The sequence below is a fragment of the Gossypium hirsutum genome, chromosome A07, assembly GCF_007990345.1.
Source record: "Gossypium hirsutum isolate 1008001.06 chromosome A07, Gossypium_hirsutum_v2.1, whole genome shotgun sequence".
Classification (NCBI taxonomy): Eukaryota; Viridiplantae; Streptophyta; class Magnoliopsida; order Malvales; family Malvaceae; genus Gossypium; species Gossypium hirsutum.
The window spans coordinates 4,969,260-5,113,438 of NC_053430.1; the positions used below are offsets into that span (position 1 = coordinate 4,969,260).

Consider the following 144,179-nt stretch of genomic DNA (forward strand, 5'->3'; position numbering starts at 1 on the left):
GTTTATTTATATTTATATTGATTAAAATACAATTTATTTTCAATTGAATATTTAAATTCTTCAGAAAAAACTAATGACATGTAGAAAAAAATTTGAAAATTTGAAAATAAAAAAATATATGTTAAAAATGAAAAATTAAAATACTATTATTTAAAATAATTTTAAAGCTTTTTGGGTATATGACTGATTGTTTGTCAAAATATATATTAAAAAAATTCTTATATGATCGTAAAAGACATAATATTAATTTTAAAATATTGAATTAATTATCATTACTATACTTTAATGTTTATGGTTTAGGAGCTAATATTTTGGTTAAGGTTTAGATAAGATTATAGATGTGTTTAGGGATTATGGGTTTTGGGGTTGTGGTTTAAAGTTTAGGGATTAGTGGGTAAAGGTTAAGGGTTATGGATGATGGGTTTAAGGATTAAGGGTCATGGGTTATGGGTTTAATGGTTAAAGGGATATGGGTTAGGGGTTAAGGGGTTTAATTAATGGTTAAGGGGACATGGCCGAAAAGGGGATTATGGTTTATGAGTTAATGTTTTAAGGTTTATAGATTTTGGTTTATGATTTAATGGTTGGGGTTTAAGGTTTAGGGTTTAGGGGTTAGTGGATTAGGGTTTAGGGTTTTATATACAGTTTAGGTATTTATGGTTTGGGGTTTAAAGGGTATGGGATAGGGGTTATCGGGTATCAGTTTAGAGCTTAAATGGATAGGTGTTTAGGATTTAAGGGTTATAGGATTAAATGGATCGGGGTTAGGGGTTTAAGGTAATTAATTAATTAGTGTGAAAATTTTGAAATTTTATTGTTTAAAATAAATTTAAAGTTTTTTTTGGGTATATGATATTTTTTAACTTATATATTAAATAATTTAAAATTTTAAAGATTTCAAATTTAGAATAAATTTCAAGATTTCAAATTTTAAATAATTTTCAATATTTCAAATTTTATCTAATTCTTTTAAATAATATTTAAATTTGAAAAAATTATTTATTTAAAAGGAAAAAATTAAAATACTATTATTTAAAATAATTTTAAAGTTTTTAAGGTATATAGTTGATTTTTTTAATTTATATTATTTTTAAATTATATATTAAATAAATCAAAAATTTTAAGGCATTAGTGGCGGTTTTTATAAAGCGCCGCAATAGGGTACTTATTACCGGTGTTTTAGTAGAAAACGCCGCAAATATGTGTTATGTTTTCATAAAACGGCGGCGTGTTGCTCTTGTTATTAGTGGCGTTTACTAAAAACGACGCAAAACATGATAAATGGTTAGCAAACCGACGATGTTTTATCATTGTTGTTAGTGGCGTTTGTCCCAAAACGCCGCAATAAGCTATTCATTACCGGCGTTTGTTTCAAAAACGTCACAAATATGTGTAATTCGTGAGAAAAAAGTCGCCGTTTACTTTGTTTTTAGTGGCGCTTTGTTGAAACGCCACAAACGGTATTCAGTTTTCTAACTAAACGGCATCGTTTTTTCCCACCTTTTATCCCTAAAATTACACATGAAAAACCTTAAGTGTTTTTCCCCTAAAACTTTCCCCTAAAATTTTCCCCCTAACCCTCAAATTTCAGCAATTCGATCCTTAAACCATTTCTCCATCGCCGGACCCGACCAACTGTTGTATCGCCGTCGACTCGACTATCTGCTGCGTCACCTTCGCACTCCTCTTTCCCAACCAATTGGTAAGCCGAAACCCTCACTCATCTGTTTCACCCATTTTCTTCTCGGTTCTCAAAAAAAGTCTTGCTTTTCCTTCTTTTCCTCAAAGTATAATGCAAATCCCATGAAATAAAAGGTTTACTATGAAGGCTAACTATTAGCAGTGGAGCACATATAGTATTAAACTTCGACTACATACGTAAATCATTCATATTATGTGCATTTCTCTAGAAACTGCTTCTGACAAGTAAAGGTGGATTTCTGCTGTAAATGATTTTTATTTGGTATAGCATCTCACTCCATTTTAAGCATTGTGTATGTGTCGGTTTTAGAGGCTATGTGAAGGTGCAATAGGACAGTTTATTTATTAACAGTGTTTATGTGCATGCAGGTGAAACTGTTAAGGTACCAGACGTAAATGGAAGTATTGCTAGAAAAGAAAAATCTGGCCCTAAACCAATAATAATACCCATAGTTCTGAAGATGTCTGAATTTGATCACAAGTTATGGGTGCTTTCTCATTCTACTTTTATGCATCCAGCTTTAACTAGTAAAGCACATGAAGCTCGTAGGTGAGTTAAATTTGTTTTAGTAAATAAAGCTGGTTAATTTGTTTTAGAGTCAATGTTTGTTGTTTTAGATGCCATGTGAGCTTATAGGCCGCTTGTTTTCTTCCAACATGGGCATGATTCCAGTTTATATATGCTCCCTCTTTTGTCTCTCAATCTGTACTTGTTTTTCTCTTGCTCAAAATTTACTCCATGCTCAATTATTTAACTTGAAGCTGTCGATGTTTCAAACATTTGCATGCTAAAGATAGTAGTACAATTATTATATGCGTACTAATAATCAAACTGATCATTGTAAAACCTCTTCTAGTTTTTGAGTGTTAATTTTTTTGGTCAAATTCTGTGGAAAGTCCCTGTTTTATGCGTTTTCTTTGTGGATTATTTCTAATTCTCAACTCTTTGAAATGTATATTTATGCCAAACTCCAAAGGTAATTTTTTCCCGTTAATTTTATCAAATAATTTAGGGTCAACTGCCCCATTAGTCACTCTAAGTAGTGGTTGTTCCCTTTTTTGTTATTTCAAATTGTTTATTGGTTAATTTGATCACTCTTGAAAAGAAATTGATCAAATTGGTCATTCCACGGTTAAATGGTAATAGGAAAAACTAATGATGCATTTTCACATATTGTCTTTGGGTGACCAAAATAAGAATGATCTCTATTTAGAGTGATTAATGAGTAGTTTACCCTAATTTTACGGTCAATGTTTAGAGTGATTAATGAGTAGTTTACCCTAATTTTTCTTGCCTTTCTCAATGGTTGGCAAACTATGGTAGAAATTTCTGCATGCTTTACCTGCTTCTTTATTATAATAATTTGGTTACTATCATAATATTATGAACTAGGTATTGACTTAAATTTTTACATTTCATCATATTAAACTAGTTCCCTTTAGCTGTTGTTGAAGGCTTTGAGTCACTTCCTTGGAGAAAAATTAGCTTGAAAAATCTCATTGCTATTAGGTAAAAGGCTTAACAGCATTAAAATAAGTAGAGATATGCAACTGAGTCCTCTTTAGCTATTAGTAAATGCTTTGGGTGACTGCCATTGGGGTTCTACATGATGATACTTAGCATCGTGGTCAAAAGGAAATTTTTAAACATAGGGAAGAGTACATGGTGTTCTATTTTTGCTATTATGATTGTTACTGATGTCATTGATTTCAGGCAGGACTTGTTCTGATGATTTGAAACTCTTACACCCTATTACTGAAAGGTTGCATCTAGCTGCTGTTGATCAGTTGGTGTTTCTACAAAAAAATCTGAGGGGCTACATTGAAGTGAAGGCTATTAACATTTACCAGCAACGAGCAAGGTCTAAACTCTCAGAACCTCATTGTTTCTCTAAAGTAGATCATTTATGTTTTTTTTTGAAGAGCAACTATTTATCCAATGCTAGTTCCTACTATTTTTTCCTTAACAAAGATATTTTAAAAATGAAAATCAAATAACGTAAATTTGATTATGCATTTATCCTATTATACATCTATGTTGTGATGCTGATGAAAAAAACCATTTACAACAAATGTACTTATAAATACTTCATACAAAAACAAATAAGATTATAGTCAAAATAACAATGTTCAAATGTTAAAAATTAAGAGATTTTGCGTTAAAATTTTAATATGCGTTTTTTTTTTCTAGATTTGGTTTGTCTTCAAAATTAGTTGGTTTGTCTTCAGTTGCCTTTTCCTTAAGGAATTACTTAACATGCCTTTTAGTAATTTTTATTATTATTTTATTTGTTTATTCCCACATGTTATTAGCAAATATAATTAATATTATACCAATCATTAAATGTTGTTTATTTTGATTGTTTTGTTGACCAAAAACAGACTTCTATTCTTCAAATGCAATGAGTAGGGAAGTCTCTCGACATTATTAGAGATCAATCCCAAGCATCTCCAAATAAACCCTCAAGAAAACATTCCAAATTCAATCAAGGTAAACATTGTCTTCCCTAACATTTATGTTTCTTTCAACATATTTTTCCTTTTATGTTTTTAATGTTTATGATGAAAGATTCAACATCTCTAGAAACTGAATCATGCATTCACCTTTAACATGAGGTTTTAGAAAGTTTAAGACTTGATTCATCAAATTAGTTGAACCATGTAACTCTCATTAAAAAGTGGCATCCAAGGTTCTAATCTTAGTTCTTGTAACTTCATTGCGTTTGACAATGATGGCATGAACCTACCAAATCTGAAGGATTAAAAATCTTAATGCAGCAGCAGCTACTCCTTATACTATTTAGAAGCATTTTTTATGTTGCCATACTCAATAACCATCTATGTTGCCATTCACAGTGGCTTTTTATGCTGATTGCTGCACTAAAGAAGAGATTCTCTCCTCGTTCACTTTTACAATTTAAATTTTATAGAAGTCGACTCTAAATTTTTTAAAACAATGACCAAAGCTTTAAATTTTTTTTTTATTTTTTGATACCTGTTTTGCTCCATCAGATTTTAAATATTTTAAAGATTCAAAGTATATAGGCTGGAAACCTAACGGGTTGCCTTATATCGAGCTGTAAGATATAATGGATCCTCCCTAGGTGTAACAACGCCACGTATGATGAATCTTAAAAAATTCAAAAATACTTGAAAAAATTTCTATCGAGCTCATTTACTATTGAATATTTATTACCATGTAGCTTGCTTGTCCATTAAAATTACAACAATATCTGACCTTCTCTCCAACCTTATTTTAAATATTTTAAAGATTCAAAGTATATAGGCTGGAAACCTGACGGGTTGCCTTATATCGAGCTGTAAGATATAATGGATCCTCCCTAGGTGTAACAACGCCACGTATGATGAATCTTAAAAAATTACTATATTCAAATTACTATTTTTTTATATTAATAATGTTTGATTTTAATATTTAATAATTTTAAATGTCTTTAAAAGTTATAACTAATTTTTATCAAAATAGTATTAATATTGATCATTACTTAAAGAAATTACATAACTTACATAACTCATATAACTTACATAATTTACATAACAACTTACATAACTCACATAACTTACATAGTTTACATATCTCACATAACGTACATAACAACTTACATAACTTAACTAATACATGTAGTGTAATCTAATAATTTCCTTAAAAACATATAGTTTAAAGTTCAAATTTCATAACTTACATAATCTACATAACTTACATAAAACATAAAAATATATCATATCAAGACTTACATAATAAACAACTTACTTGTGTAATTTATTGTCAACTTTAGAAGTCAAGAACTACAAAATGGATAGGAGTTGGATGAAATTGTCAAGGGTAAGCAACACCTATCGAAATGGAGTACAAACTTTTCTGAATTTTGCATTTCAAAATGCAAGCCAAGAGAATATGATTCTTTGCCCGTGTAAGAAGTGTGGCAACATCAATTGGCATACTCGTGAAGTTGTCTACGAACATCTAATTGTTGATGGCTTTATTCGGGGGTATAAAAATGGATTTTCCATGGAGAGTGTACATCTAGTGGAACTTCTTCAACGATTAATCCGACTTATCTTGATATTGATTACCATCAGTATGTTAGACAAGATGACATGGAAGGTATGTTGCGAGATGCATTTAATATGCACAGTCATGGTGACCAATCGTTTGCACCTGCCTTAATTGCATCCGATGATTGTAATATTGGTGGAAATGTTTTTGGCGAAACGGGAACAAGTGCACCTTAAGAGGAGCCAAATGAAGAAGTGGCGAAGTTCTTCAATTTACTTAATGAAATGAACGAAGAACTTTACGAGGGATCAAAATATTCGAAATTGTCCTTCCGTATTCGTTTATTTCACTTAAAATGTTTGGGAGGGTGGACTGGAAATTCTTTTACAATGCTGCTAGAGTTTCTAAGAGAGATGTTTCATTTTGCAAAAATCCCCCAATCTTGTCAAGATATGAAGAGACTAATAAAAGATTTGGGCCTTAGGTACGATAAAATTCATAGTTGTCCAAATGACTGCATGTTGTACTGGGGTGATCAGAAGAACCAACAGTGTTGTAATGTTTGCGGCAAGTCTCGTTGGATGAATGGGAATACAAAAGATGTGAATGCCGATGAAGGTGGGGCACAGTTAAGAAAGAAGCCAGTCAAGGTTTTGCGATACTTTCCCCTAATACCAAGACTTCAAAGGCTTTTCATGTCATTAAAGACGGCCGAATCTATAAGGTGGCATAATGATCAACGGACTAATGATGGATTATTAAGACATCCTGTGGATTCTTTAGCTTGGAAATCGTTTGACATGAAATTTTCAAGCTTTGCAAGCGATCCTCGAAATGTGAGGCTTGGGCTAGCAGCTGACGGCTTTAATCCATTTAAAATCATGAGTACTTCGTACAGTACTTGGCCTGTGGTGCTTGTTCCTTACAATTTGCCTCCATGGATTTGCATGAAGCAATCTTTGTTTATTTTATCAATGATTATTCTTGGAGAGAAAGGTCCCGGAAATGATATTGACATCTATTTGCAGCCACTTATTGAAGAGTTAAAACAATTATGGTCGAGTGTTGAGACATATGATGTATTAAGAAAAGAGAACTTTTATTTACGTGCAGCTTTATTGTGGACAATTAATGATTTCCCGGCTTATGCTAATTTATCGGGTTGGAGTACTAAATGACGTTATGCTTGTCCTTGTTGTGCTGCGCAAACTTGTTCGAAGTGGTTGTACAATGGGAAGAAGTTCTCTTACATGGGCCATCGTCGGTGGTTAGATAGAAATCATAAATTTAGATTTCTGAGGACTCTATTTGACGGTACTGAAGAGTACAGAGGAGCTCCTCAGCAGACCATTGGATCTGAAATCTTGTTTATGTTAAAAGATATCAACTTCAGTTATGGAAAGATGAATCAACCACCTAACACGCAATCAAAGCGAAAATCGAGGGATGAATCCGATGATGAATCTGACGAAGAGGATGATCCTAATGAGGCAAACTTGTGGAAAAAAAGAAGTATTTTTTTTGAGTTGCCTTATTGGGAGCAAATTATTTTACGCCACAATCTTGATGTCATGCATATTGAGAAGAATGTCTGCGAGAACATAGTTGGGACAATTTTGAATGTCGATGGAAAATTAAAAGACAATCTTCAAAGTTGACTTGATTTAGTTGACATGAGAATTCGGCGTGATCTTCATCCTCAAGTACTTCCAAATGGGAAATATCGGTTGCCGCCTTCTATTTTTTCAATGTCAAAGGAAGAGAAAGAGGTGTTTGTATGGTGTTGAAGGATATAAAGGTCCCAGATGCGTATGCGTCAAATACATCTCGATGTGTGAATCTTAAAGATCGAAGATTATATTCATTAAAATCACATGATTACCACATTTTGATGCAAGATTTACTCCCAGTTGCTTCACAGTGCTGTATGTCAAAAAATGTGACGTCCTGTATAATTGAACTATCCAATATAATGAAAGCTATTTGTGGCAAAGTTTTGGATGTTGAAGAACTTAAGAAAGTACAGGATCGAGCTGCTTTGACTTTATGCAATTTGGAGAAGATCTTTCCACCTTCCTTCTTCACTATTATGGTGCACTTGATAATCTATCTCCCTCACGAAGCAATACTTGGTGGACCGGTTTTTTATCGATGGATGTATCCAATAGAAAGGTGCTAATTATTTGTCAAGTGTTTATTTAATCGCGTCTATACATTTAGTTACAACTTTTGATAAATATTGTTTATTGTGTTTAGGTTCCTAAGCAAATTGAAATCTTATTGTCGCAATAAGCGTTATCCAGAAGGATCAATTGCTGAAGGCTACTTGGCAGAAGAGTGCATGACATTCTGTTCTAGATATTTAGAAGACGTTGAAACACGATTGAATAGACCAAATAGAAATGTTGGGCTCAATGATCGTAACTTGGCCGAAACTTATTTATTCCAAAGTTATGAAGAACCAATCGGCAAAGTTGAAATTGCAGAATTACATGATATATCGTGGATACAAGCACATCGATATGTACTTTTTCACCACGATTTAGTTGAACCGTTACGCAAGTAAGTTCTAAAATTTCCTCACATATTCGTCGTTTTGATTTGTTTATCTTCTAACCAATTACACTTTTTTTAACATAGTGAGTACAAACAAATTTTGAGATCTCGTGCACACTCTCGAAGATTGCAACATCGAGAGATTAATAAGTTATTCACAGAATCTTTTCATGAATGGTTAAGTCAAACGGTATGTAACTAAAGTTAATAAGTTACATATAATCCCGAAATTTAGTTAATTATTCAATTTACTTTCGATTCAATAGGTTTGGAGTGGAAAGGACGTCCATGACGAAGTTAAATGGCTTTCCCAAGGTCCGAACAGAATAATAAAAAGATATAGTGCCTTCCTCATCAATGGATACAGATTTCATACAAAGTATCGTGAGAGAATGAGGAGAACTCAAAATTGTGGAGTTGTTGTTAATTCTTCAATTACAAGTTATGCTAGTGCTAGAGGCAGTAATCCGGTTGAGGGTAATGTGGAGTATTACGGACTTCTTACAGACATTATTGAGTTGGATTACTATGGCAGATGGAAAGTTGTCTTATTTCGGTGTGATTGGGCTGATGTTAATACTGCTCGAGGAATTAAAGAAGATCAATTTGGTTTTACAATGTTGAATTTCTCTCGCTTGATTCACACTGGACAACAATTGATGGACGAGCCATATGTATTTTCCTCTCAAGTGAAACAAGTTTTTTATTCGAAAGATCCAACTGATGAGGGTTGGTATGTTGTACTCCAGAACACCCTTAGAGACTTGTTTGAAATGGGTAATGGAAGTAGAGATGACATCGTCGAAAGATCAGAAACATTACCTTTTCCAAAACAAAACTTAGATGAAAATATCCCTAGTACTAATACACAACATCAATGGGTTCGACATGATGTGGATGAAGATATTTACGAATAATGATGTAGTAAGATTTTACAATTTTTTAATTATATGTAATATTATAATTTTAATCTTTGTCATGTTATATAATTTAACTATTTTATATGTACTACTATTGTTGTAATTTGTTACTAAAGCTTTAACTATTTTATGTGTATTGCAGGAAAAATGCGTAGAAGAAGATTACGAGATTTAAGTATTGTCCAGAATACTCCAAATTCGGAAGAAGGAAATAGTGAACAGCAGACAGTTGTTGGATCTTCGAATGTGCCGGAGACACTTGATGAGCCTGAAGAATTTCAAAGTAATGTTATGTTTATTTTACATGTGTTGACTTTTATTATTGAATTATTTGTCAATTTTAATATAATAATAGTATATCATTTTTCAGCTGAAAGTGGTGAGACGCGCAGTGTTCGAGGACGTACGCTACTTAGAGATTTATACGACTTAGATCCTGTCGAGCGTGTTAAAGTAAGTAGAAATACTCATGGTCAGCCTGTTGGATCTGAAGCTCGACTTTTAGCAGGCTATTTGGGCATTTTAGCATGAAATGCAAATATGTTGCCCATCAACTACGAATCATGGCATCACATGCCTGATAGCAACAAAAATCAGGCTCTCGCTAATATTAAGGTAACAAAATGTGAATGCAATTTATAATACTTTGGTTTAAGTTTCATTTATATTTACATTCTAAACTTATGTTTTTTTAGGAGAGATTTGCTTTAGAAGTCTCTGATGATTATATCAAGAAGGCATTAGGTAAAAGATGGAGAGACAATAAAAGCACTTTAAAGAAACAATATTTTAAGAAAGACATAAGCCTCGAGGAAAAATTGAGAAATGTTCCGCCAGGAATGCTGAGGTATCAATGGGAAGATGCGGTTAGATTTTGGAATTCAAAGAAAGGAGAGGTATTGCGTATTTCCAAACTGTTATATATAGTGTTTACTATATACGTAATAATAATTTTATTATGTAGGACCGTGAGCGAGTTGGAACAAGCAGCAGACAAAAACAAAAATTCACGCACACGGCAGGGTCGAGAAGTTTTGCTTCTGTAGCTGAGGCCAATGTATTATGAATTTATTAATTCTTTCAAATATTAATAACTTTCTATTATTAATTAATATTTTTACTACTATATTGTAGGAAGTCAAATCCGGACAAAAAATTGGACGCCTTCAGCTTTTTGAGATTACGCATAGGAAGAAATATGGATCTCCTATGACATCCGAAGCTGGAGAAATTATGGTATATTTACTTAATAATATTTGATTTATTCTAAATATTTATAATCTTTAATTATAATTGTTTAATTCAATTCATCATTAGTAGTTTTAAATAATGTTAAGTTTTGTTGCATTCCTTTTTATTATATATTTAGTTTCTAACTCTTTAATTGATTTTTTAGGAGAAACTAAAGGAGAAGAAGGCGGAATATGAAGCGATTGCTACGAGTGATAGTTCTGTTAATCTTGAGAACATTGATAACAGAATTATCACTGAAGTTTTGGGTCCTGAAAGGTACGGTCGGGTTTGATTTCAAGGATCTGGTGTTACCCCGACCCAATATTTTGGATCCGGCTCTCAGCAATACATGCCTTCCGGAAGTCAAGCTCAAGCTGAAGTTCAGAGGGTTAAGAGACCAGATAGCTCAGATGCAAGCGAACACGGTTGAGCAAATTGCCGAGGTTCAACGAAAATATGAAGAACTCCAGCAACAACTTAGAGCGGAGGCAGCAAAGAGGGAGGCAGCGGCTGCAGCAAGAGAGGCAGAGGCAGGAGCGATGGTAGCATAGCAGAGCAAAAAGTACGATGACCTCCAGCTACAGCTTCAGCAGATGATGCATATGTTTCAGCAATCGCAAAAGCCGCCATCTTAGACATTAGTTTTCTTATTGTAATAATGTTTTTAAGTTTTGTCACGTTTAACATTATTGTAAAAATATTTTAAATTATACTTTATTTATTTGAAGTATCATTTAGAATTAATTTTTTTGGTTGTATTTTTTTATGCTAAATTTGCTGTTTTTGGCTGCATTTTATACTATATTTGTTGTATTTGGTTGGATTTTAATGCAGGAAAGGCTGTATATTGGTGAAAAAAATATTACAAATCTGCCAAAATTAGCGGCGTTTGTAGAAAAAGCGTCGCTAAAAGCCTTGACTTTTAGCGGCGCTTCTCCCACAAACGCCACTAAAATCCTTGACTTTTAGCGACGCTTTTCCCACAAACGCCGCTAAAAGCCTTGACTTTTAGCGGCGCTTTTCCCACAAACGCCGCTAAAATCCTTGACTTTTAGCGACGTTTTTTTAATAAACGCCACAAAAATTTGTGGCATTACCTATAGCGGCATTTTTTGCGGCGTTTTAGGAAGCGCCGCTAAATGCTAAAAAAGCGCCGCTAAAAGTCTATTTTCCTGTAGTGACTTTGTCGATATTCAGGATTTGCTTCAAAAAGAAATCTTATTTGAAGAACAATTGAAACACAAGGTAGTACTTATCAAAATGCATCTGTGGTAAATTCGTAAAATTCAAATTCTTCCTCTATTTTTAAGGGTTTGAAATATTCCACGGGCTTTGGGACTTACTCTTGGTCCACTCGCAATACTCAACCTCAATGTTTTGGAAAACATATGGTAAATTCACAAGGTACATCTAATTCTAAGTTTTCCACTACTTCATCTTCGTCTACTATTCCTACTGGTAGGCAATGTGCTCGCGAGGTTAAACGTTTTAAATGTAATGGTTGTGGATACCTTAGCTATGATTGTCTTAATCGTCGCTTGATGATAAGCAATGGACATCTTAGATGCATGTAGACATCTTGAGTGATCAAGATGTCATCGACAATCTGCCGCCAGCTATGAAACTTGCCTGGTTAGGCTTGATAAGCTTAACCATGATACGTCTAAGGCTTGATAACCTCGTAGAGCACCGTACATAGGCTAATCGGCTTTAATTCAGAACTAAATTCCGATCCCACAGTTTTTGGAATAAAGACGAGAAGTGTCCTATTATGATTTTAGTCCTTGAAAGCAAAAATAGCCCAGAATTCCCAGATTTTTATAAGTCAGGCATTTTTTTCTTAAATTTCCAGATTTTAAAATATTTACAATTTAATCCCTATAACATCAATTCTTATCACATAATGTTTTCTTTTCTAAATTTCAAATAAAAAACCATAAATAACAATTAATATATTAAAATTTCAGATTTTCACATTTCAACTCTTAAAGTTGAACTTTTATAAATTTCTCGAAGTTAATCCTTTTTATGATTTAGTCCTTACTTCAAATCATTCGCTCACAACATATTACTTGTTTTAACTTCCTTCAATATCCAATAGATATATTTTCTGAGTTTATACTTCTTACAATCAAGAGGGCTTTAGGGATCTTACACTGGCCTCAAACTTAGGGATACGTTCTCCCTGAAGACCGAAGCTACATCCACTCGACGAGTTGATTCCCCCTGGTCATTGTCTTCCATAGCAGCTGCTCTGTGTTTCTCCTTAATCCAAACTAGTTTCAATTAATCTCGGTTTAAAACGAGAGAGGGCATTAACTTGAGTAGCTGCCCGAGCACTAAAGAGGAACCACCAGCAATGCCATTCTTTGTTGGTTTGACAGCTTATGGGCTTCAGAAAGCATTTTCGGCCCAGCCACCATTCCTCTTCCTTTGGACCTGTCACCGAATTTCTTAGTTGGCCCAGGCGCCTTAGCCTTGAAAGTTAATTCCTTGCTCTCAAGGTCATTAATAGCAAATCCTTTTATTTACGCCGTCTTCATTAGTGCTACGAATTTCCATATCATGCTCTCCATCAAGGACCGAAATTCGGGAGCCACCTTCATTAACGCCATGATTTCCTAATTTTTTATCTTGTCCATTATTCGATTTCCTTCTATTCTTTCTTTTCACAATCATCCAAGATTCAAAGTTCTCCTCCGCCACTCTCCGGTGTAAGTCCGCCGTTGGTGAAGCATTCCGTTCCGCAGGCTCATCGTTAACCTCAGCATTCATTTTATGCATACATATATCCTGGATATGTCCATAATGACCACAACCAAAGCAGACAGTTGGAAGTCTTTCATATTCAACACGCTGAAGATTCCCATCAATCATGATTTTTGATATTAACGGAGCAGAAAGGTCAATACTAACCGTCATCCTAGCGAATCGACCCCGCGAGCCACTATCAGTATTATAGTCGATCATTATAACCTGTCCATACCTCTAATAGCCATAAAGATACTTTTCTTATACATGGTGCAAGATAAGCTAGGCAATCTGATCCACACCATGACTCTACGAGGATAAGCTTTATCAGTGGAAAACGTAGGTGACCAAGGTTGTACAGTTAAGTACTGCACGTAAATGATCCAGGGACCCTCCGTCAGAACTTTGGAATAATCCTCCTCATCTTTGAATCTGACCAGATCATAGTCGATCAGGTCATCGTCCCGACAACGAACCTTTTTGGTGGCTCTCTCAACTCCAAGGTTAGAAGACACCGGCAGAGAAAAACCTTAGAATCCATTGGTGAATAGGTATTTAAAACAGTAGTTCTTTTAAATTCAAAAAATTTAAAAAAAAAATGGGGTTACTATAAAAAGAGTGTATATATAAATAGATAGATACCGAAAACAAAATCATTGTCAGAGAAGCTAACCGCAAGATCCCAGTAATGAGCAACAAAAGAGAGTTTTCTTACATGCAGTATTTTTTTATTAACTTTTTTAACTTGAAATTAAAGATATATTTTATTTATTAAATAAAAATTTAACGAAAAGTATTAATATAATTTTTAATTTTTAAAAATTTCATTGATAAAGGATTAAATATTTTGTCTAGCCAAGATAACATTGTTTTATTTATACTATATTGACTCTTAATCCCTTTAGACTAAAGATATTTTGGGGTCCTAGCATTAATAATTACTAAATTTATGTTAATAAGTGTTTAAGAAATTTAAAGATTAGTAAAAAAAATCAAATATATATTTTATATCTTGATAGATTGAAACCAAAATAAAACAATCTAATTAAAAAAGATGTTCTTCGATACATATTCACTATAATACACTACCACCCAAGCAAATTTATATATTGACCATTCAACCAATTAACTTATTATTCGAATTGTTCATATTTATTTAATAGTCTTAAAAATATTTTTTTTATTTTATAGTTAGTTGAAATTTAAATCTAAATTTTAATTATCTAAAAAAAATTTAAATTAATTTGAAATAATTTCAATCTTATTCTAAATTAATTTACTTTCAAATAAGTATTCTGTGTAAAGCAAATACTAAATGGAGAAGTGAGAGAGGGAAACTGAAATCTCTTGTACACATTTGAATAAACACATGTCATCAGGTATTTTCAATTTTCCACTGTGATTATATTCTTGTAAGTTTAAATTCATGCTATTGCTCTCATGACTTTTTAACTTGGGTGGAGAGAATTTAACTTGTAGTTGTGTACTATATTACTCGGACTTGGTGTTGAATATCTTATTCGAGATTATATACGTTCAATTTTAAAATTCTTCATTGATATCAAGAGAAATAAAGGGCATAGGTGGTACTTATAAGCAATGAATTAATGTCCATAGGATACAACTGGCGCCAGTGAAAGAGATAAAATAGTAGAGCAGAGCAGAGGTGATTAGAATTTTGAACCAACGGGACGGAATGGCAGTAAGGACAAATTGAAAGGGAAATAGCACGGCAAAGCAATAATTCCGCCCCCATGTGTTGGGGAAAATTTTTGAGTCACGTCGCTTTTGATGCAAAACTCTTTGTTTTAAAACCATTGGAGCTAATGGCATTAGGACAACAAATGAAACTACGAGAAGGCCGGGGCCGTCTTTGCCCCTATTTTATCTTGATTGCGATAGTGCACCACCCAACAACGATAAATGGCAACTTTATTGACCATCAAGATCAAAAGGAATATACATATATATATATAGGACTCTTGTAGGAGCCAAAGTGAACCCCTCAGCATCATTACACTATCTAATTCCTAAGCCTTCAAAGTCCCATTCCTTGGCTGTGAAAGCTTTGATTGAGTGAAGCCTTCTATACTTCACCTTTGCTTCTTTGTTGACAGTTTTCTAAGGTTCTTCACACAAACTAAGCTTCTAGAATAGGTTTCTCATTGATGAATTAATCAAATAAAAGGTGGATTGGAAAGTATGAACAAAATTTGTCAGTGGTTTCTCTGCAAAAAATCACTATCCCATTTCACTTTCGACCATAAAAACCAGGCTGACCTACTCATATCATTTAACTACGTTATGGTGTCATACAAGCACGAAAACAGCATTATGCAAATAAATGGTATAATTTTGTACGTGAAACATGCACACGCCAAAGGAGATGACTAAAGGGTTCACAATTCAAAAGATAGGTAAATGACAGCTTTAATATATTGACAGTGCAAAAGATATTAAGAAATACTATAAAACTGGACCAAAAGAGAGCTGAAAAGGCGGCAATAATAAAACAATAAAACTGGCCATATGACTAATGTTGCAGCAATTGAAGTGGTGTAGATACCAGCTGATAAGATTACCAAGTAGACATTCACAGAACACAAGGCAAATAACAGCTTTTGATCTCTCTATCTTTCATTTCCTAAAGCTACGAGAATTATATAACTTTTTGAATAATGGCAGCTAGGTTGTCCAGTAGCAGTTATTTATTAGTTTAATTACAAATTCGATCACAAAATCTTTTCTTTATGATACAATAATAATGCCTGCACAACACTTTAAACAAATAATGACTTGAGATATTAATTAGACTGATAGAAAGAGATTAAGTTGTCAGTCATAATTCTCACATTTATATTTTAGTTCACTGAATCTAGTAAATTACATCATTAATAAACTATTTTAATTTTTTTAAAAATATTTTAATGTAGTTGACATAAGTGATTTTATGATTTATATTAAAGTTATGCTATGTTAGCTAACCCATGATAGGAGCCATGCTCCATGCATGTTACTTGAATCATAAAGTAATTATTAAAAACAAGGAAATACCAAACAAAAGGAGCAATGAATGATTAAAATATTTAAGTAATTAAAATTAGTTGGTGGCATCAGGACATGCATGAATGGATATATAATTAAAAGTATATGAGATGATCTGTAAAAGAAGTTGAACAATCGAGTTGGCCTCTCATAACTGGATCAATTCAACTTTCTCGTGAACATCTGCGAATACAGCTAAGTTAAACAGCAAAAAATTTCCATTCCTGGCAGCCTTTAAAATAATCTCACCACGCTAGTAGATCCACTTGAAGCTCACCAATATTCAGATCTGATTTTCAAACATCCCAACTACTTTCAAGACTAGATATATAACATGTCTTAGGATAATCTACATCCCCTTTTTCTTGCAGCTAAGCATTGTTGAAAAACAACATATTTTATGAAGCAAAAGGGAAAACCCTAACCAGCAGCTAAGTTTCTAATTTTCGTTTGATAAAACCTTCATTCACCTAACGCCTACGCATTCAAATTCATTGGATGAATACAAATAACCATGACAATAAACTTGAGCAATTGGAGATCTCAAATGAGATATTAGCTAGGGTAGGCTAAAGCCTAATTCCAGTGGTCCATCTACAGCATTCAATATAACTGAAACTTCAAATAATTGTGCCTTATTTTAGTAACCCTATTATAGTTAAAAAGTTCTCCAGAATAATATATAGGCAGTTTTAAGTAGTCAACAATTTTACACTGTAAACAGATTAAAAAGCATGTTTTCCCATTAACGAGGGAGCAGTGAGCCATACAGACACTAGCAAAAAGGCAAAAATTTGACTGCAATGGGATCTTTGGTTTTGGAAATGTATGAAAATTGACTGAAAGTTAATAATATTTATGGATGCAACTATAGCTGCAAATTGTTCAGCTCAGCTGATAACTATGCAAATTTTATCTACAAGTATCCAAGTAAAGAGATTTTCGAACCTCTCAGGTCTGTGTGGAACCTACACATGGGGGACACACCTACACTTATATAAAACAAAGTCAAAATTAACAATTAACATAAAGACGATCCAACAAACTGTGAGAAATATTCAGCAAAGACAAAACTCTATATAGCTGAAGAAAATTCCAAGTGCCAAAAACAAAAGCTATTATTCTCTTTCTCTCTCTTCTATTACAGTGTTACTGCAGATTAGGAGTACTCTTTTCATCTTTTTCTTTGATTTAGAGGGAAGCAACGAAAGCCATTTAGGGTTAAGGTTTTTTTTTCATTAAAGCAAAGAACCATGGAAATTATTGAGCTATAACCTATATTTGTAATCAATTTGTGATCAAATCATGTCTAAAAAAACTTCTATCGGTCCATAAGAAAACTACAGGCAAGTGGATCAGAAAGGCAAAACTAAACCAACAATAAAGAATAATTAGATAAAAAGGAAAAGTAGCAAGCACCCAAAGTAGCATTTCAAATCCCTGCAGGGACGATCGATCTTGAAATTTTGCTTTTGGCCCTGTGTGTATCTTCCCACAGCTTTATTGAACCGCAAAAAAAATAGCCGTATACCGCCCACATGGATGCACCATTAACAACAACAGGCAACCAACGATCTATGACGAAGTTGCAGTTCAAGAAAGCTGTGGAAGAATACCAAGAGGGCCATTTTTTTCCTTTTTCCTCTCACCACCATCATTCTTAAAGAATAACCCTAAAGCTCGAAAACCAAGCATGGCTTCAAAACAAAAACAAAAGCGAATTATGAGAAATTGAATAAAGGGAGATTATACTTACAGAGTAACGAGATGGGTATTTATACCGAAACGAGAGACTTTACTTTACTTTTTTTTTTTTACCACCAATCCCGAGAAGAGAATATTATTGTTTTATTATTTATTTTATATTACTATTTATGTAACAATCATACCCAATCAAATAATAGATCCCAACAAAAATTGTCACATTAAAATTTTTTAAAAAGTTTTATAATATTCATATATACTTAATTTATTATCACTAGACTCAATTTTAACGTTGAAAATTTAATTTTATCTTTAATTTCAAATTTTATTCGTATATCCATCATCCAAGCTTATTTCATAGCTTTAATTTAAATTATTCTCGCAAATTTGTATATACAACTCTAACAATATTCCAAATCATATACAATTCATAATTGATCTAACTTACCAAATTTTAAATTTCTATTATTTTAATTCATACGTATTTATTTAATATTTCCTGAAATTAAGTATATAATTGTTATATTCATATTTATATATAAATGTTTCAAAATTTTAAAAGGAGCCCTTATACCTCATATTTTACAAATTTTATAAAATAGTATGTGAAAATTAAATTTTACAATTTTTACAATTTAGTCTATAAAATTCTAAATTTACATAGTTTTACAATTCAGTCCTAAAAATCAGATATTTTTATTTTATATTTCAGTCCTAAATCCTCGTTTTCACAGTTTTGCAAAACAGTTCCTTTCCTAAAATTTTCACATTTTATAATTTAGTCCCTACAACTAAAATTGTCAAATTTTCCACAAATTAGTATATGATTTTCAAACCATTAAACTTTCATTTTCTGTTTTCAGGATTTCAAATTCTCAAATCATATAAATTAGTCTTACAATTAAAGTTTTGAAATCTTTACAATTCAGTCCTTTTAATTTAAAACATGCTAATTTAAGCACAATTTTCCCAAAAATTTAGATATCGTATTCTTATAGCCTTATCATAAAAATCTAAACTTCAATTTCTCTATTTAATTCCTTGATTTTGAAATTTTTCATAACTTTCAATTTAGTCCTTATTTAAATTTTTATCAAATTAATCACTTAAAATCATCCACTAAATTATTCATAAAATCATTCACCATTCACATCATACATGAAAAAAAATACTTTCATCACTTAGAACATGGAAAATAATTATACACACTTAATTCTTACAATTTCATATCAAATTATACATTCAAATAAACATAACATAATAATTGGAACAACTTACGCATGTTTTCTCCCACTTCCATCTTCGTCTTCAAGCCTTCATGGTTGGTTTCATATGAAAAGACACACTTGAATTAGAATTGGATGTGACACCTAACTTTAACTTCAAAGAATTTTGAGTTAGATATATGCTTAAAAATGGGTCAAATTGAAATAAATAGAAAACTCTTTTTCTCCTCTCTTCTCCCCCGTGCACCCCACATGAGGGGTTTTTATAGAAGAGAATAATTTGCCTTCATATTTATAAACTTTTCTTTATTTTTTTATTTAACATTTAATTATGTAATTAATTAAATCAAGAATTCATATTCAATCACATGATTTTAATCCAATGGCTATAATTTCTCCCATCAAAATATCTTTTTTTAATTTAAAATTCAAAAATAATATTTAATGACAAAATGACCAAATTGGCATATTTATGTATCCTAAGTAATTATTACTTATGTAGATATTATTTATTCATGTTATAATTGCAATTAAGCTATTTTCTCACAAAATGGTAAAGTTACACTTTAGTCCCTATACTTTTAACTGTTTTTCCTACTCCACCTATCAATTCATATCAATACCACATTCATAAAAAAATATTTCTTAAATTTTTCCTGTAATGACCCGAATTTTTATAGTTATCGAAAAAGTGCATTTTCGAGTCTCTATTTTTGAAAAATAGATTTGTAAATATTTATTAAAAAATTTATGAAGTTAAGAGAGTGATTAATTAAAGTTTAATGAAGCAAATTAGCTTAAATAAAGGATAATTAGATAAAAGGATTAAATTGAATGAAGTGTGAAAGTTTAATTATAGGATAAAGAAATTGAAAGGACTAAATAAGTAAATAAGCCAAAGGAGTGCCAAGTGTATGGCAAAAATAAAATACATGTGTAATAAGTATTATACATACATTTGTAATACACGTATGTATTTACTTATTATTTAAGTAAATAATTAATGTATTTATTATTATTAAATTGATATTATATGATGAATAGATTAAATAAAGACGAGTGTACGGTAATGATGTGGTACAAATGTATTAATAAAAAAATACATACATTTGTAATATATGTATTTGATATTAAATGGATATTTATTATTTAGTGAAAGATATTTATTAAATAAATAATTATATTATAATATATTTATATGATAAATAAATGTAAAATGGCAAGTGTATGGTGGGGATGAAATACAAATGTAATAATATTTGTGTGCCCAAGTGTAAAATAAATATTTGATATTAAGTAGATATTTAATAAAGTCATTATTATTATTGTTATTATATTATATATATAAAGTAAAACAAAAGAAAAAGAAAGAAAAAAAATGAAACAGAGAATGAGACGAAACAGGGGAAAGAAAGGAAGGAAAGAAAAATAAAAGGAAAATTGGGGTTTTTGAAGCCTTAAGCTTTACTAGTCAATGTGGTACCGGAAATCTCAGCTAAGAAAGGACAAGACAAAGTCAACGGGAGTTAGCTCGAAAATTACGGTTTGTATTTCTATAATCCGAACTTAATACTTAAATTGTTGGATTTATTATATAATATATATATGTAGTAGGTGTTTTGAGATGATTATATTGAATTAATTTATGAATATATGTGAATGTTTGAATTTAAATGAATATTGATGTGGAAATTGAATAATAAATATTTGTTATATTGGAAAATATATGTAGTTGGAAGTGTGATGAAATTGATAAAAAATTGTGATTATTGTGAAATTGAATATTTATTAGTGAAAAGTGAATGAAATTATATTGAATTGAAAAAAAATATAGTTAATTAATTAAAATATGAATTAATTGAAAACTGAAAAGTGAATTAAATACCCTATTAACTAGTCGGGCTAGTCGGATATAGTTGGCATGCCATAGGATATGAAAGAGTACGGGTTTTTGCCGGCTTACTGATCAGGCACTTATGTGCCGACTACTGTTACTGTTACCGTTACTGTTACGATTCGGCACTTTGTGTGTCGGATATTGTTACTGTTACTGTTACTGTTACTGTTCCGGATTTGTTCCGATGAGGTACTCTGTGTACCGTACTGCTACTGTTACTGTTACTGTTCCGGCTTCGGCCGATGAGGCACTATGTGCCGTACTGGTGTGTTGGTTGGATTCGTGTATCTGTCTGAGTCCGAGTTATGTTAATAGGGGTAAATAAAGGTATAAAATAACTGATTATTACTGAATAATTGACTATTACCGAATAAGTGACTGTTACTGAATAACTGAATATTACTGAATAATTGATCATTACTGAATAACTGATTGTCATTGAATGACTGACTGTTACTGAATAACTTAATTGTTACTGAATATCTGATTTTACTGAATAATTGACTGTTACTGGATAACCGATCAATTGATCGATACTGAATAACTGGTTATTATTGAATAATTGATTGTTACCGAATAACTGACTGTTACTGAATAAATAATTGTTCTGAGTGTTAATGAACATTACTGATTGATTAATTGCTATTGAAAAATAATAAATGATTTGAAATTTGAAGTAGACCAAAACATTGGTTGGAAAGTGAATGTTTGAATTCTCATTGAGTTTAAATAGTTCAATATATATAAATTAATATGTTTTATAATTGTTTAAGTATTCAGATTATAGAAATACCACTGAGTGTATACTCAGCGTACGGTTTGTTTTCGTGTGCAGGTTAAGTTAAGGCTAGACCGTTGAATTAGCGTCCCAGGCCGATCCTAAATTCAATGAGGTAAAATATGTTGAGTATTGGTAATGGCATGTACCTAGGATGTTTTATGAGAGTCATTTAGGTTGTAGAAGTATTGATGAAATGAGTAAATTATGGTTGGCAACGGTATATAATATAAATTTTGAAATTTACTAAAAATTCGTAGTGATTCTAAATTAATCCCGAATTGAATTTACTGTTCATATTAGACTGCGAGAGCTCATTAAAGGGACGACATCTTAAAACTAAGAATATTTATTTTAATTAATGACCAGAATTGGACTGTACTGACTGGTAATGTCTCGTAGCCCTGTTTCGGAGACGGTATAGGGTTAGGGGACGTTACATTTCCCCTTTTCTAAAATAGTAAATTTGTACTTTTAGTCCATTTTTCTCAAATTTTCAATTTAATTTTTACTAAGCTTTCACCATTCACACTTTCTTTTTCAATGTCAAATTGTGACTTTACTATCATTATTTAATTGATAAACTCTTAGTACTTTTTGAGAAATTTTACTATTTATCTTTTGAAATGCTATTATTAGTGACGTGAGATTTTTAGGGTGTTACACTATATCTATTTTATATTAACTAGAAATGGAGGTAAAAGAACTACAAAATCCGTTATACTAAATCTTAGATTGCATTTTAGCTCCTATACTACAAAATGGGTAAATTCGCCCTTTACATTAGATGAGTGAGCAAAACAACCATTCTGTTAAAAATGTCGAGTATTACTATTTTTTAATAAATATTTTATATCTTTTTTATAAATTTTGTTTATAATTTTTATGTTTTTTTAAATATTTTTAAAAATTTAAAGGGCTTAATTGTTTTTTTTTTCATTTGTTACTAAGGCTTTTTTGACCTTTTAGTCTTATTAATTTCAAGATTTTTTATTTTTCTTCCAATTTTATAACTTTTTTTTATAAATTTTGTTTATAATTTTTATGATTTTTAATAATTTTAAATTATAAAAGGGATTAATTAATTTTTTTTTAGTTTGCTACTAAGGCATTTTTTAGTCTTTAGCCTTATTAATTTTTAAAGGGCTTAATTGATTTTTAAAAAAATTTGTTATTAAGGCCCTTTTTGCCCTTTAGCCGTATTAGTTTCAAAATTTTCTAATTTACTTCCAATAAAAGAGTAGATGTCAAATTAAATAAACTTGTAAAGGTTGAGGATTAAATTTGTTATTATACCTTGTATATAAACACCAAATTTTAATGGAGAGATTGTTTTGCTCACTCATCTAACGTATAGGAGCCAATTTACTTATTTTTTTCAATAAATAGGCTAAAGTGCAATCCAAGGTATAATATAGGGGGTTTTGTGGTACTTTCACTAGAAATGGCCAACAAAAGGAAAATTAACAAACTTAACATGTATTTATTTCATGGAAAATGATTTATGAATTTTTTTTCCTATTTTATGTGTTTCATGGGAAACAATTTAATCAATGGAAAAATAAGTCATTTTTCCTGTAAATTAACTTGCCTTTTATAAAGTATAAGTCATTTTTTGGGAAAAATATTCATTTATAAATAATTTTATTTTTTATATAAAAATTATCTTGAATCAAGCCAAATATTAGTATATTAATAATAAATTTGAAAATATGAAGATATTTAAATATTAATATATTAATATCAAATATTATAATTTTTAATATTATTAAACATATATTTAATTATTTGTATTTAATAATATAATAAACTATTAATATAATTTATTATATTAATAAACCATATCTTACAATTGAATTTTAATAATAAATTTTAAAATAAGAATTTTAAATCTTAAGTAATATTCTAAATATATTATTGAAAAATATTTATATTAATATTTTGATAATAAATATATATTAAAATTATAAATATATTAATAATAAATATTTTATAGTATAAAATATGAATATTTTGATTATATAAATATGAGTATTCATCAATGTTTTCAAAATCAGGTTGGTGATCAAACCAGTAAAACCACCAGTTCTTAATCTAACCAATCTGAACGATTCAAAATAAATAAATTATTAGAAAATTCAAAAAATTTATAAAAATCAATCTAACCGATGCTTTTAGCCTAGTTCAACTAGTTTGTACTGGTTTGCAAACCAATATGCCTCTTACCGGATCAGTACCCTGACAGGTTTCTTGTCCTACCAATCGGTCAGTCCAGTTCAGACAACACTAGTATTTGTTTAAATCATGCTTAGGTTCATTATCCCTTCTAACTCTAATATGTCAATATCCCCCACTCATGTGTAATATATCTATTTTAAATTAAATTTTGATTAGGCATTATTTATCATTAAATTTATATATGATGATAATTATTATAAAATAAATTTTGATTATATACTATAATATTCTGTAACAAATATATTTATGGTGTGTTTTTTTACTAAGAACAACACTTTTTAAATGATTTCAAAAAAAAATTGTCAAACCAAAAAATATTTTATGCAAAATCATCCAAATACCATAAAATATCATATTTTTCAAAAAATGAATCCATCCTCCAAGAATCATTTTTTTTAAAGATGTTTTCAATAAAATAAATGTAGCCTTGTAATTAATACTACAAGTGGTTGAAAGAAGTGGAAGTGCATTTCTTCCCCATGCATTTGAACGGAGTTCAAATTATTGAGTCATCATTGTTGGGAAGACTTTACGTGAATACCATATTTAGCCTGAAAATGACTAGACATATATAGATCATAAAATAGATGAGGCACCTGTAATTATACCAAAAAAACTTATATCTATAATATATATATATATATAGAAACACGAGTTTAAAGAAACTTTTGAATCAATGTGAATCCCTTTATTATTCATTATATTACAAAATTAATATTAAAAATAAATTTTTAAATAAAATCATTTCAATATTTTTGTATCTGTATTAAACTACATTTATCTTTTAAAATTAATAAATAATATGAGAATTCAATTTTATAATAATTATTATTAAACTCATATTAAGAGTAAAATTTGTTAGAATATTGAAGTACACTTTGTATTTATATTAAGTTAAACATTTTTTTTACGTTAATTATAACTTAGTTTTATAGTTATATACTAATCAACACTTTCAATTGAAAAAAAAAGAAATAGCTTTTAGCGTTATTTGATGACTTTTATTTATTGACTTGAATTAGATTATGTACTCGTATAAAATTACATTTATCATTTTAAACTAATAATTAATATGATAATTAAATTTTATTTTTAATTTATTATTAAACTCAAATTAAAATAAAATTTGTTAGATAAAATCATTGAATTACACTTTGTATTTATATTGAATTTTTAGAAATTATTTTTAATTTGCTTTTAATTTATTAATTAATATTTTTAGAATATAATTAGAGGTATTCTCAAAATCTAATAAAGTTTAACTAATTACCTTTTAAACTTATTTTTATTAATAATTTTTTAAATTTGATTAATGTTAATGTTTTAACATTAATTTAAAATAGTAATTAACTTGACAATTTTAAGAGTAAACTATTAAAATAGTCATTTTTGTTTGTCTCAAATTACATTTTAGTCACTTATGTTTGAAATGTCACGTTTTAGTTACTTACGTTATCATGTTACAATATTTTTGTCATTGAGCCGTTAATTGTCGTTAATAGTGTAACAATAAGCTGACATAGCACGTTAAATTATCATTTCAAATGAAAATTTTAGGTTAGATTGTACAATTGGTCCCTATATTTTTTTATTCTGAGCAATTTAATTTTTTATGTTTTTTTAACTTTTTTTTATTCTCTTTTGTTTCTATCTTTGTTTTCCTCCCTTTTCTATCTTTATCAAAGTAATATCATTAACCTTATTGTTCAAAATTTGTGTCAGAGGTGAAAGTAAAAAGACTCTTAAAGGAAAGTAACTGTGACTATGGAAAAAACCTAAAACACACAATTCGGAAATTTTTCATATACGCCTTTTAAATTTTAAATTTCTCTTCATTCACTCAAACTAAAACCTTACTTATTGATAGAAACACGACAGATTAACACTTCTTTTTCTTTTTTCTTTTTTGGTCAAATTTGCTCATTTGTCTTTAGACTTGGCTACTATTCTTTCAAGCCAAGAATATTTATATTTGGTAAAATGACTCTAACCTACTGATTAAGAACTGCTCCATTATTTTACAGTACATTCATGATTATCATTCAATGACAAAACTTGGTACAATCCATACATTAACTACACAAAAAATTTCACTCTAGTTTTATTCTTTCATGTGCATCTCCATTTTGCTTGTTCATACAACATCCAAACAAAATACTTCATAAGAGCAAGAATTTACATGTATAATCTAGACAACCACGCATCAAAGAAGGAACGGGAACACTTTTCTTTTGAGAGAGGGGGTTCAGCAGTTGATGCCACATTGTGTGGTGTCTGGACCCTTTGTTTTCAACACAAATGGGTCAATTCTGACCCAAAGCAAGGAGAAGATTGAAGCCAGCAGAACTGACCATATAACAACAATGGTGGGCGTCCTGTTTTGCCTCCCCATTAGACCTTTAAGGAATGGATAGAGATGGACAATGACCCAGAATGAGAAGAAGAGCTTTCCAAAAAGTGGTCCCCAAGATTGGTATCCATTGTTTATGGCATCTGAGATGCCTGCTACAACTCCAACTAGGTTAATTATTAACACTGTTGTTGGAGGAATGAGGAGAGTTGTCCATTTGAAGGTGTACAATTCTCCAAACTCTTCATCATCTGTTGTCTTTGATGTCACTGTGAAATTAGTGTCAATCCCTGCTAGAACCTTCAGCAGACCTTGAACCACAGCAAATAGATGTGCTGAAATACCACCTATGACCCAAAATTGCTCATTTCTCCACCATTCCTCAATGCTCACTCCACTCCACCTTAGCTCAAGAATACCAGTTGCAAATATTGAAAGAAACAAGGCAATGAAGAAGAGACTTGCAAACGTGCTTATCTGCCATACAAGACAATTCACAACATGTTACGCATTACTAAACAATGCTATTTAATTTTAATCTTCAGTTAGAGTTGAACCCAGTTTACTTACTGGTGGCATGATGAATTTATCTGTAAGCAAACAGATTGCTGGGAGGGTACAATAGGCAAGCAATGGTAAGGATGTGAAAGGATAAATGGTGGTGTTGACATATGCAAATCGCTCAAGCCACCTTAACTTTGCTCCCTTGAGGCCATACCAGGCAGGGCAGTGACGACTAAAGAAAATCTCGACTGAACCAAGCGCCCATCGAAGGACTTGGTTGAGACGATCCGAGAGATTGATGGGAGCTGAACCTTTAAATGCAGGCAACTTTGGCATGCAATATATTGACCTCCATCCACGGCAATGCATCTTGAAACCTGTTAGGATATCCTCAGTGATTGAGCCATAAATCCAACCAAGCTGCTCATATAGAAAGCATAAAAAGGTTTAGACTGTTAAACTTGGAGAAAAAAAAAAGGCCAGCTCTAGCCAAATTAGGAAATGAAATTTCAAGTTTGTTGGATGCACCTCGCTACCCCATTCAGTTTTGTCTTCATAACCACAACTGATTACATGAATGGCTTCTTTAAGAAGTGCTGCAGGGCTCGAGGAAGGAGGCACACCACCTTGGTCCATCAGGGTTGAAGTTACAAAAATGGCTGACTGTCCGAATTTTTTTTCAAAGTTCATCTGGGACATCAGTAACTCCTTATCATCCTCCACTGCTGCTCCACAAGTATATATGAAATTTAGAATAAGTGGGTTGAAGAAACAATATGTAGGTGAAAAAACAAGGGAAAAAAAAAGGAATCTGAACCACCTTCTAGGCTTGGCCCGTTTTCATTTCCACCATTCTTGGAATACTTCTTGTCCTTCTTGCGGCGTCCAAAACAAGGGCAGCAACCACAACTTACCATCTTTGGGCGCTTAGGGCCCTTGGGGGGTTCATAGCCATAGAGAGCTTGCCTTCTGAAAACACACCCCGTGCCGACATATACAGGTCCTTGAATACCATCTAGACCTTTCATGTTAATCTGCAGAAGCCAACGAAAAGAAGAAAATTTTTGAATCATTTACTGTCTCACTGTATAATCTAAGCGTACAAAACAAGCACAAATCCCCACTGGGACAACTCAAAAGGGTTGGGAATCGCACTTACATCAAAGAAAACTGTGTTTCTATTGGCATATCGATCGTGCCTATCAATACCATCGAATCTTTGAGGAAATTGAACATAGCAAACCTTTCTTCCAATTTGAGGATCCATCAAGAAACACATTGCTTCTCTTGCAGCCTTGCTGTTGTTTATATAATGGTCACAATCCAAGTTCAACATAAAAGGAGCATTTGTAAGCACCCCAGAGACACGAACCTGAAATTTTTTTCATAGAATTAACATAATTATGAAGGGTACTTGTATGAAACATAAGTTATATGGTGCTTTGATTAGATATTTACAAGGGCATTCATGGCACCCGCTTTCTTGTGATGCAAGAAACCAGGTCTTTTCTCTCGAGATACATAAACAAGGCGAGGAAGCTCATTTCCTTCGGTATCATGGCCTCCACTTTGACCAAGAAATACTTGAATCATACCAGGGTGATCCTTTGTATTGTTTCCTGGCCATGGTGTCCCATCTTGCATGATCCACCCCTCTGGAGGAACCTTCTGGGCTTTTGCTACAAGTGCATTTATCCTCACCTTGAACTCTTCATATTCTCTCTGTTAAGAACCAAAGAAAATTTTCAACTTTAACCTAAAATTAGCTCTCACTGCAGCTTAAACCAAGAATTTTGAATCCAGGAGTTCATATATACAAACCTTCATGGCTCGTCGCTCCTTAACAAATGTGGGTTGGACTTTGTCCTTGAGATAATCAACCTTTAAAGTGAAGTACATCTCAGGTGCTCGGGGCTCTATGGCAAATTTCTTACAGAATGGCACCCATTTCCTAGCGAACTCAGCTGTTTCTGACAATGACTCGAAGGTGAGCATCGAAGCACCATCATCCGAAATGTAGCAAGAGATCTTATCCACTGGATAGTCCATGGCTAAGATCGATAAAACTGTATTAGCTGTAACTAGAGGGGGTTCCTTCATGGGATCCACTGTACTGACAAAGATATTGTTGGAAACGTGATGGGCCGAAAATTTACTTTTTATTACACACTCAATATATTACAATACGAAGATTACAAATATTTTCTCAATGACTAGATAGTCTAGCTGCTGCTAGATTTTAACTCACTCAAGGTTTGCTAACCTTCTCACTCTCACTCACGTTGCTTCTTTTATTTCTTTTTTCTTCTCATTTTTCTTTAATACAACACAAGTTCAAGCCTCTATTTATAGGCTGATAAAGTGACAACAAATGTGGCTATTAATCCACTTAATTTCCAGCCACAAAACATCTCAATAATGGAGCACTTTGTATGGCTAAAATTTCAGCACTTTGCATGGCACAAAATTGCTCCACGTCTCATGCTTCTAGATTATGCTTGGAGTGGGTTTGATTTCTAACACTCCCCCTCAAACCCAACTTTCATACCGAGCTTCTCTTTGAATTTGTTGAATGTCTCCACTTTCAACGGCTTTGTGAAAATATCTGCCAGTTGATCTTCTGTCCTGCAATGGACCAACTCCACGTTTTTGTTTTTCACTTGCTCTCGGATAAAATGATACTTCGTATCGATGTGCTTGCTTCGGCTGTGCGACACCGGATTCTTGGCAAGTGATATAGCGGATTTGTTGTCAACGTAGATGGTAATTGGACCTTCATTTGAAACACCTATTTCTCCCAAAATATTCTTCAACCACATTGCTTGGCATGTACAAGTTGCTGCGGCCATATACTCTGCTTCACATGTTGAGAGAGCAATTGTTTGTTGCTTCTTTGACGACCATGAAAAAACTGCGGAACTGATGTGGAATGCATATCCGGAAGTGCTTTTCCGATCATCCAAGTCTCCCCCATAATCGCTATCTGAGTAGCCAACTAATTTTGAATCTTGTGAGTGGGTATAAAATAAACCATGGTTCATCGTACCTTTGATATATCTCAAAATTCTTTTTGCGGCAATTAAGTGGTCTTGCTTCGGCTTCTCCATGAATCTGCTCACCAATCCTACTGCATATGTAATATCTGGTCGTGTGATTGTCAAATACCTTAAACTTCCAACGAGACTTTTAAACAACGTCGGATTTATCGACTCCCTTGTCGAATCAACACTTAGCTTCATCCCTGGATCAGCTGGCGTGACTACTGGCTTGCAATCCTTCATTTTGAACTTGTTCAAAATCTGCTCCGCATACTTCTTTTGAGAGACAAAAATTCCATCTTGCATTTGTTTCACCTCGACTCCAAGAAAGTATGACATCTCACCGATATCTGTCATTTCAAATTCTTCAGTCATAGCTTTCTTGAATCATCAGACATACCTGGATTGTTTCCGGTGAAGATTATGTCATCCACATATAGGCATACGATCATGATATCTCCATATCCATTCTTCTTTGTGTACAGGGTGTGCTCGTGCGGGCTTTTGATGAATCCATTTCTTCGGAAGTACTCGTCGATCCTTGTGTTCCATGCTCTTGGGGCTTGCTTCAATCCATACAAAGCTTTCTTCAATCGGTAGACTTTGTCCTCCTTTCCTTGTATGCTATATCCAGGTGGTTGTTCTATGTAGACTTCGTCCTCCAAGTAGCCATTCAGGAATGCAGACTTGACGTCCATCTGATAGATTTTCCATTTGTATTGTGCTGCGACCGCTATGAGAAGCCTAATTGTGTCTATTCTTGCGACTGGAGCAAATATTTCATCATAGTCCACTCCTTGTCTTTGCTTGTAGCCTTTGGCAACTAGTCTTGCCTTGTATTTCTCTACTTTTCCTTCTTTGTTGGTCTTCGTCTTGTACACCCACTTGACACCAATCGGGCTATGTCCTTCTGGCAGACTTGTTAGCTCCCACGTGTCATTCCTTCTTATTTCAGCAATCTCCTCGTCCATGGCCTTCTTCCATTTATTGTCTTCAATTGCTTCTTCGTATGTCACTAGATCACATTCTGTCATTAGACAGAATAGTGAATAATCGAACTGCGTCTCTACAGGTTCCGTAGAATTGTAGATGTCGTTGAGACTCCGTGTTCTTGTGGGTGCTTCATCTGAGCTGCTGCTTCCGCTGCTGCTGGTTGGTGACGAAGGGGCTGTTGTACCAGGACTTTGATCATCGCCTTGTTCTTCTTGGTTGATGACATCATTGTTGTCTTCGTTGAAAAATAATCCTTCCACTTTCTTTTCTTCTTCACTCCATCTCCAGTAATCCGCTTCATCGAACTCGACATCTCTTGAGATAATCAATTTCTTAGTAAGAGGATTATAAAGTCTGTAGGCCTTACTTCTTTTGTCATAGCCTATAAAGATACACTTCTCTCCTCTATCGTCAAGCTTTTTCCTCTGTTGCTCAGGAACGTGTGCATATGCAATGCATCCAAAAATTTTGAGGTGTCCAACTCTTGGCTTGTGATCGCTCCATGCTTCTTCTGGTGTCTTGTGTCTTACACTTTTTGTTGGACATTGATTCAACAGATAAACTGCGCATTCAACGGCTTCAGCCCAAAAAGTTCTCGGAAGGTGTTTACCTTTTATCATGCTTCTTGCCATATCCAGAATTGTCCGATTTTTCCTTTCTGCAACTCCGTTTTGTTGTGGAGTGCGTCTGGCTGTTAACTGATGAATGATTCCATGATCCTTGCAGAAACTTTCATAAAGCTTTGCAGTATACTCGCCTCCTCTATCGGATCTGAGTATCTTCAAATATCGACCACTCTGTTTTTCCACCATTGCTTTGAACTCCTTGAATTTTTCTAGGGCTTCCGATTTTGCTTTGAGAAAATAAACCCAACATTTTCTGCTATAATCATCAATAAAAGTTAGGTAGTACCTGTTTCCACCGAGTGATTCAATGTCGTACGGACCAGATATGTCGGTGTGTACAATTTCCAATGGTCTTCTAGCTCTTCGAGATTTTCCTACTTCAAATTTCTGCCTATGCTGCTTTCCTTTGACACAGGCTTCACACAGTTGATCTGGATGATTAATACTTGGTAATCCATTCACCATATTTGTCTTCGACAACAGCTTCAAGCCGGAAAATCCGAGATGTCCGTACCTTAAGTGCCACAACCATGATTCATTCTTCAGATCCGTCTTCATGCATTTTACTTCTCCAGACTCGATGTCGAGGGTGAAAAGACGATTTCGCGTCATATCAACTCGAACAACTAATTCTCCACTTTTGTTCCTGATGGCGAGTGAGCGGTCTTTCATATGAACTTCATATCCTTTTTCTAGGAGTTGACCAAGACTGATCAGGTTGCTCTTCAAAGCTGGTACATAGTAAACGTCTGAGATGTACTTCTTCTCTCCATTCCTTTGTGTTATAACAACCTTGCCCTTTCCTTTGATTTCTGCATGTGAGTTGTCTCCAAAAGTTATTTTTCCATGAACTGTTTCATCTAATTCTGTGAACAGCTCCTTTTTTCCACACATGTGGTTGCTTGCACCGTTGTCGAGATACCACACACTTCTCTTGCGATCTTCATTTTCTCCGTAAGTGAGAAAGACACTTGATTCCACTTTTTCGTTGCCTTCTGCTGCGACTGCTACATGGTTTCTTTCATCCACTTTGTGTGTTGATCTGCACTCGTAACTGAAATGTCCATACTTGTTACAGTTGTAGCATTGTACCTGAGATTTATTTTCTTGAAATCTGCCTCGGCCACGACCTCTAGATCCACGTCCACGGTTGGATGTTTGATAATCTTTATTTTCTTGATATCTCCCATATGATTGATTTCCACGTCCTCGTGATCCTCTTCCTCCTCTGTTTCCACCACGGTAGCCTCCACGGTATCCTCTGCGGTTTCCTCTTCCTTGGCTAAAGTTATTACTTGTTTCTCCGTCGTCGACGGACAACTTGCTATGCAAGGCTTGATCAAGATTTTCACTATCTTCATTTAGCTTCATCTTTTGCTCATGGGCTTGCAGAGAACCCACAAGTTCTTCGAGCGACATCTTTGACAAATCTTTTGATTCTTCGATGGCAACGACTACGTACTCGAATTTGCGTGTGAGTGACCGTAGAATTTTCTCCATCACTCTTACCTCGTCAAGAGTTTCTCCATTTCGTTTCATTTCATTTACCACCGATTTTACACGATTGGCATAGTCATCGATATTCTCGGAGCTCTTCATTTTTAACATTTCAAATTCAGCTCTAAGTGACTGAAGGCGTACCTTTTTAGCTTTTTCTACACCTTGAAATGATTTTTGCAAAATCTCCCATGCATTCTTCGCGTTCTTCACATCTGATATTTTCTCGAAGGTTGATTCATCCATACCTTGAAAAATACTATTCAAGGCCTTTTGATCCTTCTTTCGTGCTTCTCGTAACGCCTTCTTAGCGTCATTTGATAAAGCTGCTTCTGTAGCGGCATCTCCGGGCTCGATGTATCCTTTTTCAACGATCTCCCAACAATCTTGCGAACCGAGCAAAGCCTTCATTCGAATGCTCCAATTTCCATAATTTGTCTTCGTCAATTGTGGAACTTGTAGCTGAATTACGTCGCCCATATCGACTTGTTAGATGAACACCAAAGGTACTCCGAACTGGACACGAACCGGACACGAACCGAACTCCGAACCAAGCTCCGAACCGTAGCTCTGATGCCACTTGTTGGAAACGTGATGGGCCGAAAATTTACTTTTTATTACACACTCAATATATTACAATACGAAGATTACAAATATTTTCTCAATGACTAGATAGTCTAGCTGCTGCTAGATTTTAACTCACTCAAGGTTTGCTAACCTTCTCACTCTCACTCACGTTGCTTCTTTTATTTTTTTTTTCTTCTCATTTTTCTTTAATACAACACAAGTTCAAGCCTCTATTTATAGGCTGATAAAGTGACAACAAATGTGGCTTTTAATCCACTTAATTTCCAGCCACAAAACATCTCAATAATGAAGCACTTTGTATGGCTAAAATTTCAGCACTTTGCATGGCACAAAATTGCTCCACGTCTCATGCTTCTAGATTATGCTTGGAGTGGGTTTGATTTCTAACAGATATCCACTGGAGTAAGCATGTTGGGCTCACCTTCCCTCTCATACCTGCACCAACCATTGTGAGTTTTGGTTATGGGACAAAAGAAACATAATTTTTAGATCAACTGATGATTGCAGTCATAATAAACTGATTCCATTCATGAGATTTTTCACAAGAATATCTGCAAAATTTGTATACCTCAGGGAAAGACGATCGAGATATGTCTCACGGTCTATTGGGAACCACTTAGGGAACTGATCAAGGATCCACGAAAAGGCAAACCAGATTTCACATATCACAGAAGTTAGCCACAGTCCAATAGCATCGTGCACCGGGTTCAAAATTCGATAGCGGAGGAAGAAAGCCAGGATAAGTAAACGAGCCACGATCACCATACGGTAAGGGTTGATCTTGCTAGATGCTATTGGCACCTTCCTTGAAAGTGGTTGCCTAGCTTCATCAAGCCTGTAAGAAAGAAAGTTTACGTAGAAATCACTCGTACTGGTTAAACAAACTGGTTCATGCAATAACAAAATTCTCCCATGCCGAGCACTACTTACATGGACATGTCGTCATACGCATCATCAGCTTCGGGACCGAGATTCCCTTGCTGCATTTTCCAATCATCCATCCTCTCTTTCCATCCTCCCTCTTTCTTATCATCCCATCTTGCTGCTCCTTCTGTTTGCAAGTTTTGTCCAGTGCCAAACAAATACTGAGCCATTACAGAAGTCGCACTATTTGGATGCAAAAAACTTATATAGGCTTGAGGAAAAGTTAGATTTCAAGCCGACCCAAATCATTATAATTGAAATAAAATGCCATTAAACCTGAATCATGGGAATTTCATTGTTGGGAAAGTTAATTTACAACATCATGTACTTAGTATAAAATTTTACAAAGGTTATATTTTTGAGACACTCGACATTCTCTTGAATATTTTATAAAATTATTTTTATTAAATAAAAAACAATATTTATATATTTTTTAAAATTGTTAATAATCTTTATTATTAACTACTATTTTAATAAAATATTTAATAATAATACTATTCAGTAATCTTTATTATTAGAATTAATCCACAAGTACGTTTTAGTCCAATGTGTTACATGAATACAACATGCATACCAGTTTCAGACATGGGATATGGGTGCACTCGTTTATGAAGAGAAGAATTTGACATATGCTCGCCATAAGCAAGAGCACCTGCTATTGGGAATTCCCCACTCACCTGCAACAAGAGAATAGAAAGGAAAGATATTATCATGGAAGGATTTTCACATAAGGATTTTCACATAAGGCAAGGAAAGAAGTGTTTCCGACCGGTCTAGATCGGACACCAGTTATAACAGGAGGAATTTGAGGAGTTTCATCATCTTCAGGGCCTCTTCCATAGCTCATCTTCCCATGAAGAATGGATTCCACCACATTCCTATGCTTGTTCTGTTCATCATCGATGTTAAATTCGTGTTCGATATCATCCACATCCTCTTCATCTTCATCCCCTTCCACTCTAGGACTTCCTTTGAGACGCTTGTATCTAGTTTTACACTGAGGACACTGTTGAGTGCCTTCCCTCCTTTCGTACTCGTAGCAAGGCCTACAAACGGGAAAACCACACTCATTGCAGGCCAAATAGATCTCCATCTACTGTCACCCCGATCTCATCACCACAAATCTCACAAACTTGACCATCCAGATTCTTCAAAGGCTTAGGCTGTAGGCACACACAAAACAAATTTGTCACTCAAGTAAAAACAAGAAACTATATCTTCTTCTCTTCCTCTTTCTATGTATTATTTACCTCTTCATGGCCATGGATGACAACAAGTTCATTGCGGTTGTGAGAGCCGGCGACAAGTCCAGCACTGGCTTCCATTGGGGAAGTGAATTAGCAAGGAGGACTCAAACAATGGAGTATTGCTTTATGAATGACAAGAAATATGAGATTTGGGAGCTCAACACTGTGACTCTCTTATGTAAAGTGTCCACATTAGGGATGGTGTCGTTGGTTGCAGTGTCGCCATTACCTTGAAGTTAAGCTTTCGTCTGTTTTTCTTTTTCCACCGACCATTGCCCCCTCACTGCCGGCTTATACAAGTTTTCAACCTTCAACGACCTTCCTCTCTCTATCTCTTTTCTTTTCATCTTCTTCTTTTCCCCTCTTTTTCCTTTTTTCTTAACTTTACTTCCATAACCAACCATGCTTCTTTTGTGTATTCAATTTCCCCATGGCTTTCTTCAAACCTTATGGATGTTTTTCTTTTTCTTTTCTTCACTTATAATAATCTCACAAATAATTAACTATATTCTAACTAACAAATTAAAATACAACACATCTCCATCAAACTTACACACAATAATTATACATTTCAACTTATAACCTCAAAATTTTCAACCTGAAAATTAATCAATCGAAGACAATAGATGTAGCAAGGTATATATACAGTGAAAAAATAATATCACGTCACTAAATATGTTTTCCAAATAAATAAATCTCATAGACCAACCAAGCATGAATTTTGAATGAAATATGTCATATTTAAAATTAAAATAATAAAAATATGAATAAAGTATTTATTAATATGTATATTATATAAACATATTTATAAAAGAAAATATTTTTTTTGAATCTCATACTAAAAACTTATATAATTTTTCAAATTGTGGTTACTAATTGAGTCTAGAATAATTAATTTCTTTTCATTAAATTTATTATGATCGATTTTTTTTCTCACCCTAACATAATAAATTATAATGGTTAAAATGGTCTAATTTTGAATTTTATAACTCACAAGATAGTCCAATTAGATAATACTATTGAACCTTAAATTAAATCGCTAACCTAAAACTCGATAGCTTAGTATTTTATATATACAAATTAGTAAATATCAATAGCTAAACAATTTATATGCAATAAACTGACAAAAAAATAACCCTTCAAGTTTATATATTTAGCAAGAATTAGACTAACATTTTAATTTTAATATAATACAAAAACTAAATTATGATGAATTAAATAGAGGAACTATATTCTTAATTTTCATAGAGGGATGAAATTGATAGTTAGACCTTATCAAAATTCTAGTGACATTTGAAACAAATTTCCCAATAGCACAAAATTTTGGATTTTATGTTAAAAGTAGCCAGGGATAGAGATTCATGATATATAGTACTATTTAATTGCTTTGTTTGAATAAATTATAAATTGTCCAATAAGATATATTTCAAGGTAACGAAGTCAAACATAAGAATGTGCCTACTTGGATCATGAAGGAAAATATTTGTTGTCCAATATTGTCTTTGACACGAAACATACTTTATTGGCATTAAGGTAGATAACGTAAAATTTTATTTGATTCTGCAAAAATAGTTGGAATTTGGGTTTGAATTACTAAAACTTTTATCCAATGCCAACTTAAAGAGGTAGTAAATTTAAAAGAAAATAAATTAAATATCCCATATTCAATACATTATACCAGCATTATATCGAATTTAGGTATCATAGAGTATTAGTATGCTTAGTCTAATAGTACTCTATCCATCATGAAGAGAAGCTGTTAGCAGACGTCCAGCAGGCAGCTGCATTTCCTGCAGGTGGAAAGAGGATTACAATACAAGAAAAAAAAATCGGATAGCGAAACAATACAACCAAAAGCATAACCCCATTGCTTTATTTGGTAGTTGAAAATGGTGACAAAAAAAAATGAAGAGAGAGAGACAGTATGCTTGGTATGGAAGAACTTAAAACCAAAGCTAAAGCTCAAATCATTAGGTGGATTTGTTGAAATCTCTCCATCTTCTAGACAGCCTGCTTTCTGAAAACTTTAAAAGCAACACTAACCCCCTCAAACGGTGCACATCAGATTTTAACACCAATGCAACATTGCACCAGATTCTTTTTTTTTTTTCTTGAGAGATCTCAATTTTACCTCTCACATCTGATTACTATTAACCAAGATGTGTCTGCTTCGACAAGTAGTCCTCTACCATACACCAGAAATGAGCAATGCATCAAGTCCCAAGGACCGCCTAATAGAACTAACCTTCGGGATTGCTCTATATATCAACCAAATCACATTCATGGAACAAAGAGGAAGGCAAAAGGAAAATTCAAATCTGGTCCTATAAATGTTGCAAGTATTTGATAAAGGAAAGGTTGCTTCTGTTATTAAGTAAAACCAATATTCAATACAAATTGTGACAGACCAATATACTATACATTATACAAAGACTTTCAAGGACGTGGCCACCCCATGGTAGAAGAACTTAATCTCACTGCCTGATTGTTATGCCACCAAAAGAGAGCTCTTTGAGATTCCATATTCAGACACCAGCTGAGACTTCATTTTTGGTCGGTTTATCTTTTTTCTTTCCGGGATCTTGTTGAGCTTTTTGTACAACAGCCTTATTTGGAACCAAAACTATGAATATATTCCTGTCTTTGAAGTTCTTGCTTTCCTCAGTTGCAAGCTGCAGATCAGGACAGAGTTTAGGATGTAAAGAGCAGCTTTCAGGTAATGGAAGTGAAACCCAAACAAATGCATTGAACAGCATAAAATGGATGAAGGGAACGAACACCATTGGAAGTTAAGACTCAAACACCATAAGCAGGTGAGTTGCTAATTATTCTGTTCAGAGATCATTTTTCCGTTTCATTCGCCAACACATACTATCCAATCTGGCTAAAGAACATTTAATTATGATTTTGTATTGAAAAACTACTTGATTACATTTTTTAAAAAGAAAATAAAATGCTTGTGATTATAAAAAAAAAGACTAAGTACTTGAAAGATATTACCTTGGTTAACTCACAATACTAGTTAATGTCACCTCGTTCCTGGAAATGCTTAAAACAACTCTCATTTCGACTTGAAAAGAAGTTCAATTTGTCATCTACGCATACTGCTTAATTCATGATTTCTTCTAAAAACAATTTACAATATGGCACCGTTGGAAATTTGAGAACTTTATATGATTTTAATAACTCTTTCCACCTTGAACATAGCATATTTGATATTGATGAAAGGGGGAAAAAGAAATACTTCATGAATTACCTCCCCAACATCATTCTGAAAACGTCTGATGAGTTCCATAGCCATATTTCTAAATTCGTTTTCTCGACCTTTCAAGTTCACTATGACCTTAACCTGAAAGCATAGATCAAAACATTTCACTGCTATTGAACTCCAAAACAAAATAAGGCCTATATTTTCACTTCAAGCATAACTATTATAACACCCCCCCCCCAAAAAAAATAAAAAATAAAAAAATACCCCACCTTATCACCATCATTCAGAAACTTCCTTGCAGCTTTCAAACGAACAGAATAATCATGTTGATCAATGTTATAACTGTTCAAAACAAACAAAAGCAATTCAGCCAAAAAACTAGAAAGTGCTCAAAAATGGTTATTCATTATAGCTTTAAAATAAAGTTCTTGATAGAAGCTAAGGTGATACGAGTTACTCTTGCAAATTTTTACCCCAACTGTTGATCAAGAAGATACATTTGATTGAACAAAGGAACTTGAGAATTTTGGCGAAGGAAAATTTTTCTTTCAATCAAGGAAATACAGCCTAATACTTATATTAGGATGATTGGCATTTCAGTCCACTATTATAGGAAAAAATAATAGGACAATCTCACAAAGTTAGGAATCTTAACAAACTAGGAAAGCACTAGGAATCAGTTAATGACTAATCCTATTTCTTAGGAAACTAAATAATAAATCCTAATCTACCAGATTACAGCCTATGAGTAATTTCCTAATATATACAAACTAATTCGGCTCCTTTCTACACTCCCCCTCAAGCTGAGGTGTATATGTTATACAATCCCAGCTTAGAGTTGAATTCATCGAAGCTGATTCTTGGAAGAGCTTTGGCTAGAATGTCAGCAAGCTGCAGTAGAGTAGGGATGTAGCTCAGTTGGACTATTCCATTGTTGACCTTCTCTAAATTGAAATGCCTATCAATTTCCACATGCTTGGTCCTGTCGTGGTGTACTGGATTTTTAGCAGTGCTTATTGCAAATTAACTGTCACTATGTATTTTTATCTAGTCCTTAAAATCAACTTTCAATTCCCTTAGAAATCTCTGAATCCACATTCCTTCGCAAATGCCCAAAGCAAGACCACGATATTCTGACTCTGCACTACTTCTTGACACCACTGACTACTTTTTGCTTCTCCATGTAACAAGATTGCCCCAAACAAAGGAGCAGAAACCACTTGTGGATCTTCTTTCAATCGATTCTCTAGCCCAACTTGCGTCAGTGATACCTCTATCTCACGGATTTAACTCTTTTTGAAGAGTAAATCGTCGCCTGGTGTCATCTTTAGGTATCTTGGAATCAGATTCACAGCCTCTAAATGTTCCTCATGCAAATCATTCATGTGCTAGCTAACAACATTTACTGAGAATGCAATGTCTGGCCTCATGTGTGAGAGATAGATCAACTTGCCCACTAATCTTTGATACTGTCCTTTATCCACTGGTACACTCTCCTCATTTTTCCTTAAACTTTAGGTTGGGGTTCATAGGCATCTTTGTAAGTTTACACCCAAGCATGTCCGTCTCAATTAGCAAATCTAATATCTACTTTCTTTGGGATATAACAATCCCTGCCTTAGATCAAGCAATCTCCATGCCTAGGAAATATCTGAGAGAACCAAGATCTTTAATTTCCTCAGTAGCAAGTAATCTTTTGAGTTTGATAATTTCCTCTAAGTCATCTCCAATTAGAATGATATTGTCAATGTAGACAATGAGAATAGCAATTCTACCTTTTGATGAGGATTTCACAAATAAGGAATGATCTGCCTGGCATTGATTGTATCCATTTGTGACTAGTGTTTTGGCAAACCTGTCAAACTAGGCACAAGATGATTGTTTTAGCCCATACAAAATGACTTCTTCAGCTTGCACACTTGATGGCTGTTTGAGGAGTGTTCTAAACCTGGAGGTATTTCCATGTAAATGTCTTCTTCAAGATCTCTTTTTGGATGTCTAGCTGATGCAAAGGCCAATCTTTATTTACTGCTAGTGACAATAGTACTCGAACTATGTTTTAACTTGGCAACAGGTGCAAATTTTCTTGATAATCGATTCCATATGACTAAGTAAAGCCCTTAGCCACCAGCCTGGCTTTAAACCTCTCAATACTTCCATCTGCTTTATACTTAACTGTAAATAGTCACTTGCAACCCACTGGCTTCTCCCCTTGAGGTAACTCTTACAGAGTCCAAGTTTCATTGCTATCTAAAGCCCTGATTTCTTCCTTAATGGCCTTCTTCCATGTTGGATTTTTCAAAGCTTCTTGAATGGAACAATTTCCCATATGCCACATATTTCTCAATAGGGTGGTCTGTGCATGTTCGGACATTTTTTCTTTGAGCAATAGGCAAATCAGAATCATCAACAAAAGGAACAAGCAGCTCACGAGTTAAAGAATCCATACCAGTGTAAAATTCCGAAGCAGGAGGCTCTGGTTCAAATTCTTGACAATCTCTGATTTGAGTGGCATTCTCTAGATTTTCAATAGGTCTTCCCCTCCTAGAATAGACACAAAAGTTCCTGATGATTTGCACCAAGTTGAGGTTGAGTGAACTCATGCAACTGAGACTTGAATGGTGTGTCATTTGGACCTGATGTGGAACTGAGATTCGGATTTTTAGGACTCAAACGAGGTGAGATATTTGAGAACTCGGAACAGGGTAAGGATGTCGGATTGACACTTTGGGGTGAAATATACACGGATTGAGTCTCTTGAAGAATGTCCCGAAGCTAAAATTCCCTTGAGTTCTCCCCTCTGAATTGCAGATTTGGAAAATTAGGATTGGTGTTCAAAAAAAGTGACATCCATGGAATTGTACATCTTTCGAGTAACATGTGAGTAACACTTGTACCCTTTTTTATTAGAAGAATATCATAGGAAAATGCATTTTACTGATTTGGGATCAAATTTGGTTCAATGTTGTTGGTATATGTGACCAAATGTTGAACAACCAAAGACTCTAAGTGAAAGATTAGAAGAAAAAGATTCAGCATGAAGGCCGGCCTGTAGGAGGACTTCATGAGGTCTCTGGAATTGTAGCACTTGACTAATCATTCTATTGATGATATTGTTGGCAGTAAGGATGATTTCACCCCAAAAGTGTTTAGGTACATGATTAGTAAACATTAGTGATCTAGCTACCTCAAGTAAGTGTATTTTTTTTCTCTCGGCTATCCCATTTGGCTGAAAGGTGTCAACACAAGAACTCACATGAATAATTCCTAGTGTTATGAAATAGAAACCCAAGGCTGATGTAAAATACTCCCTGTTATTATCGGTCTTAAGAATCTGAATTTTACTTTTGAAGTGGGTGTGAATCATAGAATAAAAAGACTTGAAGATTTCCCCAGTTTCGGATTGTTCCTTCATAAGGAATGTCCTGGTGGTTCTAGTATGATCGTCCATGAAAGATACGAACCAACGAGCCCCATTAATATTTTTCACTCGTGAGGGTCCCCAAATGTCCCTATGAATTATAGAGAATGGATGTGATGGCTTATATTGAATGCTAGGATAAGCATGTCTTGTGTTTTGCAAGTTGACATATTTCACTATGAAAAAACTTGGAATTTTTATTGATGAACAAAGGAGGAAGCAATTTTTCAAGGTACACAAAAATTGGGTGACCAAGGCAGAAGAGCCATAATATGACTTGATTCTCATTTGAAACAGAAACAGAATTAGAGAAAGAGTTAGAAATAGACTCAGAAACACAACTTGAATGAACTTGTCCATGTAGAAGAGAGTTCCTTTTGAGCAAGTAGAGACCACAAATTTCAGCACTGCCAATCACCTTCCTCGATTTAGTCACACAGTTCAAGTCACAGGTGAGTTTACTAATAGAAATCAGATTGCGTCTAATTTTGGAACATAAAGGACTAATGAGAGGTCCTTTGTCAATTTGATTGATCCAATTCCTGCCACTTTTGAGAGTGATCCATCTACTATTCATACTGTAGAGGGGCTTGAATATGGACTAAACTTGTGAAAGACATTAATGTCTCCGGTCATGTGATCTGAAGCTCCAGCATCAACCATCCATGGTCTTAATTTTCTGGTTGCTGCAATATGAGCAAAGGAAAATGTACCTTGATGTACTAGCATGTTAGTACATTGTTCGGTAGTGGGTGATATACGTCCAAGTAATTTCTACAACACCTCAATTTGCTCCCTGGTGAGTGGATTGATTTCAGTGCTAGTGTTGATGTTGTCAGAAGTGTTGGCAACATTTGCACGATTGTCCCGATCCTAGCGTGCTCGGTTAGGCCTCCAATCAACAGGCTTCCCATGTAATTTCCAACAAGTTTCTCTGAACAGACCAGGTTTCTTACAATGGTCACACCGTGGCCTTCCTATTCTTTGCTTGTTATCCTCAGATATGTGTGTACAAGGCTGAGCCTTCAGCAACTGGGGAACTCATATTTTCTGCCATCATCGGTTTCTTCCTACTTTCTTCTCTTCTAACTTCAACAAATGTCTCTCGGACGGAAGGCAGAGGCCTGCTGCCCAAGATTCTACCCCTTCATCCAAATCCTTATTGAGACCAACAAGAAATTTGAATGTTCTCTTTTGATCAACATCTTTTTGTGTAAAGTTGCATCATCTGGACATTTCCAGGGGTATATTTCAAACATATCAAGGTGCTGCTAGTACCAGGTTATTGTGTTGAAATATTGAGTGATAGTCATCTCCCCTTGTCGAAGATCATGAAGTCGAGTTTCAATTTCAAAAAGTTCAGAGGTATTTTTGGAACTAGAGTAAGTTTCTCTTGCTCTATCCCAGATTTCCTTGGTTGTTTTGTAGAGAAAGAAATTTTCTCCAATTTCCGTGGTCATGGAGATTATTAGCCATGACATGACCATATGATTTTCAATATTCCACATGCGATACTTGGGATCCATTGTTGCCAGAATAGGAAAATCAGTGAGATAATCATCCTTGCCTCTATCAAAAATAAACATAAGGACGGATTGTGACCACTGAAGAAAATTGTGGCCATTGAGTTTGTGACGAGTGATCGGAAGAGGAGAGTTTTCGATGATATTGGCTGAGGAGTTTTCATAGTTTTTGGCTGAGGGATTTTGCTCGGGTCTGGAATTGACTTCCGAGGAGGAGGTGGTTTGTGTATCCATGTTGTATTAGGGTTTAGAGCCTATCTCTGATACCATGAGAATTTTGGTGAAGGAAATACAGCCTAATACTTATATGAGGATGACCGGCATTCCAATCCATTATTCTAGGAAAAATAATAGGACAATCCCACAAACTCAGGAATCTTAACAAACTAGGAAAGCAATTAATTAGGAATCAGTTAATGACTGATCCTATTTCTTAAGAAACTAAAGAATAAATCCTAATCTACCAGATTACAGCCTATGAGTAATTAATCCGGCTCCTTTCTACAGAACTCATATATCAAGAAAGAGACTGGGCAAAGTTGGATTCAATATCAAGCACGAGTACTTCACTGAGATAGTACCATTCATATGACACTACCATGGTAAATTACCAGAGTTTTCTACCTCCAGTGTTAATAAATGATAATTGAAATGACACTTTTTTATCAAGTCACAAGCCTAAACCCTATTAATATCAAGCTTTTCCTTTATATGCAAATTCAACATAGGAAAGGCAGGCTCCAGAAAACAGCTCAAAATAGGTTAAATTGCAAGCCTAGAATGGGGTTTATGCACAAGAGTGGATTGTGCATATGCTTCTTGAAACATCATGTAAAAAAACGGAAGGTATCAGGGTCTGTCATCTTTCTTTCCAAGAGAGACAACTGTTTTTTCGTAAATTAATAAAATGCATATTAATGTTAAAATGATAAAACATCTCACACTTATAAACTAACAAAAATCAAGATATTAAACGGTAGGATTATAGTTCATTTATGAAGTCATGGGTGTTTAAAACAAAAATTAGATACCCGCACAAAGGATATTTGGGGACAGACTACAGTCACCAGGAAACTGACAGAAAATTTTAACAGCAACCAAATATCTATGAAGTATGCTTATGAAATAAATTCACGAAGAGAAACTTATTTTGTAATTATAGATGATAATTGAACATTAACAAAACCAAAAAGACACTGTAATTTTATAAAAGCCAAAAAGTGGGGAGATTAAAGACAAATAACTTCATTAAGCTATAATGCAAAATACTTACCCCATTTTCAGTTCCTTCAAATCCATTCGATTAGCTGACAGTTAAAATAGTAGTTTAGTCAGCATCAAGCCACAAAAAGAAAAGAAAGTTTCAATCATGAATCAAAGAGAAATAAAGGGAGTGCTAAATCCACAGTCAATCTGGTTGGGCCCTCAGAATCATATCATAAAGATATTAAATTAGAACAGAGCTACTTTGCCACCAGCCAGATGGTATATGAGTTTAGCATTCCCAAATAATAATTAAAAAAAAAAACTCTAGCAAAGAGGACATTAACACGCACTTTTCTTCTGCTGTACTTTCTTCTTCTTTTGCTGTTCATATCTATACTTACTGAGGAAAGGGTAAAAGCAAGCACATTAATACACTTCAAAATGAAATTTCAGAAGGAAAAGATATGTAAGACTAAGACTATTAATTTAGCTTCTTTTTTTAATATGAGTCTAATAGTGCTGTCTTCAATAACGTGGACATCAAGGCGGATCCAAAGGGGGGCAGGCAAGGGCCTTGACTGCCCCTTGGTTAAACTAGAGAAATTGCATTTTGACCCCTGTCAAAAATTAATAATTGAATTTGGGTCTTTAACACGATCTTTTTTTGGCTATGGCTCCCCCCACCCCGTAACCAATGACAATATATGATTTTATCTTGGTCTCCTAACACAATTTCTAGCTTCACTCCTGGGGGACATGACTAATTGATAAACAACATCATTAAGATATCAATTTTTGAAATTTTTTTATGGGATTTCAGTTTCTTCAGTAGGGTAGATGAAGAGACCAGGTAGACTCAACTTTTTTCCCCTACCTTTATTTACATTACATTGAGAGGGTACATAGTGTTACTTCTGTCTCATTTAAAAGGGATACTCCAAACTTATATCTTTTTCCCCAGCTTAACTATCAAAAAAGATCACCATTTGGCAGCCGTTTTTATTTCAAAACTATTTCTTCTAAACTGGCAGGAGAAATTTTCCATAAATGTATGAATAACAATATACAAATACTTTTTCTCTCAAGTTAGCATAAAACATATCATACTTATAATCCATTATTCTGACAACGGGAGGATCTGCATCAGGGGATAATATCACCTGCAAAAGTGGTATTAAAACAATTTTCAGTATCACCATTACACACACAAGAAGTTCAAAGAAACTTCGATTTCTAAGAGAAAAATTATTAGTTTCAATGTACTTGGCATAGGCTACTTAATTCTAATCACTTAAAAAAATAAAATAAAGAATAAAAAAGAACCCAAAGCAAAAAAACTGAGACAACGAACAGATACGAGTATAATGAAATACCAACTTGAATTTCCCTACACAATCTATTTTTTTTATCCTAAGGTATCTACTTATAACAGAGCAAAATCTAGGTTGAACATGTGGTTGATCTTTTCATATTATTCTCTTTCTACTCACCATTTTGACATCCAGTTTTCTCAAGAGAAATAAAACAACCCGACTAAAATGTCCTACCATGAAGTTTAAGGATATAAGCTAGCATCTAGAGACTTATGCAGCAGAAGAAAAACTGGCAAAACAAATTACCAAATACGAATAAACGAATCCAATATCCTGAACTGAAAAAACCCAAACTACAATGACACTGATACCTTCTCAAGCAAGTTGCTTGTATATGCCTATTCTAGCATGCAACTATGATTTCGTTGTTCTGTCTTCTAACCATTTATTAAACTTTCGCTCTTCCACTTCTAGCAAGCAGAGACTAGGTTTTAAACAAGCACTTCACTTAACATTCATGTAACCACAAAAGAAGAACTAGAATAACGCTGATACCTAAAGCATGGAAGTTAAATTACAATTGTAAAGCTCCCCAACCCCAGTAAGCAAGTTAGTGGTTTACATATATTCTCTCTGTAATGTCACATAATATAAACATGTAATAAAACCAATTGTAGAACATGGAAATGCCAAAGGCTCCATTTGATTATTACCTTTAGTCCATGCTTTTTCCATCCAAAAGTAATAGAAACATGATGTGTTTATGCATGAAGAAAATAGTGTCTTTGAAATTGTTACAAATTAAAAACACATTCAACTTTTGTCAAGAAAAATTCGCAACTCTACTGAAAATATCCTGCTACCAACACAACTATATATTTACAAAAACAAATGGAAAAGCTTAGTGTCCCTCACAAGCAAAAAAATTACACATTGTCCAGTTTGTAAAAATGGATAAGTTCTTGTCATTGACATGGTAAGGCAAATCACTAAGTCAAAAACTCAGAGTCAAGAGTCAAGAAAGAAGAGAATATTAACAGAAACTGAGAAAAACATACCAAATCGAGCCCTGCATCTTCAGCCATTTGAATAGCCTGGCTTTTAGAGACTATCCCAATCTACAGATTAAGAAATTTAATCAAATTTTCAACTGATAAAAGAATTTCAATGTAATGCACAAAATGCCTTCTTAGCATTTAAAAGTGAAAAAAGAGATGAAGGAAAATTCAACTAACCATACTTTGCTCCTCATCAATAAGTCTGACGGAATCCGACCTAAAACCATAGAAAAACACAAACAAACATAATGAAGAAACAAAGCTATCCCAAAGTTGCAGTTAAATCAAATAACACAAGGACAAACCTGATGGCAGATAAATCAAGTGCCTGGTCTTCATCATTCTTCTTAGAACGACCGGGAGGCGAGAACCGAGAATCAGCACCGTAACGGGCATTTATAGTAGCAGAGCAGTGAAGAGGAGAGGAGAAACTGTTAGGGTTGCGGACATGGATACCAAAGAGCTTGGATTGGAGGGAAGAGAGAAGTAAAGGTATGGTCTTGGTGGGTCGAGTTGGGATGGTCTTGAAAGGGAAGCTGGTGGTAATCCCAGCCATGGCTTTGGTTCTCCTGTGCGCACACACAACAACTGGAATATGCTTGCTTATCCTCAACTCGTAAACTGAAATACCAAATTATGAATTCGCGTGAGCCGTGATTGCTTGCGTGGTTGTGCCTGTGAATATGATACTTTTGGACCTTTTAGGAACTTTGGGCCGTCAAAATGTCCAACCCCTTCTGCAAATTGCTCTGTTTTCCCAATTTCTGTGGATATTTTATGCGGCTAAACAACTTTAAAATGCTTTATTTCCTTCAGATAAATAATTTTTAAGAAAAAATTAACTGAATAAGTTAAAAAATAATTATAAAGGAAAGTAATTTTGTTAAAATATGTAATAGGTTTATCTTTAGATTTGTAAAAATATTAATAATATAAAAAATATATTAGAAGTAAATAAAAATTAATTTTAAAGTTATTATCTTTTATTTTACTGTGTGACCACATATATTAAATAAAAAGAATTTTGAAAAATCATTTCTTAAGCTATAACCTAATAAAGAATTTGAACTTCTCAAAATCTCTGTTGGAACTTTTTTAAATTTTTAAAATTCCCTTTTGGGTTATCAAACAAGTAAAATTATTTTTGAGATTTCAAAATCCATTAAGAAATAAATCATTCACTCAAATACACTCTAATATTATAAAATTTTTTAATCAGATAGAGAATATTTAAAAATCTATTTTCTTTTTCATACAAATAAATTTATTTTCTTTAGGTCAAATTTTGTTGTTAATCTATGTATTTTATAAAAGTTGTATATTTAATTCATATACTTTGGTCATTTTTAGATTTTGTATATTTCAAATTTTAAAATTACAATCCTCACTAAATGATAATATGTGGATTAGGCATCCTCAAATCCAAAAATAATTTAGGCCTGGTATTTTGTCATGCCACAATTTTTATGGATTCTTAGGTGCGGTCTTAGTTGGTACATCATTTAAAATTTAGCAAATCGTTTGTAAAGCATATTTCTAAAAGTATAACGATAACTACGAATAACTTAACATTAATTGAACCATGTTTGACAAGATTTCATTCTTTCTCTCTATCACACCATTCTGTTGTGAAGTTTCTGGTGCGGTTAATTAGGATTATATTCTTTTTTTTAAGAGATAACCTAAGAACTCATCTGGTAAGTATTCTCCACCTCAATTCGATTGAAGTATCTTTATGGGTAAGACTAATTGTTTCTCCCTTTCCACATGAAACTCTTGAAATTTATCAATAGTTTCACTCTTGCGGTCTATTAGATATACATATCTATATCTGGAATAATCAATTTGCAAAAGTTTTAAGGGTCCCTTTTGCATTAAAAGATTATTTGACCATCTTAATTTGCAAGCAAGATTAACATTATGGAAGATCAACTTCCTCAAACAAACTTAAGGTGTCATGTTTTACAAGTTTAGTGATTTTTTCTTAATTAATATGACTAAGTCTCAAATGTCAAATATACGAATTATTAGAGTGAGAAGTCTAGAGTTTCTTATTTATTATTTCAATTTTAAGCGGTGTATATATATTTGGTTTGACACCATCCATTACTAATAAGAGTATAATTCCAAAAATTCTAATACTAATATTAAAAGTCACGAGCAAATCGTTTTTAAATAAACATGCAATTAAAATTAAATTTCTATTGAAATTAAGTACATAGAAAACTTCTTTTAAAATAATATTCCCAAAATTATCAAAATAAATATGTACATCTCTCACTACTTCAATCGTTATACTTGTTTCATATTTAGTCTGTAACAAGAATTCTTATCTCTAACATATTTCATTTTCTTAAACCATTGTGAAGAAATACATACATGGTCAGTAACTCCAAAATCAATGACTTGGTGGTCTATTAAATACTTCACTAAATAGATTTCTATCATAAAGTGTTTCATATATTTGCCTATAGTGCTAGGTAATCCTTTTACTCTTTTTCGTTGCCCTATATATAATAGTAGTATATTATATATTATTGTTATTACTATATCGATTGAAATATGATCTAAGTCTTTATCATTTTTGTACATTTGAAAGTTAGTCCTTCTACCATATTATATCATCTAGTATACAATATTTTAATAGTATATATGTGTAACGATGATTATATATTATTATTTTATGTATTAGTGATATGCTAATTTAGTATATCAACTTAAAGTTAGATAATTGGCTTCAATTTCAGTAAAAATTATATAATATATTATTATATTATCATTGAAGTTAATTTTATAAGTTTTAATAATTTTTAATTTTTAATTTTTATTATACATATATATTAAAATAATTTATACTAAAATAATGATTTTTAAAATTTATTTCAGTTTATAATTTAATATAAAAATATTATTAATTACTTTTCTTATTAATAAAATTTTAACATAAATATGCAATGCTTAGGATTACATTTTCAAAAAATAAAGTCTTATTTATTTATATTTTATTCACTTTACGTAACATCATAAAATATAAAAGTTATTAGTGTTTAGATACAAAGTCAGGCCTTTTGGAAAATTGGGTTGAAATTATAATGAATTAGGGGCAAAGAAACAAAAATGAAATTATGGAAATGATGCTGCAGAAACCATCGCCTCTTCCGCAACAAACTTTCCGTTAATACACATAAAGCTAGACCAGATACTTGGGTATGATACTCCTGCACTAACAAAAGTACCGAATTTCTTCCTAACCCGTAATAGTTACACAGGTCGCATACTATTAATTATTTTTATTTATAACAAAATAAAATTACCCTCAATAAGCATGCCAGGCCAACAACAACCACCTCAACGAAAATTCCTAAAATACCATAACAGAAAGTAGAGACAAGTTGGTAAAACTGCACAGTCCAGTCAAGTTCAGTGCACCAACAGAAGATGGGGCTTATCAAACACTAAACAAAAATCTTCTCCCAACTTTCACTGCATTTCACCTTCCTGAGTCGGGTGAACCATCATCATAAGAGACCAGTCCCCTTCTACCATCTGGGCTTCCTGATGATGACCTTGACTTCACTTTGCTCACCTGCTTTGGAGAAGACTGGGAGTTCAACAACGACCTTGATTCTGATCGGCTCCTGCTCGGTGAAGGGGAACTTCGCCTTCCAACCCTTGGAGAATCAACTGCAATATGGCTGCGAACAGGGGTTCGACTTTGACTTGAGCTACGACTGTGAATAGAGGTTCGACTTCGACTTGGACTACGGCTGCGGCCATGACCACATCGACGATTTCTATACCTCGGGCTCGGTGATACAGACAGACTTCTTGTCCGGCTTCTTCTGCCTCTATACCTGCAAAAATTATTTTTATTAGGAATCAAGTAACAAAATTCAAACCAACCAATGACCATAGCTACAAAAGCAAAAACACACACAAACACATAATTTGCATACAGCTTCAGACCTTGGAGGAGTTCTTCTTGGGGGGCTTCTATAGCGCCTAGGTGAATACCGCCTGTAACTTGAATACCTAGAATTGGCAATTAATAGAAAAACCACCCATCGGTAAAATATATAATGGTTTTCTAGAAAAAAAAAAGGTAGGATAACATAAAAGAACCTGATGGGACATGTACCTCTCACGATCAATCCTGCCACCATAACGATAGGACCTCACAGGAGAACGATCTGGAGAAGGGGTTCTGTATCTTCGTGCATAGGAGTAGCGCTCACTGAAACCCCGACCCCTTCTGATACGCTTAGCTGATTCATCAGGAGAAACACTTCTTGACATATTTCTACCTCGATCAGTAGGTGACCTTACCCGTCGTACAGCAGTGGGGCTCCTTGAATAACTACGACGATAATTCCTAATTGGTTCCCTTAATGGACTTCTGCTGATGCTTCTCCTAGGAGGAGCCCTAGCAGAGCTCCTACTTATGCTTCTCCTAGAAGATCTTACAGGACTTCCGCTAATGCTTCTCCGAGATCTTGCAGGACTTCTACTTGTGCTTCTTTTTGAAAGTCTAACCGGGCTTCTACTAATTGATTTTCTTGTTGACTTGAGTGGACTCCTAGTTGGGCTTCTTCGGGACCGCAACAGGGACCTTACAGGGCTCCTGCTAATGCTTCTTCTAGAATGTCCTCTAACTGGGCCCCTACTGATGCTTCTATCCTTTCTCGTCCTCGATGGGCTTATTCTGATGCTTCTAGCAGGACTCCTGCTTAAACTTCTTTCTAGAAAACGTGGGGGATTCCTACTTGCAACTGGGCTCCTGCTCACACTTCGGCTTCGGCTAAGACTTGGGCTCCGGCTATGAGTCCTCCATGGACTAATACTCATACTCTTACTCATGGTCCTCTTAGGACTCGCACTTCTGCTCCTGCTCATCAACTTTTAATAAAATACCGGATTGGGAAGAATCAGCAAGTACAAAGAATAACCTAAGGAGAAGAATGAAAAGTAGACCTAGATTTGCTCGGGCCATCATCTACCACATCAGGTGGTCTCTCTGCACTTCTGTCTGATTTAGCACCTTCTTCAATGCCATTGCTCTTTCGCCCTCCATTTTCCCTAGGGGCGTCACACTCCAAATCAGCCTCTTCATTCTTTCTGTGAGGAAGTGCTTTTTCTGTAGCCAAAGGGGATTGGTTCCCAACTGCAAATTGAGAGAACCCCACTGATAAAGTGTAGTAGAAATCAAAAAGCTTAAATAACAAAGAGAATTATCCATGCCAGAAAGCTTTAGCAAACAAAGCAAGAAAGCTGGAAGTAGAAAACAAGAATATCAAAGTATCCAACAAGCTGTTATCCCTTTTGGCAGGTGCATGCAAAATAATAGCATTATCAAGGGAAATAGAAAACAAATAACTTAAAGTGATGGCTTTCAGAACCATGTCAAATTTTCCTAGAAAACTTCTAGTCAATCAAAATTTTGAGAAAGCAGTCCAAAAGCTCCAACACTTACCACTTTTCTGAGAAGGCTCTTTATGCTTCTGTGGTTTTCCTCTATCATCACTGTCACTGCTGCTTTCACTGCTACTCTCACTGTCATCATCTGTAAGGCTATCTGAAGCCCTGATAAAAATGAGGATATAGTAATTTAAGTTCTATAAGATACTTAACAAAGCTAATCCGCTCATTCATGACCTCAATGCATTATAACCCAATTTGGGTTGTGTGGATGGGAAAGGTTTTGGAAAATACCACACAAGATGTACTAACAAAAATAATTACAAGGGACAAAAACGATGATATTTTCTAAATAAATCTTCTCCAAGCACGTGAGAGAAACACATAAAGATCTACTTCCCCAAAGACACAAGTGACAAATTTCAAAGTATGGAAATATGCAAATAACTTCTCCATAATATTTATAGTTGCTATGCATGGACATAATTAGATTACATATGCAACTCATATTATGACTTAGGAACAAACAAATCCTGAACAACTTTAGTAATTCACCAAGACTGAAGGTTTTGTATCAAAAAAACCAACCATTAGAAATCAAAAACTTCTTTTTCTAAGGGAGAAAAAAGAGGAAAGGACATCCTCTAACGCATGACACTGGAGGCCAAGGAAACAGTGCCAGGATCAAAACGTACTGATTACATTTAGAAAACATTTGACTCCTCATACACAGCTGAACAAGCACAAAACTAAACAAAATATGCACAGGACTCAAGTTGATTAACTGGTAATTTGCCACAAGAGAAGACAACGTTATGAAGCATAAATAGATTATAAGCATATAACCTTCTTGATTTACGCTTTGATCTCTTATCACGCCTTTTTCTCTTTTTCTCACGGCGTCTATCTCTCCTTTTTCCATGTCTATATTTTCCTCGTTTAGAAGATCTCTTCCTCTTTTTGTGCCCATCATCACTTGAAGAGCTAATGTCAGACGATGATGAGAGATATGAGTCAGAATCGCTATCAGATTCAGATGATTCTGTCTCAGAATCTGAGGAACTCTCCGAATCAGACGAATAATGTCTTCTTCTGTTCTTTCTTTTGTCTCTTGAAGATTTCTTATTTTTCCCCTTCCTCCGTGATTCATAATTGTTAGCAGCAGAAAAAGTATCGTTGCCCGTTCTAAACTTATTTTTCATATTGTCTGCAGATAAGATAAAAGGTTGAAAAGAAAAATAAAAAAGGAATGGTGGTCAAGCATCATGCAGCATCATACAGGGTGTAACTCCATTCAGATATGACTATGACCTATACCTTCACTGACTTCGCCACAATTAATAATTTTCACTGTCACAGTAGGTATTCCTTCCTCATTACCCACATTTTCCATTTTCTTCAACACTTCATTTCCTTGTACAAGCTGTCCAAAGACTACATACTTTCTGCAACATGCCACAAGTACAAAAACTCAAGATCCAAGACTGAATAATATTTAAACTGAGCAAAGCATACATCAGGGGAGGTTGGGCACTGAGCACAAATATTTAAAGAAGATAAGAAACTACCTGTCAAGGTCATGATTAGCCTTGAATGTGATAACAAATTGTGAACCAACAGTGTCACGATCAGCAATTGCCATAGATAAAAGACCAGGTCCGTCATGCTGTAGCCTAGGTGATTCATCTGAACAAGAGTTGAAATTACCCCTTGTCACTAATCAATTATTAGTGAACGCTTCCAAAATATATATTAGTGAAAAGAATAATAGCTTATAGTCACATTCTAGAAGAATAACCATAAGTATGGAATTAAGAAAGCATTAGATTTCAAACAGTAAACATTCTTTCTTTGAATGCCGCCCTTGACAGTTTGTGGAGTATCATAAAATTTAGCATTTAATACAGCCCTTAAATGACTTAGCCATCAGGTCATTATGTTAGCACCAACGATTATCAAGGACCTCCAGATTATTGACCAAAAAAGGTATGAACCAGGCATTGATGGTGCAAAAATAAAACCTATACAGTAATTTGGAGAATGCATATTGCTCTGTCAAAAAAGCCTTTTTAGGTGAAGATAGGCTTACATCAAGAGCCATAGAAGCACCTACTATATACAATCTTAATGCAAAAGACAGCTTTTGCAAAGATTCTGAGAACACCTATTTCTCACTCATAAACATTTCAAGAGTAGATATGCCCAAATCTAGAGCCAAGGAAAGAACCTATTACAATGTTATCCAGGTATAAATAACCCTAACACCTAACCTGAAATTAGGTCCAAAATAAATTGATAAATTCCATATTATATAGCAACAAATTAAAAATTGAAGATAAAGATTGAGATTTTGACCAACGCACAAAGTGAATATAAATACATTAAACACATATGCATTAGCAACACAATTATAACTTGATAAAAACATTAGAAATTTTAATAACTTATGGAGAGTACAATACTATGTATATTAGCATGTATGACCACTTCCATCACGTACAGGATTATAATCTAGTTAGAATATTATTAAATTTTCATGCACAAATAGTAATTACAAACAAAAGCATGTAAGTAACACAAATAGTAAAAAGTTTCTAGAGCCAAGGGAAAGAACTTAATACAATGTGATCCCGGTATATATAACCCTAATACCAAACCTGAAGTCAGGTCCAAAACAAATTGACAAATTCCATATTATATAGAAACAAAATATAAATTAAAAATAAAGTTTTGATATTTTGACCAATTCACAAGAATATAAACACATGCATTAGCAACACAATTATAACTTGGTAACAAAATTAGAGATTTTGATCACTTAAGAAGGATACAATACTACTTATATTAGCATCCATGACCACTTCCATCATGTACACAGATTATAATCTAGTTAGAATATTATTAATTTTCCATGAACAGAAAGTAATTACAAACAACAAAAGCATGTGCATAACACAAATACTACAACGTTTAAAACATTTCCATGAAATGATTGAATTTTAATATATTAAAAGAAAGGAGAATCCTGTACCCATAACACAAATAGGACACTGTTCAAATCATTTCCATGAAATAATTGGATTTTAAAATATTAAAAGAAAGGAGAATCTTGCACCCACTCTTCATTAATTTAGGGCACCTAAACTATGACTGTAACCATGGAATGTCGGGAAGAGATCACTCACCTGGAAATTTCCCATCATATATACTTTCCCCACTTGTTCCTGGAAAAAGTACAATTAAAATATCAAAGTGCTTTTCAAGAACAACCAGCAGTCACATAGACAGCAACCCTCAAGGCCACCTTATCTCAAGTCAATTTACAGCTGCAAAAATAATTAAAATGAAATTCCTCTCTGCAAGGAATGCGTACCATCTCTTCTTACAAAATCACCACCCTGCACAACAAACATATGATGTCAGTCCACGAGTAAGAAAAAAGACATTTATGTGCAAAGAAACTGGGTTGAGCATGGCGAAGTTTATTAAAATTTTGAGTATTCACAACTTGATAAATACAACCTTAAAAACTACATCACAAGAAAAGCAGTCGTGGCCATCAGTCCTGTTTCCTACAGCATAAACAATCATAACAGACCAAACGACATGCCACTTCTAAGCCATGTTCTACAAGAAAACAGCTTGTGAAAAATCCCATTTTGAAGATAAAACAAACCTTGGCCAAGGAACCTTTAGAGACACGATGGAAAAATGAACCCTTGTAGTGCAACGGTTTTCCAGTTCTAGGACCAATGCCCTTTTCTCCTGTAGATCAAGGCATATTTTAAGGACGCAGCAAATACAAACATATAAATGTCTATGAATAAATGTCTGATACTAACTCAAATTCTTATGCATGTGTATCTATACTAACTTAAATTCCCTGAGTTTGGTGCGTTAAGTGGTCTCCAACTCAGGGGAAGACAAATTAAACTAATTTACTGGAGAAAACTAGTGCATCAATAAAGCCAAAAAAGTCATTTCATCTTTAAAAAAAACCACTGCTACCTTTTCACATGCAGTTGTAAATCCATTTTCATTTTTTCTCTTCATTTAATTATAATTACTTTTTTTCAAAAAAATTAGTCAAGTAATTTTATTTTTTATTTTTATTTTTTCACCCACATGGCTGTGTATAGAAATAGCATATTGTAAACAACTGCAACCCAAAAACTATCCTGCCGCTAACCACCAATGCTTCTTTGAATGGGAAAAAAATCATATGCAACAAAAACTTAAAGAGTAAAGAAGAGGAATTATTCTTGATAAGTAATTTAAAAAATTCTAGGGAAAAAAAGATAACAACAATAGAAAATAAGAATATTGGAACCTGTACAAAGGGCACGGAAGTTTTCTACAGTCTTGGGAGCAATATCAGGAAAGAGCTGAAGAATCAAAGAAAACAGATAAATATGTGTAAAAACGTAATCTCCAATACACATATATCTATAAACCCAATGTATACTAATTCAAAACAAGAGTATATGGGCAAAAATGTAAAGTCTTGTTGGCTTGTTTATGTAGCTAAAACAATACCTCAAAAACCATTCTTTCAACAGGATCACCATCTATTGACACATCCATAAAAACTAGAGGATTCTTCTTCTTTGCCATCCTTGCTCACCAGATTCACAACTCAAGCCAATACAACCAACAATCTAATCAAACAACGAGCAGCTACAATCAGCCAATCAAAATTAATATTGATCCACAGTAAATGAAAGTAAAAAAGAGAAAACACTGAAACCTACTTCGTCAAAGCATTGCCAAATTCACCAATCTTCATTAAAGAATATAGCAAAGCAGAAAGGACCTTTTCCCCTATATATGCATTATTTCTTTCGTTTGAATTAACTGTTTCAAGATATTAGTCAAGATTTAGCAGAAAATCGATTGTATAAAAATAGATTTTCACATGCACAGTATATTTCGAGATTGGGAAGAAGCAAATGGAAAACATTGCAGGTATCTATGATACCTGGAAAATATTTCTTGTCCTATTTCAGCTTTGAGAAAATCATCCTAGCATTTCCAAACATACTGATTGCAGGAAGCAAGAAAACATGAAGAAAATCAGGTTGAAAGATTTGAAAAGATGGACCCTATGCCCTAGCCATTAGAGCAATTACATAATTAAACTAGTGAATGAATGCACTAAATCAGAATCCCATATCAGAAAAAGAAAAACAAGGCTATTAGAGACATCCTTCCCAAACGAAAACAGAAGCAGACACAGTCCTAAATAGTGGGCCAAATAATATCATAACGAAAACAAGCTGAAAACCTTAAACCCTGGAGAAACCAGCAGAAACACTTAAACTACAAGCTTATACTAAACTCTACCTTAAACTCGAAAACCGAAGAATCGAATAAAAACTAAAATATACATAAACAAATTATAACGAAGTAAGCAAAAAAGAAACATAAAAAAAATAACTACACAAGTATTGGATCAGAAAATATTCTTTGGAGAAAAGGGGAAAGGGTAAAATAGTGCAATACTAAGTGATAAAGGCAGAAACCCTAGAAAGTTCACCTGACCTGAGAGATGCAGAGCCACAGAGAAAAAAGACCCGAGTGATGATTATACGAGAGAAAATGAAACCGAAGGCTTAACGGGCTTTCTTTCGGCTAATGAAGGGAGCATCCACTGGCCTGGATACATTTGGCAACAAAATTACTGGATTATCCTGACTTTGAGTTTCTGCCTGTGTGACTTGGGGCCCGTTTTATAATGGGCTAACATCGGGTATCTATTAGGTCTTGCATTGCACCATCGACCCAATTATGATTGGTTTTCTTTTCAAAAAATTATAAATGTGTAATACATGGATTTTTGCATGTTATGAGACTCATATTCTAATACGATTAGTGGCGAAATTAGCTGCTCCCACGGTCCCGCCCCTAAACTGAAAATTTTTTATATGATATTTTTAATTTTTTTTAATTTTAAATTAGTAATAATAAAATTATATTTTGACTCTCTTTAAAAATATAAAAATTTGATTTAATTCTTTAAAAATGATAAAGATATAGTATATTAAAATAGTAAAATTATATTTTTTTCTATCGTAAAAATTACAATTTAATTTTAACACCTAAAAAAAATTTCTGGTTTTTCCCCAGCATAATGAATCATCTTTCTGTAATTCATGTATGTGTCATGTTACATTAAACTGTGAAATGTATAATCCTCTATGTATTCATAACCAATAGACATGTTTCAATAAAAATGAATAGTAACAACTATGTCCTAAAGAATTAAAATTACTAACAATATCTCTATTTTGATTTTTCTTTATTTACTCGCATATTTATAATACATTATCAACATGATCAAATATTTAATAGTGCGATAAAATTATTCAAGTTTCTTTTCATTAGGATAAGGTAAGAGTTTTTACTTCTCTACCATATATTATCTAGGAATCTAGGACATGTTCTTATTTGTAGGGTAAGTAATGTTTTTATTTTTAAATTTTCTATAATGTGATTTTTAGAAATGCCAAAAAGTATCAAGCATGCAGGATTGCTAAGTAAAATTGCTTGTCTTAATAAGTACATACTGTTAAAGACACATTAGCTCAAAGGAAAGATGCAAACATCAAAAGGTGGTGATTCTTTCAAATTTTTTATATGAATGGATATATTTACGAATGTAAAATTTTAAAAATGTAAGTGAATATAATTTCAAAAATAGAGAGAAAATTATAGATGAAAATATGTTCAAAAAACATATTCAATTTTTTATGTCTGTGTTTACAGTAACAATATCAAAATTATAGATTTATAATATTTTGAGTTAATCTATTACGTGGTTGTGGCGGGATAAAATAATGATATTTTTTTTATAAAGAAACCACTAATGTCATCCAACTGGTTAAACACCATTCCTTTGACATTTTTTCAAGGTTGTAAGGTACATCTCCTTGGAGGCTCTTTTATGAATGAGAGGCACCCTAGATATTTTCTCAAATCATCTGTTAAAAACATATCACATACTTGACTTAAACGAGAAGCGACCATTACATGGATATTAGGCGAGATAAAGAGCTTAAGTTTTTCTAGATTAATAGTCAAAACTAACACTAAGCTGAACTCTTTAAAACAATCATTTATCACTCACACTATCTCTGTCGCCTTTGCAAAAAGTAGCAAATTATCGGCAAAGAAAAGATGGGACAAAGTTGATCATTGCCTAGAATAATTTTTTAATTAAAATACAATAAAAATACAACCTCAAGCTAAATTTGTTGGCTGTCAAGGTGTTCCTTCTTAATAAATTAAATGAAAATTGTGTGTAACCTCACCAAAAGACTACTAATACGTGACAAAGGTTATCAAAAACAATTTCAAATACTAGATAATTTTAAAATTTAAAATTAAAAAATAAAAAATAAAAACAATATTTATATACAAATTTAAATTTTTATTTAATTTTCAAAAGAAAATAAACAAAAAAAAAGTGATCCCACATATCATTAAGATTACTGTTCAAAACCATTTAACTTGTAATAAAATGAGTTATTTCAAATTTACTTCTAAAATCCAATGTCTGAAGTTCAGACTTGCATGAAAATCGCATCAATAGATATCAGACTATCGACACCAAATTTTGGAATGAGTTTTTAAACTTACTTTGAAGAGAAAAACCTTCTTTTCTACATTTCGAACATTATTTAATAAAATTTAAAATCTTTTTCAAAAATATTTCTCAATTTTTTATATAAAAATTTCAAGTTTAAGTATAAAATAATTTACACAGAGAAAATTAAAATTAACATACAAATTAAATAAAAAATAAAAATAATTTTTGTTAAGAAGCAAGAAATATTGATTATATTTCCTGTAACCAACAAGGCACACCGCAAACTAAAATAGAAGACTAGTTCCCGATGGTCATCAATTGAAGGAAAATTTGTCCAACACATTAATTAAAAGCTAGAACTGACAACAGACTCGCTAAAGCTACACAAGATTCTTGGGGGATGATGCTACTGCACTAACAAATACAGAGACTCTTCCTAACCCCTAACAGCAACAAGGTTCGCATACTATTCATTAATTTTATTTATAACGAAGTAAAATTATCCTAAACGAGCATGACAGGCCAACAACAACAACAACCATCTCAATGAAAATACTTGGAATCGGATTAATGTAATTACTAACCACAACCTCTGGCAACAACACAAATCAGAGACAAGAAGTTCGTAAAACTGCACAGTTCAGTGCATCAACAGAAGATGGGGCTCATCAAACACTAAGCAAAAATCTTCAACCAACTTTCACTCGATTTCACCTTCCTGAATCAGGTGAACCATCATCATAAGAGACCAGTCCTTTTCCACCGTCTGGACTTCCTGATGATGACCTTGACTTTGCTTTGCTCACCTTCTTTGGAGACTGAGAGTTCAACGAAGACCTTGATTCTGATCGGCTCCTGCTCTGTGAAGGGGACCTTCGCCGTCCAGCCCTTGGAGAATCAACTGGACTACGGCTGCGAACAGGGGTTCGACTTCGACTTGGGCTACGGCTGCGAATAGAGGTTCGACTACGACTGCGGCTATGACCATATCGACGATTTCTATACCTCGGGCTCGGTGATACAGACAGACTTCTTGTCCGGCTTCTTCTGCCTCTATACCTGCAAAAATTATTTTTATTAGGAATCAAGTAACAAAATTCAAACCACCCAATGACCATAGCTACAAGAAGAGCAAAAAACACACACAAACACATAATTTGCCTACAGATTCAGACCTTGGAGGAGTTCTTCCTCTTGGGGGGCTTCTATAGCGCCTAGGTGAATACCGCCTGTAACTTGAATACCTAGAATTGGCAATTAATAGAAAAACCACCCATCAGTAAAATATATAATGGTTTTCTGGAAAAGAAAAAGGTAGTATAACATAAAAGAACCTGATGGGACATGTACCTCTCACGATCAATCCTGCCACTGAAACGAGAGGACCTCACAGGAGAACGATCTGGAGAAGGGGTTCTGTATCTTCGTGCATAAGAGTAGCGCTCACTGAAACCCCGACCCCTTCTGATACGCTTAGGTGATGCGTCAGGAGAAACACTTGTTGACAAACTTCTACCTCGACCAGGAGGTGACCTTACCCGCCGCACGGTGGTGGGGCTCCTTGAATAACTACGACGATAATTCCTACTTGGTTCCCTTAAGGGACTTCTGCTGATGCTTCTCCTAGGAGGAGCCCTAGCAGAGCTCCTACTTATGCTTCTCCTAGAAGATCTTACAGGACTTCTGCTAGTGCTTCTCCTAGACCTTATGGGGCTTCTGCTAATGCTTCTCCGAAAAGATCTTGCAGGACTTTTACTTGTGCTTCTTTTTGAAAGTCTAACAGGGCTTCTACTAGTTGATTTTAATGTTGACCTGGGTGGGCTCCTACTTGGGCTTTTTCGGGACCGGGACCTTACAGGGCTCCTACCAATGGTTCTTCGAGGATGTCCTCTAACTGGGCTCCTACTGATGCTTCTATTCTTTCTAACCCTCGTTGGGCTTCTGCTGATGCTTCTAGCAGGATTCCTGCTCCCACTTCTTTCTGGAAAACATGGAGGATTTCTACTTGCAACTGGGCTCCTGCTCACACTTCGCCTTGGGCTTAGACTTGGGCACCGTCTTTGACTCCTCCATGGACTTATACTCTTACTCATGGTCCTCTTAGGACTTGCACTTCTGCTCCTGCTCATCAACTTTTAATAAAATACCAGATCGGGAAGAATCAGTAAGTACAAAGAATAACTGAGGGAGAAGAATGAAAAGTAGACCTAGATTTGCTCGGGCGATCATCTACCACATCAGGTTGTCTCTCTGCACTTCTGTCAGATTTAGCATCTTCTTCAATGCCATTGCTCTTTCGCTCTCCATTTTCCCTAGGAGCTTCACACTCCTTCACCAAACCAGCCTCTTCAGTCTTTCTGGGAGGAATTGCTCTCACTGTAGCAGAAGGGGATTGGTTCCCAACTGCAAATCGTAGACAACCCCATTGATATAGTGTAGTAAAAATAAAAAAAAGTTTAAATAACAGAGAATTATCCATATCAGTAGACTTTAGCAAACAAAGCAAGAAAATTGGAAGTAGGAAACAAGAATATCCAGGTTCCAGAACTCTTATTTGATAGCATTACAGGAAAGGGGGGGTGGAGAGAATAATCAAATGATGGGTATGACATTTGCCCGTGCCAAGTACCCAACAAGCAGACATCCTTTGGGCAGGTGCATGCAAAGTAATAGCATTATCAAGGGAAATAGGAAACAAATAACTTAGGACATTGAATTTCAGGACCATGTCAAATTTTCCTAGAAAACTTCTATTCAATCAAAATTTTGAGAAAGCAGTACCACTTTTCTGAGAAGGCCCTTCATGCTTCTGTGGTTTTCCTTGATCATCATTGTCACTGCTGCTTTCACTGCTACTCTCACTGTCATCATCTGTAAGGCTGTCTGATGCCCTGATAAAAAAGAGGATATAGTAATTTAAGTTCTATAAGATACTTAAGAAAGCTAATCAGCTCACCCGTGAACTTGAAGCATCATAACCCAATTTGTTTTGTGTGGATTGGAAAAGGTTTTGGTAAATACCACACCAGATGTATTAACAAAATTAATTTCGAGGGACGAAACCATGATATTATCTCAACAAATGTTCACCAAGCACTAGAGAGAAACACATGGATCTACTTCAACAAAGACACAAGTGACAACTGCATTTCAAAGAAATTATAGAAATATGCATTTTACATAATATTTATAGTTGCTATTCATGCGTTATGACTTAGAACAAACAAATCCTGAACAATTTTAGTAATTCACCAAGATTGCAGGTTTTGGATCACAAAAGCCTACCATTAGTAATCAAATACTTATTTTTCTAAGGGGGAAAAAGGAAAAGAACATCTTCTAACGCATCACACTGGAAGCCAAGGAAACAGTAACAGGAGCATAAAAGTATTGATTACATCTAGAAAACATTAAAGTCCTCTCATACACAGCTGAACAAGCACAAAACTCAACAAAACATGCACAGGACTCATGTTGGTTAACTGGTAATTTGCTGGAAGAGAAGACAATGTCATGAAGAATAAATAGATTGTAAGTATATAACCTTCTTGATTTACGCTTTGCTCTCTTATCACGCCTTTTTCTCTTTTTGTCACGTCGTCTCTCTCTCTTTTTTCCACGCCTATATTTTCCTCTTTTAAAATATCTCTTCCTCTTTTTGTGCCCATCATCACTTGAAGAACTAATGTCAGAGGAAGATGAGAGATATGAGTCAGAATCACTATCAGATTCAGATGATTCTATCTCAGAATATGAGGAACTATCTGCATCAGACAAATAATGTCTTCTTCTCTTCTTTCTTTTGTCTCTTGAAGATTTTTTATTTTTCCCCTTCCTCCGCACTTCATAATTGTTAGCACCAGAAGAAGCATCTTTGCCCGTTCTCAACTTATTTTTCCTCTTGTCTGCAAATAAGATAAAAAATTGAAAAGTAAAATTAAAAAGGAATGATGGCCAAGCCTCATGCAGCACCATACAGGTGTAACCTTGGCAGGTCTACCATAAATTAGATCATGATATTCCATCTTAAGAAATACACCCTCCAACCTATACCTTCAATGACTTCACCACAATTAATAATTTTCACTGTCACAGTTGGTATTCCTTCCTCATCACCCACATTTTCAATTTTCTTCAGCACTTCATTTCCTTGTATAAGCTGTCCAAAGACTATATACTTTCTGCAACATGCCACAAATGCAAAAGATCAAGATCCGAGAATGAATAACAGCAAAGCATATATCTGGGAAGGTAGGGAACTGAGAACAAATATTTGAAGATAAGAAACTACCTATCAAGGTCATGATTAGCCTTGAAGGTGATAACAAATTGTGAACCAACAGTGTCACGATCAGCAATTGCCATAGATAAAAGACCAGGTCCATCATGCTTTAGCCTAGGTGATTCATCTGAACAAGAGTTGAAATTATCCCTTGTTACTAATCAATTATTAGTGAAAAGAATAGCCTACTATCAACTTCTAAAAGAATAATTATAAGCTTGGAATTAAGAAAGCATTCGACTTCAAACATTAAACATACTTTCTTTGAATTATGTCCCTTGATAGTTTGTGGAGATCATAAAATTTAGCATTTAATAGTCCTTAAATGATTTAGCCATCAGGTCATTATGTTAGCACCAACCAATTCTCAAGGACATCCAGATTATTGAGAAAAAATGCTATGACCTAGGCATTGATGGTGCAAAATAAAACTTGTAAAGTGATTTGAAGAATGCATATTGCTCCATCAAAAAGGCCTTTTAGGTGAAGATAGGCTTAGATCAAGAGCCATGGAAAGCACCTACTATATACGATATTAACGCAAAAGAAAGCTTTTGCAAAGATCCTGAAAACACCTATTGCTCACTCAGAAACATTTCAATTACAGATACACCCAAATCTAGATTCAAGTAAAAAACTTAATACGGTGTTATCTTGGTATAAATAACCCTAATACCAAACCTGAAATTAAGTCCAAAAAAATTGATCAATTTCATATTATATAGCAACAAATTATAAATTGAAAATAAAGATTTGACATTTTGACCATTAGAAACACAACTCGATAACAAAATTAGAGACTTTGGTCACTTACGGAGACTACGATACTATGTATATTATTAGCACATATGACTACTTCCATCATGTACACAATTATTGATATAGTTAGAATATCATTGAATTTTCATGAACAAATAGTAATTACAAACAACAATAGCATAAATAGTACAATGTTTAAATCATTTCCACAAAATGATTGAATTTTAAAATATTAAAAGAAAGGAGAATCTTGCATCTATTCTTCATTAATTTATGACAACCCAAACTATGTCTATCACTGTAACCTTGGAAGGATGGGAAGAGATCACTTACCTGGAAACTTTCCATCATATATGCTTTCCCCACTAGTTCCTGGAAAAAGTACAGTTAAAATATCAATGTGCTTTTCAAGAGAAACTTCAACCAGCAGTCACATAAATGGCAACCTTTAAAGAGATCTTATCTAAAGTAAAATCAATTAACAGCTGCAAAAAATTAAAATAAAAGTCCTCTCTGCAAAGAATGCATACCATCTCTTCTTACAAAATCACCACCCTGCACAACAAACATAAGATATTAGTCCACAAGAAAAAAGACATTTATGTGCAAAAAAACTGGGTTGGACACAGCGAAGTTTAGTAAAATTTTGAGGATTCACAACATGGTAAATACAACCTTAAAAACTACATCACAAGAAAAGCAGTCGTGACCATCAGCCCTGTTTCCTACAGCATAAACAATAGTAACTGACTAAACGACATTCCACTTCTAAGCCATGTTCTACAAGAAACAGCTAGTGGAAAATCCCGATTAGAAGTAAGATATAACAACAAACCTGGGCCAGGGAACCTTTCATGACTCGATGGAAAAAGGAACCCTTGTAGTGCAATGGCTTTCCAGTTTTAGGACCAATGCCCTTTTCTCCTGTAGACCAAGACATATTTTAAGAAAGCAGAAAAATACAAACACGTGAATATATATGTGCATAAATGCCTGCAATTGTGCTTATCTATACTAACTTGAAATCCATGACTGACTGAGTTTGGTGTTAAAAGTGAAGTGGACACCAACTCAGTTAGGGGAAAGACAAATAAAATAAATTTACAAGAGAAAATTACTACATCAATAAGATCAAATAAGAAATTTAATGTTTAAAAAAAACTAAAAGTCACACCTAGTTTTCACATGCAGTTTTAAAACCATTTTCACTTTAATTTCTCTTTCATTAATAATAATTAGTTTTTTCAAAGAAAAAAAGAACATTAGTTGAGTAATTTTTATGTTCTTTTATTTTTTCACCCACATGGTGAGTGTGTATTGACCTAGCATATAGTAAACAATTACAACCCAGAAACTACCTTGCCCCTGACCACAAATGCTTCTTCAAACGTGAAAAAGATCATATACAACAAAAACTTAAAAGAGTTAAGAAGAGGAATTATTCTTAAAACAGTAATGTAAAAAATTCTGGAGAACAACATCATAACAATGGGAAATAAGAATATCAGAACCTGTACAAAGGGCACGGAAATTTTCTGCTGTCTTGGGAGCAATATCAGGGAAGAGCTGAAAAATCAAAGAGAACTGATAAATATAAGCAAAAACATAATCTCCAATATAAACATATATAAACCCAATGCATAGTAATTCAAAACAAGAGTACATGGGCAAAGCACCATACAAAAATGTAAAATTTTGTTGACTTGCTTCCGTAACTAAAATGATACCTCAAAAACCATTCTTTCAGCAGGATCACCATCTATTGACACATCCATAAAAACTAGGGGGTTCTTCTTCTTTGCCATCTTTGTTCACCAGATTCACAACTCAAGCCAGCATAACCAACAATCTAATCAAATAACAAGCATCTAGAATCAGCAGATTAAAATTAAAATTAGCTAACAAAGAAAAAAACGTAAAACTACTTCATCATTAAAGCATTCCCAAGCTCACTAATCTTCATTAACGAATATAGCAAAGCAGACGGGACATTTTTCCCTTTATATGCGTCATTTCTTTCATTCTTTTAACTGTTTCAAGATACTAGTGAAGGTTTTGCAAAACATGGAGCGTATAAAAATAGATTTTCTTATGCATAGTATATATCGAGATTAGGAAGGAGAAAATGGAAAGCATTGCAGGTAGCTATGAAACCTGAAAAATATTTCTTGTCCTATTTCAGCTTTGTGCAAATCATCCTAGCATTTCCAAACATACTGATTGCAGGAAGCAAGAAAACATGAAGAAAATCAATTTGAAATTTTTGAAAAATATGGAACCTAAGCCGTAGTCATTAGAGCAATTACATAATCAAACTAGTGGAAGATTGCAGAAAATCAGAATCCCATATCAGAAAAAGAAAAACAATGGCCATTACTCATTAGAGACATACTTCCCAAACGAAAACAGAAGCACACACTCTCCTAAAACAGTGAGCCAAATAATATCATAACCAAATCAAGCTGAAAACCTTAAACCCTAGAAAAACCAGCAAAAACACTTAAACTACAAGCTTATAGTAAACTCTACCTTAAACCATAAACTCAAAAACTGGAGAATCATACAAAAAAACTAAATATACGTAAATATTTTAAAACGAAGTAAGCAAAAAAGAAAAATAAAAAAAATAACTACGCGAGTATTGCATCAGCAAAATACTCTTTAAAGAAAAGGGGAATATAGTGCAATAGTAAGTGATAAAGGCAGAAACCCTAGAATGTTCACCTGACCTGAGAAATGCAGAGCCACAGAGAGAAAAAAACTAAAAAGAAGTGATGATTATATGAGAGGAAACGAAACCAAAGGCCTAATGGACTTTCTTTCGGATTATAAAGGAAGCCTCCCCTCCCCTGGCCTGGATTCTTATATTGGGTACTGGACTATCCTGTCATTGAGTTTCTGCCTCTATGGATTGGGATCCGTTTTATAATAGGCTAACTTCAGGTATCTATTCGGTTTTGGATGCGCCATAGACCCAACTACAAATGCTTTGTTGTTAAAAAAAAAAAAACACTATAAATGCTTTATTCTTTTATATTAGAAACAATAACCAAATGATCGATTCGCTGGAATTAAACAAAGGTTTAATATAATAAATATTTTTTTTGTCTCTTGTCATGCAGTATTTTATAAAATTATTATTTAATTAACTATTTAAAAATATTTAATAGTCATATTCATTAAAAAAATATTTAAACTTATGTAATTTATTTATATTTTGATAAGGTATTTTTATTTAATTATTTAAAACTTTTTAATAGAAAATTGTAAATAATATTTTGAACTTTTAAATTTTGTAAAATTATTTTAAAAATAGTATTTCAATTTTTTGAAACTTTTAAAATGATCAGAACTTTTTGATAATTTATTTTTATATTATATTTAAAAATGTTTTTTTACCGTTAAATATAAAATAATTTTGAAAATTTTGAAATTAATTTTTAATTTTTAAAAAGTTTTAAAAACATTTTTTTATAAAAAAACAATTTAGTTTTAATATTATATGTTTCAATTTAAAAATTATTTTTTTAATATTTTTAGATTTAAATAAATATTATATGTTTACAAAAGTATTTTTAAAAAGTTATTAAAAATCCATGCAAAATTTTTAAAAAATTTCAATTTTTGGATTTTTGAAGCTGTTTTTGCAAGAGGCGTGAAGGTAAAATTAATGTCGAAATGTGCTTTTGGTGTTCTGTATGTGCATTTAAGTATGTGATAAGGATGATAGTTAGTCTGAAAAACTGCATGGATTACATGATTTATTTACATTTTTAATGTCATATCTAAGTTTGATAATAATGGTGGGAATATATGTGAACATGATAAGCTTTTTCCCTTAACTAAAATCTTTGTTTTACTGTCACTAATTAACAATATTTCTTGATATCTTATTGATTTAAAGAGAAAATATACTCGAGATTTATCTTGAATTAATTTTTTCTAAAAAAATGAAGTTATTTGTTTTTTATTTTTATTTTTTGTATTTCAATTTGTTAAGTGAAATAGTTAAAATCAAACATTAAAAGAAACAATTTAATTCTTAGAAAAATATTCCTAATAATGTGCCCTTCGTAAAAAAAAATAAAAAAATTTATGCATAATTTTTTTTTCCCGAACATGCCTTTTTCAAGTATAAGTATGCAAGGTCTGGTCATTTAATTGGAGCTTTTGAAATTTATTTTTTGGTGATTGATTACAACTCGCATCGGTAGGCGGTTATACCTCACAGGCGGTTGCCATCTAAGGTTTCTGTTCTCACATTTCCTGATAGTTACATCCATGGAAGGTAAACACCTGGTATACTTATCTGCAGTTGCATGTACATGCATGTCTATATATAATGGATTGTTAATTATTTTTTTCATTTATTGTTATCTATAATCTATAATATATATAAAAAGACGAGTATGAAAAACTTTTAAACTGGCGAGAATGTTCTTTATTTTCCATCCTATTACTAGTTCCTCATTTAAAAATAAAAAGATTGAAGTAAAATAGAAATTGTGATAATTATAGGGTTAAAAATAATTAAAATTTATTAGAGGTCGTGATAATTAAACTTTTAAAAATAATTATGATTTATAATAATTAATAGTGCTAATTTTAAAATAAATTTTTTAGTTAAATAAAATTTTAAGTATAAAATATAGAAAAAAAATTATTATTATGATAATTATAATTGTAAATTTAAATAAAGGTAAGCAAAATTTGATTCGATTTGAAAAAATCGAAAAAAATTTTGAATTTTGAATTATTCGAATCGAGTTAATCGAATCGACTCGACTTTTTTTTTCGAATTTTGAGTTCGAGTCGAGTTGAATTTTTGAATTCGAATAACTCGAATAATTCGAATAAACCGAATATAAACTATATTTTTTTAATTTTTTAAAATTTTAGGCTTTTACTTAAACTCAATTTCACCCAAGCCCAAACATTTTATATTTTCCATTTCCCCAAGCCCGTCTGCCCAAGCCCCAAAGATTTATTTTCCCAAATCTCAATTTCTCTCCCAAATCAAACCCCCAGCAAAGTCCAAACCCCAAATTATTTTTCTTCTTCTCTCCATTTCCATTCAATTCAAATCTTATAATATATTTTTCTCAAAAAACCCTAAAATAAACCCTCCTTCCTTATTCTTTTTCTTCTTAATTATTTTTTAGTTATTTACTTACTTACTTACTTCAATTTTTTGTTGTATGAAAAAATATTTTTTTAAAAAAATTACATAAAAATAAACAACACAAAAGTTATTTTTTTAAAAATTTAACTCGAACAAATATATTTGATTCGATTCGATTCGAATTCTATCTCACTCGACTCAATTCGAGAAAACTTCAAATTAAATTAAGATGATAAAATAAGATTCGAAAATTTGATTAACTCGAAAATTTTCGATTCGATTCGATCGAATGCTCCCCTAAATTTAAATTACAATTAGTTAAGAAAATTTATGTAAAAAAAATTGTGTTAATTTCATTTTTTGAAAATTGTAAAATTTTATTGATATAAAATAGTATTATTAAATAAAATACATAAACAAGTAATAAATTCACATGGTATACCACCCTGATATTAGTATATATTTTGTTGGATTAATAAACTAATTAAACTCTCACAAAGCATGCTAAAATAGGGGGAAACAATGTAGGATACCAAAACATTCAATATAGCCAGATTCTAGGGTATATGTGGCTTGCTTCATCGACGGCTGTAAATCAGGTCGATGATGATCAAGGATTCGGGGAAGTTTGGATGCTCAAAAGCTTCACATCGTCGAGGACTGGGCCACATAGGGAAGAGAAGTCATCACTCCTCATGGTGTAAAAAGTGCTAAGGAACATGATTCTTGTTCTGTTGGAAACAGCCTTGAATTTAAGCTCAGCACGCTTGAATCCACCTTTACCCTTTGACTCGTAGGGGACTTTGAGTGTGTCTTTTCCAGCGAATGCCTCCACAACCAAAGAACCTACACAGGAGTTGTTAGCATCCCCAACCGCAAACGAGAGCCTGTACATTTTTCCGACGATGGTCCTGACTATCTGAGCGATGGCACTCTCTTTTAAGCAACTAGCTCCACTGCTCTTCGCCCTTGAGGCACAAAGTAATGTGCTGAGTCGATGTACTTGACGGCCTTGAGGGATTCAACAATCCAGGCAGGCAGAGGAGAGTGATCATCCTCGATGTTGGGTGGAATTAAGACACCCCATGGAGTGTTGGGGAATACGTAGGGACCTTCTTCAAAACCTCCATTTTTCACACTGTTTTCTAAAGAAATAGAAACTTGAATAGTCAGTCCTTAAATTCACTCTACCATGACACGTTCTACTATTATGTTTGAAATCAAAACAACAAGTGAAGAGGCATAGCATTGAATGCCACGTGAAACGGGACCAAGGTGTTAGGTATACCAGTAGCTAGCTCCTTAATTGTCTGCAACAATTCGCTGGCCCAAATCTGAATCATAACTTTGAAAACAAAGGCCACACCACATGTTCTTGTAGAAGTACCATCTCTATCTCAAATTCGTCTCAAAATTTCAGTATTGTGCTTTCAACCACAGTAATAACATTAATTGAGCTTAGCTTGATCATACAATCACTCTTAAAAGATGGAATTTAGTCAATATGATATTCAAGTTTTAGCATACCAAAAACTTGTTTTCTTCTATAATTACAGGTGTCCTCATCATTTTTACAATCTGAAATCAATTTTGTTCAGGTCGAGATGGTATTTGGTCCAAATGATGACTTTCCTAACAATGATGACTCTAGAATTAGAATTTGTACCAAATGCATCGGATCGGAAAGAAGTGCACTAAAAAGACTTTCTTAAAGATTGTATCAAATGCTAAAGTTTTAATTCAATTTTCAGCAAGAACAATGGTGAATGTAAGTCTTAATTAACAGAATCAGACTGCAACATGCAATAATTAATCCTAATTTAAGTTTTATTCCTACAAGAGCCAGCCGGAAGGAGTCATGATTCATGGGTTTCTTTCATTATCCGTAGCCCACTCATCCACCATTTACTTTGGACAGTTGCTCCTATGTCCCACAAAAAGTTAAGCAGAAAAAGACGGAACCCAATTTCTATGTAATGAATATTCCCCAAGTGAAAAACAATCTTAAAAGTTAAATCAAAGCTAATTAAGTAATATTGAAACGTAGGCCGATGGTGAATTGAAACACTTACTATTGGTTGGTCTAGGAGGATATAAAGCCTTGATTGCAATAGCATCTATAAGTGGTCCACAAGCTGGATCTTCCTCCACTCCTGGATTATGAATAATCAACTCTGCAACCTCATATATTGCTTTGAACGCCCATGCATAGTTGTCCCAACCACTGCTACTGTACACAGTCTGGATGGGCAGAACGCCGGAATCAGGCGCCACCGTTACATTCAAACGCTCCTCTTGAGCACAAGTCCGAGCTGCGCTGAATGTGATGGAGTAATACATCCCTTTGATCACCTTTATCTTCTGCTTGATGGATGCCTCGTTTCCTAGCCTTACTGCATAGGCCCCTTCGGGCACCACCAGCAGCATGTCCCCTTGCTTTTGCCCTGACTTTATGTATTCCACAAACCCCTCATTCACCCACCCTGGTATTGCATAGCGTCCAACAACCACGGTGCCTTTCATGTTTGTTGCATTTGGGGCGTTTTCAAAGTTGCCATTTTCCAGTAGTCCTGAACCCAATTATCATAGGGAAAGACAAACATGTTGAAACCCAAACTCACATTTTTCCTAAAGGGAATGCATATGGTTAATAAAAGTTCATTATCATTTATTCTAGTTTCTTCAATCATAAATTTCATTAGGTGTTCCAGAAATGAACAGACAGTGATGAAAAAGTAAAGATGTGCGAGTTAGAAAAGAAATAAAACATGATACTTTAAGAAGAAATAATTTAGCATACTGCACCGCTGATATGGTAAATTTTTTCTGTCATTGAGGTTGATGGCTCTCTGCAAAATTATCCAGTCATGAACATGCGAACGCATTAAATACCCTGCATCAACACTCTTTACATATCGGACATAATAAGGTCATTCTCGTTCTAAAATACTAGCTCAATATCCTAGTAGGAATTGCCTCATTAAATGTTCTGCTTTATAGACGAAATAACCAATTTAAATAAACTTATAACTCGTAACAATTAAGAATTCAGGTTTGGTCCAATACTCGTTCGTTATTACTCTCAAAGTATCCGACTTTACAATTCCTTCCCTTAACCCTCTTTGGTAAAAGAAAGTATAACAATTACGTATACTACTGCTAGCTTTGTAGCATTGCTTGTACCAACTGATAATCCCGATTTAAATCTCCATATTCCTATGAATTCAGCTCATTAAAAGCAGTCAAGAGGTAAAAAGCAACAGTTTCAGATCAGTATGCAATAAGAAGTGTTTTAGACCCATGGCAACGATCTAGATCAGCTGCTTAAACCACAACATCAAAACTGTATAATTTCTTTCCATTTTTTCCTAATATTTTTTGTTGAACATTAAGAGTTGAGCACTCTTAGTGTCGGTAAGGAGTGAATGTATTTTGTTCGATATTAAAAGAATGCATAGATATATAGTCTTACCGTCCGCCACTGTACCGTTGCCGGCAGTACTATTGGTCAAGGAAAGGGAGATATGGCAGCTGGCGCAAAGGAGCACCAATAGTAAGACGAGCCCTTGCATTGCTACAATTCTAGTGTGTAATTTCTGACAGATTTAGGAACAAAAAGAGATGTCAGCTTAAGTTGGTTGGAGCAAAACAGAGGAGAGGAAGGGGCTTATATGCATGCTCAGCTATGAGAAATCCCTTGGATTTTGCCCAAATAACCAACTTGACATTCGTAAATCAACCTTCACGTGGGCGGTTTTTTTTTTCTTTTTTCCTTTTTTAAATATAGTAAGGTTGCTATCTATTTTACTGTTTAAAGCCAATTACGTTCAAATCGAGAAAGTATTTAGATAAAATATTCTCGATAACAATAATTTTAAAATACAAACTCAATCCAAATACTTAAGAAAAAGACCTGCGGTTACTTTCTTGAGCCACTTGTTATTTTTTTTTTCTTAAATTACAAATATATATACAAATAATAAATATATGAATGAAGCATAATCAAATTAATAAAAGGAATATATTAAAATAAGGCTCACTCGTATTGGAGTTTATGCCAAAATAAAATTTAGAGTCAAGACTAACACGTGATTTATATAGGGTTTGAGGTTTCAAAGCCCTCATGATTTCAATCTTGAGTCTAGTGTCATTATTGGGTAGTAATTATAAGAAATTATACTTCTTTAAACATATTTTACTGATAAAGTGTAATTATATATGTCATGTTTTATAGTACAAAATTATAATTATATAATTATACAATTTAAATTAAAAATATTAATTTAAATAATTTAAAAAATATTAATTACTATAAAAAAAATTTATAAGTACAATTAATTTTTTTTCTATACAAGTAATAAATATTAAAATCAAATAATTATATGCAATATGTTAATCCAATAAAATAGTTGTTGACACCATTTTTTGGATGAAAACGGGGTCGACTTGGATTTTGAAAATGAAACGAAATTGGGAGTCGCCACCAATCTTTTTTTGATGAGGTGTGATCGGGTCACCTCGTAAAATGGTTGTTTTTGATAAACAATTTGATTTTATTAAAACAACGAGTTTGGTCTACGAAATCCAAAAACAGGTTCGGGAGTCGGTTACGCACGAGGAAGGGTTAGCACCCTCGATACGTCCAAAATTGGTACCTAGTTGATTTCTTAATGTCTTGGTGTCGAAAATTAAAAACTCAAAAGAATTTAAAATACGATCCCTCCTTATATTGTTATTTTAAAATTACTCAAATAAATCAAAATGGAAAATGCTTCCTTATCTCGAAGTAACAAGATGTCACGTCCAGTAAGTTAGGATACAACACATCGTATTTTCGAGAGTAAGCTTGCCTTTATTTTTTGTTTAAACCTCATTTATTTTAATTTCAAAAGGATGTTCGGTTATTTAAGATCAACGCGAGAAGAATCGAAGCTCAGTAAGTTAGGGCACGATTTTCTCGAATTTTCTAAATACGAAATATTACCTTATTTTGAAAGTTTAAAAAAGATATTCGGCTATTTGGTCGAACGAGAAACCGAAACCCAGCACGTTAGGGCACGTTTTCTCGAATTTTCCAAACGCAAAATATTTCCTTAATTAAAAAATTTCTTTTTGATGTATGGTGTTAATATGCATAGCAAAACAATAATGAATATGATGGCATAAAAACAACACGAATAATAGCAACGGAAATAAGATTATTAAATATAAATAATAATGAAAATGAAGATAAATAAATAAATAATGAATATATGTAAAGAACGTATATACATGAATGTACACAAAATTATGAAAATATGAAAAATCTATGTATGTATACGTATTGTGAGATTATTAAATATAAAAATATATGTAAATATGTATACATGTATATGTATATGAATTAAAATATGTAAATAGATAAGTATATATATATGCATGTAGAAAATATGAAATATAAAAAAAATATTTAAAATAAATAGAGAATATGTACGTGTATATATATATATAAATTATAAGATATAGTAAGAAATGTATATGAGTATATATATATACATATGTATATTAGAGAAAAATGTGTATGTGTATATATTTATGAAAATGAAAATATGTATATAAATATATAGGTATGTACATAAGTTGTAAAATATATAAAAATATATAAGTATATATATGTACCGAAATTTTAAATATAAATATAAATAAATAGATAACAATAATAATAGTAATGTAATATAATAGTAATAATAATATCTACAATAAAAGAAAATATTAGGAAATGTACAAATATATATATATATATAAAATATTTACAATAATGATGTAAATAAACAACATATAAAATATTTGAAATAACATATAAATGAAACATTTAAAAAAGGGTTAATAAATGAATTAAATAGATTTAAGACATGGTTAAAAACAAATGAAAATTTGGGATATAAAAGTATAAATATTGGATAGTTAATTAGGGATCAAAACGAAAACCAAACAAGATCTGAAGGCCAAACTTAAAAAAACAAAAGAAGATAGAAAATGGGGGTTAATTGAATGAGGTTGCGAGGGAGGAGGACTAAACACATAAATTTCCCTTTTAGGGAAAGTGCACAGACCCCACCCACCAAACAAAATAGTGCCGTTTCAACACCATTATTTAAAAACAAATATTTTTTTTGTGTTTCATTTTCAACCCCCAATCTAAAAAAAAACAAAAAAAAAAGCTTCCATGCTCTCTTCCCCTCCCTTAAAATCCTCTCAAGCCTTTTCTTCTCCGGTGAAATCCCGGTCACTGGGCCACCGCCGTTGGTCGCGCCGCCACCGTCGCCGGCCACCGCACATGGTGGCCGGAAGTTCAAAAGGTAACTTTTTTATTTTTTTTAATAATATATATATGTATATGTATATAGAAAGAAGGGAAAAAACAAAGAAAAAAAAATTCGAAAGAAGAGAGAAAAAGAAAAAAAATGCAAACCTTTTTATTGATTTTTTCCTTTGTATTCGAAGTTCGGAGGGATTTTTGTGTTTGTCTCTTTTTCAATCTTTTAAAATCCCCCCCCCTTTTACACTTGTTTCCATGGCTTTTATAGCCTTTACATTTCATTTTCTATTAGTTTCTATCTCTTCATTGCTGCTTGCAAGGTATGGAGGTGCCAGGCATGCGGGGATGGTGTTGGCAGAAGCATGGGGCGTGGTAGCCGACATGGTGGTGACCAAAGATAGTGCTAGTGTCAGAGGAAAGTGGGGTGTGGTAGCCAAGGTTTCTTGTTGTCTGTTTCCCTTTTTTTTATTATGTTGGGCTAGTTGAGTATTGGGCTGGTGGTATTTGGGCTATAGGATTTGATTTATTGGGATTGAATTTTGGGTTTGTTGTATTTTATTTCATTTGGACAATGGGCCCAGCAAATTTGGGCTTTTACAGCTGCCCCTCTTTGCTCGTTTTCGTGTAACGAGAACAGAGCAAAGACTAAGAAAGACCAAATTTGCCTGGTCTCGTTGAGGCTTAACTTCTTTGGGTGCTTTTCTTCTTCAAGTAGCCTTATTCCAGCCTGCTACGTCTTGTTGCTTCGATCCACTCTTCTGCAACTTCAGATACGCCTTGTAGCTTCAATCTACTCTGCTACGACTCCATGGGGATGAGATTTGTGTTTTTAGTCTGCTCCACTACTACTTAGGGAGATAAGACTGTAATCTTCGATCTACTTCATGCAAATACATGAGACAAGATCTACTTTCTTCGATCTACTTTACCACCAATATGGGAAGACAAGATCTGCATCTTCGATCCACTTCCTACCAATATAGGAAGATAGGATCTGCTACCTTCGATCTACTTCACGCCAATACATGAAGACAAGATCTGCTTTCTGCGATCTACTTCGCCACCAATATGGGAAGACAAGATCTGCATCTTCGATCCATTTCCTACCAATACAGGAAGATAGGATCAGTTATCTTCGATCTACTTCACGCTAATACATGAAGACAAGATCTGCTTTCTTCGATCTACTTCGCCAATATAGGAAGATAGGATCAGCTATCTTCGATCTACTTCTTGCCCCGGGAGATAGAACTATCAGCTTCAATGTACTCCACTATAATCAGGGAGGTAAAATCCGCCGTCTTCAACCTACTTTGCTGCCAAATACAGGAAGGCAAGATCTGCAATCTTCAATCTATTCCACTGCCAAATACAGGGAGATAGAGTTATCGGCTTCAATGTACTCCACTGTGGTCAGGGAGGTAAAATCTGCCATCTTTGATCTGCTTCGCTGCCAAATACAGGAAGGCAAGATCTGCAATCTTCAATCTATTCCACTGCCAAATACAGGGAGATAGAGTTATCGGCTTCAATGTACTCCACTGTAGTCAGGGAGGTAAAATCTGCCATCTTCGATATGCTTCGCTGCCAAATACAGGAAGGCAAGATCTGCAATCTTCAATCTATTCCACTGCCAAATACAGGGAGATAGAGTTATCGGCTTCAATGTACTCCACTGTTGTCAGGGAGGTAAAATCTGCCATCTTTGATCTGCTTCGCTGCCAAATACAGGAAGGCAAGATCTGCAATCTTCAATCTATTCCACTGCCAAATACAGGGAGATAGAGTTATCGGCTTCAATGTACTCCACTGTAGTCAGGGAGGTAAAATCTACCATACTTGATCTTCAATCTATTCCACTGCCAGATGCAGGGAGATAGAGTTATCGGCTTCAATGTACTCCACTGTGGTCAGGGAGGTAAAATCTGCCATCTTCGATCTGTTTCGCTGCCAAATACAGGAAGGCAAGATCTGCAATCTTCAATCTATTCCACTGCCAAATACAGGGAGATAGAGTTATCGGCTTCAATGTACTCCACTGTTGTCAGGGAGGTAAAATTTGCCATCTTTGATCTGCTTCGCTGCCAAATACAGGAAGGCAAGATCTGCAATCTTCAATCTATTCCACTGCCAAATACAGGGAGATAGAGTTATCGGCTTCAATGTACTCCACTGTAGTCAGGGAGGTAAAATCTGCCATACTTGATCTTCAATCTATTCCACTGCCAGATGCAGGGAGATAGAGTTATCGGCTTCAATGTACTCCACTGTGGTCAGGGAGGTAAAATCTGCCATCTTTTGATCTGCTTCGCTGCCAAATACAGGAAGGCAAGATCTGCAATCTTCAATCTATTCCACTGCCAAATACAGGGAGATAGAGTTATCGGCTTCAATGTACTCCACTGTTGTCAGGGAGGTAAAATCTGCCATCTTTGATCTGCTTCGCTGCCAAATACAGGAAGGCAAGATCTGCAATCTTCAATCTATTCCACTGCCAAATACAGGGAGATAGAGTTATCGGCTTCAATGTACTCCACTGTGGTCAGGGAGGTAAAATCTGCCATCTTCGATCTTCAATCTATTCCACTGCCAAATGCAGGGAGATAGAGTTATCGGCTTCAATGTACTCCACTGTAGTCAGGGAGGTAAAATCTGCCATCTTTGATCTTCAATCTATTCCACTGCCAGATGCAGGGAGATAGAGTTATCGGCTTCAATGTACTCCACTGTAGTCAGGGAGGTAAAATCTGCCATACTTGATCTTCAATCTATTCCACTGCCAGATGCAGGGAGATAGAGTTATCGGCTTCAATGTACTCCACTGTGGTCAGGGAGGTAAAATCTGCCATCTTTTGATCTGCTTCGCTGCCAAATACAGGAAGGCAAGATCTGCAATCTTCAATCTATTCCACTGCCAAATACAGGAAGGCAAGATCTGCAATCTTCGATCCACTTCCTACCAATATAGGAAGATAGGACCTATTTACGCCTAGTGTTTAGGATGACATGATCAGAATGAATCAAATGCTCCTAACTAGATGTGTATGTATTATATTTGTAGAATGTCATGAGAATGATCCATTTTTAATGCTTAGGTTGTCATTCCTCATTGTTCATCAAGGTTCTATCACTGATGCCTTCTTGTTCAGCCAGTTTGACAGAAAACCCAAAGAAATAGACGCTATTTAGACTATCATTTCTCAAATGTTTCCAACCCTTAGGTTTGGTTAGTTCTAAACAATAGTCCTGTTTCAGGTCCTCGTATTATTTAGAAACTTTTAGAGTAATATGCAGAACTCCTTCTGCGTGTGTATTGTCAGTCCATTAATCGTTATCTCAATGAAAAATGCTTGAAAAAGATTATCAAAATGGACAAAATGAAATTTTGTTGAGAGCAAAGCTCTAAACAAACAAATCAATCAAGATAGCAAATTTTGCTGAAATACGATATGAATAAGATGGAAAATATTATCACAATGGATAAGATGAAAATTTGTTGAGAGCAAAACTCTAAATGAACACATTAATCAGGATAGCAAATTTTGCTAGAATACAAAATGAGAATAAATTAATCAAGATGATGTATTTTGTCAAAAATACAAAAAATGAATAAAATGGGAATAGGTGCCCCAGATATCGTAGCATGAGCTTCTCTGCCCCAAACTTCTTAAGGACCCTTTTGAACTTGATATGTGTTTAGAAGTCCTAGAAGGCTTTGTTGATGCCCCAAGATGTAGCATCTCTCCTTCTTATTAATTCAGAAAGGGTAAGACTACCACATGCCCCACCTTTGAACAAAATTTGAACTACCCATTCATGGGTTTTCAATTCAAAACCCTTTGGTCTCAAGGCGCCCTTTGCGGGTTTTCACCTTGGCCTCTCCTTTTTCTTTTTCTTTTTTCTTTTCTTTTTTTATTTTTTCATTTTTCTTTTTGTTTTTTTTTCAAGTGAAGTATTTATTTCTTGAATCAGAATTCTCGAGATTAGGCAGGTTCTTGCCATCCATCTTGTCAATATCAACGCTTTTTCAGATAAGGCCTTCCACATAAGGTCCTTTCCAGTTCGGCATCCATTTTCTTCTGAAGTCCCTTTGTATGGCAATAATATTCTTCGATATCAGGTCTCTGGGGCGAACTTTTTGGTGAGCTCGCTTATTTTATTTTTGGTACTTTTGACCAAGACGGATAACCTTGAATCTTTCCTCTTCAATCAAATTTAACTGATCATATCGGGTTTGGATTTGCTTCATCCAGATTCAGCTCTGACAAGACTTGAAGGGTAGAAATATCAACTTTGATGGGTAAAACTACCTCTATTCCATATACTAGTGAGAACTGAGTTGCTCCAGTAGAGGTTTTTCTTTTATTTGGTTTTTTTTTGCTTTTTATTTTCTCGTTTTTTTACCTTTTTTTGTCTTTTTTTGTCCTTTTTTTTTTGCCTCCACTGAACTGTTCATTTTGGGCGGCATGGTGTTAATCTTGAACAGACTGCAAACTTCTGATGTCGTGCGGTTGTTCAAATTCAATGCATTGTCTAATATGATCCTTTTTGGCGTTTCATATTGACATATGATTCTTCAAGAAATTTGTTGATTGTCAGCTTTGTGATATTGGCATATGAAGCAGCTTCCACCCACCTAATGAAGTAATCGATGACTACAAAGATGACTCGAAGACCGCTAGCTTTTGCCGAGATTAGCCCAATGACCTCCATGCCCCCACATAGAGAAAGGTCATGGAAAAGTCATAACATGAATAGATGGAGGTACATGAATTTTGTCCCCGTAAATTTGGCCCTTGTGGCGTTTCTTGGTATAACTTATGCAATCCCCTTCCATGGTGGACCAGAAGTACCCATATCTCATGATTCACTTGGCCATTGCAAAATCAATGCATGTGTTCCTCAGACACCCGTATAGACCTCTTCCAAGATCTTCTTTTCCTTAAGGGCGTCCATACGTCTTTGTAGCTCAAGCATATCTTGATAACGTGAAAACATCTTTGAATTCTTGGAGTAACTCAATGACATCTCGCTTCGTCTCTGCGGTGATACAGGCTCTGATCTTCACCTTTTTCTCTTCTCCTAAGCTCACAATTTCCAACTGATTTTTTTGTAAGGTAGGATTTACTTTTCGACTTACTCTACCATCCTTAATAAATCAGGAGATAAATTACAGTCTCGATCATCTTCGAAGTCTTGAAGTTCCCCTAGACACATATCTTGCTCAAAAGGAGATTCTGAGTCAATAGTAGTGTCGCTCATATCATTGATATTTGGAGACCTATTCTAGGGACGAAAGAAGACTCAAAGGACAAATGAATCAAAGGGTAATTATCTGTGTAGTATGAGTTTGAATGAAATGGAAGGAACAAAAGAATATTTGCCAAAACCAGACACAAAGATGCATTTCATTGAAATAAAAAAATGTGGACATACGCCTTTTTCACAAAAGGATTTTTTATTGCTCCTAGGCTTAGAGCAATAAGAGCGTTCCGAATGTTACTCTGAAATGGCCCTAAAAATTACAAGAATCTCCTCCACAGTCCAGTTGTTTGAATGCCTCTAGGGATGCAGAAACAAATTCATGATAGGCTTTTTCATTTTTTTAGTTCTTCTTCAAAGGCACAAACATCTTCACCTTTCGAACCATCGATATATTCAAATAATTCCAATTCTTTATCATCCATCTAGTTCTGTACTAGAGTTCTAAACTCGACGTACTTTTGGATTTTAGGAAATTTACTGTATGCAATGAAACGTAGTGTTGATGCATGAATGCGTATTTTTGGATTTTAGGAAATTTATTGCATGCGATGAAATGTAATGTTGATGCATGAATGCAAAAAAAAAAGATGTTGATTCTTGGTTCAATTCTATTAGAACAACTTTACTAGAAAATAAATCTCTTTAAATAAAACGGATATATATATACGACTTTGCCCTCATATGCGGAGACATTCGATCCTCTTCTTCATTCGAGCGTTAAGATAAATCTCACGAACTCTTTAAAAGGAACATCTCTTCTATCTCTTTTTTTTGCTTGATCCAGGCCGCGACTCGTTACTCACTCATCCTTGTGATGCTCGTTGGCTTCTCTTTAAAAAGTTTAGCGGTTCTCGAATAATCTTTGTCATCTTGAGTCTTCAGGCAACGAGGCAAAGTCGTATAGTCCTCTACTGAACTATCATCCTTCTTTTGTTATATCTTCTCGGACCGTATTAGGACAACCGTATCGTCATCCACTCTATCAAGAAACCCATTTTCTTATGACAGGCTCTCTATTTAGCAATTGAACGTGAATCAACACCTCTTTTATGATGAGAATGCAATGCAATCATAATAAAAAGAAAACATGTTAGTACAAAGCAAAAGCAAGCAAGAATAAATAGAACACCTATTTGGGTGAATACTAGGGGTTCGAAGTGGTTCTACCTAGGGTGGGCTCCTAAGGTTCACTACATGAGGTTTGGTTCTAAAGTAAGAGTACCTGAACCAGCAGATTCCTCGATCCTCACCCATTATAGGCTCATATGGACCGAGTTCAGTTCAGGGGAATACATTTCCCTATGGCCATGCGGAGATGAAAATCTCACGAAGACATAGGTACGGATGTATCCCGGAAGCGATTCATTATCCCATGCGGAGGTGAAAACCTCACGAATGCGTAGTTTCTCACTCCCACTTAAAAGGTGTGACCAACGGTCATGCAATACAATGTGCAGAGGTATAAAATAAAATACAGAACATGATAAAAAAATATAACTCAAAACAAAAAGAGATGCAATGAGAGGATCGTAAATTTAAATCGAATTTTCCACTTTCAACAAAAAGACAAGAAATAATCAACACGTGGCTTGACTCTCTTATAATCCCCAGTGGAGTCGCCAAGCTGTTGACACCATTTTTTGGATGAAAACGGGGTCGACTTGGATTTTGAAAATGAAACGAAATTGGGAGTAGCCACCAATCTTTTTTTGATGAGGTGTGATCGGGTCACCTCGTAAAATGGTTGTTTTTGATAAACAATTTGATTTTATTAAAACAACGAGTTTGGTCTACGAAATCCAAAAACAGGTTCGGGAGTCGGTTACGCACGAGGAAGGGTTAGCACCCTCGATACGTCCAAAATTGGTACCTAGTTGATTTCTTAATGTCTTGGTGTCGAAAATTAAAAACTCAAAAGAATTTAAAATACGATCCCTCCTTATATTGTTATTTTAAAATTACTCAAATAAATCAAAATGGAAAATGCTTCCTTATCTCGAAGTAACAAGATGTCACGTCCAGTAAGTTAGGATACAACACATCGTATTTTCGAGAGTAAGCTTGCCTTTATTTTTTGTTTAAACCTCATTTATTTTAATTTCAAAAGGATGTTCGGTTATTTAAGATCAACGCGAGAAGAATCGAAGCTCAGTAAGTTAGGGCACGATTTTCTCGAATTTTCTAAATACGAAATATTACCTTATTTTGAAAGTTTAAAAAAGATATTCGGCTATTTGGTCGAACGAGAAACCGAAACCCAGCACGTTAGGGCACGTTTTCTCGAATTTTCCAAACGCAAAATATTTCCTTAATTAAAAAATTTCTTTTTGATGTATGGTGTTAATATGCATAGCAAAACAATAATGAATATGATGGCATAAAAACAACACGAATAATAGCAACGGAAATAAGATTATTAAATATAAATAATAATGAAAATGAAGATAAATAAATAAATAATGAATATATGTAAAGAACGTATATACATGAATGTACACAAATTATGAAAATATGAAAAATCTATGTATGTATACGTATTGTGAGATTATTAAATATAAAAATATATGTAAATATGTATACATGTATATGTATATGAATTAAAATATGTAAATAGATAAGTATATATATATGCATGTAGAAAATATGAAATATAAAAAAATATTTAAAATAAATAGAGAATATGTACGTGTATATATATATAAATTATAAGATATAGTAAGAAATGTATATGAGTATATATATATACATATGTATATTAGAGAAAAATGTGTATGTGTATATATTTATGAAAATGAAAATATGTATATAAATATATAGGTATGTACATAAGTTGTAAAATATATAAAAATATATAAGTATATATATGTACCGAAATTTTAAATATAAATATAAATAAATAGATAACAATAATAATAGTAATGTAATATAATAGTAATAATAATATCTACAATAAAAGAAAATATTAGGAAATGTACAAATATATATATATAAAATATTTACAATAATGATGTAAATAAACAACATATAAAATATTTGAAATAACATATAAATGAAACATTTAAAAAGGGTTAATAAATGAATTAAATAGATTTAAGACATGGTTAAAAACAAATGAAAATTTGGGATATAAAAGTATAAATATTGGATAGTTAATTAGGGATCAAAACGAAAACCAAACAAGATCTGAAGGCCAAACTTAAAAAAACAAAAGAAGATAGAAAATGGGGGTTAATTGAATGAGGTTGCGAGGGAGGAGGACTAAACACATAAATTTCCCTTTTAGGGAAAGTGCACAGACCCCACCCACCAAACAAAATAGTGCCGTTTCAACACCATTATTTAAAAACAAATATTTTTTTGTGTTTCATTTTCAACCCCCAATCTAAAAAAAAACAAAAAAAAAAAGCTTCCATGCTCTCTTCCCCTCCCTTAAAATCCTCTCAAGCCTTTTCTTCTCCGGTGAAATCCCGGTCACTGGGCCACCGCCGTTGGTCGCGCCGCCACCGTCGCCGGCCACCGCACATGGTGGCCGGAAGTTCAAAAGGTAACTTTTTATTTTTTTAATAATATATATAGTATATGTATATAGAAAGAAGGGAAAAAACAAAGAAAAAAAAATTCGAAAGAAGAGAGAAAAAGAAAAAAAATGCAAACCTTTTTATTGATTTTTCCTTTGTATTCGAAGTTCGGAGGGATTTTTGTGTTTGTCTCTTTTTCAATCTTTTAAAATCCCCCCCTCCCTTTTACACTTGTTTCCATGGCTTTTATAGCCTTTACATTTCATTTTCTATTAGTTTCTATCTCTTCATTGCTGCTTGCAAGGTATGGGGGTGCCAGGCATGCGGGGATGGTGTTGGCAGAAGCATGGGGCGTGGTAGCCGACATGGTGGTGACCAAAGATAGTGCTAGTGTCAGAGGAAAGTGGGGTGTGGTAGCCAAGGTTTCTTGTTGTCTGTTTCCCTTTTTTTTATTATGTTGGGCTAGTTGAGTATTGGGCTGGTGGTATTTGGGCTATAGGATTTGATTTATTGGGATTGAATTTTGGGTTTGTTGTATTTTATTTCATTTGGACAATGGGCCCAGCAAATTTGGGCTTTTACAATAGTGAATAATATTATCACAAAATTTAAAGTTTTTATAATGAGATAGTATTTCATGAAAATTAAAAAATACATAATACCTTTTATAAATATTTATAATATAATCATAGCTTTATAAAAACATACATATTTATTTTTTGGCCATATATTTAAGAGTTTAGATGCTCATTAATAGAGTCGGCCCAGCATGTCTATGCTACTATGTTTTTATGATTTTTGAACAAAAGAATAAATTAAAAAAAAAGTGTTGTCTAACTTCGAAAATTTTAATATAATTTTGTTTAACTTTGTAAAATACATATAACTATAGTTATATTTTAATTTTTATAATTTGTCCATTCATGTTTGTTTATATTTAGACGTGTGACGTGTCTATGCTTCTAATATAAAATTTATACCTTGTATAAAAAATAGATGGATTTGGGAGTTTGAAAATTATACGAGTGTTTGTGAAGTCATAGTGTAATTAGATTTTTAAGTGTAATTATTCTAATTTTTAACTCCTTTAAAAATTAGAAAGTGTAATTAGGGTGCTTCAATCACATCCAATTTAATGAGACGCACTAATTGCGAGAGTTATCTAAACATATCAAACATGTGTAATTACAAACAATTACATCCAAATTTAATTATCAAAAAATATTACAAATGTGCCTTGAAATTAATTTGAGTTCAAATTATCGTTATTCAAAGAAACCTCATTGGTTAAAAAAAATTATAATGAAATATCATGTTTTTACTTGGAAAAGAAAAATATTAATCAAATTTACTAGTTTGGACGGATATATAGTATTTTAAAATTATATAAACTAATTTAAATATCAATATTTATTTTTATATTATATAAAGTATATCTAATTAATTAAGAAAAAAATAAAAATAATACAATTTTTTAATTTATGAACCAAATAACCATTAGTTTTGTCTTATATTTTGATCGTAAGTCTAAATTCACAATGATGTAAAGAATCGGATGAGTGGGAAAAAATGAATTGGATGTTTTTCATTTAGTTGGTTGATAATATGATTTCTTTCTAAAAATTAAAAACAAATTGAATAAAAAAAATTCAGATTTAATATAATTAAATGAAATCAAATATTCACATGGGATGGGGTTCAATCCCTAAGCTGTAGCTACACGCATGCAAGCCTACCACACACTAAAGTAACCTTCTCTCTCTCCATCTCCAAATGACATCTTCAGCACTACTTGGAATGGATTAATCAGTTGAATCAGTTAGATCGAGAACTAATAAAGGTACTAGTTTGAAGAAAGATATTGAATCAATTGACTTAAAAATCGGTACAAACTGATTAAACCGTGTAACAATCTAAATTTCATTGGCGTGGGAAAGTTTAATTTTAAGGTTTTAATTTCTTAATCGAAAATGTTGGAATATTGAACCAAGATAGTTACTAGATGATTATGAGATTAGAAAATTGAATTATTTATTAAATTATTAAATAGGTTATTAAACATAGTATGAGGACTAAATTGAAAGGTGACTAAACAAATGAGATTTTATTAAGAAATTTAGCAAAATCTTAGTGTGCAAATAAGCCAAGGCCTCAATAGCAATTTAACCACGATTGAGTTAATATTTGTAGACCAAAGTGACCTGACCCATTGGATTCCACTAACTAATGTCATGTTAGACTCTAGCCATTCAATTTGTGATTATTAAGTTAATTAAGCTTAATTAAAGGTTAATATATAAGCTAGTGGGAAAGAGAAAACATGTTTATATAATTTCTCCTTCATCTTCTCCAACCGAAATGAAGAAGAAAGGGTTTAGGTTTCTCCACCATTGCCGTCCACCATTTTTGTAAGGTAAGCAAGTTTTCTTTGAAGATTTTTATGGATTTTCAAACTAGGAAGCTAAATTTAACAACCCAATAAGTTAGAATTTTCTATTGTGCAAATTTGGTCAAGTTACATTTGTTGAGAACATAGAAAATTGAAACTTGAAACTATAAAATACTTGATTGTTAAGCTTAGTTTATGTGAGAAACATGCTAGAAATGAATTGGGTAATGTTGGAACAAGTTTGATTAAGCTTAGGCTAAAGGGGTAATGGTTGAGTTTTAAGGACTTAAGTAAGATATGAGAACTTTGGAGTTGAAGGTTATGAATTGATAGGTAGATATTAGATCGGGAAGATGAAAGATACGAGAATTACTGGCATTAGAGTTATAAGTATGGTAGTCGATTCTACACCGGTTCTGATCGTATTAGTCAATGTGCACCGTTCTAGTGTTAAAGTGAAACAAGCAACACCCTTTTTCGTGCCAGTAAAAATTTTAGTCTATACTGATTGCATTAGTTTATTTCAGTTACTTCCAGTCGTATCAAACAGAACATGATGCATGAGTTGATGCATGAATAATATTAAAAAAATATAAAACTTTTAACCATTATGCTAGAAACTTAATTTGAATGTGTTAACCAATAAAAAACTATTACACTAGAAAATAAAATTTAACATTTTTAATTTTTTGGGACATATATTCACATTTAGAATATTATATATATAAAAACCACTCCCTTGATTATCAAAGAAAAATGTTTCATCCATCCTTCAACTTTTTTTATCGAAAAATCCTTAAACCTCGAGCTATCTTGTTTGTTTTGAATTTATTAAATGATAAAATTATATTTGTGGAGTTTAATTAGTATTTTATATAATTGGCGAATATTTTATATTTAAAATTTATTCAATATTTGTAATTATTTTATATATATTAAACAATTTTTTAAATAATGATAAATCTAAAATTGTACATCAAAACAGACCACTACAATTATTTACTAGTTTTAGTAGAAAAATACAGCATCCATTGATGTGGTATTGACTACCTTGATTATAAGGGACATAAGTGAAAATACGCATAACATGCTTTAATTTTAAGTTATATATACTTAATAATAACAACTGATACAAGTAGATAATCTCAACATGTCATTAGCCTAATCGAAATTGAGCAAATAAATTGAAAGATTAATATGTTGTCTATTAAATCCAACTGAGGAGATACCTTATCTTGAGTATCAGAGTGGATGACTCCTATAAAATAGAGATATAGATGCGACTAATTAGACTAACAATACATGGGAGAGTACCCAAGTAAAATATATCATCGTTTATGTATTTATTCACTTGTTACATTTATAGTATGACATACCTTGGTTATGAATGGATAATGGACATGTGTGACTTGTATACTTTGATCTAAATGAAAACTTGAGTTCAAATAGATAAGGAAATGAAAGCTGTTACGTTGGGTATACGACTTCTGCATGATTAGCATCATTCCACAACAATAGAATTCATAGTCTAATAAAGGTAAATGATGTCATCTCATTGACATTACATGATAGAAGAAAAGTAACATAGCCACGAGTTGTTTGTCTTAGAGATAAAATATTTAATTACTATTTGTTAGTAATTGACTTTTCATGAAGGAAGATGTAATAGTTATCATGAAGATAACACACTTATGACAAGGTTATTGAACGGGTACTTAATGAGTGACTTTTGTAATGGTATATAATAAATAAGAGTTCAATTACGATATTTTAGTGGAATGATTCTATGATTAAATAATGTTGCATACTAGCTCTACTAAAACCAGTCATATTGAATGTTCTTTTCAATTCACCCAACTTGAAGAGTGGATCTTTTGAAGGCTCTGATACTAAATTTGTTATAAATTCAATGTTAAATTTAAAAAATTTAGAGATTTGATAAATGAAGAAGAAGAAAATTTTGAGTAATTTCATTCATGAAAATAGTGGCTCGTTACATTATAATTTATATTTCATTTTGTTCTTACAACTAAATAACAAACTAGTACTATTAAATTATTTTTGGATAATCGTCATTAGCCATGGTTGGCTAGCTGTTGAAATCAATAGTACAGTTAGTTGTTGTAATGCTAAGTTGGAATAATGACGTCCTTTAACACCTAGTGATCTTCTCTTCATACTTGAATTCTTGAGCCCATTGTTTTGACCCAATCTTTAACTAGGCCCACTTCCATTCAGCTTGTTTTCTCTTTTCCCACTTCAATCAATTTCTCCCAATTCTTCATATTGGGTTTCGATTTCCCTAATTTCCCATTTTTCCTTAAGCTCATAATAGTATGTCCAAAAAATAGTTTAAGTACCAAAATGATAAAAAAGAGTATAATTTAAGTATCAATTTATAGATTAAGTTAGAAAACAATTCTAAGTATTAACATATATATTTAATTAATTATACACACCTAGCACGTGTTCAATGCCAGCTTTCTTAACAATTTAATTCAAATGAATCAACTACGAAGACTAGATTTCTGTTATCTAAAGATCATTTTTGCCAATGAATTTCATACTAATAAACTTTAACTGAAATTACACAATAGTATTAGAGCTAAATATGACATGACCTAACTTCAGATTGAATTGTATGAACTAAAAATCCGTGTTTAATGTTATGTTTGCTAAGAGTATTATTTTTTACATATGTTTTAGTATATGAGTTATCAATAATCTAACTCAACTGGTAATATTTAACTACTCCTATGACTTACTTTTAGAAAATCGAAAGAAAATATTTCGCTTATTTTAAAGAGGTTTTTTTTTTTACAAAAGTTTTTACACATATTTTTAATTTAAAGTTTAAATTTCTATTAACTATTCTTTATTTTATGTTTGCATATTGTAAAACATATGTAATAAATAAGCTTCTTCTTCGTGTTATAACAATAGTAAGCAAACGAGGCATAAAACAAGGAATTCCTGGCATGGTGTCACATTCCGGGCACGCAGTGGGTGCTCTAGACGGTTTCTGTTCTGCTTTCCAAATTTGATCTTTTTCAGAAATTAAGCAAATCTCTTTTGAGTTGGATATTGGATGGGGAGAAAAGCACTGAAAAAAACAACTAAAAAACCTGAACTCTGATAACATATTTCCAACATAAAATTTACCCAAATGTATGTTACCAAAACGACACAAAAGTGGCCTCCAATAATACATCAGACTGCAAAAACAGACTCGGTATTGTGTTGTCATGCATCATAGACATCTAATAAAGATTTAAGCAAAACTGGGCCGACTTATTGGTTATTCCACTTACTAAAGTTTCCCTAGCAAAGTAATGCTCGAAGTCAAGAGATGATTTTGACTTTTTATGTTCAGGGCTGCCTACCTCTTAAATGTGCCAATTTTTGTGGCTGGACAAGCTTTCTTCAATCCAGCTTTACCGAAGCAAATAAATAATGCACGAACCAGAAAGAAGAAAGGAATCCAACGGTGCCTGTTGCGAGCATGACTGCAAGAACCATGAAAAGAGAATACCCCAAGTAAAGAGTAGCAGACACAGGTCCACTCAAACTCTTAAGATCAAATATAAGATAATTTATGGAGTACAAGAAGATGTAGATAGCAACTGAACCAGAAGCAAAGAAGGATTTCCACCACCATTTCCAGTCCTCCACACACAGATGCATGTAAGTTAACACCAAAGATACTTCGGCGCAAACCACAACAAGAAGAATTAGAACAATAAATAAAAACCCAAAAACGTAGTAGACTCGTCCCATCCATATGCTAGACATGATGAAGAATAGCTCGATGAAAAGGGTACCGAAAGGCAGGGTCCCAGCACCAAGAACTAACAGCCATGATGGGTACTTTTGAGCTGGGATTTCACGAGGGATCTGGTTGGTTCGGACAGGATATTCAATATGATGCGCCTTAGCCCCAAAGTATCCACCAAGTAAGGTGAGTGGAACTGAGATACAGAACCAGAGCAGAAGTAGAATAACAAAAACAGCAAATGGAATGGCTCCTGTGCTGTGACTTCCCCACAACAGGAAATTCAAAATGGTTAGAATTAAAAAAGCAATACCAGGGAAGAAACAAGCAGCTTTCCAAGCGACAGAAATCCATCCTTTATGATCACCACAGCCAATCGTTCTCCAAAGACGTACTGCAACATAGCCAGCTGCAATACCTAGAATTAGGTAGAAAAATAGCATACCTGTAATAAGAGTGCCACGGGATGCTGGTGACATAAATCCGAGAGCAGCAAACAATATTGTCACAATTGCCATACCAAGGATCTGAACTCCATCCCCTATCAGAATACACAAAAGTGCAGGATTGGATGGGGCACGGAAAACATCCCCGACAACTAACTTCCACCCAGATAACTCCTCGTTCATCTGTACTTGGGACTCCTTGTCTAGCTCCTCATACCGGGTCAGATCCCGCCTAACAGTCCTTAAAAAGATCACAAGGACTATACCAGCAAGGAAAATGATCACCAGAAGAGAATTCAAGATCGAGAACCAATGGACCTTGGATCCTTCCATCTTCAAATAAGCATCCCATCGAGATGGCCACTTGATATCACTCTCCTCAAAAGCAACCTCATAGGTGAAGACAATCGGCTCACCTTCCTTGATGGGCATTGAGACAGCATTTGGGTCGCATTTTATTGGAGATTGGTATTTTTCATACATTTTCAATTTATTAACTAAATTACCATCATGCACCACGCTACAAGGAACCACCTCAAACCCAACAACCATATGTCCAGGCATATCTGACCCCTCCTTGGTAACAGTGGGCATAACCTCAACAGCATCCCCCGTTCCCATCACACGTGCCACACTTGTTTCCTCGTACTTATGAATAAGCACCTTAAATTTCAAATGATTAAACAAATAATACACATTCTGAACCTTAACTCCAACCGGATACCCGGTCCACCTCAACATAAAACCCTCTTTCTTGGTATACCTTATTGCAGGCAAATTATCGAGAATCAAGTTTACCTGATACATCTCATCAATCCTCTTCTTCAACAACTTGAAATCATCAGCCGATAACTTTTTAGATTGACATAAGAAGATCTCAGACTCATTAACGTACATTTTAAACTTATATGGTGAATTCTCAATCCGATCTCCCATGAGAAGCTCACCCAAATTCTCAGCACTATCCTTAACACCCTCTTTAGGCTTACAAAAGGGTAAACTGTAATAGCTAAAGGGCATTTCGGTGTCAATGGAAGTTAAGGAATTTACTTTTACAGATAAAGGATCCCCAACAACATATTTGTGAGGGTAACTACCAGGCAGATAAAACCCATATCCCGATTGAAATATCACCCACATTGTCAATACCCAGATCTCAACATGACCCATGACATGCAAATTTTGGAAGATCTAGGAAAACCCAGATCGAAAAATGAGTTAAAAAAAAAGTGTTTAGAGAAAACAATATAGCAAAAATCTACCACTGCATGTAATATTAAAGAAATTGTGCAAGGGAAGAAAGGATATGACTAACCTTGGGAATTGCCTGAGAGAAAGAAGAGGATAGTCTTTATGACCAAATTGAAGTCCAAACGTAGAGATCTTCAAATTGTTTGTTTATTTTTCTTTTAAACGAATTTGAAATATTCCAGAGAACAAAAGCAGCAATCGAAAACACAAACTATCCGATATTTATACGATTCGCTTTGTGCGTTTTCCGCCAAAAGCCGGGTGGGTCACCATCAAAGTATTGCGACTTCTTTATTATTATTATTATTATTATTTTCTCTTTTTTTTTCAGATTTTCTTTGATCTTTTCAAGTTATTGTTTCTTTGTGTGTTTTTGGTATTTGTTTATATTTTGGTTAAGTGTTATATATATACCTGAATTAAAAATAATTTCTTTACTATTTTTATCAAAAATTTTCATTTAAATGGTAAGATTATCATATTATTTATACTTTTAATTATAATTACAGTTATAGCTATAGTGATTAACACATACATTTAATACAATTTTCAAAAACAAGTTAAAAGAAGCTAAATAATACCAACTACCCTTCCATCAATGACATGATTGAAGCTCTAGAAATTTTGAAGTTTCAGTCCTACCCTACATTTATTCCAAATCATTAAATTCGATTAATAGTTGAATTAATTATTTGATTTAATCTCGAAACTAGAGAAAATTAATTAATTATCTTATTTTTTGAAAAATGAAATTCATTCTAGTTTTCTTCTTGAGCTAACTAACTATCGATAATTTAGGCCTAATTTGGGACTTAAGGCTGAATCTACTCATTTTGTTATTATTATTTTTATGTCAATAGATCTTAAGCTTTATAATTACAATAATAAAAAATAATTTTTACATAATAATTTATTTGGCCCTCTAACTTTATAAAAAATTATTTCATCTTTCCATTTAATTTTTCGCTCTTTTAGCTTTAAAACTTGTATTATTTGTCAAATCACCCCAAATAGAATGGAAAAATTAACGTTTGTTAACTTTGTTGACATGGTATCCACATGGCAATATGTCATGTTAGCAATTAATTAATTTTTTAAAAATTTAGAAAATATTCAAAAAATATTTTTTAAAATTTTTAATTTTTTAACATTTTATTTTAAAAATAATTAATTGTTAACATGACACCCACGTGTATGCCACATTAGTAAAGTTAATATACATTAATTTTTTCATCTATTTTCGGGTTATTTGACAAACAACACAAATTAAAGAGCTAAAAAATGTGAAAAATTAAATAGAGGGCTAAAATGACTTCTTTCATAAAGTTGGAGGGTCAAATAAGTATTATGCCAATAATTTTTAATTAATTTTTTATTTTTGTGTACACAATCATCGTGCGAACTAAGCTAAAGCACAATAAATTAGTTCATTTGAATGGAATAGGGTAGAAATGTAATAGTTATTCAGTAGGAATTGAATATTAAAAATATGCATATTCTATTTAATGTTAATTCATAAAAATAAATATTAAAATTAAAATTGGTAATATTATAAAATTTAACTCCACGAATGAAAGATAATATATTATTGTTAAATTAAAATTAAAATTAATATATACTATTTTTTATTTTTTATCAAACTATTTTTAGTATTTTTAAAATTTAATAATAATTAAAATATTTTTCTATGAATTTAATCTTTGTATTTGAAAAAAATAATCTTTGTATAAATAGATAATTTTTTTCCCTTTTTTTAAGGATTTCATTTTTCTATACTTCACACTTCTAAGTGCCCTTCTTCAAATTCTCTTCATTGGCTTCTAAGTTTTTCGTTTTCTTTCCGCCAACTTCCAGTGGTTTAATTGTCATTGACCACTATAAACTACTGCCTACCACCAGCCGGTGGTTGATGTCCCATTGATATCAAATTTTCACCAGAAACAGTTCTTCACCTCTTTATTTTTTCTTTTCAAGTGTTTTTTTTTTTAGTTTTTCTTTTGGACTTTGTGAATGATTATTTTTTTATGTTGAATATGTTGATGCTGGGTTTTCTGATATGTTGATTTTTTTTTTCATATTTCGGTTAGCCTTGAGTGGTTAGTCGGTCGACACAAGAATGTCGATTCTCATTCCTTCCCTCCTTCCCTCCTTCCCTTCCCTCTATCGTTGCACTATCTCCTTTTAAGGGTGTGTTTGGAAATTTTATTTCTATTACTGTTCAATGTTGCACATAATAGTTATTCTTAGCTATCTCTAAAGAATAACCATTACATGATAAGTAGGAATAGCTAAGGAGTAGCATTCCACGGAATAACTATTTCTTCATTCAGGATAATCCATTCCTCCACCAAACGTATTATTATGGCACGATTCAATTATATATGCACATTGAATTAATTTATATTTTATTAGTATTAAGTGTATTAAATAACAAAATAAAAATATGATACAAGTATTATTAGTAAAATTATACTTAAATATGTCATTATAATATTCATTTTGTTGTTAGATATACTTAAATATATCAAATCATAGTTATTTAGACGAAAAAATTTATTAAAGTATTACATTTTTAGATCTTGTGCTAATGATTCTTGATCTCAATATTCATAAATGTCAAGGTCAAGGAAAATTTTCTCTTGTAAATACATTCAAACTCAACTCTTTTCTTAACCCTATAACTATAAACTCTAAAACCTAACTCATAACCCTAACTATTTTCAATTTGAACATTTGATAAAAAAACCAACAAGATCTATTCTAGCTCCAATCTGTTGTCAGAAAGATTTTGGTCTAACGCTAACTTCAAATGAAGCCCATCACGATTCTCTTGATTTAGATTTTTTATAAGTTTTTAATGATTTTTCAAATAAAAAATGTTTTACATTATGTAACACCCTAAACCCAACTTGATTCATCGAGTCTGGATTCCGAGTGTTAGCACATAAGATTTAACCATTAATAAAAATAATTTACAAATTTCTTAATTTCCTTACACATGTTCTTTAACAATTTAACTGAAAACTTATTATATGAAAATAAAGGAAGTATTTAAAATATATATTTGGATACAACAATCTTGACACAAATCTTTACAAGTTAATAGTTTAATTAATACAAACTTAAATGGCGTACTCCTAGACTACGAGACAACTCCACTATATGCATAATAGCCTACTCTGCCACCATTTTGCCGTTCTCCTAGCATCATCCCTCCAGGTGAAGTCTTCTCTCAAATACTTGAAAAACAATAACAAATCTTGTAAGTATAGGAGTACTTAGTGATCTCATTATAACAATACATTTGATACTTTGCAATCTTGTATGATCTACTGGGTGCCAATTATTCTGCATTATTTATTTTGACAGATACCACCACAGTTTACCATTCTCTTATACACTAGCTATCATACTCTCATCATACTCAGTCTTCCTTATCTAAGTAACTGAGGAATCCTTCCAAACATTTCGTCAATCTCTTGTCCCATAATACTTTTTGAACAGAACATACCCTCAAAAACCACTTCCATTGACATTTATCACGGGCGGATACATGTATGTTTGGCAAATACTTACGCAGAATTTAATGCCACCAACTCATACTCAGATCTACCCCGATTCAGTACCACACATATCCATACTGATAAATCACTGTATAGACCATTTTGACAAATTCCATATCATGTTATATCAGAATCCTATAACTTAATATAACATTAATTCAGATTCAGAATAATTTTAGATGACGACACAATAGCACTCACTTTCCATTTTTACAGATCCTTATGACGGATACCCTTCTTAACATACAAATATACATCTTTTTTCACGAAAACCCTTAAGATTTATTCACTCTTAGCCTTACTTAATACATAACTAAAAAACTTTACTCATATTTTACAATAGAGATGTTACATAACCCTAATGACATGTCATACATATCCTAACATTTTACCAAGTTTATTCAGGTATCATTTTCATATAATTGGCTTTATCAATTCCTGTACACAAATTCATTTCTTGTACGAGACATATATTTAGTCAAAAATCTCATTTACATCCTATTCTATTTACATATAACCAATATTTACATGAATTTACAATTCAGTCCATTTCAAGCCATTAGTGCCAAATTCACTAATTCACTTCAATCCAACACATAAATGGAATAGAATAGAATTCAACATAGCATAAAATAAAGTAGTACGCTCCATATAAAGTTACTTGACCAAAACAATAAACAAGTTGAAACTTCAACGACTAATTGACAATTTTGGTTTTTCTTCGATTATTTCCAGTTTGATCCAATTCTTGATTTATACTATTATTCCATTCAATTCATCAATGTTAAACATTTATACATTCATGACATGAATGAACCTATGGAATTTCATTTTTCAATACCCATAAAGTTTTACATGTTATTCAATTTAGTCCCTAAAGCCAAAATAGTCATAGCTTTAAATTTTGAGCTTTAGTTTGAAAATCGACCTTAACTACATTCATTACAGACCCTCCATTATCTGTTATTACTAAATTTCACATCAATTTCACAATTTATTCACTTTATCCTTTTATACAAAACTACACACCAAACATTTCAAATTAGTCCTTTTTCATAATCTAAGCTTAAAACCTATCAATTTAACTACAATTTCTTAAAGAAATCAACAATGAAATCTTTAAAAAACTTTAATAATTTTGCAAATTGATATACGGGCTAGCTAAATCAAGCTCTCATGACTTCAAAAACATAAAAATTACAAGGAAATGACTTAATTGCACTAACCAAATCATTGTCGAAAGCTTGAAACCCTTAAGGACAATTTTCTTTTTTTTTCTTGAATTTTCGGTATGGAAAGATGGAGAAGATGGACCTTCTCTTTCTTTCCACTTAATTCATGTTTTTATACATGTTTTATACTTAGTTAATTTAATTATAATTTTAACAATAATCATATTTAAGAAATTTTAACTTACCGTCCACTATAACCTCTTGAAGATGGTTTTTTTTTTCCATTTTAGGCTTTGGATTAATTTTTATTTAAGTCCCTTAGTCTTTAGTTAATTTAAAAATTTATAGCGATAAAACTTTTATAATTTAGTCCCTAGACCTAAATTAAGCAATTAATAGACAAAATTGAAGGACCAAACTTTAATTTTCTTTTATACTAACTTCAAAAATATTTATATTTAATATTAACAAACTCGATTTATGGAAATGGGGTTCTAAAATTGTCTTTTCTAGCAGCACTAAAAATCGAGCTATTACACCTCTCGTTTTAACTTCTTGGGTAGCTCGGTTTAAGAAACCCAGCCCAAAATTGAATTCTATGACACCGACAAAAATGGGTCGTCACATGTCTAACTTCCCTCCTATTTAATTTTTCTTTGGTTGCAAGAAACTCCCATTCAAATTCAGATACACCTTGGAAGACTCTTAAAGCATTCGATCATCATACCTCCCTTTGATTGTTGTGTTTCCAGCCACCCCTTTAACATCCATTCCACATAAGTACACAATCGAAAACCTCTTACAAGTTGAATTCACATAATCGGCAGCTTGTTCTTCGAATCCTAATCGAACTAGGATTCATCCTTCTAGACAATTCTTTTATCTTTTCACTATTCAATTTCCTTTGTTTTCATATTCGATTTCTTTGTGTTAGATTTGTAATTTTCTTTGTTGTTCATTTCAAGTCCTAACTAGAAAGCTTGCTGGCCAAGTCACCTTGAGCTCGGCCTAGAGCTTCCCACAAGTTTTGGTTTGTTTCTTGAATTGAAAGCAACTTGGGATTTTGCTTGGGCTTTGTGGACACTGCCCTCTATAAGATTGAAAGTCTTAATCAAATCCTTACTTTTCTTGTTTTCAACATGTTTACGCTTCATTAATTAGTAGGCTACTTACAAACTTTAAGATCCATCAAACAAAGGTCGAAATAGATTGTGTCAAAAGTATGTCGATTCATATAAGTCAAAATTTTATCCTTCTGTCAACTATTTCTCAAGACACAATCGACATTGCAGCTGGTAGATAAAATTAATTCTAACAAAACTAATCATATTTATTAGGACATAGATATACAATATTAGTGGTAAATGAGTATTAGGAACCATATTTTTATTATTGCATTTGATATTTTGATGGTAAATGTGTCCATTTATTTTTAATTCATTTTATTCTAGTTAATTATTTTTATACTATTTAAGATTAATTATTTATATTTGATTTAAGTAGAAAACATTGTTTTTAGTATTTGATTGAATAATACATTTTAAAATATATTATTATAATAATTAAATATTGATGCGCCGCGCCAGTTTAAAACGAGTTAATGTTAAAAGAAAATGTCACTTTAATATTAAATTCTAATCGAAGTAAGTGGTTCCTCGAAATTCTTAGACTTAATGTCCACATATTCTTTCACTGTCACAGGTCGGTATCTAGGACTTTCGCCTGAATCTAAGAGCTTTAACAATGGCGATACTCTACAATCAATGGGTAATCCGTAGAAGTAAGCCACTGATAACCTGTGAAACCCCTCTTGGTTCAAAACAGCTCGATGAAGCACGCTAGGGAACCGAGCATTGGTTAAAATATGCAAAAGGTCGCCGACGTTCACCACCAGGGCACCGCTAACGGGTAGTACCGAAATCCAACCGGTCCCTTGTTTGAAGATTTGGAGGCCACTTGTGGAGCCTTGGTGTAGAATGGTCAAGAAGGATGTGTCGGTGTGTGGGGCTAGACCCATGGCTCGATTTGGGTTCGGACATGGAGGGTAGGAGTTGAGCTGAAGAGCGGTGGAAGGTGAACCTACGTCCCAGTTTAGGTCTTCTCGGAAGATTGCCAACGACTCGAGGATGAGATCTGTGAGTTTCTCTGCCAGAACTTTCATTTGCTTCTGATATCTCTCAATTACATCGCTGTTTGTATGTAACAAAGGGAAAAACGCATGGACGAAATGGTGTCAAATGTGAGCTTAAATAAGATTATTTCTTTCCCCTTAATGCATGTAAGTAAGAAAAATATTCCAACTTCAATCTTCGACTTTCTTTTAAAAACAGAAATACTCATCTATTGACTTTGTACATTGCCACATAATTAATTATTTTTAAAAAATTTAAAAATAAAAACCCAAAAATTATAAAATAAATTATCAATATTATTAAAGAGTATAAATATATATTTAATTTTTTTAATATTTTAATTAAGTATTGACGCGTGAATGTCACCTTAGTAAAGTTAACAAACGTTACTTTTTTAATCTATTTTGGGATAATTTCACAAAGTTTAAAAACTAACGAAAATCTAAAATGAATTTTTTATAGAGCTGGAGAAAAATAGTTGATAGATTTTTAAAATTTTGAATTTGATTTTATTTGATGAGATTAATATAGGGAGTTCAACAGGCAATTTTTAACTTATTAGCTTACTTCAACCTGCGCATGAAAGCCTATTCGATTGGATATAAAAAATTAGACGCACTCTAAAGCTAGCATGTATAGAAGTTTGTATTAAATTGTTTCTATCATGTGTTGTGCTTAAATTAATCTTGTCTTTTTCTCTTCTTGGTTCTCAAATTATCAAACAATGATAAATTAAATCATGAATAAAAGACAAAAAATAAAGGAGAATTAATTACATTAATAAGCTTATATTATAATTAGGTTAAATACTCAAAATAGGTCCTAGTATTTTTTAATTAATAGTTCACATAAGAGTTTAAATCTTTTAAATTAATCATATAAAAGTTAAAATTTTACAAAAATCTTTACGAATATGTTTAAATAAATTTGTAATAAAAATTAAATTTATCTAACGTGTTTAAAATAAAATATATAACAACTTAATTAATTTTTACTTGAAAAGAAAAGAAAAATTTTGAAACTTAATATATGATATTAAAAAAATCTTTTATTTGAGTACATTCATAAAATTTAATCTTATGTTAATAATCTCCAAAAATAAGTATTAATTTAAACTTAGTTTCTAGCTAACGTTACTCAAAGCTCCATCGAATAGCCAATCAAGGATCTAATGATTAAAAGGTCCTTACTCCCATTAAGTGACAGATTTTTCTTGGGTAAAAATAAAATCCACTTTCATATAAATAGATCAAAATCCATCTCGATTCTTATTGATAAAAGGGAAAGTTTCAAATCTATATTCCGATCTATAAAAGGAAGGACCATATTTTTCTTAATAGGTGGTTTTTTTTACTAATAATTTTTTTATTTTATAAAAACATTAAATTTCATTTTGGTTCTTTTAATATGATTAAATTTGAAATTGAATTTATATACTTTAAATTTTAATATAATTTGATCTATATATTTTTATAATATTATTAATTAATTCAAATAGTTAAGATAATTAATTTTTCGGTTAAAAGATTACATGATTATATATAATTTGATATCTTAAAAGCTTAAGACTAACACGTGGTTTTTCATTTTTTTTAGGGTTTAAGTCGATGCTTACCTTTTTAAATAGTAGTAACAATTAAACTTATATTTTTAAATCCGAAAAATAGAGGATATAGAATTAGAATATATTTTAACTTTCAAATTTATATTTTATAATTTTATACAAAAAAATAATCACTCCAACACGAAACGTGAAAATTTTACTAGTGAAATGAAGAAATTAAGCTTCAATGAATAAGCTATATTCGTACTTTTTTTTATCATTATTTTCATCGAAGGTTGTCTACGTGCATGCATGAAATGATAGAAAAGTGCAAGGACTTACCAAAAACGTGCACTGTCCGTCGGCCAAAGTGCCCTAGCATGATCAGTCGGTGAATCCATGATGGTAAACCCTTCATGCCACATATAATTTGGGAAAAAAGGGGATATCCGAGCTTGACCATACCCGGTGGCACCTGCCGGTTCGCGTAACGCCTTCATCTTCGTCTGAGTAGGGAGAGAGAACAGCCGTCGAGCCTCCGACTCCACTTCTTCAAGAAGATTCAAATGAATTCCATGGTTAATAACTTGGAACGCACCGCATGTCTCACAAGCATGTCCTGCAAGTTTTACAGCATTGGGATCTTTAAGATCAATGATCGGGACCAGTAACTGGTGATCGGATGAGAAGTCATCTGATATTGGCCACACATGTGAGTCGGGCACTGACCGGATGGAGTTGAAATCCAAAGGAATGATATCGCGGAGGTGGATAGGATGTTCACTGTAGACTTGGGCGAGAGTAGTAGTGGTGGTCATGATAAGTTCAAAGAGAAAAACTAAACAAATAAAGTATGCTTAGGGTTAATTAAAAAAGCATATGCAATTATATACACATATAAGGTTGTCATGTATTAATATAATATAATTGGAATTAAATTTAGATTAAATTGCCTCCGACAAATTTTAACATGTTATCAACATCAACAAATGTAATATTTGAAAAATAATTAAAATATGATATGATAAAAAAATTAATATAAACACAAACACAATATAAATATAATAACCTATCAAAATATGTAATATGATTTTTTTAATGTATCAAATTTCGTATGAATTATATATATAGTTAGAAACCCTATTACATGCGTATGCACGTAGAAACCATGATTTAGAATACAAATGTGTGTATAAAAATAACATACAATAAAACAATAAAATGTATGATTTGAAAGTAATTAATTATAATAACACATGAAATATATACTATATTAAAATAAAAAAATTAGGTTAAATTATGAGTAAAATAAAATTAAACACATAAATACATCATATAAACAATACTAAATACACTACAATTATTTATCATGGTTTTATTATTAATTGTGAGTTAGTGTCAGAGTTGACTTTTGACTCCAACGTCAATTAACAATATTATTAATATACACAACTAATGGAGATAGCAAATTGTACACATTAAAAAAAATGTACAAAATACATTAAAATGAAGTTTTGGGTAAGTGGTAAAATTAAGGTTTTATTAATCCACTTAGTCGGGATTCAAATCCCATCATATTAATTACAGCAGAATACTTTTGTAAATTTAATACATGATTGACTCGTGAAACCAACTCAATCAAGATTTGTATTATAATATAAAAGTATAAGAATAGATATATAAGATAGAAGTGGTTAAGGGTGGCTGTTTGTACAGAATGTTGTCTGGGTGTGAAATTTGGAAGGATTTTTGGGTGATTGGTTGAATCAGACAAAAGAAGGAACAGATAATTCATGCATCGCAATGACTGATAACAGTTTTAATGTTCCATGATAAGAAGGGACTTGCGTGCTTTGTGCACAAGTGTAATAGTTAAAAGCCAAGTCAAATAACAACAACTGCATAAGAAAATAATAATTCAAATAGCCAGCGTTATTTGTATTTCCTTTTGTCTCTTAATCAAGGAGATCAAGCCACTCCCCTTTTTTTTTTTAAAGTCAGGTCGGCTCATTAGATTAAAAAAATAACATGTGTCGTTATTTAATATGAAATTTTATATTAAAAATTATATGTTTTCCTATGAAATTTAAGTAACTAGAGTTATAAATATTTTATTTTCATATTAATCTAATTCGAGTTATTTGCAAGGTTAGCTGAGTACTCTAGCGTTTGACTTTATCTGCATTTGGATTTTAAAATTTTAGACTTATTTATATTTTTTTATTTGGTAATTATAATATTTGAAATTTACAATTTTGGATTAATCTAAATTTATTATTTGGATAGAATTAAATTTAAATTTGGATTTTAATCAACTAATTTTAAACTTTAAAAACATTTTTTTCTAAAAAAATTAATTATTTAGGAGGATTTTGAACATTGTTACTTGATCCAGACTGGATTGGTTGGTTGGATCAGGAAGCGGTCAAGATATTGGTAGAGAAAAATGTATTAGATTAGTTGACTCAGAAATTAGTATAAATCAGTTGATTAAGTGGTTGAACCGGTTGAATAATTTTTTTATAATATTTTTTTATGAATTTTTAATGATTTGTTTAACATTACTGAATGGACCAATTGAATTGATCAAAGCAATTGAACCAGTAAACCAATGGCCTAATCAATTCGGCCACCATTTTTGTTCTAAAATATATTATAATTTAATATATATTTTTATTATTGATGCGAATTCTAGACATATCATTAATAGTTAAAATTAATATATTATGCACTAAGTTAAGCTGATTAGAGTGAGGTTATGCTAATGCGGAGTTAATGTTTACGTGGTAGTTAACTTTCCTATCTTGTTTGAAATTGAATTTTTGGTATAGATTATGACATATACATAAGTATTTTGAGTTGCAATGTATAAGAACTTTAACGAAAAGAAAAATGCTTAAAGAAGTTGAAAGAATTTGATGGTGTAGTGAATCAAGGTTGAGTCATGCCTTGAATATATGTTGATTTATGAGATATCTTAAGGTTTAAATATGATTTAGATTGATCGGGAAATATGTAAAGATGGTTAGATATATTTTTGAGGTATTTCAAGCTTAATTCTGGGTTTTCTGCATTCATGCATGTATTGATATTGGGAAGATGTATGGTACAAGTGCCATGTTTTCTCCTATTTTTGTTCATTTTGGCCTGAATGACTCTTGATTGCAACCAAAATTTAAAAGAAGCTTATAAATGTTTCAAATTACTTCAAAAAATTCTAATAAAGTTCAAATAAAGTTTTTAGGCTTTGATAAAGTTATGTGAAGTTAGTGAACTAAGTGTATCAATGTGGGATCCTTTTCTCGGGTAAGGAGTTGTACAAGTATTGCTTGTTTCGATTTTACTTTTGAAATCAAATTGATTTACTTATGTATACAACTTTTAATAAGGAATGATAAGGGACAGTGGAAGAAGATTTTATTCAAGTTGTTAAACTCGAGAAAGAAATATTCAGATTTGACTTGAAAACAAGAAACCAAATAGATTTAGGAAAATAATAAAAACAAAGAAAATGACTAAAATAATAAATTTAAGAATAAAGAATAAATATTCAAAGTAATAAATAAGCAATAAAATAAGGAGTAGAAGATGGACCCTTTGAGATATGAACCCCAATAAACTCAATTAATGACTCTAATCAGCTCTCCAATAAATAAAAAAAATCGAGAAGAAAATTGTGTCTAAAAAATCATAAGAACGCAATCTTACACAAAGAAACTAACTTCTACAGTTGAAAATTTTATTAATAAACAAAAACAATTTTGTATTTAATGAATAATGAAGATGCATTCATATAGTTAGCTAAGTACACCCAAATAAGACTCTCAATGTAACACCTCCTAACCCCAAACCGTTACCGGAACGAGGTTATGAGGCATTACCGGACATATCAGACAACTTACTAATAATTTACAATTAATATAACTTTTATGGTATAATATAATAATTGAGTCCCTATCTTGAACTCTCAAAGTTCAAGCACGTGTTAAAAGTAGAACGGAACTTGTTCGAATATTCTGAATTTTTTTTTTTATAAAAATTTCGGTCTGCTTATTTTTACCTAAAACCTTCTGCAAATTCAAACTAAAACAACCAGTACCAATTTTTCACATTCATATAACTAATATTTATATCATTAACATAATTTCAACTTAATAACTATCATAGCATCATTCAAAATTGATTAAAAACTTCATTCATTTAGCAACTTAATGTTCATGTATCAAAATATCATATACTTTTCTTACCATTTCATTTAACCATCTAAATCTTATAATTCAACCTTCACTACCCAAAGTAATATGCATATTCAAGTGACTATATAACACCTATGTACATGCCACCTTTACCCAAAAGAAAAATATACATCACCAAATTTGTGTTGGAGTCGGGAATGTTTTGGTTGCTGAACCGGGACACTTGACTTCTACTAACCTGCGCACGGAAACAACCGTACGCTGAGTATGGATATACTCAGTGATATTACCATAATTCAAATTATATCAACAATAGTAAAAACATAAATATTAAAATACCTAACAATTAATGTCATATGTACTAATTCATAAATCAATGTATTTTCTCAAACTTAAATTTATATCACTTATAAATATACATTTCATACTTTTCTCTTATTATCACAATTCCAATTTCAATTCGTAATTCAATTTATTTTTCTCGTTTCAATGCCTCAAATTCACATTTCAATTTTTCACCCTATTAACGTAACTCGGACTTTGGCGGATACACGGATCCAACCAAACACACCAATATGGCACCCAGTGCCTCATCGGATAGTTCGAAGTAATAGTTGACACCCAGTGTCTCATCGGCCTAGCCGAAGTAAAGTTGGTACCCAGTACCTCATCGAATCTATCCGAAGAAATATAGTGACACCCAGTGTCTCATCGACTCGAGGTCAAAGTATCCCTGAACACTTCCAATCCTATGGCATGCCAACTATATCCGACTCAGCCCGACTAGTTAATAGGGTATTCAATTCACTTTCTCAATCCTATATCACTTTCAATTCACAATTCAAATCACCAATCATTTTTCAATCAATACGCTTTTCAAATAATTACATCTTCCATAATTCACTTATTCAATTCAATTTGATTCAATTTGCATCACTTTCATTTTCACTCAATATTCATATCAATTTCACATACTTACCTCAAGTCTTACTTACCATACATAACAATAAAAAAAATTCAGCAATCAATAATAATTAAAATTCGAATTATAGTAATACACACCGTAATTCTCCCGTTTTAGTACTCGATGACTTTCTCCTTTCCTTTCGATGCTGATGCTTCATGTTCTTTGTTGGCTACGAAAATAATAATTTATAATCATCAATACAACATGATTCAATTTAATTCATGAGCCTAAACATGCAAATTTAACCATTTTTAATGTATATATATAATTTCACCATTAAGCTGTCTACTTGAGTCATTGTTACTAAATTATTTATATCTTGAGCTACGAAACTCCAAATTAATATACGTAAATTTTCCTTAAAACTAGACTCATATATCTTCTAATCATAAAATTTCCAGAATTTTTGGTCTAGCCATTTAATACAGTTTATTCGTTAAATACTCCCCTGTTATTTCATTTGACAGTTCTGACCTCTCTCTACTAAAACTAAATTATCTCATTGTACAGAACTCGAATAAGGTTCTTGTTTATTTATTTTGAAACTAGATTCATTAAGGAGTTCACATATATAAATTACACTCCATAATAATTTTTGTACAATTTTTAATGATTTTCCAAAGTTAAAACAGGCATCTCGAAATCACCCCGAACCAGTATTACAAAATTTCAAATATCTCTTGATTCATCAATTAATTGCTTACACTGTTTCTACTATAAGAAATTAGACTCAATAAGCTTTAATTCCATATTTTGTTCATCCTCTAGTTCAATTTATAAAATTTTTAGTGAATTTTCAAAGTCAGACCATTGCTACTTCCCAAAACTGTTTTGATGAAAAATGTTAATAACCAAATTTATAACACCAATTCACACCTTATTCCTATTCAAATTTCATTTAAACTCAAATTTAACTATTAAATTTTCAACATATTTTCTTAATTCCGAATTTTCCTCAATCTAGTCCCTAAAACACAAAACTTATAGCTTACTTTGCAATTCAATCCTTATATCTATTCTAACTTGAATTTCGTTCAATTAAACCCCTATTTCTGTTGGGTATTGTAACAGCCCGATTTTGGGCCTAGTCGGAATAGTGGTTTCGGGACCACAAATCCGACGAGGGAATATATGGTTATTATTATATTTTTATGGTCTACAATTTCACGAAAAATTTTCGTAAAAATTTCGTTCGAAAATTTCGACGTTTGGGCACTCAATTTAGTCAAAAGGACTAAATTGTAAATAGTGCAAAAGTTGAGTTCTATATGTAGAAGTATCTAATTGATATGAAATTTTAAATTGGAGGTCTTTATGTGGTAATTAGACCATTAGTTAGTTGATGGACAAAAATAGACATAAGAAATGGGTGAAATAGATTTTTTTTTAAATGGGGGCATCTTAGTCATTTGGTTATTAAATAGAATTAAATGGGAAAAAGATGGCAAAATATGCTCATCTTCTTCATGGTGAACAAAATCAGCAAGGGGGAAGCCATATTTAGGGTTTTTAAGCTTTCAAGCTCCATAGTAAGTGATTCTAAGCCCCGTTTTTAATGTTCTTCGTATTTTTGGAGTCCCGGTAACTTGGTTTAGCTTATTCTACCATTAATTCATGTTAGGGTTCATATTTGGAAAAATATCCATAGGTGAAATGTGTTTATTTTGCTGTTTTATGGTGGAATATGAAGCTAGAGATTATGTTAAACAATTTTTGCTAAGCAATTTTAAGCGAAAACGGGTAAATAGACATAATCGGTAAAAATAATTAATATTCAAAAGTATGTGTTGGAGTGGGAATTTGATGTTTCCATAGAAGGGAAAAATGTTCAGCATGTTATAAAACTTAAGAATAAGTGATGAAGTTTAATTTCCGAGCTTGGGGACAAAAGTGTAATTATGCAAAAGTTTGGGGGCAAAATTGTAATTTTCAAAAAGTTGGGTGGTGGATTATTTTAATAAATGTGGACTTTAAACGAGTTAAATTTGCTATTATAGATCAAGAAAGACGTGAAGAGTATATCAAACGAGGAAAAGAAAAGATAGTGGAGTAAAGTGCAAAATTACGATATTTTGCACCGAGGTAAGTAAACACGTGACTTAATGTATTATTTTGATATTATTTAATATATGTTGAGATTTATTTGGAATTAAAATAAATGTTTGGCAATATCCTAAAAATGTTGTTAAATCGGGAAAGGTGATAAAGGGTTGCAATATATGGGTTATGGGTTGAACACTCGGAATAAGCCGTAGTATGTTGTATATAAAAGAGGTTGCTGTGTGCTGATTCCCCGATTTATGGGTGGTGCTATGTGCGTGATCCACCATATCTTTGAAATGTGAAAGGGGGTTGCTATGTGCTGATTCCCCCGAGGGGTTGCTAAGTGCTGATTCCCCGGTTCATTGGTGGTGCTAAGTGCGATATCCACCATATCTTTGAAATGTGAAAGGGGGTTGCTATGTGCTGATTCCCCGAGGGGTTGCTAAGTGCGATATCCATTGTATATTTGAAATGAAAAGGGGGTTGCTATGTGCTGATTCCCCCGAGGGGTTGCTAAGTGATGATTCCCCGATTCAGTGGTGGTGCTAAGTGCGAGATCCACCAATAACGGTTAACATTCCGAGTGTTCAACGAAAAAGTGTGGAAGGTGAATATTGCCATATGGTGGAAAATTTTATGGGGTAAATATTGAGTTGGACACTAAATCGATCCATGTATGAGATGGGAGAAAATATCAAAAACGAAAAAGGAACGATTTAATTATAAACTGTGTTGAACAACAGCAGTTGGGTAACTTTGAAAAATCACCATAAATGGTGGAAAATGAATGGGAAGCTGAATAATATATGAAATTGAAGCTGGATGTGTCTGTTTTCATATGAAAGAAATAGAATAAGCAAAAGAGTTGTATTTTTGGAGATATCTGAATTTTACTAAAACAGGGCTGGATTGATTTCGAGATCCCCTGTTCTAACTTTGGAAAATTACCAAAAATTGAAAAAAAATAATTATGGCATGAAATTTATATCCCTGGAATCCTTATTGAGTCTATTTTTATTAGAAACAAGAAAACCCATTTTTCAAATTTTGTACAGAGAGTTAAGTAAATTTTAGTGAGGAAGGGTCAGAACCGTTGGGCAGTGAAACAGGGGAAGGTTTAATGAATAAACTGTACTAATTGGCTGGGTTAAAAATTCTGAAATTTTTATGGTGAAATGGTATATGAGTCTAGTTTCAGGGAAAATTTACGGAACTCAATTTGGAGCCCTGTAGCTCCAGATAAAAATAAATTAGCGACTATGACGCAGAAAAACAGCTTGCTGGAAATTGCCTAAACAATAAAGTTATTCATGATTAAGTTTATATTTTGGTGTAGTTATGGGAGTAATTACTTATTTATCATGTGTTTACTTACTAAGCTATATGCTTACTCGATTTTATTTTTCCCTTGATTATAGTGACTTCCGACAACTCGGAAATTTGGAACGAAGTCAGACAATCATCCACACTATCCTTCACACTTGGGGTATTTTGCTACTATCGTTCCGGAAAATTATGGCATGTATAGACGACCTATGAAATATGGAATCATCATGTAAATATATGTTATGGTTTGATTTAAAATGTGGTGTTCATTAATAGTTAAATTGTGAGTATTATTATAAATGAGTTTGGTTGATATATATATTGGATTGTGATTTAAATTTGCAGGAGGTTTAAGCAAAATTAAGCAGAAATGCTGTCGAAATTTTTTTTAAAAAACTTAGTAATACCTCATACTCTGTTCCGAGCCGGAATACGAGTAAGGGGTGTTACAGGTATGGGTCCCACTATGTGGGAAACCCATATTTTCTGCCACAATGTTTTGCCTTCCTTTTCTTTTGGTTTTGTCAAAAGCCAATTTTTTGGCTTATTAACGTGGGAGTGGGCAGAAATTTCTGCAGAGAGCTAAAAAAAAAATAGAGAGAAAGAGAATAGAAAAATCAGTTTTTCAAGCTTGGTGCAGCAGTGATCAACTCTTCGATCGAAGGTCCATCCGTGGTTCGATTGAGCTGATTTTTGGACAGCAGCTAGGTGATAAGGTGTTCTTGACTTTGTACGGTCGGATTTTTCATCCGAGTCTTGTAGCGTCGGAAATACCCATTTTTCAGCAGCTACGTTTTTTGGTGATGTTCTCTCATTTTTCTCTCTTTTGCTAAAGATTACATGTTGTTAGCCTTGTCGAAGTTGAATGCTTGTTGTAGGCTTGATATTGTGATCTTGTAGTCGAACATTTGATGATAGTAGAGCTCTTTATCGGACTCTAAAGTCCCGTGGTTTTTTACCCTTGATTTAAAGGGGTTTTCCACGTAAAAATATCGGTGTCTCTATTTATTTTTGTTGTGGTTGCATTAGTTGATTTGTGGTTGATTAAGGTTGCTAGAGAACATATCTTGTGCTATTGTGCTTGCCATAATTTTTACAGGAGTTATAAGGAGAGAAAGAACACCGGTTGTGCTTTCGCTTTGTTTCGGTTGTTCGGTTTCTTCCCAACAAACTGGTACCAGAGCTTGGTTATTGTGTCAGATAATTATGGAAATTAATACGAGCAAGATGATTATGTTGAATGGCACAAATTATCAACTTTGGCGGAATAAAATGAAGGACTTGTTGTTTGTGAAGGCTTTGCATCTTCCGGTCTTTACTACTCAAAAACCCGATTCGAAAAGTGATGAAGAATGGGAATTTGAGCATCAACAAGTGTGTGGCTTTATTCGGCAATTTGTTGAAGAAAATGTTTACAATCACATTGATCAGGAGACACATGCTCGAACATTGTGGGAGAAGCTTGAAAGCTTGTATGCTTCGAGGTCGGGCAATAACAAGTTATTTTTGCTGAAGAAAATGATGGCGCTGAAATATAAAGAAGGAATGTCTATAGCTGACCATGTTAGTGAATTTCAGAGTATGATGAATCAGTTGCTTGGTATGGGTGTCAAATTTGATGACGAGATTTTAGGACTTTGGTTGCTTGCTACTCTACCAGACTCTTGGGAGACCTTTCGAGTCTCACTCATTAATTCTGCCCCATAGGGTATTATTACTTTGGATTTGGCTAAGAGTGGTGTGTTGAATGAAGAGGTTAGAAGAAGATCTCAGGGTTCTACATCACAGTCCGAGGTGTTGGTTATCGAGAACAGGGGGAGAAACAGAGACAAAGATGGAAAGGGTAGAGATAAAAGTCGAAGCAAGTCAAGATCGAGATACAAGAATCTTGAGTGTCATCATTGTGGTAAGAAAGGTCATATCAAGAAATATTGCTTCAAGTGGAAGAAAGAGAACAAAGGTGGTGGTGATAAACACGACCGGAATGACGATGAAAAATCCGAGCGTGTTGCTACTGTTACTCGTGAAGATTTGTTAGTTATTTGTGATCAGAATTTGGTCAACCTAGCATGCGACGAGACTAGTTGGGTGATTGATACTGGTGCATCACTTCATGTCACGTCGAGGAAGGAATTCTTCACATCTTATACTCCTGGTGATTTTGGGGTATTGAAGATGGGTAATGATGGTTTGGTTTCGGTTATTGGTATGGGAGATGTTAGCTTGGTAAGTAACAATGGAACAAAGTTAACTCTCAAGGATGTCAGACATGCACCGGATGTCCGTTTGAATTTGATTTCTGCAGGAAAGCTTGATGATGAGGGATTCTGTAACACCTTCAGTGAAGGGCAGTGGAAGCTGACTAAAGGCTCCTTGGTTGTGGCTCGAGGAAAGAAGAGCTCAAATTTGTACTTGATGCAAGCTTTGACTTCTCGAGAGACGGTGAATGTGACACTGAATGACAACTCAACTGAGTTGTGGCATAAACGACTCAGTCACATGAGTGAGAAGGGGCTTAGCTGTTTAGCGAAGAAGAATCAACTTTCGGGTTTAAAGAATGCTACACTGAAGAATTGTGCTCATTGTCTAGCAGGAAAGCAGAAAGGAGTTTCATTTAGAAGCCATCCTCCTCATAGGAAATCAGAGTTGCTAGAGTTGGTCCATTCAGATGTTTGTGGTCCGATAAAAGTAAGATCACATGGTGGTGCACTTTACTTTGTGACTTTCATTGATGATTGTTCAAGAAAGCTATGGGTTTACACTTTAAAGTCTAAAAATCAAGTCTTTGAGGTGTTTAAACAGTTTCAAGCATCAGTTGAAAGGGAAACTGGGAAGAAGTTGAAGTGCATTCGTACTGATAATGGTGGCGAGTACACAGGGTCGTTTCATGAGTATTGTCTGCGACAGGGAATCAGACATCAGAGAACACCACCAAAGACTCCACAGTTAAATGGGTTAGCTGAAAGAATGAATCGAACATTGATTGAGAGAGTCAGATGTTTGTTGTCAGATGCAAAGTTACCAAGATCGTTTTGGGCTGAAGCTTTGAATACAGTGACACATGTGATAAATTTGTCTCCTAGTGTTCCTTTGAAAGGTGATGTGCCAGATAGAGTTTGGTTTGGTAAAGACGTGTCATATGATCACCTACGTGTGTTCGGTTGTAAAGCATTTGTTCATGTTCCAAAGGATGAAAGATCCAAGTTGGATGCCAAGGCTCGACAATGCATTTTTATTGGTTATGGTCTAGATGGTGAGTTTGGTTATAGACTCTATGATCCAGTTCAGAAGAAACTCGTGAGAAGCAGAGATGTTGTCTTCATTGAGGATCAGACCATTGATGACATTGATAAGACGGAGAAAGTGGATTCACAAGGTAGTGGTGACTTGATCGATGTGAATCCGGTTCCCCTAGACTCTTCACCAGATCCTATCAGGATGATGTGCATGGTGATGTTAGTGGTGACCATCAGACTATAGGTGACTTTGATACTCCCATGGATGATGTTGTGAATGATCAACAACAAGCACCTATAGCTCCACCAACAGTTCCACTTCGAAGGTCTTCTAGAGATCGCCGATCTTCTGTCAGGTATTCTCCTGATGAATATGTTCTTTTGACTGACGGGGGAGAACCTGAATGTTATGAAGAGGCTATGGAGAGTGAATGCAAAGATCAGTGGGTTGAAGCGATGAAAGGCGAACTTCAATCATTGCATGAGAACCATACTTTTGAATTGGTGAAACTGCCTAAGGGCAAAAGAGCTTTGAAGAATCGGTGGGTTTACAGGTTGAAGCAAGAAGAGAAGTCTTCATCTCCACGATACAAAGCTAGATTGGTCGTCAAGGGTTATACTCAGAAAAAGGGGGTTGATTTTGAAGAAATATTTTCTCCGGTTGTGAAGATGTCCTCTATCAGAACTATACTGAGTTTGGCAGCTTGTTATGACCTAGAGGTTGAACAAATGGATGTGAAAATTGCTTTTCTTCATGGTGACTTGGAAGAAGAGCTTTACATGGAGCAGCCAGAGGGTTTTGTTGCACAAGGGAAAGAGGACTATGTGTGCAGATTGAAGAAGAGCTTGTATGGTTTGAAGCAAGCTCCAAGGCAATGGTACAAGAAGTTTGAGTCTGTTATGGGGGAGCAAGGCTACAAGAAGACTACTTCTGATCATTGTGTGTTTGTTAAGAGATTCTCTGGTGATGATTTTATTATTCTTTTGCTCTATGTTGATGATATGCTTATTGTTGGTCAGAATGCTTCTAGAATTGAGAAGTTGAAACAAGAGTTGAGTAAATCCTTTGCAATGAAGGATTTGGGGCCAGCAAAGCAAATTCTTGGCATAAGACTGACACGTGATAGAAAGGCCAAGAAATTATGGTTATCACAAGAGAGGTACATTGAGAAAGTACTTCAAAGGTTTAGTATGGACAAAGCTAAAGCGGTGAATACTCCATTTGCTATGCACTTTAGATTGAGTGTTAAGCATAGTCCTTCCACGGAAAAGGAGAAGGAAGAGATGCAGAAAATTCCTTACTCTTCAGCCGTGGGTAGTTTGATGTACGCAATGGTTTGCACGAGACCAGACTTGGCTTATGCCGTTGGTACAGTTAGTCGGTTTCTTTCTAATCCAGGCAGAGAGCATTGGAATGCAGTGAAGTGGATTATGAGATATCTTCGTGGCACTTCCAACATGAAACTTTGTTTCGGCAATGAGAAACCTGTTCTTGTTGGGTATACAGATTCAGACATGGCCGGAGACATTGACTCGAGGAGATCTACTTCAGGTTACTTAATCACTTATGCAGGGGGAGCTGTGGCATGGCAATCGAGACTGCAAAAGTGTGTTGCATTGTCCACCACCGAATCAGAGTTCATTGCAGCAACCGAAGTGTGTAAGGAGATGCTTTGGATGAAGAAGTTTGTGCATGAGCTTGGTTTTACTCAGGAGAAGTATGTCCTGTACTGTGATAGCCAGAGTGCTATTCATCTTGGTAAGAACTCAACTTTTCATGCTAAATCTAAGCATATTGATGTGAGGTACCATTGGATACGAGATGTTATTGAAGCTAAGCTGTTAGAGCTTGATAAGATACACACTAATGATAATGGTGCTGATATGTTGACGAAGGCCTTACCAAGAGGAAAGTTTAAAGCATGTTGTTTGACCTCCGGCATAGAGGCATTCCCCACATAGTTGGAGGGGGAGATTTGTTGGGTATGGGTCCCACTATGTGGGAAACCCATATTTTCTGCCACAATGTTTTGTCTTCCTTTTCTTTTGGTTTTGTCAAAAGCCAATTTTTTGGCTTATTAACGTGGGAGTGGGCAGAAATTTCTGCAGAGAGCTAAAAAAAAATAGAGAGAAAGAGAATAGAAAAATCAGTTTTTCAAGCTTGGTGCAGCAGTGATCAACTCTTCGATCGAAGGTCCATCCGTGGTTCGATTGAGCTGATTTTTGGACAGCAGCTAGGTGATAAGGTGTTCTTGACTTTGTACGATCGGATTTTTCATTCGAGTCTTGTAGCGTCGGAAATACTCATTTTTCAGCAGCTACGTTTTTTGGTGATGTTCTCTCATTTTTCTCTCTTTTGCTAAAGATTACATGTTGTTAGCCTTGTCGAAGTTGAATGCTTGTTGTAGGCTTGATATTGTGATCTTGTAGTCGAACATTTGATGATAGTAGAGCTCTTTATCGGACTCTAAAGTCCCGTGGTTTTTTACCCTTGATTTAAAGGGGTTTTCCACGTAAAAATATCAGTGTCTCTATTTATTTTTGTTGTGGTTGCATTAGTTGATTTGTGGTTGATTAAGGTTGCTAGAGAACATATCTTGTGCTATTGTGCTTGCCATAATTTTTACAGGAGTTATAAGGAGAGAAAAAACACCGGTTGTGCTTTCGCTTTGTTTCGGTTGTTCGGTTTCTTCCCAACAATTTCATCATTTTATTCAACATGAACTTTGTTTAAAAACCTAAGAACTTCCAAACTAACAACTTAATTTCATCAAAAACTTGTTTTAAGACTTCTAAAATATCAAAATTATGAGAAAAGGACTTGATTGAGCTTACCAATTAACTCCAAGCTTCATAAACCTTATTTCCCCTTTTCTTTCTTCTTTCCTTTCTTTCTCCCCTGTTCTTCTCTGTTTCGTTTGCTTTCATTCTGTTTCTTTTAACTTATTTAATTCTTTTATATATAATAATAATATAATATAATATAATATAATATAATATACTTAATTATTAAATAAATATATATTTTTTAATCAATAAAATCTTTGATATTTTCCACGTTAAACCGCCTTAGCTATAGGAAATGGTTTAATTTCCTCTTAAATCCTTCTAATTTTTCTTTAATCTATAATTAAACTTTTACTCTTATTCAATTTAATCCTTTTTACTAATTACTCTAAATTAAGCTAAATTTACTTAATTAAAACCTAATTAAACACACTACTAGACTCATAAATATTTTTAATAATTATTTTCGAACTTATTTGACTAAGACGCAGGCCCGATAACACACTTTTCTGGTGCCCACGGATTTTGGGTTGTTACACTCAAGTATATTGAAAATATTTCAAAAAATCCAAAATTTGAAATAAATAACTAATTAAATAATAAAACCTAATAAACACAATATTAGGGCTCATATATAATAAAAATTAAGTCTAAAAATTGAATACAATATGATTTAAGCTCGTAATTTTTGTAATAATCCCGTCCAAAAATTTTACTTGCACAATTTTCACTAAAACGATTATAACTTGAGCTTCCAAACTCGAAATTGAGTGATTTAAACTGTATTTCGAAGCTAAGAGAGAGATATTCGAACATTTTGAAGATATCTCATCACAGAAATTTTTGAATCCCATTCAAAAAGTCATAACAAGTTGACTGATTTTTCAAATTTAAAAATTGACAGTTTTAATCAATAAAATTTAATAATTTTCACCCCTCCGTACATATATTAGCTTCATATTACAATCTATAAATTTTCGTTTCCAATTGCTTAATCAAATTAAATTTATATTTATCTTTTTTATAACTAAATCGATTTCACCAAAGGTTCATTAAACATACATAAATTAAGCTTCATTCAGATCCAACATACATAACCTAAGCTTCACAACAATAAAAAACCTAATCACAACAACTACATAAAGATTCATCAAACATGCTGTAAATCTTCACTTCATTAGCAAAAGCAATACAATGTACAGGCCAACAAAACATGCTGTAAAGTAGCAAACTCGTTGCATCCTCCTCCTCTCCATTTCTTTTATTTTTTTTGTAAAATACCAACAATAACATTTGTTGCCTGATAACTCATCGGTGGATCAAACCACTTAAAAAAGTGGCAAGGACAACGAAACCCAGACCTGCAAATTTGGCACCTAAAAAACCTTCTTCATGGACTATCATTTGACCATAAAGTTCTCAATAAGGCTTGTAATATGAATAACAAATTGAAATAACTTTAGGTTCTTCATTTCTTGGTATTAGAGAACACTGATCTTCCATTTCCTTCTTGCGTTCCTTCATTTTCCCTTCCCAATTTCTTTTCCTTACCGCTGCGTTAATCTTACTCTAGAGAAAAGGGCCCTCAGCAATGCAAATGTCCTCATTTTTAACGGGTAAACCTCATTTATATTAAAAGGTTAGGGTGACTAAAATGATATTTTTTTATTTAAATGTATAACAATAAATCGGGTTTTACATAAATTATGACGAAAATCATAATTTTAGAAAAAAAATTCATGTCATTTTTTTATTTACTATTTTAACGAGAGTGACCAAAACGTTCAAACTATATAATGTTAGTGCCTAAATTGTAAATATCTTTTTTGGTGTCTAAAATGAAAATTATTAAAAATTGAGTGATAATCTATATAGTCTACCCTTTTAAAAATTACAAATATCAAATAGTCTAATTCCCATAATTTTAAGAAATAAACCAAATAAATTTTTGTAAATTAAAATTTTAATACTTAAATTTTCAGTAATTAATTTTTTTAATTTATCAACCAGCTGCTAATTTAATTATTATAACAAATAGAAAATCTAGAATAATATTTTACAAACATAAAATTTAAACAAAAATTGGAATGAGTAGTTTTATCTATGGCTTGCCGGTAAAAACTCGTCTATTGTAAATCCATTCAACAATTAGGTTACTTTTGAATGCACTTTTACCTCCACTGCAACACGTTTAGAGTCACTTTTTGGCTCAATTGCACTGCTGCAATCCTTTTAGATTGCTAGGTCAAGCGCAGTGAAATCTTTCACCAATGCACTGATGAAGTTTTTTTCAACCGGAGCTTTAAGCTCCAATGAAAATTTTATATCTCTACTGGTTTTTTTTTACACTTATACCCTTTTTCTTTTACTTATTACCACGTATCCTTCTTATTTTATCATTATGATTTTTCCTTTTACATTCTTTTATACTTTTAAATTTTACTTTCTTAAAATTTGAACTTAATAGCTTTTAAATTATTTATTTTACTTTTTAACTATTTAAAAAATATTTATTTAATGTAATAAATTTTTTATAATTATATAGTAAGTTAACAGTCAATCCAAATTAACCTTAATTTTTCGTCTCACCATTTCACTCAGACGCCCATCGGCATCCAACTCGCCATTTTAAGCTCAGATACGCCGCACTGCTCGCATTATTATTCTGCCACGTGTTCACAATGAAATGGAGTTCTGTTCACGTTTCGTGCTAGCGGATGGCTTTCTCACTTTGCTTAATGGCGCCTACTGACTGAAAATCTCGGTGGCATTTTTGCTATTTTATGAAAACAGTAGGGCCATTTAAAGTAATACAAAATGGAAGTGTGAAATATAAAACCTTTTATTTCCTTCAAATTTAACGTTTCAGCAAATCGAGCCGCTTATGATAAAAAAAAAAAAATTGGGGCCGCTACCACACATCTCACATATCAACTCAAAATCCTAACCGTCCACGTTCCAGCATAGCCAATCGTGCCGTTCCTTAATCTCATTGTTCTCCACGAAAATATCAATCCGTATTAATTAATCATGCAACTTTAAATAAATCCGAACAAGATCCCACCGCATTTTCTAAATCTGAGGGTTAACTTTTTGCCACGTAGCTGAATCGAAAAGCCAAGTTTAGTATACATTTTACCAATTTTTCCATTTTTAATTTATGATTTTCATTTTGTTTTTGGTTATTTTCGATCTAAGCCCTTACTCTCGTGAAACTGAAGGAAACCCTAGACTCGTCCCGTCTCTCACGGTAAAAAAAAAAGAAAAAAAAGAAGGAATTTCAGAAAAAGAATTATCAACAAAAATAATTTTAAAAATCGACAAATCTATTAGGGATTTAGGGTTCAATTCAAAATCCCTAGATTCTAACCTAGCCTACGCTCGTACTCTTGATATTCACTATTCGGCGGAGAAATTGATGTTCTTTTAAGCACCGATCCAGGTAACAAATGTAGTTTATTTCGATTTTCTTTGCTAATTGCTTGATTTGTTCAAAATAATCTGAATATACGGATATTGGGATTTATCGGCTAATTTATTGGAAATTTGAGGGATTTTTCGTTTTTTTTGAGTGCAAATTTGTTTTTACAGATCTGAATCATGTGTGATGTGAATGTGAAAAGTGGGGGATTTTGTTTTCCCTGTTTGGATTGAGGGATTGTTAATGGAAAATAGAATAGGAAACTCTCATGGAGCGGAAATTCCTAAGAAATCAAGATCTTTGGATCTTAAGAGTTTGTATAAATCTGGTGATTCAAAGGAGTCTTCTGAAAATAGGAGCTTGAAGAGGAAAGAAAGTTCGCAAGAAGGTGATGGTGAGAAGAGGAGTAATAATAATAACAAGAGAAAGAAGAGTAGGAAATCTCTGCCTCTCAGTAGTTTTAGAACCGTCCATGATAGCGATAGTAGCAAGAGTTTAACTGAAGTGTATAATGGGGGTTCAGTTCGAAGTTGCATGATCCAGAAAGCTTGAAGAAGTTGGGTTTGAGCCAGAAATTAAACAATGGCTGTACTGCTGATGGCATTTCAGTTAGTTTGGGCAACAATGGTACTAAGATCCCAAGGCGTAAACGACGGTTTGTGGGGCGGAAAAAATTTGAGGATGGGCAAGCGCTGAAGTTGGCAGGGCGGTCTAATTGTAAAGAAGTTGTTAATGAGGAAGTGAAGTTAGTAAGTGAAGATTCTGGCATTCAGAATGAGTCTTTGAAGGTTAAACAGGATAAGATTGATGATTTTAAGGAAAACTGGAACAGTGAGTCCATTTCAATTCAGCATTTGAAGGAAGAAGATGGTGTTGCTGGTTTCTTAGCTGTAAATGATGGTGACTCTTTGCTAAGAAAACCACAGAGGAAGCCTAGGAAGAGGAAAGATTCTGTAAAGAGTGATAAAAGTGTTGCTAACATGGCTGAGAGTTTAGTAGAGACTTGTGACGCCTTTCAAGAAGATGATGAAGAGAATCTAGAAGAAAATGCAGCAAGGATGTTATCATCACGGTTTGACCCATGCTGTACTGGCTTTTCTTCAAACAGCAAAGTTTCTGTGTCACCATCTGATAATGGATTATCTTTTCTCTTATCTTCCGGTCAGAATGCTAGTTCTGGGTCTAAGAATTTGTCTGGTTCTGAATCTGCTTCTGTTGATGCTTCTGGTAGGATATTGAGACCACGGAAAAGTCATGAAGAGAAGGTCAACTCAAGGAAAAGGCGCCATTTTTATGAAATTTTCTCTGGAGACTTGGATGCTGACTGGGTGTTGAATCGAAGAATCAAGGTGTTTTGGCCTTTGGACAAGAATTGGTATTATGGCCTTGTCTATGACTATGACAAAGAGAGAAAGCTTCATCATGTCAAATATGATGACCGTGATGAGGAATGGATAGATTTACGGAATGAGAGATTTAAACTCCTGCTATTTCCTAGTGAACTTCCCTGCAAATCCCAACGGAAAAGAACTCGGCGAGATAGAGGTTCTGATGATAGAATCAGGAATGTGAAGCTCAACAAAGAGAATGGAAAGAAAAATTTCATGACAGAAGATGACAGTTCTAATGGGAGCTATATGGATTCTGAGCCCATCATCTCCTGGTTGGCTCGCTCAACTCATCGTGTCAAATCCTGCCCTTCGCGATCCATGAAGAGACAGAAAACATCTGCTTCATCTCTTAGTTCTCCTGGTCAACCATTGTCGTGTGATGAAGCTGTTGATGAAAATGGTTGTCTCTATGAGGGTTCATTGAAGGGAAGCAAAGTTAAATTGTTCAATTCCACTGCATTGCCAGGCAAATCGGTTGGTAGCAGAAGGGTCCAGGATTCTTCCTTGGGTAGCACTAGTTACTCCAACAGAAAACATCCTATCGTATATTTTAGAAGGCGTTTTCGCAGGACAGATAATGTATTGTGTCATGCTTCTAAAGGCAATTGTATCACCAGTAGTGCTTCTGAATCTATCACATCCTTCGTCTGTGTTGATGAATTTCAGGATTTGGGTGTAGTTGATGCTTGCCTGGGAAGGCTGGATCCTGAACGAGATTTGTTGTTTAGTGATAATGCAGGGCAGTTACAATTAAATATCTCATTGATACATTCAAAACAATTCAGGCTTGGGTTGAGCTTCCCTGTGCCCTCTGTCTCAAATAACTTATTTGGTACAAAGTGCCTTTGGCTAGTTCGTACTTTTTTGTTGCTGCAGTGTGGTACAGTGATGACTGTCTGGCCAATGGTCCATATGGAGATCCTTTTCGTCGATAATGAAGTTGGACTCAGGTTTTTCCTGTTTGAAGGTTCCCTGAAACAGGCTATAGCTTTTGTTTTCCAGGTCCTGATGGTATTTTATCGACCCACTGAGCAGGGGAAGTATACTGGTATGCAGTTGCCTGTAACTTCAATCAGGTTCAAATTATCTTGTTCTCAAGATTTCAGGAGGCAGATTGTCTTTGCTTTTTACAACTTCCATGATGTGAAGCATTCAAAATGGATGTTCTTGGATTCTAAGCTGAAAAAACATAGTCTGCTCAATAGGCAATTACCTCTGTCTGATTGCACTTATGATAACATTAAGGCGCTTCAGAATGGAACTAATCAGCTACTTGGTTCCCCTGCTTGCAAAGTCTCCTCATCTGTTGAGGTATGCTTGTTCTCCATGTTATTCTGATATTGAATCCTCATGTTTTTTTTTTTTTTTTTTTTGTGAGTATGTCTTACTTGTGATCACCCATGCCTCAAAAAATCTTTATATAGTTTTAGTTTTGGTTGTGTTCATTAACTATCAACCATAGGCTCCTGCGAGTTTTAAACTTGCTGTACAGTCTGAGATATTAATACCTTTCTTTTATTGTTGGTATCTGTATTAAATAGTATGAAATTTGTTTTTGTTGACCAGGGTTTAAGTAGGAGAAAGTATAGGCAGGGTATCAGCCTTATGGGTGTCTCCAGAGAATCTAGTTTTCTGAAACTTGGCCAGTTTTCTTGCAATTCTGAGAAGCTTAGAAATCTTCCTTGGTTTGCCCTTTCTTTTGGTGCTGCACCAACATTCTTTCTTAGTTTGCATCTTAAGCTAATTATGGAACGTAGTCTAGCTCGCATTAGCTTTGGCGATCATGACTCCATTGAGCAACCAGGAAGCTCTGGTAATTTGTTGTTGGATGACAGTTCTAGTAGAGATGACTCCATGAACAACAATTCTGAAAGTAGCGTAGAAAAAAATCTGAAGGCTTCATCGAAGGAAGTTGCTTCTGATGCTGAGTTAACATCTGATCTCTCTGTTTGTGGTAATGGATGCTTGAAAAAGTCCTCTCGAGAGTACAAAAATAATGATCAAATTGTTGATGGAACTTTTGCCAGTTCTCATGAACCTGAAGTTGGAGCCATAGCCTCAGTTCCATTACAAAAGCAACAATGTGACAATTCTGAGTCTCAGCAATTTGTTTTGTTATCAAAGTCTCCATTTGATGCTGATAAGGAGACTGCAAGGTCTGGTTCCATTTTGAGTGGCATTAGGGTTGAGATTCCACCCTTTGATCAATATGGAAAGCATGTTGACAGTGAATTACCCAGTACACGACAGTCTACTGATTTAACTTTGAATATGAACAGTGGCATTATCCCAAGTCCTAATCCTACTGCTCCTAGAAGTACATGGCATCGAAATAGAAGTAGTTCATCGATTGGTTTTCATGCTCATGGATGGTCAGATGGGAAGGCTGATTTCTTTCACGGTAATTTTGGAAATGGACCTAAGAAGCCACGAACTCAGGTGTCATACTCAATGCCCCTTGGAAGTTTAGATTACAGCTCAAAAAGTAAAGGCCTGCAGCAGAGAGTTCTTCCTCACAAGCGAATTAGGAGGGCTAATGAGAAGAGATCGTCTGATGTTTCTAGAGGCTCCCAGAGGAACTTGGATTTATTATCTTGTGATGCAAATGTACTAATTACTATTGGTGACAGAGGATGGCGAGAATGTGGAGTGCAGGTTGTGCTAGAGGTTTTTGATCATAATGAATGGAAGCTGGCTGTGAAAGTGTCGGGGTCTATGAGGTACTCTTACAAGGCACATCAGTTCCTGCAGCCCGGATCTACCAATCGCTTTACACATGCTATGATGTGGAAAGGAGGAAAGGATTGGCTCTTGGAGTTCACAGACAGGAGTCAGTGGGCTCTTTTCAAGGAGATGCATGAAGAGTGCTACAACCGAAATGTTCGAGCTGCTTCTGTGAAGAACATTCCTATTCCTGGGGTTCGCTTGATAGAGGAATATGATGAAAACGCAGTGGAAGTGGCGTTTGTTCGCAGTTCTTCCAAGTACTTGCGTCAGGTTGAAACTGATGTCGAGATGGCTTTGGATCCATCCCGTGTTTTATATGACATGGATAGTGATGATGAACAGTGGATTTCAATAATTCAGAAATCTTCTGGAAGTGATTTTGGCAATTCTTTGGAATTGTCTGATGAAATGTTTGAGAAGATTATGGACATGTTTGAGAAGGCTGCATATACTCAACAGTGCAATGAGTTTACTTCTGAAGAAATACAGGAGCTCATGGCTGGAGTTGGGTCCATGAAAGTAATCACAGCAATCTATGGGCATTGGAAGCAGAAGAGGCAGAGAGTTGGAATGCCTTTGATTCGTCATCTCCAGGTATCTTTCAAAATGCTTATTTTTCATGCATTTGTTTCTTTGACTTTTATGCCTATAATGTCAATCCTTTTTAGTCTACGAGCAGATTGGAATTTATGGATTTATTTTGTACACTAAAAATGCAGGTCTATTGATTCTTAGTTAATTTCTGGATTCATCCTCAAAATTCACATAACAATCAAATCGAAATAGACTTTTTTAATTCATCTTCCCAAACATAGCATGGGGATTAGTAGTTGTATTTTGTAGGAGTTCATTTAAACCAATGTATTCTTTCTATTGATATTTAGACTTTTATCCAATAATTTCCAGCATCTTTTTTTTGTGTTTGGGTGATGCATTCAAGCTTAAGTGCGACTCCAAAGGACCGTAGGTGTCAAGCTTAGGATCTTGTCCTTGTTTCTTGTCTGTGTATTGCAATCAACCTTAGTAGCTTCTATGGAACCCATGGTGTAAAACTTAGGGATCTTTTGTATTATGTTCCTGGGTAAAGATGATTGATTGCCTTTTGAAGTTTTGACACTTAATCATATTAATTCTATTTTGTCGAAATTGTATTTTAGTGGCTATTCCTATTCATTTTAACACTTTGTTTGGATTGAGTTAGGAAAGGAAAAGAGGGTTTTAAGGGGAAAGGAATGGGTACTTCATTTCTTTGTTTGGATAGCTAAAATGTGTAAAGAAAAGTAAAAGCACGGATAATGAGCAACCCTGGTTTGGTTTATTGAAGGAAAGGAAAAGATAGATTATAATACATTTTGCTTCATATCCTTTTTAAATATTTCACCTAGCATGTTAATGATCTTGTGATTAAGTATTTGAAGTAAATTAAAAATGGAAGTAAAGAATAAAAAGCCAAGTATATGTATTACTTGTTAAAAAATATATTAAAAATAGTTCCTTTTTTTTTCTGGAATTGTTTATGCTCGGCTTTTGTTTTGAATGATGTATACATACAGTTTTCTTGGGTTTTAAAGGGACTATGCCAAGTGGCCATTTATATGGTTGAAGACAATACTTTACTAGACTAAAATATAGGGACTAGAAAAGAAGAAATTTTCTTCATTGACTAGAAAAGAAGAAATTTTCTTCATTCTGGCAGGTGGGATCTTGTGTCAAGGTAAATACTTATATATCCACCAATAACATGCCTTAAGTTCTCATTCATAAAAGATAATTAAAATTGTCCAAGTATTGCCATATTGGAATCATAGACATACTATTGTGCTATAGAAGCCGAAATATTAACCAAAAAAATAGTTGATGAAGAGCACTTGAGAGGATTTGGCAATAACTACATTTGTAATGTCATAGTGCTTTATTTGGAATTTAAAGAAAACGGTTTGGATTAACTTGAAAATGAGGATTTGAGGGAACCCAATAAAGCAGTATATTATTGCTTCCATCTCCCATCTTATTTTAGAGCCTGAAGAGTTTTCAAGTTCATCTCTTCTGGCTGTAATTTTATCTGACAATTTTACCATGTTTCTTTGGTTTGTTTGTTGTTCATGTGGTTTGTTTTATCTGAAACATTTTATTACGTCCAACTTATTATAAAATATTTGGTTGTCATGCAGCCGCCATTGTGGGAAAGGTACCAGCAGCAAGTGAGAGAGTGGGAGCAAGCAATGTCCAAAGCTAACTCTAAATCCATTGAGAAGCCACCCATGTTTGCTTTCTGCATGAAACCCCGGGGTTTGGAACTTCCAAATAAAGGGTCAAAGCATAGATCCCAGAGGAAAATATCAGTTTCCGGTCAAAGCCAACATGCCTTGGTAGATCACGAGGGCTGTCATTCCTTTGGTAAATGTTCTTTACGCTCACTTTCTGCCTATTAATTTTTTAATTTTTTTAATATTTTCCTTTGTAAACTGTGTCCATTTGCTGTAATTTCAGGCAGAAGATCAAATGGCTTCCTGTTTGGGGATGAAAAGGTTCTATATCCTGCACATAACTATGAATCATTAGAAGATTCCCCACTGTCTCAAGCATCACCAAGGTCACGAGATGCTGGTAACATGGCGTATTTCCCAATGGGCAGTGATAGGTTTGATAAGAATCATATCAAGAAACTTCAAAGAAGCAAGTCAAAAAAGTATGGCAGTTTTCTACCATCAAATGGACCACAAATGATGGATTCATACAATCACAGGCTAATTGGCAAGAGAAATGGAATTCACCAATGGAACAGGGGCATTTGTGAGTGGTCAAGCCAGCGGCATTACTTCTGTGATAGCGTTCAAAGGCACGGTCCTGAACAGTGGGATAATTCTGATATTGATGAGTTCACATTGCGTGATGCATCTAGCGCAGCCCAGCATGCACTTAAAATGGCCAAGTTCAAGAGAGAGAAAGCCCAGAGATTGCTTTTTAGAGCAGATCTGGCAATTCACAAGGCCATGGTTGCTCTTGCAACTGCAGAGGCAATGAAAGAATCTTCTGAGGACTTAAATGGTGATGGGTAGAATGACCTATGCAACAGAGAGTCTAGGAGTGAATGAAATTAGACAGCGCCATTTTCTTGGAGCTGATGAATGCGTGAGAATAGACACCGTTTTCCCTGGAAACGGGTGGCCTGGAGTTGCCATTGACCGATCAAGTGGAGAGGTTCCAACAGGAAAGCTGTGGGCGTAGATTTTTGCTTTTGCTACATATCGTGGCAGTTCATTAACTTCACAGCTTTTTGGGGGCCCGTAGGTTCTTTTTAATCCCAGCAGCAGTTTACTCGGTTCGTAAAAACGATGTTTTGATCCTGCCAGTAAGCGGTGCATGGAATTTAGGCTGCTGATATCTGTACAGATTTTTTTTTCTTTTGGGTCCGTGATCTCTTATTTTGTTCGTTTATTCCCCCTTAGCCTTGATATTGTCATATCACAGTAGCTGGTTAGCTCAAATACCGTTTGGAATCAAATTGAGGTTTCCTGTGTGATTGAAATGGTTGGAATTGATAGATATATGTATGAAAACAAAAGCGTACGTCTGAAGTGAAAACAGAAAATGCTGTAAGTAATTATTATTATCTTATAAGATGTTCACAGAGATTCATTAGAGGTCAAAAGGAGTCCTTTGTTGGCTTCGCTTCCCCATCGTTTCAATGCGTCTGAAATTTCTGATTTGTAAGCGTTTATGTGAAACCACAGCAACTTCTTTTAAACCGTGTCGTCATTGCTCTATCTAATTTTGGTACCATTTCCTAATCGTGAGGGTATGTTAAGATCAAACTTTGATTGCAATGGGTTGTTTGGTGTGGGGTTCTGGTAAAGATGAATTTAAGGGATTCAACACAAAATTATGGATTGAATGTATAAAATTGCAAATTGGATTAAAGTTAATGTAAAACTTTGATATTTAACTCCATTTTAAATAATTCCTTTACGTTTTTTAAGAAATTGGATCACATAATTTCTTAAGAGGATTTTGATGTTTAGATAATTCTTTCATGTATTACTGATTATTATTTTTTTAGAAATTTTTTCATGTTCAAAGTAAATTTTTTTTACGTTTTATGAATTACTTAATTTTTTTAAAATCTCAGGTGTAAATATGGAATTTAGTGGAAGAATTTCATTTATATTAAGGTCTTCAAAATTCTGAAAATAAATTTACTTTAAATGGCTCAATTTTCTTTTTCTTTTTCTTTTTAAATTCCACTTAAAGAAGTAGTTTTTCAAAATTTCTCATTATTTTACATTGGCTAAATTATAAAATGTCAAATAAAGCCCCTTAAATTCATTTTTCTGTTGAAGTTCTTAGTGACCATTAAGTGCCAACATGGTAAGTTGACGTGGAAAAATGATAATGTAGCAGTTGAGGTATAAAAATGATAACGTGGAGGTTTCGTTTTTTTTTTCGGGGCTTAATTGATTATTTAAGAAATTTATTAAATTTAAAAAATATCTAATTTTTAAAAATATAAACTATAAAAATTATAAAAAATTATTAGAAATTTATAAATAATTAGAAAAATACTTAAAATTATAGAAAGTTTTTAAATGTTTTAGATTTTTATTAGAAATATATATACAATTTATTATAAATTATTATAAAATAGTATAAAATTTTAGAAACTATTAATTTTAAAAAAAAACTACAAATAAGTTATAAAAAATTAAAAATACAAAAAATATTAAAAATTAATAGAATTTTATAAAACAAAATTTTATTAGAAATATTAAAAAACTTGTTATTTTACTAGTATGGGGTTCTCGGTTTTTTTTTTTTTTGATAGAGGGGTTCTTGGTTTTGGTAATAAGGAAATGGGGGAGATTGAAGTGTGATGATTGAACTTGTATTAGGTGTAAAGTGAGGGGTTTAAGTGACGATGAGTTCAATGTTTGATGGCTTAAGGTGAGTGATGAGTAAATGTATTCATGGACTGATTTGATTTACTATTCAAAAATAAAAAATATAAAAATAAGTTTATCTTTAAAATTTAAGTGCAAGTGCACAGTTTGATCAACGAGGAGCGTGAGAGGAAAACACTTGTATTCCAAAGAAAGATATCATTTTAATTGCCTCTATCTTTAAAATTTTTATAGCATTAAATTAATTTTTTATTATTTTTAAGAGGTCAAAGTATAATTTTATTTTTACTAATTTAAAATTTTAAAAATTTCAAAAAGCCTAAATAAAAAAAATTCCTATTTTAGGAGGGTCAAGCCCTATCGGCCCCTGGTTTCATCCGTTATTATTTAAGCCTGTAATTAAACTAGTATGACGAATTAATCGATTACCAACTCGGTTAGGAAAAATATTTGAGCCTAGTTTTTTTTTTTTAACAAAAACTAAACAGTTAGGAAAATGATGAGAATCTCATTTTGTAATTATATTAAATTATATTAATTAAAGATATTTTAATTTTTAAAAACAGTCAATAAAAATAAAAATATTCAATTCAACCCACCCCACTTAGATCGGTAAAACTTTAAATTACAATCCAACCAAAACTTCGTTCTAATATATTATGTATTTTAAATAAGTGTTTTTAATAACACCCTTCACTTTATATCTTTTATATAAATAGATCTGTAGCATAAAAGGAAATTTCAAAAAGAGACAACAACTATTTCTCTTTCTTCAATCTGATTTTCTTTCTCTTTCTTTCTTTCCAAACACGCAGTTTCCCACTCTCTCTCTCTAGAAATCTCCTCTGGAAGATTCTTCTATAACTTTGCAATCCTGTCTCTCTTTTCACTCAGAATAATGAGATTCTGATCTGTCATCTAAATTTACCTATCTTGTCTCTGTTTCTTTTAACTTTTTTTTCCTGGTTGAATTGATAGTTGTGAAATTTCTTCTTTGTGTTTTGTTTTGGGGAAAATGCTTCTGATTGAAAAAGGTTCTCCTCTTCTCTCTTAGAGAATCCGTTCCACTGCTTTTTGGTTCGATCTGAACGTGTTTCATTCACCCCCAGATCTGTCAACAAAATCTAGGGTTAGGGTTTATTTCTTTCTAACATTGTTAGATTAATTTACCAAATCAGTCCCTGGACAATGTGGTTCTTTTCTGTTTAGAACTCCTTTTGGTCGTCAACTTAAAATTTCCTTTTGTTTTGATTTTTGTTCCTCTGGAAATCTGCGATGTTAAGGCAATTCCTCAGTAAACTCCCACGGAAATCCGGGAAATCGGACTCGCCTGAGCTTACTAGGTCAACCTCGTGCACGACAGCGGGCTCCAGCCCGCAACCTCATCGATCCAACAGTTTGAATTTGGGTTCTGGCCGTCCCTGCGCTCCAAAACGGACATCTTCCGCTGTTTTTCCGGCAAGTGTTGTGGCGGGAATCGAGCCATTGTTGCCATTCAAAGATGTACCAAATTCGGAAAAGATGAATCTTTTTGTGAGTAAAGTTAGCCTTTGTTGTGTAACTTTTGATTTCACTGACCCGACTAAAAATTTAATTGAAAAAGATGTTAAAAGACAAACCTTGCTAGAGCTGTTGGATTTTGTGTCTGGGTCCGTTAGATTTAGCGAACCTGCAATTTTAGCCATGTGTAGGATGTGTGCTGTGAATTTGTTTAGAGTTTTCCCACCCAATTATCGGTCTGTTGTGAGTAATGGAGGTGAAAATGATGACGAGGAGCCGATGTTTGATCCGGCTTGGCCACATTTGCAAATTGTGTATGATTTGCTAGTTAAGTTTATCACTTCTTCTTGTCTCGATGCAAAAGTAGCTAAAAAGTATATAGATCATTCCTTTATTTTGAGATTGCTTGACTTGTTTGATTCGGAGGATCCAAGGGAAAGGGATTGTTTGAAGACTATACTGCATAGGGTTTATGGGAAGTTCATGGTTCATAGACCTTTTATTCGGAAGGCTATAAGCAACATATTTTATCGGTTTGTTTTTGATATTGAGAGGCATAACGGCATTGCTGAGTTATTGGAGATTTTCGGCAGTATAATCAGTGGATTTGCTTTGCCTTTGAAGGAGGAGCACAAGATCTTCTTGTGGAGGGTTTTGATTCCTCTTCACAAGCCAAAATCTTTGGGTGTTTATTTTCAACAATTGTCTTATTGCGTTTCTCAGTTCATTGAGAAGGAGCCGAAGTTGTGTAGTACAGTGATACGGGGGTTGTTGAAGTACTGGCCCATAACAAACAGCCAGAAGGAGTTGATGTTTCTCGGTGAGTTGGAAGAGATTTTGGAAGCCATTAACATGGTGGAGTTCCAAAAGGTTATGGTCCCATTATTCTGGCGGATTGGCTGTTGCATTAACAGTTTCCATTTCCAGGTATTTTTCTTTATATTTTGATATGTACTCTTTATTAACATTAAATTGTGCTATTTTCTTTAGTTATTGATCTCATACTCAGTATGTTATCGTCTTCCTTTTATCCAAAGTGGTGCATGTCTTGTTTTTTTATCCCCTTCTTGGAAAAGTTTTTATCATGCTCTGCACCTTCTATTTCATTCTTTTTTCAGTGTTAAACTTTCTAGAATATCACGTTAAAGGATGCATCCATTAATGTGTTAAGAAATGCAATTACTAGTCTTTTGTCTGAAATGTATGAAATGTTTCTTGTGATATTTTATTCATGTGAACTTTAGTTGCATTTATTCATGCTTGGGCGTGCATCAATTTCTTAAATAGTTGACCTTTAACCTTTTTTTTACTATGTTTGACTACAAATGAGCATAACTTGGGGATAGGCTCTGATCTGGTAACTTACATAATGTCTAAATCTTGGGGTTGATATTGTGGTTGGTTTTAATGAATATTAGCTTATGTTTATATCCATATCTGACCTAAAGTAAACCTTACTCAGGTCAACTTGGAGCCTGACCTCTGTTTGTGGGGTATCTTTGGATGTCTTATGAGGGTTGAGAATGTCATGGTTTTTGAGGCTATTAATTCGGCATAATGGTTTATTAATATAACTTAACAGTTAGAAAACATTATACCTAACAAGCTATGAGAACTATTTCTCTTTCTTTTCCAATAATAGATTTATCTATCTTGCAACCAGCCAATATTAATTGACTATAAGTTGTTTATCAACTATCTTGCTACCAACCAATATTAAGCTTTGCTTATGCCTTCATCTTGGACCAAAAGTATGTTTACTTTCAGTTAGTGACTGCAATTTTGTTTGTTTAAACATTTGCTCTAAGTTTGTAAGGTTATCAAGCTAGGCTAGGCTAGGCTAGGCTAGGCTAGGCATAAAAGTAGTGATGTGCTAAAATGGCTTTCTTAAGTTACAAGGCTACTTGTTAACTCTAAACTCTTGGCTAGAGTAAATTCCCTCATTTGCAATAAGTTTGTAACTACAATAAAAGCTGTCTTGACCTTAGAGGATATTTTGGTGGACTGCATGCCATGAACTTCTTGAATGTCTAGTGTTCAACTGTTGTGCCTTCTGTTCTTTAAAAAGAGTTCTTTCTTGGCCTTGTTATCTCATATGGTGTTCATAATTATTATAAGATGTTAGTCATTTACTTGTTTGATCGTCAAAAAGAAATAATAAGTTTATTCTATTAAATATACTTGTTTCAGGTTGCTGAAAGGGCACTTTTCTTTTGGAATAACGATCAAATTGTAAACCTAATTGCACATAACCGGCATGTGATTTTGCCCATCATACTTCCAGCCTTGGAAAAGAATGCCCAGAACCATTGGAATCATGCGGTGCTCAACTTGACAATAAATGTCCGAAAGATGTTCATGGAGATGGATGATCAACTATTCATATCTTGCCATATTCACTTTAAGGAGGAAGAGGCCAAGGTAAGCATATTAGCTGAGAAACGGAAGGAAGCATGGAAGCAACTAGAAAATGCTGCCAGTCTCAAGCCAATAGCTGGAAATACCGCTGTATTGGTAACTCCTTTGGCAACACCAATTGCCTATTAACTGCTTTCCAGAACTGGAGTTTCGCTGAGTTTTTTGATATTTCTTTTTCTCCCACCTTTTGCAACAATGGGAAATTTATGCAAATAGCTGCCTTTTCAAGTGGTGGGAACCTCCTCCTTTTTTTCCTGCATGTTCCATTAGCAGCCGTTTCCTGTAACTTGCTTTTATGTATTCTCCGTGCTACTGTATGGGATATTAATTGCTTCCTTGGAAAGATCATGGGGAGGTCCATGCAGTGATTTATGCAAACTTTATGTATCAACTAATTTTGTTAATTCTCTCACCTTAACTTACACAGTTGTGCCAATTTCTGTTGATAGTATTTTTCTTGCAACATTGGATTAGTTTAACTGAATATTAACTGCATTGGAGTGGAATACTGGAAAATGCTTATATATATTTATAAAATTTTATTACATTATTTAAAATAATTGAGGACAAGGTTTAATTTGACATTTTTAGGGGATATAGGAGTGCATTTTAAGCTTGCCATATTTATTTGTCAAAACGTACATGCTTTATAAGAATAAATTTTTGAGACTCAAATGGTCAATGTACAAGTGTTTTTACTTGGGTTTATTATTTTATTAATATAATGAAATATAAATAAAATATTCTAATTTCGAATAAAAAAGATTTTAATAATAAAACAATTCAATTTATAATTGTAGAATATTAGAAAATATGTAATTTTTCTCTCGTTTAGCTCTATAGAGATTTCCCAGAAGACGTTTCACCTTCTTCTTCTGTTAACGGCGCATAACTTCCCGTTTCAGTTCTTCTCTTTTATGGTTTCCGTTTTCTCACGTTTGCTGGAAACCAACTCTTCTTGTTTCTAGTTTATCCTTACTGGTTTTTTTGATTGTCAGAGGGTGGCTTGCTGTATTAGTTCCCAATCATTGTTGGTTATGCTAGTAAGCATGCAATTTTTACGTGCCTTTCTTTTCTTTGTTTTAGGGTTTCTTAAGATCTAAACTGGTTTTCTCTTCTTAATCGAAGGATCTAGAGTTCTTATGTTCGCTCTTATTGGTGGAACCTTTAATCACTAACAGTTAGTTGCTTGGTCAGTTTAAAGTTATTTTCTTTTCATCTCGTGTCTCCTTCCCACCAATAAGATCTGTGGTGTTCATCTCCACAGTAGGAGTTAGGAGTCTATAGTTTTTTTGTTTCATCAGGAAACATTCTCAATCATTGTTCTTATCCTTTGAAGATTTCCCTATATATTTCGAACCTAGTAAGAGATGCAAAACACACGATTTCAACTGTGGCAATAGTGATAATTTATTAAGCAGATCCAAAGCATCAACAGTTTACGTTCCTCCGCACAAGAGAGTGACGGAAAGAGAATCTGAAAGAATAGTGATTCTGAGGATGATGAAAGTAGGGAAATGGGCGACGAGGAGATTCATGATATGGAGACGTATCCACCGTTGCATGTTGAACCAGGGGCAAGAGCTAGAAGGAGTCCGATTATCAACACAAATGATGACATCGTTCGAAATCAGATTCCTTTCTGGAACCAAACTGCAGTGGCGTATCTGTTGGAAGCGATAACTTTTTCTGCTCGAACCATGCAAGGAATAGTCAGGGAAGCATGGGATCTACCGGTAAGGGTGGACGTGATAAGGGAACGATGGAAGTTTTTATTATTTCCATTTCGAATATAGCATGGTTTGATCCATGTGCCTTGGGACCTAGGCTTTGGATAGTGAAAAATGTTTGGTTAAAAGCCAAAATCGGCTCAAATCATTCTCACATGACACAGAACCGTTCAGTAAAAAATTATTATTATAAATATCACAAACCAGTTTGATTTTACAAAAATTTAATTTTCTGCAGTAACTATAAATCATTTTCTTAATCAACATTTTTTTAACACTATCTACACCGACTCAATTTAAACCTAGACTGAGCTAAACCTATAATTCTTATACTAAAATACATGAGTACCTAAATTGCAAGCTTTTTATGTTAAGAGCCTGAAATAAAAACATAAATTGCAAGCTTTTTATGTTAAGAGCCTGAAATAAAAACATTTAATAGTTGAATGAATATTTGTGGAAGCAACCAATTCCAATTTTAAGCACCAAGATCAAAAAAATTAAATAGTGACTTGAGAAAAATTGAAAATGAGAACAATAATTCCAAATAAGATTTGCACTGAATTTCAAATTAACCTTTTCCCAATGCTGGAGAAGAAAGTTAATAGTTTTTTCTTGAATTCACCAATATACTTTTTTTAAAGACAAAAACCTAAGACTTACTTAAAGGCTTGCTCTTAATCTTGATTCGGAATTTGGGCGCAGATGTAGGTTGTGTAGGCTCGGCCCTGGTTTCCAACTTTGTAATTACAACTTTAGGGGGTTCACTTGAATTCATATTATCCGCTTCCTGTTTGTTACCACCCATCTGTGTTAAAGATGTGGTCTCCTCTTTCTTACTTTTTAACTCCCCCGAAGCTGCCTTCACTTCACCCAGTATCCTTGCCATCTCCTTTTCCTTGTGTTTTTTCTCTTTTTTCAATCGCTTCTTTTCTAAATACTCTGGATCGTTTCGCTCTCCTTTGTGCTCTTCCCCCTTTCTTTTCTTTTCCTTATCTTTCTTCTTCTTCTTCGACTTCTTTTTCTTCTCCTTCTCCTTCTCCTGGAATGGAGGACCGTCGTCCCTCGAGATTGATAGTGTTTGTAGACTTGCATATTTTTTCGCTTCAGCATCTATGTAGTTACCTTGAATGATGCTTGGTGACGAGGGATCATCAGGCTGATGGTGCACCGAGGCATTACCCGAATCAGCTGTACACTGAAGTTCCTTACCAAAGTTGTCACCTTCACTTGCAATTTTTGCACTCCCAATGCTAGCAGTAATCCGAGAACCATGATCATGAAATGAGTTAACTTCTTCAATATTTTGATTGCTTATGCTCACGGCCTCAGCCGAATTTCTTTGGGGTGCATCCACAGAAACAGAACTGGTTGCACCCCGATCAGCATCATGATTACGCCTTCCTTCAGATCTTTCCCCACCCTCGGACCTTTCGGCAGTACCATTATCTGCTTCCTCTGCTTTACTGGATGTTGCTGACTGCTTGACCCTTATATTAACAACAGCTGTCTTCCTATCATGACTGTTAGAGACTGTATCTACTTCCTTTGAAGCTTCTGGAATTGCCAAATTGTCATGCGAATGGTTTGAATGGCTCGGATTCCCCATGGGAGGTTGAGGTTGAGGTTGAGGTGGCCTTATCTCATTAACAGGAGCACCGAAATTGTTCTTCTGCTCATTACAAATCTCCACATTACCCATACAGGGCAACTTCTCTTTAGGCACTCCATAAAGTGTGGGGGATCTGAAAATGAGAGCTCAAAAATTTGATTACCAATTTTTGTTTCGAAATAAGACAAAATATATGAGATTCTCAAAAAGAAATTGCTAATTGAAATGGAAGTTACAAGTTTCTGACATAAGCCTCTTATAAACAGCATAAATTAATTGAAAACAAGCACCAGAAGAGAACTCTGTGCTACATCAAATTCACTATTATGTTTCTTCCAATAAGGCAAAGCATATTGAACCACAAAAGATATAACAAAAGAATACCAAGCTTCCAATGCCACAACCACAAATTAGGTTCTCATTCTTTGACTTTTTTGCATAGCTTTAAGCAAATCAGAAGTTTCCTAACAATTTCTACTGCTAATTTATTAGGAATCTAGTTCGGAGTTTTTAGGGTTTCAACAAATTTAAATTTCTCGTAACTAAAATTTGGTACTTATGTGTTCCCACTGGTTATTCCTAATTAAGTTTTACTATTTAAATCAGAATGGTCGTTTCTATTTTCATTTTATTTCCAGAGAAATGGACTATTTGCGCTTATAGGGTATCATAAACATCAAGCCACAAGAAACTCCAGTAACTCACCGTATAAGGAAAAAAAAAACACTAAAACATTTGAGACTATGTAAAGGACTCAATCAAATTCGTACTGATTACTCCAATTATACCGTAAAAGCACCAGGGTAGCCACCTGCAAGACTTTCTGATCTCTCTCTTTTTTTTTTCTTTTTTCCAGGAAAAAAAAAAAGAAAATAATCTCCTTATTCTCATCACCATTTTAACCCCAAAAGCCGCACAGGGCAAACCATCATTGCCAATCCTTTTTTCTCCATAACTTGAAGTACCTAAACTTCATAAGATTTGAAACAAAAATTCAGAACAAACCAAACTGGAAGATTATCTTAGTCCTCTCAGAGCTCACTTCCTATCTGTGACTAGTCTCTCATGACCTCGACAAAAATTTCATAAAAGCTTATGCTAAAACTGTCTACTAATCAGCAGTTCTGTCCGAAGCTCAATAAGATCAAACAGGACAATCTTCAGAAGACAACAGTAACAGAATTATATACTTTGGTCATCAATGTAGTCTTTTCCCCAGGAATATTATCAACATGTATGAAGCAACCACTTGTCCAAAGGAAAGTTTTAAATCCTAGAGAGACCATATTAGAATGCATACCCACCTTCCTGCAAGAACTTGTAAAAAGCAGAACAAGTAGTGCCGGAGGAATACATTATTGAATGCTATGCGGCTTTCTAAAAGATGAAGCAAAGCTACAAGTGTTGTCGCCTTAATATCCTCACTAGAGATAGATCCACCTTGTATCTGACATAACCGCATAGCATGCACACCCAACTTTACCTGACCTACAATCAGAGAATGTATAACATCATCAAATTTTAAACAAATATAAAGTACAACTAAATATTACCAATAAAATAAACATTTTGGATAACATCAGGAAAGTTAGAGAAGATATTTTTCAGAAAAAAATTTACTGAAGGGAACCTCTTAAAGAAGGCTCCTCCTCTATATACTTTATAAACAACAACAATGCCGCATTGATGCCATTGCAATGGTGCTCAAGATCAAGCAAAGCTCTGCTTGCTTCTATTCGAACGTGCCAGATTGTCTTGGAATCTCGAAATGGTTTAATTAGTTCAAAGACATGATCCTGCAGCGAGAAACAAAATTGATAAAGAAATATAAAGAAATATGCAAAGTAGACATTATATGATAAAGGATCAGAGAAAAAACACACTAGATGGATGAATCCAGAAAGCTTTAATGCAATCTGTGCCAAGGTCCGGATGCAACTGATTGTCAATATACCATTGTAACTAGGCATCAACCTGGTAAGTGTCATAAGATGTAAATAACCAGGAGATTATTTGGAATAATCAGTCTTTAATCAAACAGATCAGAAGATAATTATTACCTGTCGAACTGCAAAAGCCGATCAATGCGCTTCAGAAGAGAAGATAAAAAGTAAATACTCTGAAATAAGACGAAGAAAGCAAAAAATTGTAAATAGGATAGCCTTGCAGATGAATGTTTTAAAATGACATAGGTCATGCATGAGTGAAACCAAAATCTGTAACATTGGAAAGCTATTCTTTACCCATGACATGCCCCATCAGCCAAAAGGAAATTTAATTGAGAAAAAAAAGGGTTCAAGAAAAAAGGAAACTGAAAGAATCAACAGTAGTAGCAGCAGCAGAAGAGGAAAGCACACAAATAAGATGCTAATGTCCAGTAATTGATCTGTATTTTCAGAGTCTGGCAAGCATCTGTTCATAGCACATTCATGTAAAGAATATGAGTGTGAGGGGGAGGGGGAGCTATGCTGATAATGTCGATTTGATGGGAACAAATTGCAACATATTACCCTATATTTCAAAATCCTAGCATGCGAAGAAAATACTTACACAACAAGAAAGACTAATTTCTTGAAGAATCATATATACTGTTATTCCTTGTAGATTGTAGTAACAGAACAAAGAATTAAACTGCAGAAACTTAACGACAAAAAAACCTACACAAGCTTTTAAACGAATTAAGATGCATACCAAAAGGTGTAAGTAAAAAATATATTTACGTACCTGTTGCCCAAATTCAAGTTCACCAACTGACTGTACCAATGCAGCGAGCCAGAATACATCAGAGTAAGGATTCTCATTATTATCATTATACTGTCAAAGACAAGTGAAAAACAGAAAGCCGGAATAAGGAGGGACTAAATATCAAGCATAAGAACCAAAGCAAATAAATGAAGCACCGTTTACAATAATAATTCAGTATAAAGAGCAAGGTAAGCAGTGTATATCAATAATATACACGAAGTATGGTAGGACCAAAAGATTTAAGAATGCTCTCTGCATTTATGAATCATATAGGGAATGACCGAACATAAAAGAACTTTTGTTGACAAACCAAATTTGTTTTCATGCCAATTTAATATTATAAACAAAAAGTATGGTAGGACCAAACAAATTAAGAATGTTTTCTGCATATTGAATGATCTAGAGAATGACCAAAAGAAAAAAAAATCTTGACATACCAAATTAGTTTTCATTCCAATTTAATATTGTATGTCCCATCACCTCTTCAACCATAAATCCTTTAACTGGTTGATCAGTGGCAAGTCATACACACCCATATGCATGTTTTAGTTATATAACCTCGTTTTCATTTTTAAGGTCATTTATTTATTGCACAGTGCAAGATATTAGCACAAGCCTTTTTAACTCAAGAAAGTAAGTCCGGTTCTTCCAAGTCTCTTCCCATGCAATGCATGGAGAACCACCTTATCTTGCACTTCAACAAGATAAAATATATCAAGTACAATACTGCGATTAGTTCAAGCTCACTGAAAATATGAAGAAAAATCAATAAATCATACTCAAGACATCATTCTCGAATTCAGTAACACCTTTGACTATCCCAGATACAGTTGTCAATTGGTTTCTCTACTTATAGAGATGAGAGAGGATATTCTGCAGAACTTATCGTCGCATATTTTGCAGAGTTTAAAGGAATGATAGAACTTAACAAAATTAAAAACCTTATTTCTGTGCAGTCTTAAGCATCACGCACATGCTTTCACTAGCATACTCTCCTAAAGACACATGCTATGTCCAATGTCCTTTTAGATCTTGCAGAAGTTTGACTTTTCTAATTCAATGGGTAGTTGCTTTAGCTACTTGTAACTTCATAAACAAAAGACAGAAAATGCATTTGCATGCAAAAAAAAAAAAAAGGAATAATGATTTTGAATATAAAAAAGTAAAGTTGAATTTACAGTGACCAAAAGATGGAAGAACCATGTTAGAATTAATGTTGTATTTGGTTGTTCATTTTTAATCAAAATTAATTGTTCTTGTTACCGCTTGCGTTGCATTTTAGAAACCTTTTAAGAGCCAAAATAGCAAGTAGAATAAGTAGCATGGAAACAATGCCCAAGTAACAACAGAAGAGCAGTGTTATGAGCTCAATTTATGTTAGGAAAGGTCATTCATTTTGATTATCTAGTTAAGGCTACATCGTGATTTTATTTTTTCCTTGGGTTTTGTTGTGCTTTTTATTTCAGTTTATTTACAACCTTTCTACAATAGGTTTCCCATTTATGTAACAAAGACAGGTCCTTATTTAAAGGGACGTATGGAATAATAAAACCTAAGCAGAATTTCCATTAAAAACCCTCCCTCTCTTTCCTCTCTAACAGTCCTAAGGTTTCAGTCCCCCTTTGATGAGTTGAACTATCAATCACAAATATTCACAATAATTCGTATCAAGAATCAGCAAAAGTTATAAAATCTGCCAGATTTTCAAAGTACAAAAAACTGAGAAGTTAATCAAGAATTAACAGAAGTTAATTTGTTTTTAGCCAGATCATATGATCTTCCTCCCAATGAATAAAAAAAAAAGAACAATAAAATTGAACTCCATAAGTAAACCATGCAAAAATATATTATAAATAATGAAATAAAGCTCACTATAATATTGATTTCTCAGTCTTAATTGAACCGGGTGTCAGTGTTAGATACGTAGCAGGGGTATGTTTAATTTTCTTTTAAAGCTTTTCCATGTATTTAGAGGGTCCTTGGAGAGTCATTACCTTAACCATGTCCTAAAATGCGTCAGATAGAAGCACTTCTAGAAAAAATGAAGAGTAGCAGTAACAAAGATTTCTATATTGCAAAATTAGGAGGTCAACCCCTTCTCTTCTTGACAAGCAAAAATCATGCAAATCAAAGGAAAAAAATTTCAAGGTTCTATCATTTATGCAGCAATTGACAGCTACAGATCATTGATTACTCACTGAAAGATCCATGCAGCAAAACACTGATGTAGATTGATTAGCATAGGCATTCCACATCTTCTTGATGATCTTGTAAAGTAAGTGATGGCCAAGGAAATCATACCTTTAAAAGTTGCAAAATAAACTCAACAGCTTCTCTGGGGCTTTTCCTGTCTGCAGCTCTTATCGTTGCTACGGCATGTGGAATGGCCTAACAAACAAAGAAAATGAAGAAGGTTTAAGGAACGCCCACAAACTACATTTAAGTTAGAAATTTAGTAACTCAGGCTTAAGTACCAATGCATGCAGGAAGCATCTCAAAGTAAAGAAAAAAGCTAGAAGTCTGAACAGCATACAGAGGCAATTAACCTAATTTATGTATAAGTACCACATGAAGATAGAAATACCAGTGTTGCTATCTTGGGTTCAAGGAACTCCCACAAACTACATTTCAGTTATAAATTTAGCAACCCAAGCATAAGTACTGGTGCATACAAGAGCACCTCAAAGTAAGGAAAAAGCTAAAAGTCCAGGCAGCATACAGAGGCAATTAACCTAATTTATGCAAAAATCCCACATGAAGGCAGGAGATGCCCAATGTTACTATCCCTTGTCATCCTTTTCAAACCACTAGATCAAATATATCTTGCAGTTTTAATTCAAATTCCATAAACCACAATTCACTAGCATCAGAGGCACCTGAGCTAGTTGTAAACATCATAAGCACATAGTTTACCACAGCCTACCTCATTGCATTACCTCAAGAACAAAGTACTCCGGAAAATCTGAGAAGTCATTTGGTCTGGCAAGATCAGCAGGAAAAGGAACTTCTTATTAGGGCATTTTAGCAATCATTGACAAATTGAGACTCAGGTTAAGAAACTCACTTTGGTAGTCCAATATCTGTGTCAAACCTTCTACTTTTATAAAATTTCACCAGATGTTGCAAACCAGCCATGTCAGTTTCCTGCCAGCCAGAGAATGAAATAAAACCTCCATGCCTAAGCAAATGCAAAAAACTAACAAGATGACAAAAGATCAATTAAAATATGCAAACTATTAAAGAAACTCGGAACAGCACAATATTTTTTAGTTAAAAAGTGATACTAATGTATTAAAAATTATAACATATCTCACTATTGAACAACCAATAAGAAGCAATCTAACTGCCCATGCATATGGATCCCATGCATATGGATCATTGCAGGTAAGATGTTAAAAGAAAACATCAACCGATGCCACATTCAGAGCATTATGCAAAGAACATGAAAGTTAAGAATAGTTTTAGCGAAACTCAAAAGACATGCAATTGCTACAAAAAAGGGTTTCAAAATCATAACATAATTTTCCAGTGAAAGAAATAGGTGAATAATTTGGTTAACGTCACATAAAGAAACTAATTTCATCACTAGTATTGAGCATCAAATGCTGCTGATGATACCTCGGAAGATGTGCTAGCTAATGCAAGTGCAGCCTCGATTCGAACCCTCCAGAAGGCCTTGACACAAAGGAAAATCAAAATGATTAAATTCAATTCATAACGACTCTTAGCCAAATAAGTCCTTGGGAGCAGAAAAAACCTTGGAGTCAGTCAGGAAATTATTAGTGCCTTGAGAACAGAAAATGAAAGCTCTGGTAAAGATTCTAGTGCAGTGATTGCTTGTGCCTGAGCTACCACATCTTCATCCTTCTCTAACTGATTAATCTGATAATTTTACCAATTTAAGAAGTCAAATACCAATGAAAAATTAAATCATGGAAGTGATTTATAAAAAGCAACAGATACAGCTACACAACTGGATACAAATTCTGTACAATAAAAGCAATCTTGAACTAAGTAGTTACCTTGTTCTGTGTCATCAGATACAATTAGTTCTTAGTAAAATTCCCATTTAATCCAATTATATTTATCAAAGACAAATAATGGGCTTCAACAGGTTGAAAAAAGATTTCAAGTAAATACTTAAACCTTGTTTAAGGATATATTGTAAGATTACAGTCCATCTTGACAGTTTAATATTACAATGTGGAATTTAGACTAGACTTATGCTTGTGGTGCTGATTAACCACATATCTACGGCCTAACAAAACTAAATTGGAATTATGGCTTAATTTATTAGGTTGATCACCACATGAAGGGTTAGAATGTATGCTCTCCCTGATCCTCTAAACTCAAAGCATGTTAATAGATGTTATTTTTCTTGCTTCGTAGCATAACTTTTTCATTTTCATAGAAGGCATATTCCAAGTTAAAATTGCAAGCTTCAAAATTTTGTTATTAGTTAAATACATCTTCGACATGCTAAAATTGAAATTTCAAGCTGACTTTTGGGAATTAGTAATTCAAGAAACCGAGAACTTTATCTCGATTCTCAGTAATATCTAGAGGTTCACTTGAAAGCTCATTAATAAACAACATTTTGCAAATATGCATAACAAATTGCATCTTGTCACATATGTGAATAAATCTCCAAAAGAATGAACAAAATTGTCAGGCAGAAAATCTGAACACGGAAGTTGTGTTTCCAACAAATTTAGCTAGAAGCAACCAAGTAGATTAGCATGCCATCTTTTGATAGTGACACTCCAATGGTCCATCATCCAAACTATAGAAATAAACTGAATGGTTTTACTCCAATTATTTGCCGCAACCAATAATAGAGAAATAAGTATAAATATCTTCCCTGCTGCATGGAGGAAACAGAAACAGCTACATACAAGGTAGAGGAGAGGCTATTGGCTATGAGAATAATTGAGCGAACACTGCATGTGTCATAATCATCTTCTAGGAGAAAATAACCCTTTTAAATAAGGCCAAGGAGAAATGTCAAATCCAACCAGAAAATGTATCTACCACTACTGCTTTGCTTATGTGATATAATGATCCTAGCAATGGAAACAGATAAGAACATTGCCATACATCCACA

At 33.5% G+C, this 144,179-nt stretch overlaps 8 protein-coding genes, 1 long non-coding RNA gene and 2 pseudogenes across 44 annotated transcripts in view; 3 read left to right on the top strand and 8 right to left on the bottom strand.

Moving 5' to 3' along the window:
* Window positions 1-26,080: 26,080 nt before the first annotated feature.
* LOC107933171 (cellulose synthase A catalytic subunit 7 [UDP-forming]-like) lies at window positions 26,081-36,222 on the bottom strand (annotated as a pseudogene).
* A 1,956-nt stretch (window positions 36,223-38,178) lies between these two features.
* On the bottom strand, window positions 38,179-48,326 carry LOC107933148 (translation initiation factor IF3-4, chloroplastic). Its single transcript, XM_041117273.1, has 9 exons — window positions 47,869-48,326; window positions 47,741-47,780; window positions 47,564-47,623; window positions 46,300-46,352; window positions 45,543-45,592; window positions 45,260-45,293; window positions 39,312-39,384; window positions 39,088-39,180; window positions 38,179-38,503 (listed from the first exon to the last, which is right to left on the bottom strand). The coding sequence occupies exons 1-9, from the start codon at window positions 48,117-48,119 to the stop codon at window positions 38,357-38,359; spliced, it is 801 nt and encodes a 266-aa protein (XP_040973207.1). The 5' UTR covers window positions 48,120-48,326; the 3' UTR covers window positions 38,179-38,356.
* A 2,360-nt stretch (window positions 48,327-50,686) lies between these two features.
* LOC107933159 (peptidyl-prolyl cis-trans isomerase CYP95) lies at window positions 50,687-58,584 on the bottom strand. 25 transcript variants are annotated; one of them, XM_041117287.1, is made up of 16 exons: window positions 58,520-58,584; window positions 57,957-58,018; window positions 57,730-57,832; window positions 57,515-57,636; window positions 57,309-57,363; window positions 56,655-56,743; window positions 56,352-56,376; window positions 56,164-56,202; window positions 54,547-54,664; window positions 54,296-54,423; window positions 53,825-54,185; window positions 53,034-53,143; window positions 52,535-52,745; window positions 51,702-52,448; window positions 51,520-51,595; window positions 50,687-51,417 (listed from the first exon to the last, which is right to left on the bottom strand). In XM_041117287.1, the coding sequence occupies exons 4-16, from the start codon at window positions 57,590-57,592 to the stop codon at window positions 51,412-51,414; spliced, it is 2,043 nt and encodes a 680-aa protein (XP_040973221.1). In that variant the 5' UTR covers window positions 57,593-57,636; window positions 57,730-57,832; window positions 57,957-58,018; window positions 58,520-58,584; the 3' UTR covers window positions 50,687-51,411. The 25 variants fall into 25 exon arrangements, with proteins under 25 accessions (XP_040973221.1, XP_040973222.1, XP_016720805.2 ...); XM_041117288.1 differs by having other exon boundaries at window positions 52,535-52,724; window positions 58,520-58,582; XM_016865316.2 differs by having other exon boundaries at window positions 51,530-51,595; window positions 51,702-52,442; window positions 58,520-58,581.
* Window positions 58,585-60,851: 2,267 nt separating this feature from the next.
* Window positions 60,852-68,520, bottom strand: LOC107933160 (peptidyl-prolyl cis-trans isomerase CYP95). 10 transcript variants are annotated; one of them, XM_041117289.1, is made up of 15 exons: window positions 68,337-68,431; window positions 67,762-67,823; window positions 67,335-67,456; window positions 67,119-67,173; window positions 66,443-66,531; window positions 66,138-66,162; window positions 65,941-65,979; window positions 64,858-64,975; window positions 64,620-64,747; window positions 64,111-64,471; window positions 63,348-63,457; window positions 62,774-62,969; window positions 61,917-62,687; window positions 61,742-61,810; window positions 60,852-61,625 (listed from the first exon to the last, which is right to left on the bottom strand). In XM_041117289.1, the coding sequence occupies exons 3-15, from the start codon at window positions 67,410-67,412 to the stop codon at window positions 61,277-61,279; spliced, it is 2,388 nt and encodes a 795-aa protein (XP_040973223.1). In that variant the 5' UTR covers window positions 67,413-67,456; window positions 67,762-67,823; window positions 68,337-68,431; the 3' UTR covers window positions 60,852-61,276. The 10 variants fall into 10 exon arrangements, with proteins under 10 accessions (XP_040973223.1, XP_016720813.2, XP_016720809.2 ...); XM_016865324.2 differs by lacking the exon at window positions 67,762-67,823 and having other exon boundaries at window positions 61,917-62,681; window positions 68,337-68,520; XM_016865320.2 differs by lacking the exon at window positions 67,762-67,823 and having other exon boundaries at window positions 68,337-68,520.
* A 2,630-nt stretch (window positions 68,521-71,150) lies between these two features.
* Window positions 71,151-74,405, bottom strand: LOC107933128 (uncharacterized; annotated as a pseudogene).
* Window positions 74,406-85,650: 11,245 nt separating this feature from the next.
* On the top strand, window positions 85,651-86,430 carry LOC107933152 (uncharacterized). Its single transcript, XR_001693564.2, has 2 exons — window positions 85,651-85,836; window positions 86,115-86,430. It is a non-coding gene; the product is annotated as an uncharacterized lncRNA (long non-coding RNA).
* Window positions 86,431-91,316: 4,886 nt separating this feature from the next.
* On the bottom strand, window positions 91,317-94,036 carry LOC107939164 (transmembrane 9 superfamily member 11). 3 transcript variants are annotated; one of them, XM_016872446.2, is made up of 3 exons: window positions 93,733-94,036; window positions 92,285-93,608; window positions 91,317-92,167 (listed from the first exon to the last, which is right to left on the bottom strand). In XM_016872446.2, exons 2-3 carry the CDS (start codon window positions 93,585-93,587, stop codon window positions 91,623-91,625), a joined length of 1,848 nt encoding a protein of 615 aa, XP_016727935.1. In that variant the 5' UTR covers window positions 93,588-93,608; window positions 93,733-94,036; the 3' UTR covers window positions 91,317-91,622. The 3 variants fall into 3 exon arrangements, with proteins under 3 accessions (XP_016727935.1, XP_016727936.1, XP_016727933.1); XM_016872447.2 differs by having other exon boundaries at window positions 91,317-91,705; window positions 91,829-93,608; XM_016872444.2 differs by having other exon boundaries at window positions 91,317-93,608.
* Window positions 94,037-99,977: 5,941 nt separating this feature from the next.
* LOC107939172 (gibberellin 3-beta-dioxygenase 1) lies at window positions 99,978-102,912 on the bottom strand. Its single transcript, XM_016872453.2, has 2 exons — window positions 102,421-102,912; window positions 99,978-100,592 (listed from the first exon to the last, which is right to left on the bottom strand). Exons 1-2 carry the CDS (start codon window positions 102,894-102,896, stop codon window positions 100,031-100,033), a joined length of 1,038 nt encoding a protein of 345 aa, XP_016727942.2. The 5' UTR covers window positions 102,897-102,912; the 3' UTR covers window positions 99,978-100,030.
* Window positions 102,913-119,624: 16,712 nt separating this feature from the next.
* LOC107939173 (uncharacterized) lies at window positions 119,625-127,814 on the top strand. Its single transcript, XM_016872454.2, is given in 6 exon segments — window positions 119,625-120,075; window positions 120,225-120,571; window positions 120,574-122,756; window positions 123,012-124,766; window positions 126,344-126,569; window positions 126,663-127,814. Coding segments are annotated over 5 exon segments (5,007 nt in total). The 5' UTR covers window positions 119,625-120,075; window positions 120,225-120,297; the 3' UTR covers window positions 127,232-127,814.
* A 1,941-nt stretch (window positions 127,815-129,755) lies between these two features.
* LOC107933174 (serine/threonine protein phosphatase 2A 57 kDa regulatory subunit B' kappa isoform) lies at window positions 129,756-133,410 on the top strand. The gene is made up of 2 exons (XM_016865339.2): window positions 129,756-131,497; window positions 132,761-133,410. The coding sequence occupies exons 1-2, from the start codon at window positions 130,346-130,348 to the stop codon at window positions 133,115-133,117; spliced, it is 1,509 nt and encodes a 502-aa protein (XP_016720828.2). The 5' UTR covers window positions 129,756-130,345; the 3' UTR covers window positions 133,118-133,410.
* A 1,849-nt stretch (window positions 133,411-135,259) lies between these two features.
* LOC107953669 (transcription initiation factor TFIID subunit 2) overlaps window positions 135,260-144,179 on the bottom strand; it is a 20,118-nt gene continuing 11,198 nt past the window's right edge. The window contains 12 exon segments of the mRNA XM_041117295.1: window positions 135,260-136,463; window positions 137,635-137,818; window positions 137,961-138,126; window positions 138,214-138,304; window positions 138,391-138,449; window positions 139,055-139,144; window positions 141,377-141,463; window positions 142,012-142,054; window positions 142,140-142,219; window positions 142,694-142,750; window positions 142,833-142,855; window positions 142,858-142,957. Of these exon segments, the coding sequence (XP_040973229.1) occupies window positions 135,371-136,463; window positions 137,635-137,818; window positions 137,961-138,126; window positions 138,214-138,304; window positions 138,391-138,449; window positions 139,055-139,144; window positions 141,377-141,463; window positions 142,012-142,054; window positions 142,140-142,219; window positions 142,694-142,750; window positions 142,833-142,855; window positions 142,858-142,957 (2,073 nt within the window). The 3' untranslated portion in view covers window positions 135,260-135,370.

Coding starts and splice junctions, on each gene's coding strand:
- LOC107933160 (XM_016865320.2), bottom strand. CDS start 67,412: ATGGCAAAGAAGAAGAACCCCCTAGTTTTTATGGATGTGTCAATAGAT. Junction 66,532..67,118: donor TTTCCGTGCCCTTTGTACAG/GTTCTGATATTC, acceptor CTTGGTCTACAG/GAGAAAAGGGCATTGGTCCT. Junction 62,970..63,347: donor AGGGCCTTCTCAGAAAAGTG/GTACTGCTTTCT, acceptor TACGATTTGCAG/TTGGGAACCAATCCCCTTCT.
- LOC107933148 (XM_041117273.1), bottom strand. CDS start 48,119: ATGGCTGGGATTACCACCAGCTTCCCTTTCAAGACCATCCCAACTCGA. Junction 47,624..47,740: donor TTGATGAGGAGCAAAGTATG/GTTAGTTGAATT, acceptor CTTAATCTGTAG/ATTGGGATAGTCTCTAAAAG. Junction 45,294..45,542: donor GAAAGTACAGCAGAAGAAAA/GTGCGTGTTAAT, acceptor TTTAACTGTCAG/CTAATCGAATGGATTTGAAG.
- LOC107933174 (XM_016865339.2), top strand. CDS start 130,346: ATGTTAAGGCAATTCCTCAGTAAACTCCCACGGAAATCCGGGAAATCG. Junction 131,498..132,760: donor TTAACAGTTTCCATTTCCAG/GTATTTTTCTTT, acceptor TACTTGTTTCAG/GTTGCTGAAAGGGCACTTTT.
- LOC107933159 (XM_016865309.2), bottom strand. CDS start 57,592: ATGGCAAAGAAGAAGAATCCTCTAGTTTTTATGGATGTGTCAATAGAT. Junction 56,377..56,654: donor CTAAAGGTTCCTTGGCCAAG/GTTTGTTTTATC, acceptor TTTGTTGTGCAG/GGTGGTGATTTTGTAAGAAG. Junction 56,203..56,351: donor TGATTTTGTAAGAAGAGATG/GTACGCATTCCT, acceptor TACTTTTTCCAG/GAACAAGTGGGGAAAGTATA.
- LOC107939172 (XM_016872453.2), bottom strand. CDS start 102,896: ATGACCACCACTACTACTCTCGCCCAAGTCTACAGTGAACATCCTATC. Junction 100,593..102,420: donor ACGGACAGTGCACGTTTTTG/GTAAGTCCTTGC, acceptor ACATACAAACAG/CGATGTAATTGAGAGATATC.
- LOC107939164 (XM_016872444.2), bottom strand. CDS start 93,587: ATGGGTCATGTTGAGATCTGGGTATTGACAATGTGGGTGATATTTCAA.